General features: G+C 36.0%; 4 protein-coding genes and 1 long non-coding RNA gene across 5 annotated transcripts; 2 read left to right on the plus strand and 3 right to left on the minus strand.

Annotated features, from left to right (window-relative positions):
• Positions 1-13,821: 13,821 nt before the first annotated feature.
• On the minus strand, positions 13,822-76,571 carry LOC131848741 (serine/arginine repetitive matrix protein 1). Its single transcript, XM_059198677.1, has 8 exons — positions 76,173-76,571; positions 71,893-71,961; positions 69,034-70,730; positions 28,226-28,423; positions 23,798-23,921; positions 20,923-21,006; positions 20,339-20,477; positions 13,822-14,238 (listed from the first exon to the last, which is right to left on the minus strand). Exons 2-7 carry the CDS (start codon positions 71,930-71,932, stop codon positions 20,347-20,349), a joined length of 2,274 nt encoding a protein of 757 aa, XP_059054660.1. The 5' UTR covers positions 71,933-71,961; positions 76,173-76,571; the 3' UTR covers positions 13,822-14,238; positions 20,339-20,346.
• LOC131848757 (uncharacterized protein K02A2.6-like) lies at positions 14,884-18,975 on the minus strand. Its single transcript, XM_059198690.1, has one exon. The coding sequence runs from the start codon at positions 18,973-18,975 to the stop codon at positions 14,884-14,886; it is 4,092 nt and encodes a 1,363-aa protein (XP_059054673.1).
• A 37,911-nt stretch (positions 76,572-114,482) lies between the features above and the next one.
• On the plus strand, positions 114,483-115,058 carry LOC131848758 (uncharacterized). The gene has a single exon (XM_059198691.1). The coding sequence runs from the start codon at positions 114,483-114,485 to the stop codon at positions 115,056-115,058; it is 576 nt and encodes a 191-aa protein (XP_059054674.1).
• Positions 115,059-115,317: 259 nt separating this feature from the next.
• On the minus strand, positions 115,318-117,157 carry LOC131848753 (uncharacterized). Its single transcript, XR_009357772.1, has 2 exons — positions 116,630-117,157; positions 115,318-116,177 (listed from the first exon to the last, which is right to left on the minus strand). It is a non-coding gene; the product is annotated as an uncharacterized LOC131848753 (long non-coding RNA).
• A 242-nt stretch (positions 117,158-117,399) lies between these two features.
• Positions 117,400-120,531, plus strand: LOC131848759 (uncharacterized). Its single transcript, XM_059198692.1, has 2 exons — positions 117,400-117,850; positions 119,924-120,531. The coding sequence occupies exons 1-2, from the start codon at positions 117,400-117,402 to the stop codon at positions 120,529-120,531; spliced, it is 1,059 nt and encodes a 352-aa protein (XP_059054675.1).
• Positions 120,532-144,179: the final 23,648 nt, after the last annotated feature.

The following is a 144,179-nucleotide window of genomic DNA, read 5'->3' on the forward strand; positions in this document are numbered from 1 at the left end:
ACGTGGTGGAGTAACTTGAAAAAGTCATGCTATAAAGTTCAAACTTGTGGCTGCGTGATGGGCCGAGTCAATGAATTTCCTCTAATATGGTTAAGTGCAATGATGGCTGGCTCATTAGTCATACTCGTGGATGGGTCTGCTTATGGGGACTGGTCTGTCGGCTACGAACACTGATTAGACTATTTGCTTTAGCAGTAGCATATGCTCGTGGTCACTCTATTATCTCAATTTGAATTTAACAATAAATCTATATCATTGTAAACATGTCAACTCAGCTCGAAAGTACACGGAATTGACGGTAGATTTTGTTGGACATAAAACTCCTTTGTTATATTGACATATATTATTTGTATATAAAAAGAGAAAACATATTAATAAAAAAAGGACGACTGCGAATAAAATGGTGTTTCCTTATTTGCCCTCTGCATATTAATTCGACCTGCTCCGTGCCAGGATCGACCTCGTCCTTGTCCATATCTTTGTATGTCTTGTTTATTATACTGTTCTTGTTGATTTTTCTTACATTGAAATGACTTATGACCTCTTTTTCCACATGTATAGCAGCAGAAGATTTGTTCTGAAAGTATATCTGTCTGTTCTTTAGTTTCGTACTTAATTTCTGCATCTAGTAATCTTGCTTTGACGAAATCTATGTTTATTTTATTTTCTAATGACATTGTTTCTATTGAAGTCATAATTCGAAGGCATAGCGGATAATAGGTAGCATATCTTATCTTCTTCTTGTAAAGTACTGCCTATTCCGTTTAGTTCTGTTATTAATCTATCGAATGTCATGAAGAAATCTTGCAATTTTGTATCTGATGTACATTTTAATGTGATAAGTTTTCTTTTTAAATGTAATTTATTAAAAATACTTTTCCTTTCAAATTGTCTCTCCAAAGCGGTAATCAATTCTAATGCGGTACTACAGTTTCTTATAATTTCTAAATATTTATCGGATATACACTGCACGATTAAAAATTTGGCTGTAATGTTACTGTTTTTAAAATATTTGTCATTCTCACCATAATAATTTTTGTCAACTGTATGAATGACTTCTTTTTCTTCTAAAAGCATCGTTAGTCTGAATTTGCAATCGACGAATGAATTGCCCTCCCGCAGGATCGGCAACAATTTTTCCATTTTTATTTCAATTTAGTTATTTTATTATATTTACTTTTATTTCACTTTTTTTCATCATAATTCGTGGGCTGCGCAGTGGAAGCGTGCTATGGGAGTGTATGGTGAAGTATATTGTAGTACAATACCTTTTTGCCGACAGTAGTTTTTGAATCGAGATGATGTAAATTCTCCACCATTATCTAGTCTTAATTTCTTCGTTTTAAAACCTAATTGTGTCTTTACATATTTAATATATTGTATTAAATTTTCTTCCGCTTCATTCTTTTGTTTTAATAACTTTAATGTAACAAAATGAGAATAGTCATCAACAATTACCTGAAAATATTTTTCTCCATTAATATTTGCTGGTCCAATATGTCCACAAACATCGGAATGAATCAAATCACCAATTCCTTTTGAATAACTTTTTGTTTCATGAAATACTCTTCTGGTACTCTTACCTTCAGTACAGCTGTCACATACTTTATTGGATAACGGGAGCCCTAAAATTCTTGAACCTTTTCTATTCAAATGACCTAATCGCCTATGCCATAATGAGGCAATCTTGTCATCTCTTTCACTCAACATACATTTATTTACACATATATAAAAATTTATTATATATAAACGTGACTTTAATTGACCTGTAATTACCTTTTCTCCGTTATATATTGATACAAAATCTTCATGAAATTTTATTTCAAATTTCTTAGATAAAAGCTGTCTAACTGACAATAAATTATATGACAAATTCTCTACCTACTATTAAACATTGAATAGTAATATTTTCATTTTGACAACTGACATTTATTTTACCTTTTTCTTTACTTGTTAAATATTGGCCATTTGCAACATAAATCTTTATTTCTACAATTTCCCTAATATCGTACATGAAACCTTTATAAGAAGATTTTATCACATGTTCAGTCGCTTCTGAATATATAATAAATTATATTGTATTATTGTTATTAACATACCTATCGTAAGAGTCTGTAATGGACCTACATGAATAAAGATATTTTTGATTTTGATTTTGGATACAAATTGAATAGTCAGCTGAAAAAGTATATTTAATGTAATAAAAGCATTTTCAAAATTAAAATATAATAATTTGTTATGACACCTTACACAGCGAAATGTAGTCCTGAGCTAAGCAAAGGTTGTGTTATGGATACTACACAACTGATATAAACAAATATATTATATGTTTCTTGTAAATACATACATAATATACATCTAAAACAGAACGATACAAACAATCATGCACATCAAACAAATGTTTGTACCATGGGACGAAATGTAGCCGCGACCATTGGAAGTAAATTGGTGGGTTAAACCGCTAGACCTCCAAAGCCGTTAAAAAGGATTAATAATTTTTACTGCTACGTTGATTAGTTTCATCATTATATATTTATCTTTGTAGTATTTATTATTTGGTTCAGTATATATTTATGTTGTTTTTTTATTAAATTTATTATTATTATTGTATATATATACATAGGTATATATTAATATATTGTATCTTTATTTATAATAAATTATTATTTGCATTAATTTCATCCACTCAACACTTCCTATGACACGCTTAATAAATAATGGGTTGACTAGAAGAGATCTCTTTTAGACATAAGTCCTCCTTTGTTAACTTTACTTCTAATTAATATATCTAAAAAATGTATTTAAGTGCAATAAATAATATTTAAACAATTTTCGTTTATAAGAAAAAGTCGTTTTAATGAAATCGCACCTTACAGATTTTTTGTGATTTTGCGCATGTCTCAAAAATGACCTACTTTTTGGGCGCAGGCGTACTCCATACTATAGAGCATGAATAAATCTATGTATTTAGCTATAACATTATGGTTACATAATGTTTCCGTAATATTACTACAGAGTAGAGGTCAATTAGGGCAACATTAAATTACATATTTTAGCATCAGCTTTATTGTGGATCTTGAAAAAAAAAATTTGTGTATTAACACGAGTTAATACAACCATAAAATTATAAATGAATTATAATTCAATGAAAAAAATAATAGTTATACATCTTCGTATCTTTATGATGCATATGCACGCATGAAGTTTATAGCATATGTTATTGTAATGTATAAGATATATAATAATAATAATAATAATATTCTTCACCCAGCACAACCTCTCCCACATTTGGCTAAGGCCCGTGTAGGTGAGTATTACCTTCTTTTAAATCTATAAAAGAAGAGAAAAAACAGGAAAAAAAGAATAATAATAATAATCTTTATTTGTCTCAAATAATAAACTAATACAATTGCTGCTTATAATAAAATTTAAAAGTAATAAACGAGATGAAACGGTCAATAACTCAGAGAGGGCAGTGACTCCATCCTCTCTGCTATTCCGTTACAGCCTTTATTAGTAAATTAATACAATAAAGATCGATATTATAAGATATTACCGTAGTTTCATTAAAATCCGTTCAGTAGTTTTTGCGTGAAAGAGTAACTAATATCCATCCATCTATACACACAAACTTTCGTGTTTATAAAATAGTAACATGTTAATATAATAATAATATGTAATATTATGTTATCTGTGATAATAATAATCTCAGGACAATCCACACAGCGCCATCTAGACCCAAGTTAAGCTAGCTAAAACTTGTGTTATGGGTACTAGACAACTGATACGAAAACATAGATATATTTTTTTTATAAATACATACATATTATACATAGAAAACACCCAGACCGACACAAACAATCATACTCATGAATACAAATGTTTGTGCCGTGCGAGGAATCGAACCCGCGACCATCGGACGTAAAGCGGTGTGCTAAACCACTAGACCACCGAGGTCGTCCGATGTTGTTGATGTTTCTTTATGTGACTGAATTAACTGAAAAGGAATTTGGCGCGTAGACTACATCCGTAATTAGCATAGATAATTTTGTCTTATTTTAAGTAGGTAACGAGTACCTAGTGGATATCTATATACATCTTTATAAACATAGAATTGTAAACAAGTTAATAACTATGTGCCAATAGTCGCTTATTCAAATAAAATTCAAATTCAAAATATCTTTATTCATGTAGGTCTATTACAGACTCTTATGATATGACAAATCTACCGTCAGTACCGTCGGAATGATTTCGTGATGAGAAGAACTGACAAGAAACTCAGCTCGTATTGTTTTCAAATAAATGTTGTAATTCATTTTTAAATTCAAATTTGTATTATTGTATTATTAGTATTGTACTATTGCAAAAAACAAAATTTGGGAGAATAGAGTGACCAGCAGCATATGCTATTGCAAAAATAAAAAATCGAATCATTGTTCCAATCAAAAAAATTTTTTCATTACAATTACCTTACATCTACCCAAAAAATATTCCAAATATTCAATTAAAGTAAACGCAAATAATTTAATAGGAGAACTAAACAAACCAATGTGCACAGATTTACAATAAACTCCCCAAAGACATTAAAGAATCGCAATCAATAACTACATTTAAAAAACTATTGAAGCACTATATAATAAACCACTATTAGTAATCTCAAAAAATATGTCGCTACAGATATATATAGTGTTTTTATTATAATTTATTTATTTTTATTTGTAAATATCATAAATAATTAAAGCTAATATGCCACATCTAGAGTAACCAATAAATGTTATCATTTATGCGGGTAGTTACTGCGTAGACTTTGTTACTGCACCGTCCGCATTATATATGTACACCTTCTTTTGTAACTAATGTTTAATTTTGTATAAGTTTATGCTTTTAGTTCTCATGTTAAGTGAATTATTTGTAATTCTTAATGAGAATAAATATCTAAAACCTAAAAAACCTATCAATTAAAGTAAAAGGAGCAGAACATACCAACTGTGTTAACAATTAATATAAACACTAGTACTTACCTATATGGCAGAAAGTTGAGTAACCCAATGTGAGGGTCCTGATAACATATAGATACTAAAATTTTGTGCAGGGGCGTAGCTACCGTTTTTTTTATAGGAATGATAATGGAATGGTGCATTCTCCTGCGATAATATGCTGGTAGGGTACCAGTGGAGGATGAGTATGAGGTCAGGTCAGTTAGCCCATTGTGACAAATTCACCAGGAACTTAACCTGATGGTTTCCAGGGGCAAATACGTGGAGGTCAACTTGACATTGCTAGTAAACTGTCGTGTGGTGGGAGGGAAAGGGAATTGTTAGTAATGTGGAGTAATGATCACATTGCTAGCAATGTACCATGTCAGGACCTCCACGCGTTTCCCCTGGAAACCATCGTGATACACTCCCGGTGAATTTGTCACGTTGGGCTAACTGATCTGAGTTCATGTTCATCCTATCATCCTGCACTGGTGCCCCGCCAGCGTAAACCGTTAGCGCAGGCGGGTGCACCATTCCATTATCAACATTTAAAAAAAAAACTGTGGTGTGGTGGGGGGAACGGGTTGTTAGTAATATGGACTGTTGGCCCCATTGCTAGCAATGTACCATGTCAGGTTAACCTCCACGCGGTTCTCCCTGGAAACCATCATGATAAATTCTTGGTGAATATGTCACGATGGGCTAACTGACCTGACCTCGTGCTCATCTTATCATCCTCCACTGGTGCCCCGCCAGTGTAACCCGTTAGCGCAGGCGGGTGGTTTGGTTAGGTTAGGTTAGGTGTAAAATGAAACGCTTCGTTTGGTACAATTCAATATATTTTATTGCCACTGCAGCATCAGTACATCTAGTTTAGATAATGCTTAAATAATAGTGCGCAGCGCAATGACTAAGTAGCGCGAGGACCGCGCGCCGCCACAGATCTCCCACCCGATCTTTAATCGTACACATTACATAAAAGAGATATTTCAGATTCAAACGACTTGTATCCAGAGCCGTAAAACGTAAAAGAAGCGTGATACTTGCCAAATGCTTGAAAAATGGCCGAAACATCCGGAATTCATATCTCGTTTATTTAATGTATACATTTTAAATTTAGAACCGTATCAATTATTAATTCCCAAGCATTGTATACATCAGTACATTTATATATATAAAAATTATTAAATAAATTCATTATTGAGCAATATTTATTCTCAGTACTGAGCAGGACGCTCCCTGGCAACGCGGCCTCGTCACATAGTATAAAATTATAACAATCATTAATTATAATTATGTCAAATCAGTTACTAATTATTAATAAACTAATATAAATGTCAAAATATGCATAAGTACAATATAACTAGGCATTGGCAAGTGTTGGCCGGGCGGCCGTCGCCGCGCGCTCACACATGTATAACACAGACTGTTGCAGTACAGTACTATATATTTATATCACAATTACTTGTCCTATACATTGCCTACACTGTGGCATTTACTTCAGAAAACCCATAATATACCCCGAATATCAAAATTCTTAGATCTATAGGTACAAGTCTTGAAAAAAAAAATACTAGATACATGACTTGAAACTATATATAATTGGTTTTGCTAAGTAACGTATATTACATACAAAAACTACTGCGGAGTCTAAATATATATAACATAAAGGTGACTGACATAGTGATCTATCAACGCACAGCCCAAACCACTGGACGGATCGGGCTGAAATTTGGCATGCAGGTAGATGTTATGACGTAGGCATCCGCTAAGAAAGGATTTTGATCAATTCTACCCCCAAGGGATAAAATATGGAATGAAAGTTTGTATGAAACTTCGTCAATTTTAAACCGATCGGGCTGAGACTTTGCATGCATAAAGCTACTATGACGTAGGCATCCCCAAAGAAAGGATTCTGATAAATTCCACCCCTAAGGGGATAAACTAACGCGAGCGAAGCCGCGGGCAAAAGCTAGTTTACAATATATTCTTACTCTACATTTCAATTGCTCTTTTCCTTAAATTATTTGACTTATAAATGCGCAATTTTGTTAAAATGTTTGTTTATGATTTAGCTGCTGAATTGTTCTGTTTTCTATAAGGTATTTAATGAAAATGACAAAACAATTAAATAGTCATAATGAATTTGTAGTAACACATTAATTTAATTTAATATTTTAATCTGTATTTTTGTAATAGTTATAATAAATTTGTAGTCTCCCTAATTGAAATTTAAAATTGATCAGAGGTTTGTGTAAACATGCACAAGTTTATGAAAAAATAATAAGATTAATAATAATCTCAGTTTCTTGACATTTTTCTCAGTTCGAAAGCACTCTGAACTGACGGTAGATTTGACTGAAAATAATAAGAGCTGAGTTTCTTGTTAGTTCTCAGCTCCGACTGACATTAGATTTGACTCTGTGATAGACCTACATGAATATATTTTGATTAAACTTTAATCTGAATAAGAAAGCACCTACATTTCTGCTTATACATGTTTGGGCGTGCGGCGTTACATACAAACAATATATAATATGACACTCTTACAGCGTGCCTGAACGAATCAGCTCCGTAACTACTTACATCTAATCTAATCTAATCTAACTTAAGTCTAACCAATAAATGCTAACGAGTGTCGCAGTCTGCCGACTCTCGTCAAGCTTTGGGTCTTTTTATAAAAGAAACCAGCGTGAGCCGAGCTGGCGGTCCGACAGTTCCCGCACCGCTGTCCGGTTAGTTATTGTCTACAATTTATCAAACGAACCGAGAATTCTACTTCTCACAGAAAATAAACTGTATTTTTGTAAAGTAAGTATTATAGAAATATTAATGAATTGGAAATTTATAATAACTAAAGAAAAGATATCACGAACACGCACAGCATCAGTTAGTCTCAAACTAGGCATCATTACACGATTTTTGTAAGTACATCTATACATATAAATAAAATTAAAGTGTCTGTTTGTAATATTGGAATAACCGTTTTTTACTACATGCATATGAATATAAAAACGGTACATACACAAAAATAACATTTTCTTTACAATTTTTGTCTGTCTGTCTGTTTGTTCCGGCTAATCTTTGAAATGGCTGAACCGATTTTGATGTGACTTTTTTTGGCAGGTAGCAGATGTAATAAGGAGTAACTTAGAAGTCGCGGGAACAGCTAGTAGTACATATATATACTATACATAGAAACACTTGGACAAAAACAATGACTTGCATTTAAAATATAAATGTTTTTGTTGTGGGATCCGGTATATGCTGGTGGTCACGCTATTCTTCCTAAATGAATCATGTGAAGATAATGTTATTATCTGAGTGCTGAGTTTCTTGACAGTTCTTAGAGCAAACTCTGAACTGACGGTAGATTTGACATAAGAATCTGATTAGACCTACATAGATAAAGACATTTTGAATTTGAATTATTAAGTAGTATATAAGGTATTGTCAGTTCTTAGAGCAAACTCTGACCTGACGGTAGATTTGACATAAAAATCAATCAGATTTTTATGTGAAATCTACACATACAGACCTACATGGTTAAAGACATTTTGAATTTGAATTATTATATAAGCTATTGCCATGGGATCTTTCATGGTTTCCTAGAGATATATAAAAGGTTTCAATTTCCTTAACCTAGCCTAGACTGCCATATTGTTAATTCTTGGTTATTGAATCATATTGGACAAACTAACCTCACCTGATAGTTGTAAAGGCAGAGGAAGGCCGAAAAAGAGATTGATGGACTGTGTGAAAGATGATATGGTAAGAAAAGAGAGCAAAGAACGAGATGACTGCGAACAGAGTAAGATATCTTGATTCGATTAGTCTTTGTTTTGTGGTATTGTTTTTAAATTTGTTTTTTAATCATTGAGTATTTGTTTCATGTATTAGTAACTTAAATCTATTTATTGAGCGTTGGGTTAGTATAAAACTATACTTGTGAACACATTTTGTTTAGACTATAACTTTTTAATCATATATTCAAAAGAGCAACACACAAGTTTCTTGCTCATTCTTCTTGTGATGAATCTGCATTCCGAATAAAAAATATGACTATTCAAAAGTGCTTGTATTGAGTTTATTTGAATAAATATTATTTCTATTTCTAGTTAACTACAATGGTGACAAACGAGTATACGGCCCACCTGATGGTAAATGATTACCGTATCATACGACGCCTAAAACGCCTGAAACACCAGTGCTGTCGCGCTTTGTCGACCCTTAAGAATCCTTAATATACCCTTTAAAAACTTTATTCTGTAGTTTCTAGAGCAGAGGCTCCCAAACTTTTCTGTGTCGTAGGTCCCATGCCATATTTTTCCATTTTGGGTAGACCTGGGAAGTCTACCTAAAACTGGTATTAATTTTTTGTAAATTTCTAACTGTAGTAAAGTTTAGTGACAACAAGATGACCGCTCGTAGACCTTGCAGATTATCATAGACCCCTGGGGGACGATATAGATCATTTTGGGAATCACTGCTCTAGAGGAAACCAGAATTCTGGACGCATAAGTATAACTGACCGGACTGTAGGGCTGGGCTCGGACTGGGCTCAGTACTGTACATTGCAACCGGATGAAGGCACACGTTGTACAAACAACCATATAAATACTAATACACTGTTATTGAACGATATACCAAGCTAAAATACTGTGATTGTAACCTACCCGTACCCAGAGGGTGGAGAGATCCACCCCTCAAAATTATATGCTTTACAATTAACAAAAAAATAGATGCATAGAGCATTTATATCAGTTGTGTAGTACCCAAATTTGGGACTAGATGGCGCTGTGATTTAAGAATTTGAATTTATTTGAAATAATTGAAATTTTATTTATTTTAATAAAAAAAACTTTCTATAATAAATTGCTAACTGTTATTTTGGTTTCCACTTTGTATATAAAAGTGTATTAGTTTTATGAGTTGTGGACCTAGTTATTCAGCTTGGTATACCTTTCACAAGTACCTCAGAATAAACCCTAAAATGTCTGCCAAGCGAGCATTATGGCAGTACTGTTGACTGCAGCAGCATACAGGCTAAAACCGCGACTCTTGTCGCCCCACCACTGCCGTCATATACTGCAAATTGCTAAGCTATATTATATAAAATTGTCAGTATTTATCATAGTTAAGATTACAGCAGGACCTTTTAAAACGACCAATGATAACCGCATTATAATAATGATTTTATATTATACATCTATACATATAATAAAATTGGAATGTCTGTTTGAAATATTGAAATAACAGTTTTTTACTACATGCATATGAATATAAATACGGTATATACACCAAAATTACATTTTTTACAATTTTTGTCTATCTGCTGTTTGTTTGCTAATCACTGAAATGGCTGGACCCACTTTTTACTGTAGTAAAAAACAGTTATGTCAATATTACAAACAGACACTCCAATTTTATTTATATGTATAGACTAGCTGTAAACTACGATTTCGTCAACGTAAAAATTTCCCTTTTTTTTTTATTAGATTATGTAATATTTGTAAAATAAAAGAAAACTAAATTCCTCCTTTTTTCGGTCCAACCATCTCGGAGATTAGCAAGAACAAACAGAGAGATAGACGTACATTTTTTTTAATTATACAACTTAATAGGTGTGTCTTTAGTGAAAAAGGTTTAATTTTGAAATTAAAAGACACACTTCAATTTTATTTGTTTCTATAGATAGAGAGGAAATAAAAATATTTTAATATGTAATAATAATCAATTATAATGGGAATTTTGTTGGCAGGTAGCTGATATAATAAGGAGTAACTTAGGCTACCTTTATTTAAGAAAAATAAAGTTAAATTCCACGCGAACGACGTGTGTACAGCTAGTATGGAATAAAAACTTACAAATTAATTTCATTATTTAGTTCTAAATGATAGCACTGGTCCACCTACTGTATTCTTAACTTGTCTTAACTCATATACATATCGGAATGAGTAGAGTATATACAGCTAGTCACATTAATGACAGATTATAAATGTCAGTTACATGTGACATTGGGGCCGTTCAAGTATTACGTGAGCAGATTTATTACAATTATTTACCCCCCATCCCCCTCGTCAGCAAAAGTAGGCAAAGCGCTTACCCCCTCCCCCTATTCTTACGTAAACATTTTTCAATTAATATATTGTTTTTTAGCAGTCAATGTGAGGGTTGTCATTCGTGTAAAAAAGTAAATAATTACCAATGACGTAAGCATCTAGACTCCCCTACCCCTAATTCATCTATACATATAAATAAAATTGCAGTGTCTGTTTGTAATATAGAAATAACCAATTTTTACTACATGCATATTTACATTTTTAACAATTTTTGTCTGTCTGTCTGTCTGTTTGTCCTGGCTAATCTCTGATATCAAAAAAGTCACGTCAAAATCGGTCCAGCCGATTTTGACGTGACTTTTTCTGGCAGGTAGCTGATGTAATAAGTTGTAACTTAAGCTACTTTTATTTTAGAATACTTATTTTATTTCAGAAAAATAAATTCCACGCGGAATATATAGATAGTCTAAAATAAACCAAGTGAACCCCCCGCCCCTCTATAGTGCTAACGTAACACTTGAACGGCCCCATTGGTCCGGCTCGGACGTGAAAACGTTCCGTCATATAAAATCGTTAAGAATATAATCGCAAATCTTAACTCGCTATATATTTGCTAGTCAGTCGAGTTCGTCAGTCAGTCCAGGGTGTATTTAACACTTAACTACTCGCTTATTACTTTTGACCCTGTATCTTTTATTGTTCAGCAGTTGGTAATTACCGGCGGAGCACATTACTCACTAAACGATTACTTGAATGACGAGCGTGCATGGCAATAGTTGTTCATGCACGGGATTTTCATTTAATGTTAGACATAGACACCTATACAAATGTACATTGTAAATAAACTGGCTTTAAAAAAAAGTAATTCAATTGAGTTTCTTGTCAGTTCTTCTCAATTGGATCTATATACTGAACTGGACGGTAGGGAAAAAAATATAATATAAAAAAAATTACGTTATATTAATATAAGAATTGATGGAAAATTTTGTTGTGGAATGTATCAATGAATTGATCCAATATTGACTGCCTACCAGTAGAGCAGCGTACTTACATATTATACATAGAAGATACCCAGACATACAAACAGTCATACTCATGAATACACATATTTGCACAGTGTGAGGAATCGAACCCGCGACCATATAAAGTAAAATGATACTAATCTCCTAAACCATCGAGACCGTTATATAATAGATATATAATAATAATATTTCAGGACAATTCACACAGCGCCATCTAGTCCCAAGCTAAGCTTATGTTATGAGTATTAGACAACTGATATAACATATTATACATAGAAAACACCCAGACCGATACAAACAATCATACTCATGAATACAAATGTTAGTACTGTGCGAGGAATCGAACCCACGACCATCGGATAGTAAAGCGGTGTGCTAAACCACTACACCACCGAGGCTGTCAAGAGAGGATATATAGCTAATAGAGTATATTTTCTAATTTGGAATGTAATTTTAATTTAAAGATCTAATACAATTAGAATCTGCTACCTTAGCCCATTCCTTCCCACTGTACTATTTTTAGGACACTACATTTAATTTCTTTTTCAACACACTATGTATTTATACAAAAGCTACTAATGAAATGTGTATTTTAAAATAATTTTTCTTTTTAACATATTTACGTCATTTTTGAAAGAAAGAAAATTGTTTGTTAAAAATGATTGTTTACCTACATTTGGCAAATAAAGTATTATTATTATTGTTTATTTGGTACACTGAAAATAATTTTTAAATTTTAATTTACATTTTAATGGTTTATATTAATTTTACAGTAATAGGTCTCCGCTCAGCATATATCGTGACGGGGGCCACGACGCTGTTTTTTTGCGGATTTTTAATTAACACATTAAAAAAAAAATATTTTATGTATTAAGTAAGTAATCCTATAACATCGATGCTTGGGAAGTAATGGGTTAATATTGAGAAGCGAGCACTTAAGCGTCAAATATATTGGTTATCACGTCCCCGACCGGTCCACCGTCGTACGGACGGACCGTCACTTGAGCATTGATTCATATAAGGACTTAACATGTCTAAATATATGTATACATGGCAGTGAGTCGGACGTCAGTCCGCTCTGGAAACGTTAATTTCTATGTTCATGTCTATATCGTACACAAGCGTCCGGCGTCCGGTGTCCGGGGCGTCCGGCACGCTTGGCAAGTACCTACGGTTCAGTCTAATGATAATTGTTAATAAGAATTTACGGTTAAGGGCGTCCATTATAAAAATAATCATATATAAAAGTTTTTTTTGTGGAAAACTAGTAGATATATATAAGAATGTATAATTAGAAAATGCCACCTGATTAAAAATCTTATAGGCAATCCATAAGTTTCCCACAAAGAAAAATATTAAACCTACTTTGTCAATTTGTTCTTGAAACATCCAATTAGTTTGTACCTTCAAAATATTAAATATATAACAATGTTAATGTATCTTCAACGTAATTACTTTGTAATTAGAGTACATATTAAGTAATCATAAAATATAAAATTTAAAGTTAAGAGACATCTAAATATACATAACTCAAAGGTGACTGACTGACATAATGATCTATTAAACACAGCCCAAACCACTGGACGGATCGGGCCGAAATTTGGCATGCAGGTAGATGTTATGACGTACGCATCCGCCAAGAAAGGATTTTGATTAATTCTACCCCCAAAGGGATAAAATAGGGGATGAAAGTTTATATGAAACTTTGTCAATTTTAAACCGATCAGGCTGAGACATAAAGCTACTATGACATACGCATCCCCTAAGAAAGGATTTTGATAAATTCCACCCCTATGGGGATAAATTAACGCGAGCGACGCCCCGTCTAAAGCTTATTTCATTATAATTTTAAATGGAAAATGGTATCTTTTCATAATTGAGTTGATTACTTAATATGTACCGAATACGTTTGTATAATGTATAGAAAAAAGTAGTTTAAAGAGACATTTCACTATGATTTTAAATGGAAAATAGCTTCTTTTCAAAATTGTCAACTAGTACATACTATACCAGTCAGATGCAATGAACGCCCTGAATGTTAAATTATCAAAAATACATGTTATGTCAATCATTTGTAATACGGTGTGTTGGTTTGGTTGCACGATGACGCTCGATGACACTCGATGACACTCTGGTGCGGGACGCGAGCGTCCTTATAGTGATAGACAGACAGACCTGTAATATAGATACGTTAATTTTAAATAGATAGACAGAATATGTATATATGTGTATAATAAAATTGATGAAAGCAATTTTTTCAAGGCATTCTCTTAAATATGAGTATTAATTTGTTGATGTGGATGGGAGTAATGATGATGTTGTCGATGATTATGATGATTGTGTCGATGATGATCTCGATGTCGTCGATAATGATGTTATCAATGATGATGATATCATCGACGCTTTAACTATCATCAACATTATCAAATTTAAATTAAAAAATCATTTATTCATGTAGTACATTTTAGCGGCTTAGGAACGTCAAATTTTTTATACTATAGTGTTTTCCCTATCATCATCATTATTAATATTATCATGATCATTGACATCATTAACACAATCATTGCCGGCGTTATAATTTAAAACATCATCAACATCGGCATCATACACTCACTCACGTCGGTCATGGCAAAATCAAATTGATCCAAGATACAGTTGGGTACCTTACTATAAAATACGTGTATTTACATAAGTTAATTTATTAGAATAGAAAATTATGGACATATGTCAAATAGAAATATTTCATATTATAAATATTCGAACTAGCGACTGGTGGCCAGTATATGACAGTCCTCCGCCGCTATTCTGCAGTATTCTATTCTATTTCTGGATTCCTGGGGCCGGTAGTAGCTGCTCCACGTGCCTGCGCCACACAGCTCCCTGGTCGGTCTGTACTTCGTAGTGCAATCGTCCCAGTCTATTCAATATGTTGCCAAATTCCCATTTTGGCCCGCGTACAGAGTAGTTTCTAGCTTGGACCCGGTCACCTTTTGTATATATTTGTTTAACAGGTGGTCTGTTATTCGATTCAGCTACTGCTAGTGCTGGTGTGGTGCGGAACATAACATGGAGCTTGGTTCTGACGTCTCGATTGAACAGAAGCTGATATGGTGTCCGACCGTTCGAGGTTGGTGTACGTCTGAGTCGTGTCTTAATGATCAGAAGTTTATCGTTAAGGTCACCCCTCTCCCCCTCCATTGCGCGTAGCGCCCTTTTTATTGTTTGTATATAGCGCTCTGCTTGGCCGTTAGTCGCTGGATGGTAGGGAGCTGATTTCGAGTGTTTTATACCACAGTTCGAAAGGTAATATTCAAATTCTTGAGATATAAATTGTCGTCCATTATCTGATGCTAATGTATGTGGTATTCCATATGTAGTGAACAGTTCTTTCAGTTTAGCAATACACCACGAACTTGTAGTAATTTTAGTAGGGTAGATTTCAACCCACTTTGTGAAGGCATCTACGACAACTAAAAGTTGGTAACCATGTACAGGTCCGGCAAAGTCGATATGCAGTCGTTGCCAGGGTTCTGTAGGTTGTTCCCAATGGTGTAGCGGTGCTTTCGGTGGTTCATTCTGTTGTAATCGACATGCTCTGCAAGATTTTACCTTGTTTTCAATATCTGTGTCTATATTTTTCCAATATATGTAACTGCGTGCTAATAATTTCATTTTAAGAATACCAACATGTCCTGCGTGTAGTTCGTCGAGAACACGGCTACGTAGACTGTGCGGTATTACGACTCGGGTTCCTTTCAAAATGCAATTATCTTGAAGTGTAAGTTCGTTATCGTTATAGCCGTGTTGGCGTACTGAGTGACCTGTTTTTAGTGCTTCCAACAATATTTTAAGTTCCTCATCTGTCTTTGTTTCTTTAGCTATAAGTTCTGGTCGGACATCAAGCGTATTGATTTGTTGTTGTTGGAATGTGTAGTGTTGATCTTTAGAATTTTCTTTTACATATTCCACTGGAAATCTTGATAAATAATCAGCATTTGAATGTTTTGATGCCGGTCTGTATTCTACATCATAATCAAATCCTGATAGAAAATGTGCGTAATGGAACAGTCTCATTGTGCTTAAGGCTGGTAGTGTTTGGTGTGGGTGAAAGATTGAGGTAAGAGGCTTGTGGTCGGTTATCAGTGTGAATTTCCGACCGTAGCAGTAGTGAAAAAATTTCTTTATGCCCCAGAAGATGGCTGTAGCTTCTTTATCGATTTGACTATATTTCTTTTCGCTGGTTGAAAGTGATCTAGAAGCAAATGCGATAGGCCTTTCAGATCCATCCTTTAGTTTATGAGATAGAACAACGCCTAATCCTGTTGGAGATGCGTCAGTGGCTATTATCAATGGCTTTTTGGGATCGAAATGAATGAGAACTCTTTCACTCAATATCTCCTGTTTAATTTTATTAAAGCTTGTTTCACATTTTGAGGACCATTGAAATTCTTTTTTTTCTTTCTTTAGTAATTCATTTAGAGGATTTGTTATTGAGGCCAAGTTTGGTATAAATTTGTTATAATAATTTGCCATACCTAGAAAGGTTCTTAATTCATTTACATTTTTCGGTCTCTCTGTTTTCATAATCGCTTTCACTTTGTCTTTATTTTTATGTAGTCCATCTTCATCTATTATATGTCCTAGGTAATTAATACTTCGCTTAAAAAAGTTACATTTTTCTCTGTTGACGCGCAGGTTACTCTCTTTGAGTTTCTGAAGAACTTGTTTCAGACGTGATAGGAGTTGATCTTCTGAGGTTCCTTGAATAATAATGTCATCAAAGAAGCATTTGACTCCATCTAGTCCCTGAAGTAATTGATCCATAAATTTTTGCCATAGGCTAGGTGCTACCTTAACACCGAACATCAATCGATTCACTTTATAAGTGCCTTTGTGTGTACTTAACGTTTGTAAAAGTGCGCTTTCGTCATCCATTTCTAAATTTAGATAGGCTTGTTTGATATCTAAGGTGCAGAAATATTTCCCTCCATTCATTTCTATGAATATGTCTTCTATTATGGGGATTGGGTATTGTTCATCCTTGATACATTTGTTAAGGGTTACCTTGTAGTCTGCGCACAAACGGATAGTGCCGTTAGGTTTTACGATTGGTACGATTGGAGTACCCCATTCCGCATGGTCCACTTTAGTAATGATTCCTTCTGAACATAGTCGCTCTATCTCTTCATCAACTTTTTCCTTTAAAGCATACGGTATACGACGAGGTTTAATAAATATAGGTTGTATGTTTTCCTTGAGGTTCAAATGAGCTTGGTAATTTGGTATTTTTCCTAAGTCGGTTCTAAATACAGTGTTCGTATATTCTTCTAATAATTGATCAAGATTCGTAGATGGTTCTGAATTTCGTATTATATTGATATCTGATAATTTTATTGTAAGTTCTTTCATCCAGCTTCTCCCAAAAATTGCGTCAACATCTTGGTTGATTATATATAGTTTTCCATTAAAGGTCTGATCTTTGTATGTATATTTGACGTAGGTGACTCCTGAGGGTTTAATAATTTCTCCAGTGTATGTTCTTAATTTCATATCAGTTTTGAATATTCGGTTTCCGATATTCAATTTCTTGTATTGTTTCAGGGATATTGATGACAATGTTGCTCCAGTGTCAAACTCCATACTGATTGGTCTGTTCTCAATTTTTATTTGGATCATGTATTTTTCTGATATTTCACTTTTCATGAGATTGATGTCTCCCATGTTTTCATCACTCGTATTACTTGTAGTGTCATCTAATTTATTCATATTTGTATTTCTTTGTAAGCAAACACGCGCTAAATGACCTGTTTTATTGCACTTCATGCAAACGGATTTTAAGGCACCACATTCTTTAGACTGGTGGTCATTTTTTCCACATCGGTAGCATTTTCCTTTCAATTCTTTTATTGTTATTGGTAGTCTTCGATTTTGTATTTGAGATGGTGGTGTATTAGGGAAATTGTTTTTATTTGTTATATTTGTAATTCTATTGAGGCTGTCAGAATATCGGTGTGCGTCTGTAGACATTCGTATGTTTTCCGATTTTCCCATTTCCATGGATGTAGCCATTTGTACCAATCTTGTAAAAGGTGGTGTTTCTCGCTCTTGTAGTATTCTTATTCTTATATCACTGTCCTTCAATCCTCGGATAAATTGTAATGATATGAAGCTTTCTAAAGTTGGTTTATGGCAGCTTTGACATTTAAATTCACAGTTATTGGACAATTTCTTTAATTCGGAGGCGTACATTGCTACTGTTTCATCCTGTTTTTGTACCCGGGTAATAAATTTATGTTGTAATGCCCATACACTCGGTTTTGGATCTATGTGGTCATCTAGTATACGAGTAAGTTCTATAAAGTTCATGTTAATCGGATCTTCAGGCGAGCATAGGTCGTGTAACTTTTCGTGAAGTTCAGGAGATAAGGCAGATAGTAATATATATACTTTCATTTTAGGGTCTTCTATGTTGTTTAATAAAAAATATACTGTTAATCTTTTCGTAAAATTTTTAAAAGTTTCTTTTTCTTGAAATGGTTGGAAATTCATTTTGGGATTTCTGTCTAGACGTGAATTGGTGCTCGAAGGTGATGGGGATAGCTGTGGTGCTGCGGTGGGTACGTGATTTCTGTTTTGTAGTATCAAAAGTTTGGTCTTTAAAAATGTACATTTCTCTTCAAAGTCGTATCTGTTCTCTATTTCTTCATTAAGTTGTTCTTCTGGTGATTCTGTTTCGATATCATGTTGAATTTCTTGTAGTTTTCGTAATGTTTCTTGAAGCGATTGAAGTCTTGACTGAATTTCTTCTTGAGGGATTGTTTCGTTAGTGGTTATATAATTTTCTAATTTTGTAAGTAAACCCCGTAGCGAGGCTCGTGTTTTCTTCAATTTTTTTATATCGATAGTTGACATCGTCGCCAATTTATAAAATACGTGTATTTACATAAGTTAATTTATTAGAATAGAAAATTATGGACATATGTCAAATAGAAATATTTCATATTATAAATATTCGAACTAGCGACTGGTGGCCAGTATATGACACTTACCAAGGCGTATCTGGGCTAAAAGTGACTGAAATGAAAATCTGTGGCCTATGCTCATAATGAATCATAAAGCGACTTGATGTTAATGAACCTTAATTAATTAAGTAATGTGTTACTTTTTAATCATGATTGAAATAGATTAAATTATTGAATCGATTAAAAAAGTAACTGATTGCTGCAAACAGTGACACAAATGACGGTTCCCACACACCATGATCCAGTCTTGTATGGATCAAATTGCTGGCCCGTAAAGACAACGTAAAGACGACTGCATGCGAGTGAAATGCGAATGTTGAGATGAATGTGTGGTGTGAGAAGAATGTATAAGATAAAGAATGAATATGTACATCAGAGGAAGTATGAAAGTGGCGCCGGTGACGGAGAGATTTCAAGTGATTGTTTATCATGGTATTATAGTGGTTTGTATGAGATGAAGTGAAACCACTAATTTAGTCGTATTCGTATTTTATTCGGAGTAATTTACAACTTATGTGCGTAAAATTATGTCATTAGTATACTATACAAACAGGTGATTCCATTCATTGAGTGAGAAGGCAATACGAGTGCGCTCCTGCTCGCACCGAGTTTATAAGTATAAGCAAGGCGATCGCGTCCTCCGATCGATCCCCCGTCCAATTCAAATAGGGATTGATATTACGACAGCATGAGCCGAGGTTCGAACCCTTAGTGATGCCCTCAGACTAAAGTCGTATCCGTCAGGCGGGAGTTGGCCTTCAGCCGCTCCATAAGTCCTTCCTTGGTTTGGAGTGCCATCTGCACTCGCCCCCTAACGTCCGGCGAAGCTGTAAAGGCCAGCTGCGGCCAACAGCATTAGAGTAGCCCGAAAAATAAAAATTGTGCCGGCAGTTGGCGCGTAGCTGTTTTACACGAATGATGTGTGCTGCTACAGTATGGACATCTAATGCGTAGGAATGAAGATAATATTTCAAGGAAGGTGTTATATTTGAATTTGGATGGTATAAGTGTAGAGGAAGGCCGAAAAAGAGATGGATGGACTGTGTGAAAGATGATATGGTGAGAAAGGGAGTAAATAGCGCGATGACTGCGAACAGGGATGAATGGAAGAGAAAAACATATTACGACGACCACAAATAAATGGGATAAGGAAGAAGCAGGTGATGATGATAAAAATATTGCGTAAAAAATGAGCCACTTTTCGAAACTACATTAGAGCAGGAGAGTTATAGAGACGGTGCGTAGTGGTGTACCTGCGGCACTAGAACAGAAGATCAGTGGCGGCGGCGCGAGCATCGCTCCATGAACGTGCGGCGTCTGCACCGCAGGGCCGCGCGTCTCCCGTGTCTGTCTCTGAAGCCGCAGCCTCTGCAGCGCCGTTACTCTGCACGTCTGTACAGTCACGTTACACTAAATTCACTTACATCCGACTTTGTTTAGGCTGTATATAATAATTCTGTTGCTATTTGATTATAAAAGAAGAAAAATGTTATTTTTATTCTCGAATATAATTAAATTATTAATTTTTCGAAAATTTCTACAATGGTTTTAACATTATTATATTGTAAGCCTATCCAAAGTCAGGGTGAGAGTGGGTGGTCCCTCGCAAACTTGTTTTTTTTATAATAATAGACTTTATGTACTAAAAATGAATTGCGCCGTCTGAAAAATACTAGATTATCCAACCGAGACACACTACAGTCACAGTCCGTACACTTATTAACTGTATAAACTTACTTTCGTTTAATCATATTCATCTGTAGCACCGATATGGCTACCGTGAGTGCTGTGTGTTGTTAAGACCTATTTAATTATTTTAATTAAAATATATACTAACCGTTAACTAGACGCCGCGTGACTCCCAGTTGGAAGGCATCCGCCAGTGTCTTGCTGGGCGTGTACCGCGCCAGTGATGACGATGCTGAGGACATGGGTGAGCGGTATAGAACACTATTCTAGCAATCTCTACTACTATTGAGTAATATACTTCAAATGTGAATACAGTATTGTAATAGCTATAACATATAACCAAGTATGAATAAATGGATGAATAAGGGATGGTGCATTTGCTAGAGCTAACGGTATACGCTGGCGCCAGTGGAGGATGATAGGATGGGCGTGGAGTCAGGTCAGTTAGATGGAATTGATTACCACTACTGGTGGTCAACATTTAAAGGGTACAAGATTAAGCATTGAGCTGAAGAAAAGAAGGTTATAGAATCTACTAGCAGACCCGGCCACACGCTGCTGGTAAGGTTCTTGAATAAAATAATATTGCGATTATAAATTGAGATGTAAGCTATACTATCTTTCAAGTTGGATCAAATTGCACACAATGTGCAAATCACATTTGCAATCGGTTCAGTAGTTTAGGAGTCCGTCGCGGACAAGCAACGTGACACGTAATTTTTATATATAAAGATTATCTATGGTATTTAAAAAGCTATACATATTACATAGTTACATCTCTTATTTGTACACAACAGCTATGAAACACTGCTTAATACGAATGTTTTTAATACAATAAAATTTAATTAAAGTGTTGTATTATTTAGTCGAATTAGGTATCATTTTGCGGAAGTCCATTTCTCTACTTATTGGACGGGTTTGGAGTGCCATCTGCCCTCGCCCCATAACGTCCGGTGAAGCTGTAAAGGCCAGCTACGGCTAACAGCATTAGAGTAGTCCGAAAAAAAAAATGTATATTATTTTGTTTAATTCCGCTACAATTAGCATATGTGAGACCACAATTCGGTGTGGAAACTTGACTATCGTTACGACCTTCTCTAGTGGCGATAAAATTATTACCATTATTGAGTCTACACCCATATCGCTATGGGTGCCCATAACATGTCCCATACCAGCAATTTTTTACCTCGCAACTTATCTATAACTTTTTTTTTTTTATAACACAGTGGACAAACGGGCATGCGGCTCACCTGATGGTAAGTGATTACCGCCGCCCATGAGCACCCACATCACCAGGCGCAATGTATGTGCGTTGCCTGACTTTTAGGAATGAATGAGCTCTTTTCTTGTAGGTTTCAATATCGTTTCGTTCGGAAATACCATTGCTGGAAGGTGATTCCGCAATGTGGTTGTGCGAGGCAAAATTTTCTAGAAAATCGCACTGTGGAGGACCGCCATTCATCCAGATGATCAGGATGGTATTTCAGTTTCTGGCGGGTGGTACGGTGGTGAAACTCAGCAGCTGGTATTAATCCGAACAATTCCTCAGAACACTCCCCGTGATATATGCGGTAGATATATGCGATAACTGGGGCAACTCGATTAAATATCAGGATATCATTCAACAGCACAGCAATGAATCTTAACAACGACGTATCTATTTAGCAGACTTATTGGGGATATTAGCGATAGATGGAGTGTGGGAAAAACAGATGAGGAATGGTGGTCTTAAACGAAGGTCTCGTCGGGCACGGGGCTCCGTGGGGGCGGGGGAGCCAGCCGCAGCACCCCTCGGTCGCGCCGCCCCCCGCAGTACACTTGCAACATGCGCATGATTATTCAACCTCGCATCATTTTTAAACTTTTTTAACCACCATCAATCATAAATGGGCTCTGGAACGCTACCACCATGCATCCAAATATACCATGGTTTGGATATTTGGGTGCATGGCGTTCGAGAGCCTATTTCTAATATAGTATAGTATGCTTATGTCAATTATTACTTGAGTATATTTTTTAATTTAAAAAAAAAAAAATTGTATCTATTATATATATATAAATATATTATATATATATAAACAATATCGCTTGCCGTGGCAACCAGTAATTAAGTCAACACTATATACCTGAACTCTGCAAGTTATAATAATTGTAACCTCATGGTGTATGTCTTGTTGGTCGCTCAAATAAATAAATAAATAAATATTATTATAAACTACTAGCTTTTGCCCGCGGCTTCGCTCGCGTTATTTTACCCCTTAGGAGTAGAACTTATCAAAATCCTTTCTTAGGGAATGCCTACGTCATAGTAGCTTTATGCATGCAAAGTCTCAGCCCGATCGGTTTAAAATTGACAAAGTTTCATACAAATTTTCATCCGGTATTTTATCCCCTTGGGGGTAGAATTAATCAAAATCCTTTCTTAGCGGGTGCCTACGTCATAACATCTACCTGCATGTCAAATTTCAGCCCGATCCGTCCAGTGGTTTGGGCTGTGCGTTGATAAATCACTATGTCAGTCACCTTTGAGTTATATATATTTAGATTTGCTAACCCGTCAAACATTGTTCTGCCATAAAAATATATAAGAATCAGTAGTAGACCTACATGAATGAAAATATTTAGATTTGATTTGATTAGAAGAGAAGATAATACGTCATACTCGTGAACGAGTGCTGCTTGTAGGGACTGGTCTGCTCTTATCACTACGACTGATTTAATATTATTGTTTATTTATATTTGACCCAAAAAATTAGTGCTGGTTGGTAGTTTGTATTCACACGTTTCGACTTGTAAATGTAAACTAACAAGGATTATTTAAAAGAGCAACACACAAGTTTCTTGCTCGTTCTTATTGTGATGAGACAGCTTTCCGAACGAGTGGTAGATAAAAAACAAATTGTTATGACTATTCAAAAGTGCTTAAATTAAGTTTATTTGAATAAATGATTTTCTATTCTATTCTAAAAAGATATTTTGAATTTGAATACATATAATTAGGGGGTGGGTATATATATACATACCGATGTGAGTGTTGGCAGCGAGTCTAGCGGTCGGGTGCTCTTCAGGCGGCGAGTCCTCGCACAGAGAAGTCTCCGACGGGTACTCGAACGTGCGCGTCAGCGAGTCGTCAAACTGCAGTTTCAGCTGCGAACCCATCAAGGTGTCTCGTAGTAGTCACAAATAAACATATAGACATAGACAATGTAATGCATCCTTAATGTATATAATACTAGCTGTCCCGGCAAACGTTGTTTTGCCTTAAAAAAAAAAATAGGGTTGGACTACCCCTAACATTTAGGGGGATGAAAAATAGATGTAGAACGAAAACTGTGACACGAGAATTTCTTATATATAAAATTCTCGTGTCACAGTTTTCGTTCCCATACTCCTCCGAAACGGCTTGACCGATTCTCATGAAATTTTGTAAGCGTATTGAGTAGGTCTGAGAATCGGCCAACATCTATTTTTCATCCCCCTGGATATTATAAATGTGAAAGTAAGGATGTTTGTTACGCTTTCACGCAAAAACTACTGAACCGATCATCATGAAATTTTGTACACATATTTTTGGAGGTATTAAAATGAACATAGAATACTTTTTATTTAAAAAACACTTTTTTTTTTTATAAAATATAAATAATAAAATAACAACATTATGCTACTTTAGCGCCATCTATCCCTTAGTAATGAAGTTATATATTATGATATTATATATAGATGAGAGACGACTGTATACAACTGAAATGCGAATGTTGAGATGGATGTGTGGTGTGACAAGGATAGACAAGAATAGAATAGAATAGAATAGAATAGAATAGAATAGAATAGAATAGAAAATCATTTATTCAAATAAACTTACATTGAAGCACTTTTGAATAGTCATAACATTTTTTTTTTAATCTACCGCTCATTCGGAATGCTGTCTCATCACAAGAAGAACAAGCAAGAAAAACCCGCTACGCTTTCATATTTCTAAAATAATTGAATCAAGAAAGCAATGAGATAAACAAATTATAACGTTGTAAGATAAAGAATGAATACATCAGAGGAAGTATGAAAGTGGCACCGATGTCGGAGAGGTTAAAGAGTAATCGTCTATCGTGGTATGGGCATGTAATGCGTAGAAATGAAGATCATATCTAGGGTTCATGATTTCTCGAGCTTTTCAATTTCTCGGGTCTCGAGAATTCTCGAGGTTAATTTCTCGGGTCTTCTCGGGTTGTCGAGAAATTTACATTTACGTACGTTTGGTTTATTTTTTGTTCCAATAATGTCAAAAAACTCAGCGGTTTCATTTGAGACGAAAACCACTGCATTTTTTGTTAAATATTAAATATAAAATTTAACTATAAAATTAATTATAAATTTCTTATTGAGTAGGTATATTTAAAAACATTATACATATTATGAATGAGCAAATTTTTTTTAAAATACTGAAATATATTAATTTCCTACATATGAAATTAGCGTTTTGTCGTACTGGCCACATTGATCTTAAATATCTCCTCTTTGGTATATCTCCTATTGTTTTTCGAAAACCGGAATAAATATGCTTGGTTTTTTCTTTGGGTCACTCAGCTTACAAAATGGAAAACTTAAAATATCGCGTCATTTACAAGTACGAGTACGAGTTCCGCCATGGCACTAGTGCTGCAGAAACGGCTCGAAGGATTAATGATGTGTATGGTGGTGGTGTCGCAAAAGAAAACAAAATGCATTTTTGGTTCCAACGTTTTCGTTCTGGAAATTTCGACCTGCAAAACAATCCCCGTGGGCGGCTGGAGTCCAAGGTTGGTAATGAAGAATTGAAGGCTATTGTGATAGCAGATCCATCGCAAACCACGTCCGAGTTAGTTGCAGGTTGCAGTGTTAGTGACAAAACTGTATTAATCCACTTGTAGCAAACTGGGAGGGTGAAAAAGCTTAAAAGGTGGGTCCCTCATGAATTGAGTCGACAATTCGCGTTTCGATCGACAAACGCGTGTAGACTGCTGCGTTACATTAGTCAACCGGCATAATAATAAAGGGATTTTAAATCGAATCATTACCTGTGATGATGTGGATCTTGTATGATAATTGGAAACGCTCATCGCAATGGCTGAACCCTGGCAAACCAACCAAATCCTGCCCCAACCGAAAATTGACCCAAAAAAAGTTACTTGCGAGCGTTTAGTGGACTAGTTCCGGTGTTGTTCACTTCAGCTTTCTTAAATCTGGCCAGATGATTACGGCAGATGTGTGTTGTCAGCAATTGAGAAACCATAATGGAAAAGCTAGCTACTAAACAACCGAGGCTGGTCAATCGCCGTAGGCTACTGCTGCTTCAGGACAACGCTAGACCACACACTGCACAACTGACATTTACCAAATTAGAAGAGATCAATTGTAATGTCTAAGACTTTACAATTGCTCCCTGGACCTTGCTCCAACAGATTACCATTTTTTTTCGAAATTTGGATAACTGATTAGGAAAAAATTCAAATCCGATGGGGCAGTCCAAAGTACAAAGATTTTATTGATATGTCCAAATGTTCCCGTTCAAATGTTTTTTTCAGTAAAGGGATCAATGAAGTACCTATGAGATGGCAAAAGTGCATAAATAGCAAATACATAGTTTGATTAAATAAACATGTTATATTTTGAAAAAAAAATACTTCAGGTTACTCCCTTACAAAACACCACTTTCATATGTCAGGACCTAATATTATTCAGACTTATATTTATAATGATAGCACCATTTTTGGCTGGTTATTTAGAAAAAATCTACCTAAAACTTGTAAACAAAAATAGTTTCTGTAAAACAAAAAAAAAATACATGAAAGAAAACCTTAATATCTTGAATTATTGCGCCGCCACGCAATACAACAAACGGCAAATTAATTTCTATATATGTACTTGATTTCTCGAGTTCTCGACTTTTCTCGAGCTTGATTTCCCGGGAACAAAACCCAACGATTTCCCGGGAATTCTCGACCCGAGAATTCCCGGGAATGAACCCTAATCATATCCTAAGGAATGTGTTACATATGAATGTGGATGGTTATTTTTTATTTTTTTATTTATTAATATAACTTCAATGCACACAATACTAAGGTAAAAGTACATATGGCGGACTTAACGCCTTAAGGCATTTTCTACCAGTCAACCATAGGCTGTGCAGAGAAAAACTGGTTATAAGGGTAGAGGAAGACCGAAAAAGAGATGGATGGACTGTGTGAAAGATGATATGGTGAGAAAGGGAGTAAATAACGAGATGACTGCGAACAGAGATGAATGGAAGAGAAAACCATATTACGACGACCACAAACAAATGGGATAAGGAAGAAGTAGATGATGATTCATTTCTACATATTGTAATGATCTCCGATACTTACTTAATGGATACAATGAGAGTGAAGCCGCGGGTAAAATCTAGTATATTATAAATTACAAAAATTTGCCATCTATTCCCAAGCTAAGCTGAGCTGACGTTATGGGTACTAGACAACTGATACAAATACATACATACATTATTATAATTGCATACATAGTACATAGAAACCACCCAGACCGATACATACAATCATAATCATGAAAATAAATGTATGTGCCGAATTGAACCCGCGACCATCGGAAGTAAAGCGATGCGCTTAACCACTGGACCACCGAGGTCGTAATATATACATAAACAAGGCATAACAACATAAATATTTTGTTCGTTTATCAGTTAAAGTATTTGACAGTACATAAAAGTTAACGATGTTATGATACAATTAATTTATTAATTAAATATCACTTCAGTGTACTGAGGTCAAGTGATAAAGTGGCGATTGTTAATGAGTGTTTAGTTACGACTAGCTGTTCCCGCGACATCGTCCGCGTGGAATTTAACTTTATTTTTCTAAAATAAAAATAGCCTATACTCTTATTACATCAGCTACCTGAGAAAAAAAGTCCCGTCAAAATCCGTCCAGCCATTTCAGAGATTAGCCGGAACAGACAGACAGACAAATATTGCAAAAAAAAATGTTATTTTGGTGTATGTACTGTAATTATATTCATATGCGTGTAGTAAAAAACGATTATTTCAATATTACAAACAGACACTCCAATTTTATTTATATGTAATATATGTAAAATATAACGCGCTCACGGTTTACGCTGGCAGGGCACCAGTGGAGGATGACAAGATGAGCATGAGGTCAGGTCAGTTAGCCGATCGTGACAAATTCACCAAGAATTCATCACGATGGTCTCCAGGGGGAACCACGTGGAGGTCGACCTAACATGGTACATTATTAGCAATGGGAGTTACTAGATCCCATTGCTAACAATCCCCTTCCCCCCCACTCAGCTCGTATTCTTCGACCGATGATCTGGTCGAGATCGCTGGAAGACATTGAATGCGAGCTGCGCAGGACCGATCATTGTGGAGATCTTAGGTGGAGGCCTTTGTTCAGCAGTATTACCTTAGAGATGCGGTCCCTGTTGGGCTTGTTGGGCATGGAGGAGCGTCCGTTGATGATGACGTTGTCGTTCACGAACCGCACCCCGCACGGGGACGGCGGCCCCCCCATCTCCTCCTCTCCATCCCCGTCCTCTTCAGGGTCGGAGTCGGCGCGGGCCAGCGCCGCCGGGTCCAGCACCACCACGCCTGGCTCACCCGCCTGCAATTACAATCGAAAACAATGTTAAACAAATCGAATAGTAAAAATTATATGTCACGTTGTTTGTCCGCGATGGACTCCTAACTGAACCGATTGCAAATTTGATTTGCACATTGTGTGCAATTTGATCCAACTTGAAAGATAGGATAGCTTACATCTCAATTTATAGTCGCAGTATTATTTTATTCATAAACCTTAGACACAGCAACGTGTCTATCTCTATTTGCTAATATAATAATAATAATAATAATCTCAGGACAATTCACACAGAGCCATCTAGACCCAAGTTAAGCTAGCTAAAGCTTGTGTTATGGGTACTAGATAGCTATATACATATACATAGATTTTTTTTTGTAAATACATACATATTACAGTAAGTTAGTGTATAGTAAGTAAGTGTAAGTAATTCAATTGAGTTTCTTGCCAGTTCTTCTCAATTGGATCTATATACCGAACTGGACGGTAGGAAAAAAATATAATGTAAAAACTTGACGTTCAAGCGGCTAAAATGTCCTACATGAATAAATGATTTTTGAATTTGAATATATATAGAAAACACCCAGACCGATTCAAAAAATCATAATCATGAATACAAATATTTGTGCCGTACGAGGAATCGAACCCGCGACAATCGGTTGTAAAGCGGTGTGCTAGACCGCTAGACCACCGAGGTCGTAATATGTATGTCTGTTTCGTCTGCGTCCAATTTAACTTTATATTTCTAAAACAAATGTAGCCAAGTTACTCCATATTACATCCAAAAAAGTCCCGTCAAAATCGGTACAGCCATTTCAGAGATTAGCCGGAACAAACAGACAGACAGATAGACAAAAATTGTAAAACATGTTATTTTGATTTAATTATTGGCACTTCTTCTCAACTGAAATGGCTAGCCGTACTGTACGGTAGGGATAAATGGCAAAAAGAGCTGATAATGTCCCTAGTCCTAATTCCAACAGTGTCCTGAAGGGACACTGGAAACACTGGGTGGGACAGGTAATACACTAAGGTTTATAGTTTTTTCAATTAGAACCTGTTCCTGAGATTAGCGCGTTCAAACAAACAAACTCTTTAGCTTTATAATATTATTGTAGATATTTAACTTGTATGCACGATAGTAAATCGAAGATGGTCAGTTTCTTTACAAATTAATGTCAACTTAGAAAGTTTAAAAGAAATTACACCTGTCCGACTCGATATACAGGTATGATACCGTGTAGTCGCTTGTCTTGCCTTAGTTATCCCCAAGGTCTAGATTAGGAAGAATTATATCCTAACTAATACTATATATGCTAAAGTCAGTTTGTTACGCTTTCACACTTCAACGGGTAACCTGATCATCATGAAATTTTATTTATATATAGCATAGCATAGCATTTGGGATAGAGACATGGATTTTTTTTAAACGTAAAGGAAAAACATATAGGTATATGTTATTTTTTATTTTATATATTAATAACTAGATGAATACCCGGCTTCGCTCGGGTGAAATGTGGGTAGATATTTCTGTAGTCATCGGTTCTCATGGAATATTAAAAGTAAGCAAGACATAGATTTCTGAAGTTTCGTTCATTATGTTTAATAAATATAGTAAATAAACAGTGCAAAAGTTTTTATTTTTTTGTAAAACTTTAAATTGGGCTAAAAAGGACTTGTCCAGAGCTGTAAAACAAATTAATTAAAAAAAAATTGCCAAATTTGTCTCGCAATCGGCCAATTGCAGGTTTAAAGAAAAAACACATACTCCTTTATCATAAAAAAGTGTCAAAAACAATATTTTCGCGAAGCGTGAAGAAAATGCTAGTGAAATGAAAAGATGGCGACTGCGGTTTGTTTGTCAGTGTCATTAGAATTTAACGAAATACTCCATAATCCGAATGTTGTCGACTCGAAATCAATATTTTTTTATTTATTTTTCTAGCAATGTATCATGTCAGGTCATACTCCAAGTGAATCATTAGTCCATACATATACCCAATAGGATCATCAGTCCACATTACTTACAATTCTGAGCTGGCGAGAAAAGGTGGTTCACGTGGAACACGGTGGTTGCAGTTCCGCTTTCCAATAGCCTTCTCACAATTTCGTACCTGGATTCGCCAGAGATCCACCGAGATACTATACCAAAGATGGAATCTAACCACTGATTGCAAACAATCAAAAGTGGCAACACCAAAAACAAACCATCGACTAACAAACTCCTAGTGAATCTAGATAGGTATAACCTTAAAATAATGATAGGGACAATAACGGGCCATTGTCCCTTAAACAAACACCTGTACACAATAGATGCTACGGACAGTCCCCTTTGTTGGGGCTGCTTTGAAGCCGAAGAAACGGCGGCTCACGTAATCCTGGAGTGCTTGCAATGACCACACAACGAACACAAATCCTCGGAACGGTGAGGTCGCTCCGTGAAGCCTGTGAAGACACCAGGATTCTTCTGCGTTTCTGGGAGGAGCTTGGCTAGCTACGTTAGTAGCCTGGCTCTACACGCACAACGGCCCGAATGAGAGGCGAATTGCGGAGACTGGAGTCCAATTTACATTTACATTCTCCCTAGGGTACCCGCTTACTGTCCTGGTCAGTTCTAACAGTCGTATCGTCGTCCAACATACCCCCAGCATCGTATACCGCTAGAGTATGCATTTGCATCATTCCATATGCTTTAAGAGCATCAATTAAAATAATTAGAATAGCTGTAATCCAGTTTACGTGCTGTTAAAGTATAAAACATGCACGTAATCGTTGCTTTGTACGATTGAGTGTCATTTCTGATTAGTTTGCGCTATGAAAACAATTAGCAGTCAGCAGTGAGTTTGGCATGCGATTGAAATCACGTCAAATCGCACGTACACGAGTATTTTACGGTTTCTGTTCAATCTTTAAATATATAATAATAATAATAACTCAAAGGTGACTGACATAGTGATCTATCAACGCACAGCCCAAACCACTGGACGGATCGGGCTGAAATTTGGCATGCAGGCAGATGTTATGACGTAGGCATCCGCTAAGAAAGGATTTTGATTAATTTTACCCCCAAGGGGATAAAATGGGGGATGAAAGTTTGTATGAAACTTTGTCAATTTTAAACCGATCAGGCTGAGACTTTGCATGCATAAAGCTACTATGACGTAGACATCCTTTAAGAAATGATTTTGATACATTCCACCCCTAAGGGATAAATTAACGCGAGCGAAGCCACGGGCAAAAGTTAGTTTTATTATAATCTTTCTATTTAAAGTTTTTGTAGATAAAACTTACAATTCACAGTGGGATTCTCCAAGGAGGTACCTAATAGCGTACTAGTGGTAATATGTTCACATTATTAAGAATTCCTTTTCCCCAAGTCAATATTAGTCACAAATTATCAGATTATTGCGGTATTTCATCATTATACAGTCAATGTCGCTGCCTATCCGTCCCTATGTATGCCTTAATCTTTAAAACTACACAACGGATTTTGAAGCGTTTTTTTTAAATAGATAGAGTAATTCAAGAGGAAGGTTTATATATATAATACATGTACACCCGGGCGAAGCCAGGACGAGTAGGTAGTAGTTAATAAATCGAGACAGCCATAAGAAAATGGGGATTTTAGCATGGCTTTTAACATTATTGAATTTGATACATACACTTCATCCTACTGGCAATATGAGCTCAGACATAATTCCAGCAAAGAATATGACAGGAACATCAATAAAAAAAATCGGGACAATTGACGTCCCGTCAGACCATTCGTCGGGACACGACATCTGGCATCGCGAATAAATCCGGAAGGTCGGCAACCCTAGGTGATACATGCGTCGGGCACGTGGCGTGTTTGCAAACTGCTCGAGCACTTGTAGGTATATATGCTCGATAAGAAAGGACGATCGTTATTTTCTCAATATTCTCAAGTAAAAAAAGTTGTTTAGTACGTTACAGCGGAATTAAGTAACTTTTTCAAATATGGAACTTGATGAATCCATATTGACATGAGAATAATTTAAATATCTTTATTTAAATTATTCTCATAACAATATGGGTATTCCAAATTTAAATTCAGCGTTGTAGCTTTAGCTGCAGCAATATGCTGTTATATTGGTTTCTAATAATGTTATTATATTGGTATCGCTGTGTGTATACATGTACTTGTATTGTAAACATCAGGGATGTTATGGATATGAAATTTCGGATACGGATAAGTTTCGGATATAGGAACGATTATTATACTGGATACGGATATGAAATTATTTCGGATTATCCGTTAGTTTCGGATAATTTCGGTTACGGATATTAATTTTTTAATCAATTTCAAAAATAAAATACAAATAGCTAATACAATGATTACATAATGTGTCTCGATTAGGCTCGGGTCCTATCCGATATTATACGACACTTTTATTTCGGATTCGGTTACGGATATTTTTTCAAATCGGATATCCGATAGTTTCGGTTACGGTTATGGAGCTCCGTAACATCACTAGTATATATGCATACCCGCTGCCAATCGAATTTAATCTACGCTGTTGTAAAGTATTTAATATGCAAAATATCTTTGATCAAATATTTTGGGTTCCAGGCAACGAACGTGAGGATATTCTATTGAATTTCGATTTCAGATAACAATAAACACGTAAATCGTTTCACAATTTTAAAAGGAAGTAGTGACAAATCAACATTATCTTACAGATAAAAAAATTCTTCATACCCATACGAAACCAATAATATGATTCACGTGTAATAATTACATGATTCACAAATACATAATGTTCAATAAACATTTTAAATTAGCGATTTTATATCTATATATTATTTGAACAAATATTAGATTTGGAATTAAAAAAAACAGTCCTTTATTTAGTATAGATTTCCGATATGAAGCGAAATAAAAATAATCTATATTCAAAACAAGCACTTTTAAAGTCACATTTTTTTTTATTCTACATCTCGCAACTCATCTTACGAAGAACGATCAAGAAAGAAGAAGAATTTAAGTATTTGTGTGAATACAAATTGCCAAATAGCATCCTGGTTGAACAGTTTTATAAAACTGATAGATATCCAGGTAAATAAAACTATAATAAATCAATAAGAGATCTATAGAAATAAGAAGAGATGTCGTTTCTCTTTTTATTTCTATAGATCTCTTATTGATTTCTTATAGTATCCACCGTTAAGATTAATAACCTGATTACAAAAAACTTCACTCCACAATATTTCATTACTGCCATACCTGTTGTAGGGACTGGTCTGTCTGTCGGTGAATTCACTGTGACCAACTTCAGAAATAGTGTAGGTTCTATTTAATAGTGTCCTATTAATTTTAGAACCAGACCATCGCTTGAGTCAGCTAGAGAGAATGTGATCCATTCATATTGAAGCCTGAGATAGTCAGAGGTACCCCTAAATAGACTTAATTTTCAAATCATTGACCATGAGTTCTTATGTAATTTAATATTAAAATTACTATGCCAGAGCATCACTTGAATCAGCTAGAGAGAATATGATCCATTCATTTTTGGAGCCTGAGATAGTCAGAGGTACCCCTAAATAGACTTAATTTTTCAAATCATTGACCATGAGTTCTTATGTAATTTAATGTTAAAATTACTATGCCAGAGCATCACTTGAATCAGCTAGAGAGAATATGATCCATTCATTTTTGGAGCCTGAGATAGTCAGAGGTACCCCTAAATAGACTTAATTTTTCAAATCATTGACCATGAGTTCTTATGTAATTTAATGTTAAAATTACTATGCCAGAGCATCACTTGAATCAGCTAGAGAGAATGTGATCCATTCATATTGAAGCCTGAGATAGTCAGAGGAACCCCTAAATAGACTTAATTTTTCAAATCATTGACCATGAGTTCTTATGTAATTTAATGTTAAAATTACTATGCCAGAGCATCACTTGAATCAGCTAGAGAGAATATGATCCATTCATTTTTGGAGCCTGAGATAGTCAGAGGTACCCCTAAATAGACTTAATTTATCAAATCATTGACCATGAGTTTTTATGTAATTTTTACTGTACTTTAATATTAAAATTACTATGCCAGAGCATCACTTGAGTCAGCTAGAGAGAATGTGATCCATTCATTTTTGGAGCCTGAAATAGTCAGAGGTACCCCTAAATAGACTTAATTTTTCAAATCATTAATCATGAGTTCTTATGTAATTTAATATTAAAATTACTATGCCAGAGCATCACTTGAATCAGCTAGAGAGAATATGATCCATTCATTTTTGGAGCCTGAGATAGTCAGAGGTACCCCTAAATAGACTTAATTTTTCAAATCATTGACCATGAGTTCTTATGTAATTTAATATTAAAATTACTATGCCAGAGCATCACTTGAATCAGCTAGAGAGAATATGATCCATTCATTTTTGGAGCCTGAGATAGACAGAGGTACCCCTAAATAGACTTAATTTTTCAAATCATTGACCATGAGTTCTTATGTAATTTAATATTAAAATTATTATGCCACAGCATCACTTGAGTCAGCTAGAGAGAAAATCTATTAATTTTTAAGCTTGAGATAGTCAGGAGAACTTTTCATTACTTATTTTGTCAATCATTGACCACTGGTCTCGATTGCGACTCGATGCTCCAATTTTTTATAAATCTTCGTCATTTATGTATATTGTATCTAATTTAAATATTTAAATTTAGTTTGACATTACGTTAATTAAGTGAAAATATGCAAGTGTCACGTATAACATAATATTATATTGAGAGTGTTGCTTGGTGTCGAGTTAGCTTAGTGTCATGACCGTGGAAATAGAAATAATCTTTATTCAAATAAACTTAATATAAGCACTTTTGAATAGTCATATTTTTTTATTCTACCACTCATTCGGAACGCAGACTCATCACGAGAATGAGCAAGAAACTTGTGTGTTGCTGTTTTAAATAAATGTTGTTTTAAGTAGATTTACATTAACAAGGATTAGGTATGCGACAATCAACATAGAAACCGCTACGCTAAGTTAGGAAAAAACTAAATTACTTTCCGAACAACCTAATAAGAATATACAAGTACAGAAAACAGTAACAGTACTTCTAAACCGCTATACAGCCGAGGTTGCCAGTGAGTCAATTAAGAAAAGCTAATTACCTACAGGCCTGACCGAGAATCGACACCCGGATCTTATTAACTCGCAGCAAAATGGCTACTGCGTCGCGGAGGTCGGTAAAATGATATTATAATTGTGTACGATGACCTACATATCACTTTTACCGGACGCGCCTGACAGTGTTTAGATTCGTCAGCTAAACACCAGCCTATAGTAACAAATTTATAGTATACTAGTTGCACCCGCGACTTCGCGTGGAATTTAACGTTATTATTCTAAAATAAAAGTAGCCTAAGTTACTCCTTATTACATCACCTACCTGCCAATAAAAGTCCCGGCAAAATCGATCCAGCCAATTCAGAGATTAGCCGGAACAAAGAGACAGACAAAAATGGTAAAAAATGTTATTTTGGTGTATGTATTTATATTCATATACATGTAGTAAACAACTGTTATTTCAATATTACAAACAGACACCATTTTTATTTATATACATGTATAGATTATACTAATCTTTGAAACGGCTGGACCAATTTTGATAGGACATTTTACTCACAGCTAGCTAATGTTATGAGGAGTAACTTAGCAAATAATTACTACCTCCAATTTTTTTTTATTTCAGTCTATTTGTTGTTCCTAATCACTGAAACGGCTGGACCAATTTTGATATCACATTTACTCACAGCTAACTAATGTTATGAGGAGACAGGCTATTTTTATTTTAGAATTTTTATTTATGTTAATAAATAGAAAGATAAATTCCACGCGTAAAGTAAGTCGTAGGCGCGGATAATTGCTAGTTTTATTTAAGAGAAATCCCTACAAATATCTAACTGAAGTATACACACAGTTGGTGTTAAAACATGGTGGCATCCCGAAATGTCGCTAATATTGCTTGATAATGAAAGTAAAACAGCACTCTACTTCTGTGTCCAGTCGATTAGCAGGCCGGCCAGGGTTGCCAGCTCGATGGACACTATAATAATAATCTCAGGACAATTCACACAGCGCCATCTAGACCCAAGTTAAGCTAGTAAAACTTGTATTATAGGTACTAGATATCTGATACAAGTACATAGATATATTTTTCGTAAATACATACATATTATACATAGAAAACAACCAGACCGATACAAACAATCATACTCATGAATACAAATATTTGTGTCATGCGAGGAATTGAACGCGTGACCATCGGAAATAAAGCGGTGTGTTTTTTTTATGGATGATAATGGAACGATGCACCCGCTGAGGTGCATCATTCATCACCACCCGAATGATGAGAACGGTGCTCTTGCCTGCGCTAACGGTTTACGCTGGCGGGGCACCAGTGGAGGATGATAAGATGAACATGAAGTCAGATCAGTTAGCCCAACGTGACAAATTCACCGGAAATGTATCACGATGGTTTCCAGGAGGAACCGCATCAATGGAATCTTTAGTCCACAATCCTCTTTCCCCCCTTCCTGGACATTTACCCATCTATAGAATAGATAAAGCATTTATTCAAGTAAACCTACATTGAGGATGACGCAGCTGCAGTCGAGTCACAACGCGAGTTTTGAGGCGTTTGTGGTCCGGGTCCGAGCAACATGCTGTCCACCTTTATGAAGGAGGACTACTGGCAGAAGGGTGTGGTGTATCGGCGCTACTGTGCTGTGCAGATTGCCGTCATCAGTGCCGTGACCACAAAGACAAGTTACGCTGGTGCCCCGCCAGCGTAAACCGTTAGCGCAGGCGAGTACAACGATACGAGCTGAGTTTCTTGTCAATACTTCTCATCTCGAAATCATTCCGAACTGACGGTAGATTTCACATATCATAAGAGTCTGTAATAGACCTACATGAATAAAGATATTTTGAATATGGGTACGATTGTTTGTATTGATCTGTGCGAGTACAACAGAATAGAATAGAATAGAATAGAAAATCATTTATTCAAATAAACTTACATTGAAGCACTTTTGAATAGTCATTACATTTTTTTTAATCTACCGCTCGTTCGGAAAGCTGTCTCATCACAAGAAGAACGAGCAAGAAACTTGCGTGTTGCTCTTTTAAATAATTTTATTATTACTTTACATTTTTAAGTTTAAGTGTGTGAATACAAACCACCAATTAAATACTCAAAAAGAAAAAATATTGAATACATAACCAACTGGTTAAACAATTAATAAGAGGAAATCAGTCATAGTGATTAGAGCAGACCACTCCCTACAAGCAGCACTCGTTCACGAGTATGACGGATGAGCCAGCCATCACTGCGCTCGACCATATTTTAGGGAGCCCAATGACCCGGCCCACCACGCCGCCACAAGTCTGGACATTTTAGTGAGCATGACTACTCAAAACACTAGACAACATTCCATTATCATCCTTTTAAAAAAAATATGTCCAGGAAACGATATAATTGCGTGTGGCAGCCCTACCGGCGGCGGTGCGCGGGCGCATCTCAATCGGCCGCGTTGCATAACAAAATTAAGAGTGTTAAGAGGCCGCCCCACTTGCTCGGCCGCACTCTACCAACGAGCGCCGGCTGCATACCGCGCCACTGTACTTTCTATTGAAGTTACATATTTAACATTCAGTGGTAGTTCCATAAATTCGATACCCAGTCCGTACAAATCTTAATTTCGGATCGACACCCAAAATTAACATATCTATACATATAAATAAAATTGGAGTGTCTGTTTGTAATATCTGTTGTAATGCATATGATAAATACGGTACATACACCAAAATAATTTTCCTGAGATTATTATTATTAGTATTTATTTGAAAAGAATACGAGCTGGCTTTCTTGTCAGTTCTTCTCATCTCGAAATCATTCCGAACTGACGGTAGATTTGACATATCATAAGAGTCTGTAATAGACTTACATGAATAAAGATATTTTGAATATGGGTATGATTGTTTGTATTGATCTGGGTGTTACTATGTATATAATGTGCGTATCTAAAAATATATCAGTTGTCTAGTACCCATAACACAAGCTCTACTTAGCTTAGCTAGGGACTAGATGGCGTTGTGTGGTTATGATTATAATATAATATGTACATAATAGCTTCAGATGATGATTCTCTAATTTAATTGAATAGATTGATTGAGTATTTAATTGAATTAGTTCTAATTGGAAGTTTGTATTCACACACTTAAACTTAAAAATGTAAAGTAACAATAAAATTATTTAAAAGAACAACACGCAAGTTTCTTGCTCGTTCTTCTTGTGATGAGACAGCTTTTCGAATGAGTGGTAGATTAAAAAAAAAGTGTTGACTTTTCAAAAGTGCTTCATTTATTCATTTCATTTCATTCATAATTTAAGAGCTACGCTCTTGTCGGTGGAGCTCTTGCCACTTTCCGCGATCTTCCATCATGCTCTTTAATTCTTGATACGACACGACTCCCATTTTGTCCTAAGTTTGTTTGATGTAGCTATTCCTTGGTCTTCCCCTCCCCCACTTTCCTTCTATTTTCCCCTCAATAATAATTAAAGTAAAGTGCTTCAATGTAAGTTTATTTGAATAAATGATTTTCTATTCTCCATATTCATCCAGCGCAATCCATCGGGCAACTTTGCGTGTCTGGACACTCTACAGTCTACACCGTCGCCCCCGGTCACCCCACCGATCGATCCCCCCATCCAATTCAAAGGGGATCGATACTACGACGGCCTGGGCCGAGGTTTTTTTCTAATGGATGATAATGGAATTGTGTACCCGTCTGCGCTAACGGTTTACGCTTGCGGGGCACCAGTGGAGGATAAGATGAGGTCAGGTCAGACCATTGTGGTGAATTCACCATGAATTTATTACGATGGTTTCCAGATGGAACCACGTGGAGGTCAATCTGTCATTGTACATTGCTAGCAATGGGGTTATTAGTCCACATTACTGACAGTACCTTTCTCCCTCTGAGCCGAGGTTCGAGCCTTAGCGGTGTCCTCAGACTAAAATCATATCCGTCAGGCGGGAGTTCTTCAGCCGCTCCTAATGTCCTTCCGCGGGTTTGTAGTGTCATATACACTAGCATTTATTCTGTGAAGTTGTTAAGACAGTCTGAGCCGAGGCTTCTAGGCTCTAGCGGTGTCCTCAGACAAATCGTATCCGTCAGGCGGGAGTTCTTCAGCCGCTCCTAATGTCCTTCCGCGGGTTTGTAGTGCCATCTGCACTCGCCGTTATTCGGTGAAGCTGTTAAGACAGCCTGAGCCGAGGTTCTAGGCCCTAGCGGTGTCCTCAGACAAAAATTGTATCCGTAAGCAGTTGGCCTTTAGTCGTCCCACATATACTTCCTTGGTTTGGAGTGCCATCTGCACTCGCCCCCTATTGTCCAGTGAAGCTGTAAAGGCTAGCTGCGGCTAACAGCATTAGTTCTTCGAATGCTGTATAAGTCCTTCTGCGGGTTTGTAGTACCATCTGCACTCGCTCTTATTCAGTGAAGCTGTTCAGACAGCCTGAGCAGAGGATCTCGGCTCTAGCGGCGTCAGACTAAAGTAGTCAGTTGGCCTTTAGCCGCTCCATAAGTCCTTCCTTGGTTTGGAGTGCCATCTGCACTCGCCCCCTATCGTCCGGTGAAGCTGTAAAGGCCAGCTGCGGCCGACAGCATTGGGTTAGTTCGAAAATTGCTCCATTTCCGCAGTCGGTATAATTAAGAGCTGCGTGTGTACCGTTACATATTCGCATGTTTGGTAATGAGTCACATTATAATCACACCTGAATGTAGAACTATTCTGGGAATATCATTTACGAATTCGTAAGCGGAATCGTAGCTTTTCCAATATCATATGCTGGTGGTCACTCTATTCTCCCAAGTTTGAATTTAAAAATGAATCTGTATTATTGTAAACATGTATAATATTAATTTGAAAATAATATGAGCTGAGTTTCTTGTCAGTTCTTCTCATCTCGCCTATCGCAATACAACCCTAAATTTTCACCCTTCTATCACCAACCCCTAAAAAACAACGCTTGCCGGGACAGCTAGTATGAGTATAATAGTGTCTATCATCTTCTATAAATATATATATATGTATTTACAAAAGTATTGTATTAAAGCTCTGCCTAGTTTGGGCTCCCTCTAATATGGTTGAGTGCAATGATGGCTGATTCATCCATCATACTCGTGAACGGGTGTTGCTTGTAGGGACTGGTCTGTTCAGGTTGCGAACTCTGATTAGATTAGATTTTTTTTATATAGCATATGCTGGTGGTTACTCTATTCTCCCAAATTTGAATTTGAATGAAATTGTATTATTGTAAATATGTACAACATTTAAAAAAAAATACGAGGTGAGTTTCTTGTCAGTTCTCATCTCGAAATCATTCCGAACTGACGGTAGATTTGACATATCATAAGTCTGTAATAGACCTACATGAATAAAGATATTTTGAATTTGAATTTTTGAATTTTTTTTTGAAAATTTGAATCCGTCGTGAAATTCTACATTGGTGTTCTGTAAAACTCGATAGCGACTACAGCGCCACACGTTAGAGATCGGTATAGAGGTATTGTAGGAACTTTATAAAGTGAATCATGGAGTTTGTGGCTCGAGTTCCCACCAACATGCTGCCCACCTTCATGAAGGAGGACTACTGGCCGAAAGGTGTGGTGTATCGGCGCTACCGTGGCAGATTGCCGTCGTCAGTGCCGTGACCACACAGACAATTTATACATTTATTTATTTTATAATAATTATATCATTCATATGTATGTTAGTCTGTAAGATATCTATACATATAAATAAAATTGGAGTGTCTGTTTGTAATATTGAAATAACCGTTTTTTACTACTTGCATACGAATATAAATACGGTATATACACCAAAATAACTTTACAAGTTTTCTATCTGTCTGTCTGTTTGTTCCGGTTAATCACTGAAATGGCTGGACCGATTTTGACGGGACTTTTCTTGATAGGTAGCTGATGTAATAAGGAGTAACTTAAGCTACTTAATAATAATAATAATAGATTATACATTTATGTAGCAAAAAAAAAAAACAACATTAACATACATACATTAAATTAATTTTGCAGTATGTATACATGAATGAACACATACACACCGCCACTCCTATGCAGTGTACTTCTATTTTAGAAAAATAAAGTTAAAATCCACGCGCACGAAATCGCGAAGTATCTAAGAAATCTATAGTATATAAGTATATAATATATATAGTATATAAGAAATCGCCAGTAAATAAATAAAAATAAGTACCATGAGTGAAGTGATGAGTGAGTTTATAAAACAGTTAAAGAATACTAATACAGATACCGTAACGCTGCCCGCACTCACACGTCTTCTCAACGTCACTCAAATTGATCTATTTTCGTATGCACACTCGTGTGTCTATTTGTTTATATAAATTACTAGCTGTACTCGCGACTTCGTTTGCGTGGAAATTAGCTTAGTATTTCTAAAATAACAGTAGCCTAAGTTACTCCTTATTACTTCAGCTACCTGCCAATAAAAGTCCCGTCAAAATCGGTCCAGACATTTCAGAGATTAGCCGGAACAGGTAGACAGACAAAAATTGTAAAAAATATTACTTTGGTGTATATACCGTATTTACATTCATATGCGTGTAGTAAAAAAAAATATTTCAATATTACAAACAGACACTACAATTTTATTTATATGTATAGATATCTTACAGACTAAATAAAATATAAATAATAAATATCAGCTTGATCCGTCCAGTGGTTTGGGCTGTGTGTTGATAGATCACTATGCCAGTCAGTCACCTTTGAGTTATATATATAGACTAGCCGTAATTGTAGCGGTTTACAATAACATGTATTTGTATTGTTTATTCATAATTCAGTTTTCCTTGTAATATTATTGAGCAGTAGTTTTTTTAGAATAATGATGAATAAATCATTTTAATTTTTCAGTCACATTACTCTTGGTGGTCAAGTGGTTTAGTACACCGCTATATTTGTATATATAAATATATGAACTATGTATATATATGTGGCGAGTAAAGAAAGAAAGAAAGAAAAACATTTATTGACAACCATTATTGATATGAACATTTCTTGGCAGTTCTCAACGAATCTGTCATATCATTGACCATTCAAAGAAATTTGTGTCAACAACAGATCATTTCAATTATTAATATATCATTGATTCGTGTATTCCTTTGACTCTTTTGTATCTTGTTCCATATGCACACATTTGACATTGGTACATTTAACATATATATATGTATGCACACATACACACATACATATATACATACACATGCATACGTAGAACAATTACAAAAAAAAAAAAGAGTACGGCACGGCACAAATATTTGTATTTATGAGTATGATTGTTTGTATCGGTCTGGGTGTTTCCTATGTATAATATGTATGTATTTACTAAAAATATATCAGTTTATCTATTTTATCTAGTACCCATAACACAAGCTTAATTTGGGTCGAGATGGCGCCTTGAGAATTGCCCAAAAAACAAGAACCGACTTTAGCCGCCAAGCAGTTTGATGTCCTCGGTTTGAGGTTTGAGAGACGACAATGAAATTACAGGGTAAGATGGCATGATACCCTAGTCTTCCGCAAAGGTTACGCAAATGGGACCTCGATGTCCCATTCATTTCATTCATAATTTAAGAGCTACGCTCTTGTCGGTGAGGCTCCTGTCGATGTCCCATCAAAATAAAAATCAAATCAAATTTATTTGCACTAAACATAGGTTTACATTGGTTGTTATTGTAATATAACGTCCCATAATGGGTTTTGCCTCATTAGGCATGCAAAATATATAAATATTAAATATTATTTAATTATTAAATCAATTGTCATCAGAGAATTATAAATATATATTATTATTACATTATTATTCATTTAAAGACTCGTTTACGGAGTAAAAACATTTGTCGAGTAACCAATTATTTAATTTATATGTCAATCGTCCTCGTAGAAGTGTCTTTATATCATCTGGTATTTTATTATAAATGTTTATCGTCATATGGGCCGGGTCATTGGGCTCCCTAAAATATGGTCGAGCGCAGTGATGGCTGGCTCATCCGTCATACTCGTGAACGAGTGCTGCTTGTAGGGACTGGTCTGCTCTTATCACTAGACTGATTTAATCTTATTGTGTTTTTATATTTGAGCCTAAATAAATTAGTGCTGGTTGGTAGTTTGTATTCACACGTTTCGACTTGTAAAATGTGAACTTACAAGGATTGTTTAAAAGAGCAACACACAAGTTTCTTGCTTATTCTTCTTGTGATGAGACAGCTTTCCGAATAAGCGGTAGATTTAAAAAAATGTTGACTATTCAAAAGTACTTAAATTAAGTTTATTTGAATAAATGATTTTCTATTCTATTCTATTCTATGGAAGACATTATTTTTGACCATACTTAATTTCGTTCCATGTATGTACAGCTTCGTTCCTACTCTAGATCTTTGACTTCTTTGGCTCATTTCTTTATTTTTAGGAAATATATCTGGATTTTGAATTACAAATAACACTATTTGTTTAATGTACATTCAAGTTAAGGTTTATTTATCTATGTTTTTTAAATAGTGGTTTGCACGAGTCCCTATAGTGGAGTCCGCACATAGCCCTAATGCATTTTTCTGAATTTTAAAGTATACATTCTATCTAAATATATATAACTCAAAGGTGACTGACTGACGTAGTGATCTATCAACGCACAGCCCAAACCACTGGACGGATCGAGCTGAAATTTGGCATGCAGGTAGATATTATGACGTAGGCATCACCTAAGAAAGGATTTTGGTAAATTCCACCCCTTAGGGGATAAATTAACGCGAGTGAAGCCGCGGGCAAAAGCTAGTTGACACATAAAATGGAAACGTTTTTAATGAATCTCATTGCACTTTAAATTCAATACAAATAATTACATATTTAATACGATACTTTGGAATAATAAAACTTTATTCTACCCCCACATTTGGAATGTAGAGGGACGAGTGTTCCTTATCAACAAAAGTTGAATAAGAAATAGAAATAATCTTTATTCAAATAAACTCATTACAAGCACTTTTTAATAGGCATATTTTGATTCTACCACTCATTCGGAATGCAGATTCATCACAAGAAGAATGAGCATGAAACTTGTGTGTTGCTCTTTTTAATAGATGTTTTTTTATGGTTAGGTAAAGATTATGGAGTGTAGGCCGCGTATGACGGAGTGTCTGTGTGTAATGTTGAAATAATCGTTTTTTAATACACGCACTTTAATATAAATACTGTACATACACCGAAATAACATTTTTTACAATTTCTGTCTATCTGTTTGTTCCTGCTAATCTCTAAAATGGCTGGACGGATTTTGACGGGACTTTTATAGGCAGGTAGCTTATGTAATAAGGAGTAACTTAGACTACAATTATTTTAGAAAAATAAAGTATAATTCCTTAATAGAATAGCCATATTTTGATTCTACCACTCATTCGGAAGCGTGGGAAGGCCTCCAGCAAGGTGGACCGACGATCTGGTCAAGATCGCTGGAAGGCATTGGATGCGAGCAGCGCAGGACCGATCGTCGTGGAGATCTTTGGGGGAGGCCTATGTCCAGCAGTGGACGTCTTCCGGGCTGCGATGATGATGATGATGACTCATTCGGAATGCAGATTCATCACAAGAAGTTACTATAGCTTTAAGTATTCAAGATTTTGTGTACATACAAAATTCAATACAAATCAAATAGCATGTACAATAGTAAGTTAACCTCATTTCTTAAGTGAGGTCACAGGTACCACAGTTTGTCATGGTTTCATCATGAGCCGCTCTCGTGGCGGCTCATCGGAGCATACCCTCATAATTTGCTTGCGGTTTTGAATAATACAACTGAATGTTTATTGTTATCTACAAAACTGTCATTTAAGATTGCTTTGCTTGCTGTTTTGGTTCGGATCGTGATATATGGCAGTTTTTTTTTCAGACTACTCTAATGCTTGGCCGCAGCTGGTCTTTACAGCTTCACCGGACGATAGGGAGCGAGTGCAGATGGCACTCTAAACCAAAGGACATATGGAGCGGCTGAAGGCCAACTCCCTGACGGATACGAATTTTGTCTGAGGGCACCACTAGGGGTTCGAACCTCGGCTCAGGCCGTCGTAACATCGATCCCCGTTGAATTGGACGGGGGATCGGAGGGCCGACCGGGGGCGCATAGCAATGTACCATGTCAGGTTGACCTCCACGCGGTTCCCCCTGGAAACCATCGCGATAAATTCTTGGTGAATTTGTCACGATGGCTAACTGACCTGACCTCATGCTCATCTTATCATCCTCCACTGGTGCCCTGCCAGCGTAAACCGTTAGCGCAGGCGAGAGCACCATTCCATTATCATCGAAAAAAATATATATCTTGAGGAGATAAAATACATGGTTTTTAGCTCCACCAGCTCCTAAGATTGTAAAAAAAAATTATCCTGAGGAGATAAAAACCATGTAAGCTCCACCACCAGCTATTAAGAATATCATACAATTCTTGTTCCTCACGGGTCTAGGTAGCGAACTTTGAACAAGGGCGAGCACAATAGATCTATACAGATCTTCTCATCTCACATGACAATATTTCTTCTATTTGATTATTTAATTGAATTAGTGTTAGGTGGTTTGTATTCACACACTTAAACTTAAATTGTAAAGTAGGAATAAAATTATTTAAAAGAGCAACACACAAGTTTCTTGCTCGTTCTTGTGATGTGAGACACACACTTGTTGTGTGAGACAGCTTTCCGAATGAGCGGTAGATTAAAAAAATGTGATGACTATTCAAAAGTGCTTCAATGTAAGTTTATTTGAATAAGTGATTTTGTATTCTATTCATCTTAAAAACATTCCGAACTGACCGTAGATTTGACATATCATAAGAGTCTGTAATAGACCTACGTGAATAAAGTTATTTTGAACGTTAGGTGTTGCATGTCTGTGATGACTAAATGCGAGAGACAATTTGAAAGTCAACCTACGCCATTGTACCACATTCAAGGTAACCTATAAATAAATATTATTATTATAAGTTTGTCTGTCACTTTAATTACATTAAATAAGATAATATGTCAAACGCTGTTCTAGACTTTGATAAATCCTGGGCGAAGATTTGAGGTATGTTTTATAGATTTAAAAAGATTTTGATTAAACAAAAATGCAATTAATAAATAAATAACCCTGAACAATTAACACAGCGCCGTCTAGTGCCAGGGTAAACAGAGCCTGTGTTATGGGTACTAGACAACTGATACAAATACTTACCTAGATATATTTTTTTAGTAAATACATACATAATAGAATAGAATAGAAAATCATTTATTCAAATAAACTTAATTTAAGCACTTTTGAATAGTTATAACAATTTGTTTTTTATCTACCACTAATATACATAGAATACACCCAATACAAAAAATCATACTCATGAATACAAGTGTTTGCTCCGTGCGAGGAATCAAACCGGTGACCTACAGAAGTAAAGCGGTGTGTTAAACCGCTGGACCACCGAGGTAGATAATATTTCGATAATCTGTGTTAATTTAAATCTGTTCTTTATTTAAACTTTTTCTTTATTATGTTTTACTGACATGGCACCTCACATATTTATAGGCTGCCAGTAACAATAGTTTAGTTTCTATATAGAGCTGAGCCCGTGGTTTCACCTGCTTTAAAGTTCAATACAAGATATAGCCTATGTGTTATTCTGATGCATAAGCTATATTACTGTAAAGTTTCACCAAATTCCCTTGAGTAGTTTTTGCGTGAAAGAGTAACAAACATCCATACTCACAGACTTTCGCGTTTATAATTTTACCAGCTCCCCATCTCTTCGCAGGTGTACATGTATTATATCTATAAACATTCCTTGAATCACTCTATCTATTACAAAAAACCGCTTTAAAATCCGTTGCGTAGTTTTAAAGATTTAGGCATACATAGGGACAGACAGCGACAGCGACTTTGTTTTGTACTATGTAATGATAATGATGTTGATTAAGTTAGTACAACGTCTTGAAAACAATATGTTTAAAAGCGTGATGCATTGCGGTTTTTAGTTCGTCTGTCCTTACATAGTCTGTTGTGGTCGAGTGTACGATTACTGTTCTTGATATGGAGCACGTTTGTTCACAACGGCCAACTTGAGGATAAATTAAAATAACCTATTTTTTTTTTTATTGGGTTGTTTGGGCTATTGTCAGATGTGTAGCACCTGTAGCACTGCGACCTACATAGATCTATTGTGCTCTAATAACCTATACTTAGCTGACGTTACTACAAACACCGATAGGAAGCCGTTTCGAAGTACCATATAGTCCTAAAAATACCGTTACGTGATCTGCAGAATTGCAGATTTACAATAAAAATAACCCTGGACAATTCACACAGCGCCATCTAGTCCCAAATTCAAAATATCTTTATTCATGTAGGTCTGTTACAGACTTATGATATGTCAAATCTACCGTCAGTTCGGAATGATTTCGATATGAGAAGAACTGACAAGAAACTCAGCTCGTATTTTTTTTTTTCAATGTTGTACATATTTACAATAATACAATTTCATTCAAATTCAAATTTGGGAGAATAGAGTGACCACCAGCATATGCTATATAAAAAAAAATCTAATCTAATCAGTGTTCGCAACCTGAACAGACCAGTCCCTACAAGCAGCACCTGTTCACGAGTATGACGGATGAGCCAGCCATCATTGCACTCAACCATATTAGAGAGAGCCCAAACTAGGCAGAGCTTGAATACAATACTTTAGTAAATACATATATATATATATATAGATGATAGACAAATAGACACTATTATGCTCATAATAGCTGTCCCGGCAAGCGTTGTTTTGCCATATAAATTAATAACGCTAAAAAAATAGGGGTTGGTGATAGAAGGGTGAAAATTTAGGGTTGTATGTATTTTTCAATCCTAAATAATAATAAAATGAAAATAAAATATTATGTCGAAAAAATAAATATATATATTTAGGGGGGGGATATCCCTTATTACTTAGGGGTAGGAAAAATAGACAGTAGCCGATTCTCAGACCTACTGAATATGCATATAAAATTTCAAAAAAATCGATCAAGCCGTTTGGGAGGAGTATGGTAATTAGTTACCATACTCCTCATTGCGACACGAGAATCTAAATATATATAACTCAAAGGTGACTGACATAGTGATCTATCAACGCACAGCCCAAACCACTAGACGGATGTGGCTGAAATTTCGTACGCTGAAAGTCGTGCTGGTGTTCGGTGGTCCAGATCCGAGAGGCAACAATTCGCGGACGCGGGTCATCTCTGTGTAGGTCAGGTAGGGAAGAAATGGGGTCGTACTGGTGCTGGGTGGTCCAGATGCGACAGGCAGCTGTGCGCGAGCACGGGTACTCTTTGTGTAAGTCAGGTAGGGGAGGAATAGGGTCGTACTGGTGCTCGGTGGTCCAGATGCGACTGGCAGCTGTGCGAGAGCACGGGTACTCTTTGTGTAAGCCAGGTAGGGCAAGAATAGGGTCGTACTGGTGCTCGGTGGTCCAGATGCGACAGGCAGCTGTGCGCGAGCACGGGTACTCTTTGCGTAAGTCAGGTAAGGGAGGAATAGGGTCGTACTGGTGCTCGGTGGTCCAGATGCGAGAAGCTGCAGTGCGCGGGCTCTGGTCCTCTCTTAGGTAGGTAGGGGAGTAATGGGGTCGTGATTTACGCTGGTCCAGATGCAACAGGCAGCTGTGCGTGGGCGCGAATCCTCTCTGTGTAAGCCAGGTAGGGTAAGAATGGGGTCATACTGGTGCCCGGTGGTCCAGATGTAACAGAGGCAGTAGTGTTCGCGGGTACTCTCTTTGTACACCAGGTAGGGGAGTAATGGGGTCGTGATTTACACTGGTCCAGATGCGAGAGGCTGCAGTGCGCAGGCGCGGTCGCTCCGCTGACACGCACGCAATCAGAGCGTAACGTATGATTTCCGCTGTCGCGTCTGCCACCGTCACCTACCTTACGCACTCATCTAACGCGATTTTTTTATTTGTACAGTTTAGATAATAGATAAGATAGATAACAATTTGTATCTTAATTTTCGAATTCAAAATATCTTTATTCATGTAGGTCTATTACAGACTCCTATGATATGTCAAATCTACCGTCAGTTCGGAATGATTTCGAGATGAGAAGAACTGATAAATGTTGTACATATCACTCCAAACCAAAGGACTTCTTTGGTTTGGAGAGTACCATCTGCACTCGCTGCTATCGTCTGTTGAAGCTGTAAAAGCCAGCTGCGGCCAACAGCACTTTGTATTCCGAAAAAGAACTGTGATTAGACGGCGCTGTGACTTGTCCAGATTTACTTATTTACACGGAACAAATTATGCAAATAGTTGGATCAATGATCCACCCAAACGTGAAAGAGAAATCAATTGTTAAAATAAACTAAATGAATAGAAAGCAGAGTTAATTGCGATTACGACGTGTCTATATTTGAACTGTAAATAACATTTTTTGTACAACTAGCTTTTCCCGCGATTTCGTCCGGAATTTAACTTTATTTTTCTAAAATAAAAGTAGCCTAAGTTACTCCTTATTACATAAGCTTCCTGCCAAAAGAAGTCCCGTCAAAATCGGTCCAGACAATTCAGAGATTAGCCGTAACAAACAGATGGACAGACAGACAGACAAAAATTGTAAAAAATGTAATTTTGGTGTATGTACCGTATTTATAGATTGCGAACACTGATTAGATTTTTTTATTTTTTTTATATAGCATATGCTGGTGGTCACTCTATTCTCCCAAATTTGAATTTAAATGAAATAGTATTATTGTAAATATGTACAACATTAAAAAAAATACGAGCTGAGTTTCTTCTCATCTCGAAATCATTCCGAAATGACGGTAGATTTGACATATCATAAGAGTCTGTAATAGACCTACATGAATAAAGATATTTTGAATTTGAATTTGAATATATTCATATACGTGAAGTAAAAAACGGTTATTTCAATATTACAAACAGACACTGTAATTTTATTTATATGTATAGATGTATAGACTAGTTGTGCACGAAATTTCGTCCGCTATTTAGGCTATTCTAAAGCAAACAAACAAAAAAATTTCATCTTTCTAGCGTCTCAACGTAAGGGTAAAGTTTTTACAAACTCTATATTTAATCAATAGACTAAAAATAAGTTTTTATCTTCTAACTTTAAACATGCAACAACATACAACCTTTTATCTCGCCTGTCAACCCATTTTTCAAAATCTAATTCAAAAATCATGTATTCCTGTAGCACATTTTAGCCGCTTATGAACGTCAAATTTTTTAAATAAATATGTTTCTCTCTCATTAAAAAGCCTATGTTCTTTCTCAGAGTCTAGATTATCTGTATAGCAAATTTAATTAAAATCGATTCAGTAGTTTTCGTGTGACAGACAGACAGACAGACTTTCGTATTTATAATATTAGTCAGTTAGAAATCGACGCCGAACGCGTTGAAAGTGACAATGAAATGTTATGAATCGAACATGAGTGATAGTTTTGATGGGTCAACGATAACAATCGTGTACACTGTACGGCGTCACGTTGTGTCACAGTTTGTCACGTTTTGTCACGGTGTGTCACAGTATGTCACGGTGTGTCACAGTATGTCACATACACGACACTACATAGTGAGTCGTGATAGTATGCAGTGAAACTCACGTTATACGGATATCGAACGTTAAACGATTACATTTTACGATAACAATACAGTATATCGATATTATACTTATTCGACGGCCTCTGTGGTCTAGCGGTTTAGCACACCGCCTCGCTTCCGATGGTCGCGGGTTCATAATTAAATAAAAAAATTTTTTTTAGAATATAAGTCTTATTTTTTTTTAAATTGTGCATAAAAAATACTTTAAATCATTTAAAAAAACATTACACACAATACCATGTTTTGACACACACGCATACTCTTTTGTTTATGGTTAAAATTATATTTGTTATCGCAGGTTCAAAAAACAAAGGTATTTTTTTACTATGCCCGAATTTCAACAACTGGCCGAACACTGGTTAATATAAACATAGAAGACTAAACTGTTCAATTATTTGATAATAAATATTATTTTTACATAATACGCATTTCTTTAAATATCTTATTTACACACACATTAATACAAAATCAAGATATCATGCCGCAAAACTGTTCAGCAGTTTGTCTGCTGCAGAAAAACACCTTAACACTAATTTATAATGTACAGAAACACATTTGATATTTCGTATTTCACTATGAACGTAATATCTCACAAAAGTTACAATTATTAAAAAAACAAACACAACAGTAAACAAAACAAAAAGGTAACTACGGGCGGCCTTGTCGCTAAAAAACTGTCTCTCCAGGCAGCCTTAGAATGCAGAGTTTAATATAATATATAATGCGTAATATATATAAAATCCCACAGAAAATGAAGTTACATTTACAATTGTATATAAAAAGAGAAAAAAAAACACAATAATAAACAAAACAAAGAGGCCCAACGGGCGGCCTTATCGCTAAAAAACTATCTCTCCAGGCAGCCTAAGAATGCAGAGTTTAATATACAATATATAACACGTAACATATAATAAAAGTTACCTTTTTACGTTTCTTCCTTATGTGAAATTTAAGTATGCTAAATCTCATTCTTCTCCGTATTGCTTAAATAGCTGCAGAATATTATTCTTGACGTTTACAATGTTATTCTCCACGTGTACAATGTTATTCTCCACGTGTACAATGTTATTCTTCACGTGTACACTGTTATTCTCCACGTGTACGATGTTATTCTCCACGTGTACAATGTTATTCTTCAAGTAAATGTATATATTTAGTGTATAAATTAACTATTAGATGACCCGTTTGATATGTGATGTAAGTTTGGATTACATATTCGTTGGTAGAACACATTGTTGATAACGTAGCTATCGGCTATCGAGTTATCATTTAAGTAATATACTGGGGCGAGTCCTTAAACCCTTTTATAGATAATATTAAGATTAGATTCAATTTGCAGAAATATATTTATATTAATTCATTAATTTTTAACAATAATTTTATATTGTCTAATCTATAGATAATAAAATTGGAGTGTCTGTTTGTAGTATTGAAATAACCGTTTTTTACTACATGCATATGAATATACATAAATACGGTACATGCACCAAAGTAACATTTTTTACAATTTTTTCTGTCTGTCTGTTTGTTCCGGCAAATCTCTGAAATGGCTAGACCGATTTTGACGGGACTTATATTGGCAGGTAGCTGATGTAATAAAGAGTAACTTAGACTACTTTTATTTCAGAAAATTTCTCTAATTAACTTGTTAAATTCCATCTAGACGAAGTCACACCTAGTCTACAATAAATCAGAAAATATATATAAAAAAATAAAAAATCCCACTACATAATTTTGTTTTTTATTTGTCCCGGGTAAAAGACTAAATTCCTGTATTTTTCTGCCTATTTAAGTATTCGCCCCTTATAGGCTGAAAAAAAAGTGGCAACTCTAATCTATAAGGAGAGGGGATTGTTATAAGTGTGGACTCTTGACCCCATTGCTAGCAATGTACCATGTCAGGCTGACCTCCACGCGATTTCCCCTGGAAACCATCTTGATAAATTCCTTGTTAATTTACCACGATGGGCTAGCTAACCTGACCTCATGCTCATCTTATCATCCACCACTAGTGCCCCGCCATCGTAAACCGTTAGCGCAGGCGGGTGCATCACTCCATTATCATTTATAAGAAAAAAAGAACTCTAATCTATATACCTAACTGGACGGTAGGGAAAGATTTGACGTTCATAAGCGGCTAAAATGTCCTACATGAATATATATATTTTTTAATTTATTTATAAGTATTACATATATACAACTAGGTTTTGCCCGCGGCTTCGCTCGCGTTAATTTATCCTCTTAAGGATGGAATTCATTAAAATTCTTTCTCAGGGGATGCTTATGTCATAGATGCTTTATGCATGCAAAATCTCAGCCCGATCGGTTTGAAATTGACAAAGTTTCATACAAACTTTCATCCCCTATTTTATCCCCTTGGGGGTAAAATTAATCAAAATCCTTTCTTAGCGGATGCCTACATCGTAACATCTACCTGTATGCCAAATTTCAGCCCGATCCGTCCAGTGGTTTGGGCTGTGCGCTGATCACTATGTCAGTCACCTTTGAGTTATATATATTTAGATTTATTTTTACAATGATCTCCAAACTGCTTTGCAGTTTGTTTGCGAATATGGAAATGATTTTTGAATTTAATTGGGCGCAGTGTGATCCACATTCCCAGCAGCCCGGTTCCCACAGTGTACGCCTACAAACTGGTTCCAGCGCGGGATGCCAGTAAATAAAACAAACATGCCTCTGTCTGGCTGATCTGTGATTCGCCGATAGCCGACTTGCTCTGTAAACCTGAATTCAATTACCACCTATCTCTAGGGTTGCCATCCAAACAACCTGGGATAAGAAGCCTATAATTATTATTTCTTAATCTATACATCTATACATATTAATAAAATTGGAGTGTCTGTTTTTGTAATATTGAAATAACCGTTTTTTTAATGCATATGAATATAAATACGGTACATACACCAAAATAACATTTTTTATAATTTTTCTCAGTCTGTCTGTTTGTTCCAGCTAATCTCTGAAATGGCTCGACCGATTTTGACGAGACTTTTTTTGGCAGGTAGCTGATGTAATAAAGAGTAAATTAGGCTACTTTTATTTTAGAAAAATAAAGTTTAATTCCACGCGGACGAAGTCACGGATACAGCTGGTTGTAAAATAAGATAAAAGTATATAAATAAAGTTAATATATATTTTAGCATCACGCCCCACTGGCCATACTGGGCACGTGGCCAGGGCCCCGCGATGTATTGGGGCCCCCTAGTCTAGTCTAGTCCCTACTCCATTATCAAACGATAACCGATAACTCTACTATTACTAGAAAATCAGTCTTAACATATGCTTACCGACTATGGTCAATTTGTTCGATTTTGTTAATTTTTTTTATAAATATCTAACATCTTGAACCCCTCTTTACATAACATCTTTTTAAAGTTATTTTTGCTTGGTTTCCTTTGAAGGTCATCCCCATATATGTCTCTATTTGTTATCTGATTGGACAGAGATTAAGTGCGTAGCGGTTTTTATGTCCCACTATTATTTGAAAAAAATACGAGCTGAGTTTCTTGTCAGTTCTTCTCATCTCGATATCACTCCGAACTGACGGTAGATTTGACATATCATAAGACCTACATGAATAAAGATATTCAGAATTGGAATTTGAATTTGTTGATTGTCGCATGCCTAATCCTTGTTGTTAATTAAATATAAACAAATCAATATTTATTTAAAAGAGCAACACACAAGTTTCTGGCTCATTCTTTTTGTGATGAGTGTGCATTCCGAATGAGCGGTAGAAAAAAAAACTTGACTATTCAAAAGTGCTTATATTAAGTTTATTTGAATAAAGATTATTTCTATTTCGAAAGAGTCATATTCAAAACTGACTTTGTTCATTCATTCAACAAAATAGTATATTACTACTAGGGGCCCTATTATCCTATTGTCCCAGGGCCTGTAGGTGGAAGACGGCCTTGGGTCCCATCACTATCTTCCACAGGGGCCCGTAAAAAATATTGTAACTTGGACTACAAATGAATCTCCCACTGGAAGTCTTGGAACAAAACCGAGTTTTGGGAACCCTGTGTGTAGGTTGACAAAGCTGTTTGGTGAGTAATGACCAGTGTGGACATCAACCTTAAATGAAAACGAGTTATAAATAGAATTGTTAAGAAATAGCCATCGATATAACCTGAATATGTAAACTAGCTGTGCCCACGACTTCGTCCGCGTGAAATAGTGACCTTGGCCAAAAATATTTCATAAAAAGCTAAAGTAAACAGTTTCATGGTCTGCTCTAATCACTATGACTTATTTCCTCTTATTAATTGTTTAACCAGTAGTTGTATTGAAGTTTTTTCTACTTTATTATTTAATTGAATTAGTGCTAATCGGTAGTTTCTATTCACACACTTAAACTTAAATTGTAAGTAAGAATAAATTATTTAAAAGAGCAACACCCGAGTTTCATGCTTGTTCTTCTTGTGATGAGACAGCTTTCAGAATGAGCGGTAGATAAAAAAAAATGTGATGACTATTCAAAAGTGCTTCAATGTAAGTTTATTTGAATAAATGATTTTCTAATCAATTCTATTCTATTCATCGGTCTAGCTACAAAAGTGACGAATGTTCATACATACAACAATTCATCCCTTATTTTATTTAACGTTAGACATAGATAACAAATAGTGACCTTGGCCAAAAAATATTTCATAGTCTAACCCAAAACAGCTAATGAAAAAAGTTTCATCGTTCTAGCTACAAAAATGACGAATTTTCATAAATTTTTTCATCCCTTATTTTATTTAATGTTATACATAGGCACCTACATAAGTAAACATTCTAAACAAGCTGGCTTTTAAAATAATATTTAGTTGAGTTTCTTGCTAGTTTTTCTCAATTGAATCTGAACTGGACGGTAATAAAAAAAAACAAAAAAATCTTGACGTTCATAAGCGGCTAAAATGTCCTACATTAATTTTATATTTTGATTTGATTTCATAGAAGACTCAGTGGACAAAGTTATATATCTAAATCTAAACAGTTTTAATTAATTTACATCTAAATATATATAACTCAAAGGTGACTGACTGACATAGTGATCTAGCACAGCCCAAACCACTGGACGGATCGGGCTGAAATTTGGCATGCAGGTAGATGTTATGACGTAAGCATCCATTAAGAAAGGATTTTGATGAATTCTACCCCCAAAGGGATAAAATAGGGGATGAAAGTTTGTATGAAACTTTGTCAATTTTAAACCGATCGGGCTGAGACTTTGCATGCAAAGCTACTATAACGTAGGCATCTCCTAAGAAAGGATTTTGATAAGTTCCACCCCAAAGGGGATAAATTAACGCGAGCGAAGCCGTGTGCAAAAACAGTTATTTATATATTTACAAACTAATTACTCGGAATGTACTATATCTTTATCACGATTGATAAATATGTACTACAATGGATTGAAGTATTTTAAAAGCGATATAGTTTTTACGCCTTTGTAAAAATATATAATTTTTTAATGTAAGTGGTTCAGATAACGCGGGCAGTCTGATCATTCCACATGAGCTGCTCCTCATTAATCCACTGGAGCCTTGTACATCCTGATTTGTTCACGTTATCTCAGCATTCTCAGTATTTTTTTTTATATTTACTAGCTGTCCGCGATTTGGTCCGTGTGGAATTTAACTTTATTTTTCTAAATAAAAAGTAGTCTAAGTTACTCCTTATTACATCAGCTACCTGCTAATAAAAGTCCCGTCAAAATCGGTCCAGCCATTTCAGAGATTAGCCGGAACAAACAGACAGATATAAATAGTAAAAAACGTTATTTTGGTGTATGTACCGTATTTATATTCATATGCATGTAGTAAAAAACGGTTATTTCAATATTACAAACAGACACTCGTACAGGAAACGATGTTAGGCATCAAATCCGAGCATAGGAAGCCGCGTCTTATTACATCACATATATTATTCTGTATTTGTTCGACTTAAACACATACGTAATAACATACTTACCAAAATTAAACATTATCATTACATAATCGTACATTCGTAGCAGTAACGCATATATACGTTGTATAATTTAGTAAATAAAAATGTCTTGAACAGTTTCCACTTATGCCGCTAGATGGCGTTACTATGGAATATAAAACGCGCTATTAAGATTTTTTTCTGATTTTATAATAGTCAAACGGAATGTTTGTATCTGTGACTCCTACGATCGATCTCCGGTCCAATTCAAACGGGGATTGATGTTACGACGGCCTGAGCCGAGGTTCGAACCCCTAGTGGTGCCCTCAGACTAAAGTCGTATCCGTCAGGCGGGAGTTGGCCTTCAGCCGCTCTATAAGTCCATCCGCGGGTTTGGAGTGCCATCTGCACTCGGCCCCTAACGTCCGTTGAAGCTGTAAAGGCTGCTGCAGCTGCGGCCAACAGCATTAGAGTAGTCCGAAAAAAAATGTATCTGGGACCCCTCCCCCGTCCAATTCAAATGGGCATCGATGTTACGACGGCCTGAGCAGAGGATCGAACCTCTCGTGGTGCCCTCAGACTAAAGTCGTATCCGTCAGGCAGGAGTTGGCCTTCAGCCGCTCCATAAGTCCTTCCTTGGTTTGGAGTGCCACCTGCACTCGCCCACTAACGTTAGTTGAAGCTGTAAAGGCCAGCTGCGGCCAACAGCATTAGAGTAGTCCGAAAAAAAAATATCTGTGATTCGATTTCATCAATAAAGAATATATCAACCATCTGTACCTATATTGTTTTCATTAATTGAACCGATATTTAGTATACTTTGATTCATTGTGAACACGTAGTTGTTCATACACACTGTTAAGTACACATTCAAAATAATAATAATCTTTATTAACTACCCACAAAGATTTATAATATAACTCGCTGTACTCGCGACTTCCTCCACATGGAATGTAACTTTATTTTTCTAAAAAAAAAGTAGCCTAAGTTACTTAGTGAGGTCAAGTGATAAAGTGGCGATTGTTAATGAGTGTTTAGTTACGACTAGCTGTTCGTCTTCTTGTAACTTCGTCCGTGTGGAATTTAACTTTATTTTTCTAAAATAGTAGTAGTAATAAATATTTAAAAAAAAGTTAATTGGAGAATTTTTCTAAAATAAAAATAGCCTATGTTACACCTTATTACATCAGCTACTGCCTATAAAAGTCCCATCAAAATCGGTCCCGCCATTTCAGAGATTAACCGAAAAAAAAAACAGACAAAAATTGTAAAAAATGTTATTTTGGTGTATGTACCGTATTTATATTCATATACATGCATATGAATATAAATACGGTACATACACCAAAATAACATTTTTTACAATTTTTGTCTGTTTTTTTTTTCGGTTAATCTCTGAAATGGTAAAAAACGGTTATTTGAATATTACAAACAGACACTCCAATTTTATTTATATGTATAGATGTATAGTAGCGGCAGTGTTTGAAATATCTTACTTTCTATACATGGATTTCTGGTATCAATATAATGGCAACATTTTATCATTTTATAGCTAATAAAATAACAAATTCAGCATAATGTGTTTATTAAAATGCACATTTCAATAAACATCAGTCTGGCCTTGATCTTATGTATTTTTTTTATTATATTTTTTTTATAACGATTGGAATGAACGAAATTATTATTATTATTATGTTCAATTTCCCGATGTATAAAATAATCTTATATATAAAATTCTCGTGTCACAGTTTTCGTTCCCATACTCCTCCGAAACGGCTTGACCGATTCTTATGAAATTTTGTGAGCGTATTGAGTAGGTCTGAGAATCGGCCAACGTCTATTTTTCATCCCCCTAAATGTTAGGGGTAGTCCACCACTAAATATTTTTTTTTCATTTTAATGCAAAACAACGTTAGCCGGGACAGCTAGTAAGTATACAATGAGATCATCTAGAAAATCGTACGAATTTGTCGTGAATGAACCATGACAGTTCTCCGTCGGACTTCGTGGGGAGTGACCTACACTAATAATAATAATAATAATAAGGACAGGACCGTTCTTGCGAATAAACCTGATATCGTGGTGATGGATCGGGCACTTTCGAGGGTGTTTTTGGTGGTCATCACTATACCGCATGACGAGAACCTCGTGAAAGCCGAAACTGAGAAAAAGAGTAAGTATCTCGACCTGGCTCACGAGGTGACCGAAATGTGGGGGGTGATGTCCACCGAAATCATTCCAATCGTTATGTCGGTGAACGGTCTTATCCCAACCAGTCTGGAACAACATCTCAGACGGTTGGGATTCCGGGGCGGCTCACTCCCGGGAAAGATGCAGAAAGCGGTGCTGTTAGATTCTGCCCGCATTGTACGCCGGTTTCTCTCCCTGGGGCCCTGAACCCCGGCCGACTGTGCTTCTGCCGGGGGTATGTTGCCATCTCCTCTCCTTAAGAGGGGAGATGAGAATTTTTCGAAAAAAATAATAATAATAAAGACATTTATTCAGCATTACAGTATTCTTAGATGCTATTTATCTTATATACTATACAACTTAAAAGCTAAAAGCTAAAACTAGTAACGCTGAATGTGACTCCCACTCAGCATTTATACTGCAGTATATATATACCACAGCGCTGATTTTCACCACACACGAGAGAGCGTACGTAAATATTAATAAAGAAAATAAAACGTTAAAATTAAGACCATTTCATAAATAGGTATGAAAATGTTAGTATACATTTGATATGGTCATTTCCTTGTCGATAACCATCGACTCATAGACAGAGAACGTGAGTTCCAATCCGACCAACAAACTTCGTATTAATTTACATTTGTAGCTGTGGAATGAGTAGTCATGCTCACTAAAATGTCCAGACATGTGGCGGCGTGGTGGGCCGGGTCATTGGGCTCACTAAAATATGGTCGAGCGCAGTGATGGCTGGCTCATCCGTCATACTCGTGAACGAGTGCTGCTTGTAGGGACTGGTCTGCTCTTATCACTACGACTGATTTAATCTTATTGCATATTTATATTAGTGCTGGTTGGTAGTTTATATTCACACGTTTCGACTTATAAATGTAAAATTACAAGGATTATTTAAAAGAGCAACACACAAGTTTCTTGCACGTTCTTCTTGCGATGAGACAGCTTTCCGAATTAGTGGTAGATAAAAAACAAATTGTTATGACTATTCAAAAGTGCTTAAATTAAGTTTGTTTGAATAAACGCATTTCTATTCTATTCTATTTCTTACTCTTGGGTGAGGGAAATACCGGCTATATAGCTTCATTTTTTTAATACAAAATGAATTCAAATATATTCAGAGCGAAATTGATCTTGTCAAGTGTTGCGTGCACCGTCAATAATTCAATTACCTACACTTAATAAGCGTGCATGGCAATAGTTGTTCATGCACGGGATTTCATTTAAGGTTACACATAGACACCTATATAAATAAACAATTGAAACAGGCTGAGTTTTTTTTTAAATCCACTCTTATTGAATTGTTTACTTATATACGACAACCTCGGTGGTGTAGCGGTCTAGCGCAGCGCTTTACGTCCTATGGTCGTGGGATCGATGCTCGCACGGCACAAACATTTGTATTCATGAGTATGATTGTTTGTATCGGTCTGGGTGTTTTCTATGTATAATATGTATTTATTTAAAAAAATCTATGTATTTGTGTCAGTAATCTAGTACCCATAATACAAGCTTTAGCTAGCTTAACTTGGGTTTAGATGGCGCTGTGTGATTTGGCCTGAGATTATTATTATTATTATATACAGTTGAGTGTGTGAATAAAGTTTCCATTGAGTTATAGACTCTGATGGAAACTAGCGTCAGTGGACTAGTGGTTTAGCACGTAGCTTTACTTATAATGGTCTCGGGTTCGATTCCTCGCACGGTACAAACATTTGTATTCAAGAGTATGATTGTTTTTATTGGTCTGGGTGTTTTTGAATATATCTTTACAAAAAAACTACATTTAGCTTGACGTTAGGGGGAGAAGCATTACAAAAACTTGACGTTAATAATCGGCAAAATGAAATAATCTTTATTCAAATAAACTTAATATAAGCACTTTTGAATAGTCACATTTTTTTTATTCTATCGCTCATTCAGGAACGCAGACTTATCACAAGAAGAACAAGCAAGAAACTTGTGTTGCTCTTTTAAATAAATATTGATTTAATTATATTTACATTAACAAGGATTAGGCATGCGACAATCAACATAGAAACCGCTACGCACATAATCTCTGTTCAATCAGATAACATTGTCAGCGCTATGAATTTTAAGTTAGATATTTTCTACGAAAACATTATTATCATTTATAAATTCACTTTTTTACAAAGAAAATATTTTATAACACATTTAAATCTTTTTCTGGCAAATTGAGTAATGTCTACATACAGATATTTGTTTCAACTCTACTACCACACCTAGGTTTACCCTACCCTCAGGGTATACATTCGTGGAATGCAACTGTATTCAGTTATAGAGATTTGGTTGAAATTCGAAAGTGCTAGAAGCAATGATTAATCAGACAATACCATTGCTATCAAGTCATCAAATGTCCGCCGCTGAGGAATGCGCTTGCGCAACAACTCATTCGGATATTAATGACTTCTGCCCTGTAGTTTCACCCACATGTGTATTTTAATTGGTTATAAATATATTGATAGATTTTTAATGTAGGTCGTATTAAAATTTGAAGTTTTTCCACTACGGTCTGGCGTCAAAGATTTTGTTGTTCAGCTGTAGCCCAGAGCCCTGATTAAAAAGGGCCCCAGTCCCTACTGAAAACAATAGACAATATCTATATTTATAAATAGAATTTGAATGTCTGTTTGTAATATTGAAATAACTGTTTTTTACTACATGCATATGAATATAAATATGGCACATACACCAAAATAACATTTTTCATATTTTTCGTCTGTCTGTCTGTCTGTTTGTTTCGGTTAATCTCTGAAATGACCGAACTGCTTTTGACGGGACTTTTATTGGCAAGTAGCTGATGTAATAAGGAGTAACTTAGGCTACTTTTATTTTAGAAAAATAAAGTTAAAATCCACGCGGACGAATACAGCTAGTTATTTATAATTTTTGACTGTCTGTCTGTTTGTTCTGGCTAATCTATAAAATAGCTGGACCGGTATTGACGGGACTTTTTTTCGCAGGTAGCTCATGTAATAAGGAGTAACTTAGGCTACGTATATTTTAGAGAAATAAAGTTAAAATTCCACGCGGACGATGTCGCGGGTACAACTAACAATAATATATTATTATTAGGCCGTTGATATGCAAATCATCCGGAAAGATGTGGAGTACGTCGACACGGAGCCCGGCAGTGGCCCGCTCTCACAACAGCGTGTGGGAACACATTTTTTTGGCAACGTCTATTGTTGACGGGGTGTGACTCGCGACACACGCGTGTTCCTCTAATGAGTAGAAAGCGTCTATAATCAACGTAATCGTTAATTACCGGCACATTTCCGCGTTATCAGCGGACAAGTCGAGACTTTATTTACAATTTGCTGTACCTGCGACTTCGTGCGCGTGGAATTTAGCTTTATTTTTCTGAAATAAAAGTAGCCTAAGTTACTCCTTATTACATTTGCGACCTGCTAATGAAAGTCCCGTCAAAATCGGTGCGGCCATTTCAGAGATTTGCCGAAACAAACAGACAGACAGGCAAAAATTATAAATAACTAGCTGTATTCGTCCGCGTGGATTTTAACTTTATTTTTCTAATATAATCTACTTTTTCTAAAATAAAAGTAGCGAACTCCTTATTACATGAGCTACCTGCCAATAAAAGTCCCGTCAAAAGCAGTTCGGTCATTTCAGAGATTAGCCGAAACAAACAGACAGACGAAAAATTTGAAAAATGTTATTTTGGTGTATGTGCCATATTTATATTCATACCTGCTAATGAAAGTCCCGTCAAAATCGGTCCGGCCATTTCAGAGATTTGCCGAAACAAACAGACAGACAGACAAAAATTGTAAACAAATGCTATTTTGGTGTATGTATTTAGATTCATACGCATGTAGTAAAAAACGTTTATTTCAATATTACAAACAGACACTCCAATTTCATTTATATGTATAGATGATGCTCATAAAGACTTCCAAAGTATGTTGTAAGTGTTTAGTGTTAAATAAATTAAATTATCGTCAATTTTATCTAATCGGATATAGATAATTATAATAAAAAAACGTGTCGTTTCGCTTCATAATCTTTAACGATAAACATTTCTATGTAATGAGTAGTAGAAGTTGCTTTACTGACTTGTCCTCCTCAATTTCGTATGAATAACACTGTTAACGTGTAACTGACAAATGAACATTTCATGAGGGTGTATCCCATAACCAAAATATCTTCGACTTTAGAATCAAAATAAAAGTTTCGTAGTAGTATTCGTAGATACCATGGAAGTGCATCATCTATATCCAACAACAATAAAAGACTTAATCGTTATCCTGTACCTAGGGTCAAAAGTAAATTTGCACATCAACAATACCAGTATCTTGCGCCAAAACTATACAATGTGTTTAGTCAGGTTATAAACCCAAAAATTATGACTCGATTTCATTCATTCATTCATAATTTAAGAGCTACGCTCTTGTCGGTGGAGCTCTTGCCACTTTCCGCGATCTTCCATCATGCTCTTTAATTCTTGATACGACACGACTCCCATTTTGTCCTCAATTTGACTCGATATCAAATTAAAAATAAAATTAAACAATGGTTAAATCAGCTACAATACGATGATACGGAAAATTTATTAAATGTACAGTAATATTCTTTGTTAACATCACAAAGATTAATTTGCAGATATATATATATATTTTTTTTACTTACACGCATCAAATGCGTACATGCACGCTCACCTACATATCCATCATACATACATATAAATACACTTACATCATACTTGTACATAAGACACACACAATATAGTGCAAAATGTTATGTTTATTTCAGCATCTTTGTTTTTCTTATAATTTAGATTTTTAAATATGTATCTATTGATAAAATATTGTTTATATATATCATGTTATAATAATTTTCATCCTTCTATAATTAAAGTACATGTATTGGGAAGGAACTGGCTTCTGTCATACGGCTAATGCTAGTTCAGAAGCCAGGACTACACATAAATACTGAAAGGATTGATATTGTCTGGAATGTGTACCTATTGTATAAATAATATTGTAACGATCCTTCTGAATTTAATAAAGATTATTATTATTATCATTCTTTTTTTTTTCTCAGCTTTTGCTGGTTTTCTCCACACTTACGGGACGAAACCAAGTAAGTGCAATATTATTATTATTACATATATATATATATATTTATTATATATATATATATATATATATATATATATATATATATTTATTATATATATTTATTATATATATTACCCCCGTAAAAAGGGAGATCGCTTTTTACGGGGGTAATATATTCAAACACGCGGGCCTTAGCCAAGCATGGATGAGTTATGTGATGAAGATAGAAATTTTCTGACTATTCGGCATGTGTTTAGTTTATTATTATTATTATTGTTATTCTTTATTTTTTCTCAGCTTTTATTATTATTATTATTATTATTATTAGCACCTTTTGCGTCAGAGCCCCTCGTGGTCAGCAACATGCGTTCCTAAGTTCGTTTGCGAGGTACTCCACGTGCATCGTGTGATAACTCGCTCGTTTCGGTTGAATTATTCGTCATGCCGCTGTGGGTGCGCCGGCGCACCGCTGCTACCTACCAACGCGCACGAACTTGCCCGCCAGAACGAGCTCTTGACCTTTTAGTAACTGCATCGCCTGTTTGGCGATAGCGTTGGTAAATATTTATACGTCAGTGGTAGCCAGCTAGCATACGACTCGTCTGATGGTAAAGGTTAGCCTAAATAGACGCCTGAAACACGTAGGGAGTCAGGTGCGCGTTGCTTAAGAAAACTAAACATACTCTAGGGATAAACTTCGTTCGTCAAAAACGTTCCAGTTAGAGATCCTTAATATATACTTCTAGATATAATCTAGTTAAACGTTACAAATACTACAACCATTACATAAAATAAAACAAAGTCGCTGTTCTCTAAGTATGCTTAAATCTTTAAAACTACGCAACGAATTTTGATGCGGTTTTTTTAATAGATACAGTGATTCAAGAGGAAGATTTATATATATAATACATGTACAACCGTGTGAAGCCGAGGCGAGTAGGTAGTTTACAATAAAATACTAAAGAGACAATCTCTCTGATGATATTAGACATTTCAAATTGGCTTTAAAAAATATTTATTATAGTATACATAGTTTAACATATAATTTAATTATGTATGTAATCTTTCAATAATATATGTTGTTGTTGTTAAATGTGAAAATGTAATTTTAGAAGAATGTGAAATATGTTATTCTATGACCTTTGTTACCTGTACTTAACAGGTAAAAAAGATGAATTTGAAAAAAAAAATTATAGTCCATTTTGTAAAAAGTGGTTTGAGTGGAAACCTCCGTCTCAAATACATGTTCAGGAGCTTGCTATGCCATGTTCCTGTTACATTTCAATTCAAAGGAATAACGATGTGTGACAAATACGACGAGTGTCAGAACATTAAGCTTCACCTAGAGTTTATTAATATTTAATTTTACAATTACAATGTTCTCCTGATGATATACTGAATAGATCGACACAAATTCTAAGAGTGGATTCTGTTGCTTTGTTATTTGTTTTATTCGTAGCCAATTATCGTGATTTAAATTTGCTGTACACTTGAACATTTATGACTTTCTAATGGAAGTCTTTCTCTATATGACTTCATCTGTATGATCATGTTTGACGATTACAAAAGCAACCCAAAAGGTTTCAAATTCAAATTCAAAATATCTTTATTCATGTAGGTCTATTACAGACTTATGATATGTCAAAACTACCGTCAGTTCGGAATGATTTCGAGATGGGAAGAACTGACAAGAAACTCAGCTCGTATTCTTTTCAAATGTTGTACATTTCCTCATCCAAAACTATAAGTACGTATTAAGTTTCATGTGGATTGTTTAAGCCTTGTTCAGGCTTTACAAACAAACTCACTTCCGCATTTATATTAGTGTTTTAAGTGGGTTGACGTGCTTGTAAGGCGACAGATGGTACACGACAGGTGGCAAACGATGCCTCAATAATCCTGGCCCCCACATGTTGTAGGTTAGTGTGTTGACCGGTTGTGACGTACATTGTAACATTGGGGGCACGTTACGTTGTAGATGTGGAGCGCCGCGAGTGGGTCATCAGCATTCATCGCAGGGCACTTTCGACTCGATACGCCGAAATCGAGAGTGGTATTCGATTCCGGACATCGTTGCTCGGATCGCGTCGGTTTCACCCGCGCCAGGTCCACAGCGTCACCACAATGTGTCTTCACTTTCACCGTTTGTAGAAAATTAAGTATTTGCATAGATTATAGATTACGCAATTGATGGTTATTCGAATATTTGGATTATCTGTTTGGGATGGCAGTGGAAAGTGGGAGCGGAGAGCGGAATGATCCGTGTAATGGCTGCACTCGAGCGTACAATATCGTCTCTGAGGTATTACCGAGAATTAATGCGGTCAAATGTGAAATTATTTATTCCGAGATAGATTTGGTATAAAGTCTTCTGCGATGGTACATAGTTTTACCATCTACATATTTATATATGTAATCCATAAACTTATATATTTTATATCGGTATATTAGTATTTTTATATATTTGCATCTGTATATATATGTACTATTTTTCTGTATCTATTTGTTATAATTTTTGTTTTTCTTTTTTTCTTTCAATTAATTATTAAAGTGCACCGCCTTATTATCTCTGATCAACGCGACTGTTGACTGGTAGAGAATGCCATAAGGCATTAAGTCCGCCATGTATACATTTTTGTGTGCAAAAGAATAAATAAATAAATAAATAAATAAATATTTTTTGCGCTAATAAATCACAATAGGAAACAAATATACCCCCAAACATAATGCAATATCTTTTAATTATTCTATATATATTTATATTTGTGTATCCTAGATCTTATTTAATATATTTTTTTTTGTGTTTAAATTATATGTATCTGTATGTAGTAAAAAACCCGCATCATAGTTTTTTTTTTTATGAGTAATGGGGGCTGCCTGAAAACCTGCGCTGTATAGGTGCACCTCACTAAGGTTGTGCGTATATCAGCAACAGCTGAGGCAGCTCCTATTGCCAACTTCCATGTTATTATTTATTTCTTGTTTTGTGTCTTATTGTAAATTGTATTATTTGTGTTATGTTGGCAATAAATCAATATCTATCTATCTTCTTCTTCTATATATATAAAAATGAATCGCTGTTCGTTAGTCTCGCTAAAACTCGACAACGGCTGAACCGATTTGGCTAATTTTACTCTTGAAATATTCATGGAAGTCCAATGAAGGTTTAAACGGTGATAAAACATGAAGAAATTGCATGTAAAATAGTAAAAACAACCATTATATTTTCCGATACAAACTGCAGATACCTGTCAAACAGGGTGCGTTTAGAAATTTATTGCGTAGCTAAACTTCAAAAACTCTTTTGACATATTTAATTTTGAAGCGAAATGGAGTTCGCGGGGTGAGCTAGTAAACAAATAAATATTACGGATAAAAAAACAAATTGCCGAAAACTGGCTATGTGATTACTTTATATACAGTCGAAGTGGGATCCCTTCCCGAGGTATACAAGCGAAATCTCTAGAATCTTCTGAAAGATTTTGGCCTGTTTAGAACTGTAGTGGGTTATATACTAGGGCGTGTATCTAAAGCTGCACTAGCAGGCTCCTACTAGTAGGCTACGCACCAGATTTGAGCTGAGCAGTGAGAGAAACCGTGAAGGCGAATGATGACGTACATCGACAAAGGGCGCCCTTAAACCTACACCCGGGTTCACAAGGTCTGGGAACTCCTCAGATAAGATAAGATAAGATAAGATAAACATTTATTGTCTATAACTGTGTTACATCATATATGGAAACGACCAGTTTATCCATTTCGGACGTACAATATGAAATTAAAATATACAATTACATCAAATAACCAAACTACAAAAACAAAAAAAAAAAAAAAAAAAAAAAAAAAAGATTCAGAGATTCCCTCTTTGCTATACGATGGATCTGGTACTGGCACGGTGAATCCATGATGCTAAGAAGTTCGCTTCTCTCTTCGTAAGTTGTTTCGGTTTGAAGGTTAAGATACAGCAGTGTAATATTACAGTATGGAGTCATGATATACCATAGTTTTGTCGTGATGAGTTTAAATATATTGACTTTGTCTGAGTTATTATGATTGATCGGGATAACTGTTTACATTCTTCATTGCAAATGCTATTTTTAAGACAAATTTGATTAAGTTTGGATAAATCGTCAAGTAGATAAACCAAACAAGTTCACTTTCGTGTTTATATTAGTTGGATAAGAGTATAAAATAGAACGAGATCCAAATTGTTGTTAAAACAATTGTGAATTAACTGTAAAATTGCACGTTACGGTGTCATGTCGGCAAGAGCAGTACGCGCCTGCATACGACGGAGTACGATAACACCCGTACGAGAGCTTATCAGGACGTTTCCGCATGATTTTCATTGTAATTTGCCTCTATGTACACTATAATTTAACTATATTTTTCGTTACATTAAAAAATATATTTGGTTTTAGAATTACTTGCCTGTTTTTCTTATTAAAACATATTGACGGAAAAAGAAATTAAAATAAATGTAATTATGTGTCCTCTCTGGGCCGACATATGTTTTAATTTTTTATTATCACTAGATATACCTACTTAAGAGATGTTGAACAATTTTCCCTTTTGGGACAGTTAGAGATCGCACACACAACTATATCTTCAAGTTTAAATGTCATAAGAAAAAACTCACCTTTATCCTGTTCTTCTTGCTGGTGCGGTGTATGAGGCCGTCGTTCTCGATGTAGTCGGGCACCTCCTTGCGGTTGGAGAAGTTGAACACGATGGAGGTCGCGGCCGGGGGCGGGGCCCGCGCCCGCCGCGCCCCCACCGGACTGCCGCCGCCACCCTCGCCGGACACGCGCGCCCACGGGACGGCACTCTTCGTCTCACTATTCACCTTCTTCTCCTTCAGTTCCACACTAGCAATCTTATCGGGCGTGCCGTTCCACGCGCGCTCTATCCCGGCACCTCCGAGTCGTGTTTCGATTTTCGACTTGTAAACGTCCGTGTGGCCGTTCGTTATGGGCTTGTTGTCTATTTCGATCACTATCGGTCTGGTTTCGGTGGGCTCCGGAGTCGCTTCCCGGGTTGAAGGCGGCCGCGGCGACTCTACGCGGCTAGAGTCGGTGGACGTCGGCGTCGGAGTCGGATGCCGCTCTTCTGGCAACGAGCGGACGATAGGCTCGACGACGGCCGACGGCGGAGGTTCGCGTCGCTCGGGGCGCGCGGTCAGCGCAGGCTCGTTGTCCACGGGCGGAGGAGTCGCCAATCGCGGAGTCACTTCTGCTACCTTCTCATCTACGTCGGCGACCAGCGGCGGCGGAGTGGGCGTGGACGTGGGGCGAGTGAGCGTCGGCGCGGGCATCGGGCGGATCACCCCCACGCGCCTCGCGCGTCCTATGAGCACCGGGTTGGCCGCCGCCAACGGCGGTAGATGCGATCCTCTGGGTGGCACCTCGAAGCAGAATCGCATCGAGGACCCCGCACGAGCGATGCCCTCGAGGGCGGCGCGGGACACGGGCTTCGCCTCCGCTGACACTACCGCACATTCCGTTTCGTCTATAGCGGACACATCCGCGATGGCCGGACTCGGCGACCGACAATCCGCACTCGGGTCTCGCGGCTCGGGAGTCGAAGTGCGCGGGGCGGATTCGAGTCCGCGCAGCACGGCCGACACCCTAGCGGCGGGGGCCGTTCTTCGCGTGGGAGCGCTCTCGAATTTTCTGAGCGTCGAGCGAACTACGTCGGGTGGCGGTCTTTCTGTTTCCCGAAGCAGCGGCGTCGGGCGCCGCGGTGGTCGCGCCGAGCGGACGATCGGAGGCCGAGGGGACAGCGGCGGCGGCGCCACGCCCGGCGACGACACCGGCGGAGACGCGAGCGGTGGGGGCGTCGGCGGCGGAGCTACGGGAATCACTGTGAGCGGCGGTGGAGAAGGCGACGGCGGATGCAGTTCTTCCCTGGCGTCGAGTCGGCTCAGGGCATCGACAGAGCGAGCGCGTTTAACGAAATCGCGGCGGGTGGTGGGTCCGAGCACCGCCGGCGGCGCGGCCACGGAGGCAGGTCGTGGAGGTCTCGGTCCGGGCGGGCGCGGCGCGGGGGGCGGGCGCTCGTCGAGCAGGTGCTCTAGCGAGGTGGCGCGGCGCAGCACCGAGGGCCTGCGGCGCGGGGCGTCCCGCAGCGCGAGGCTGAGGTAGCGCGACTTGAGCCGCTTGACGATGCCGGGCCCGTAGCGCAGCTCCTCGTCCTCGTCGGCGAGGTCAGCGGCGAGGTCGGCGCGGGCGGCGGGCGGCGGGTGCGCGGGCGCGGTGAAGGTGGTGGGCCGCGAGCGTGCCGCGCGCCTCTGCAGCAGCTCGCGTTTCCATTGCGGCAACGAACCGTTTGACATGCCTGCATCAGAAATGCAGTTCCGTCAAGTGTCTGCTACTCTATTGGGACTTCCTATTACGAACTGAAAGAATTGGAGTATTCTGTGGGTATATGGAGGAACATCATACTGAAATCTCACAACCTTTCAGAAGTAGCTATAGCTTTCTTACATCATTATTATCATTACATAGTATAAAACAAAGTTGCTGTCGTTGTCTGTCCGTCCCTACATATGCTTAAATCTTTAAAACTACGCAACGGATTTTGAAGCGCTTTTTTAGAGATAACCTTCAAGAGGAAGGTTTATATATATAATACATGTACACCCGTGCGAAGCCGGGGCGAGTAGCTAGTATTAGATATATAACTTATAATTAAGGTATTCATTCCCAAATTGTTATCTCTAAAATGGCTTGACCGATTTTGACGGTACTCACAGTTAGCTATAAGATTAAGTTTTGTTGTTAACCTGTTAACAGAGGAATTCATTTTTTAATTACGCATCATATAACGGGCACTGTCTCTCACTAGGACGTGTCTGTACGTCACCACAATATAATTTAATATATATATATTTGATATGAAATATCCCACCCACTCCAGGTTCATGGCGCAGCTGAAATTTAAAAAATGTAGGTATACATTTGTCCTACACGTACAAAAGTTTGACGTTTGATGTATTTATACTTCTCTCTCGGTTAAAATAATCAATAAGGATGCTGATAGATTTCAGTATGAATTCATCATGGCAATAAAAAAATATATGAACTACATAAACTTAATTGGTTCTGATATCAATGGTCAGAATATTTCTCCCTGTATTATAAAGTACACATTACCTACAGTATATGTATGTCAAAAGTCAATAGATACATGTATTATATTGTATATTCTATGTATAATATGTATGTATTTACAAAAAAAATATCTATGTATATGTATTAGTTATCTGGTACCCATAACTCAAGCTTTAGCTAGCTTAACTCGGGTCTAGATGGCGCTGTTTTAACTGTTCTGAGATTATTATTATTATTTACCACTTGAATATTTCCAACTCGAGTTGGCAGAATTCAACTCGAGTTAACTCGAATTCACCGCAACTCGAGTTAGTAACTAGAGTTAAATACCATTTTTGTCTGTCTGTCTGTATTAAATTATTATTATTATTATACATTCAACTCACCAAAGTCCTGTGAGGACTCGAGGATGGTTTCCACCATCATCTTGAGTGGCGCCCCCCAATGTAAAGCAACTGATATGAAAAGCAAAAAAAAATTGTCAAGCATTTGTAATAAAAAAAATTGCTTAAAAAGCATAAATATAAACAAGCCTTCTCTTCTGGTAATATAACATTGGTAACATTAAACCTTTGTGGTCTAACAGTTTAGCGTACTGCTTTACTTCTCAAGGGCAGGGTTCAATTCCTCGCATGGGAAAACGTGTGTACATATTTATGAGTATCATTTTTGGTATCAGTCTGGGTTTTTCTATATACTAGTTGTACCGTGGCTTCACTTGCGTTAAATATATTATTCGCGCCTATGTGTTATTTTGATGTATAAGCTATATTACAGTAAAATTTCATTAAAACCCATTCAGTAGTTTTTGCGTGAAAGAGTAACAAACATCCATCCATACTTTAAAACTTTCGCGTTTCTACTTAATATTAGTACCATACGTAGTATAAAACAAAGTCGCTGTCGCTGTCTGTCCCTATGTATGCCTAAATCTTTAAAACTACGCAACGGATTTTGAAGCTTTTTTTTAATAGATAGAGAGATTCAAGAGAAAGATTTATATATAATACATGTACACCCGTGCGAAGCCGGGGCGAGTAACTAGTTTACTATAAAAACAATCTATGTATTTATGTCAGTTGTAGAGTAGCCATAAGAAAAGATCTGCTTAGCTTGGGACTACGTGAATTTCCCTGAGATGGTAATATTATTATATCTACAAATTAGTATCCAGTATTGTAAGGTAAGGAAATGAAATGAGGTCACAATCAATCCAGAATTTGAGGCCTTATACCTGAACCTCTACAAGCCTAAAACAAATAAAAAAAAAATTTTGACGGTTTCATTATGGGACACAGTTACCTAGATACATCAATATAATAATTGTATTTAATAATGTCTAGTAAGACAAATTCAATATTGTGTACTAAGCACTGCTGTATCTAAACTGTGTCACCACACCATACATTTTCCTATTGCCATCTATACGTATAAATAAAATTGGAGTGTCTGTTTGTAACATTGAAATAGCCGTTTTTTACTACATCCATATTAATATAAATACGGTACACACACCAAAATAACATTTTTTACAATTTTTGTCTAGCTGTCTGTCGGTCTGTTCCGGCTAATCTCTGAAATGGCTGGACCGATTTTGACGGAAATTTTTGGCAGGTAGCTGATGTAATAAGGAGTAACTTAGGCTACTTTTATTTTAGAAAAATAAAGTTAAATTCCACGCTGACGTAGTCGCGGGAATAGCTAGTTTAGTATATAAGATCAATATTTTTATGTACATATTGTCAGTTTATTATCATCTGTATATATACATCGTCTCAACCAACAACATTACATTATTAACCAGCAACAGAGAGTATTGTGTATTTAATTAATAGGGAAATATATGCATATCTATCAGGATACTATCAAATTCAAATTCAAATTAAAAAATCATATATTCATGTAGGACATTTTAGCCGCTTATGAATGTCAAATTATTTACATTATAGTTTTAATTTTTTCCCTACTTTCCAGTTCAATATATAGATCCAATTGAGAAGAACGGGAAAAAAATCAATTAAATTACTTTTTTTTTTAAAGTCAGTTTATTTACAATGTATATTTGTATAGGTGTCTATGTCTAACGTTAAATGAAAATCCCGTGCATGAACAACTATTGCCATGCACGCTCGTCATTCGGGTAAGTATCTATATCCGTAGTATTTACAAATATGTAAAATTTCTATTTACAACAATATTCTGCTTATGTTTATGCAAAGCATTCCACATTTTTTTCAAGGATGATAATGGAATGGTGCTCCTGCCTGTGCTAACGGTTTACGCTGACAGACACCAGTGGAGGATGATAAGATGAACATGAGGTCAGGTCAGTTAGCCCATCGTAACAAATTCACCAGGAATTTATCACGATGGTTTCCAGGGGGAACCGCGTGGAGGTCGACCTGACTATGGACTAACAATTCGTTAGTAATGGGAACTAGTTTTTTTTTTTAATTTACTTTAATATTATCATATTTATTTAATTTCCACTTTTGTACAACTCCAGCCGAGATGTTACAATTTGCCTAACAGTGGCACCGAGGCAGACCTTATCCGTCGGGCCCAGAACCACCGCTGGCCGGCCGGGTGAGTTGACAACGTGCAGTGTCACCTATCTTTATTAGGAGCCAGTTACATTTACCATTATGCATACAATTATATAAATCTTACACTACTAAACTAAAAAAAATGGGAACTAGTAACTCCAACTGCTAGCAATGTACCATGTTAGGTCAACCTCCACGCAGTTCCCCCAGGAAACCATCGTGATAAATTCTTGGTGAATTTGTCACGATGGGCTAACTGACCTGACCTCATGCTCATCTTATCATCCTCCACTAATGCCCTGCCAGCGTAAACCGCTAGCGCTGGCGGGATCACGTTTTCAATATCATCCACAAAAAAAAATCGCCTTTCCTCCAGCATTCCACATTAACATTATCATAATAGGTATATAGTTCAAAGAGTTTGTGTAAACAATTATTTTAAGCAATTATATAAATAATACTTGTGGGACTGGTCTGTTCAGGTTATGAACACTGATTAGACTATTTGCTTTTGCAATAGCATATGCTGGTGGTCACTCTATTCTCACAAATTTGAATTTAAATGAATCTGTATTATTGTAAACATGTACAACATTTATTTGAAAAGAATATGAGCTGAGTTTCTTGTCAGTTCTCATCACAAAATCATTCCGAACTGACAGTAGATTTGACATATCATAAGAGTGTAATAGACCTACATGAATAAAGATATTTTGAATTTGAATTGAATAAACTAAAGACTACAGTACTTTTCATGAAATAATATCTGTTTATGGCAGATGGAGAGATATCACAAGGCAGTGAATTACAGTGGGGTGGGACAACAGGATACCCCAACCAGAGTGTATTTAGACTGCTGCATAACATAATTGCAATTGTTATTCTACTATAATCTATACATATAAATAAAATTGGACTGTCATAAAAAATGGTTACTTCAATATTACACTCACAACAGACACTCTAATTTTATTTATATCTATATATAGTTTTATTCCCTTGTTTGTTTCTTATTAGATAGATATAGATATCTGGGGATCATATTATAATCAATATTAAATACTTATAGAATATAAATAACCTTTATTCAAATAAACTTAATGTAACTTTTGAATTGTAATATATTTTTTATTACTCTACTCATTAGGAAAGCAGACTCTTAACAAGAAGGATGAGCTAGAAACTTGTGTGTTGCATGTTTAAATAAATGTTTGATTTATTGTAAATAGTAACAACAATATGTTGTAAAAGAAACTAGAAGTAATGTCTCATTTGGGATAGGTTTACTGTTGGAATAATTTATTATGGATAATATGTATGTAAGTATTTAAAAAAAAAATCTATGTATATAATATATATATATATAACAGTTATCTAGTGCCCATAACACAAGCTTTAGCTAGCTTAACTTGGGTCTAGATGGCGCTGTGTGAATTGTCCTGAGATTATTATTATTATTTCTTTTTATAAAAGAAACTGGAAGAATCTCTCATTAGGGATAGGTTTACTATTATACAAATTTTAAGATTGTGGTAACCTATCTCATTAAGTTTTATTACTGTACAACAAAGTATTACAAACAAACAAACAGAGTAGTTATAGCAGTCTTATTAGTGCATGTATTTTAATTATTCATCTGAATATTGAATGTTTTAGTGGACTCATATTTTAACAGACATATTTACTTAAAACTAAACTTTTATTTTATAGACATAACCCCAACATCCTTCTTGCGAGATGTTTATCAACAGTCAATAAATATTTTAGTCAATTATCCATATAAGATAGCATTATAAATAGATGTAATTATGCATGCAATAATTAGGATAATAAATAGCAGAGATATCATTAAGATACGAGACAATTTATAGATTATAATTGTATAGAGCGATGGGAAATGCGGGCCGAGCGTCGATGACCCCGCGTCAAGTGGCCATACACGACTTCTAACTGTAATCACTGCATCGTTACCCCGTAAACAAAGAAATCATGCCGGCTAATTACACAGATAGTTACAGTGCACGCGGAATTTATAGGTGAACTTTGTGACAGGGCACAGACGGTATCTGCCATCTCTCCCCGGCGTTTCATGTGTGCTCAGCGAATGAATGCGTACCCACCTCTTTAAAAATCCATCTATGTTTCTTCTAGCTACGCCCAAGTCGCGCACTATGATAACTCACCACACTACGTTTTGCACTTTGAACAGAATTAATAAACTATCACTCGTTGGCGTAAATTTGTCACTTTTTCAAGATCAACCTGGATCATTCAATACCAGCGGTTTATCTTGCATCGATTGCAAATAAATAACTCGCGTCGTTGTCACAAAGATAATCTATCAATCACTGTAATAATAATTAGGGACACGATTTCAGAAATGAGATTATGTTAAATCGTTGATGTACAGAAAAATAAACACAACAAAACAGTACACACTACGATAAGACACGAAAGTAGAAATTAAAGTGACAGTCTGTGACAAAGCAAACAGACGACAGACGAAGCGAACAAAATGACAGAACTCAATTGAGTCAAGTTAACAACTGATTGAACGACTGACAAATTTGAAAGAAAGAATGAAACGAACGAACGAAAGATTTGACAGCAACTAGTGTTGCCAACATTAACAACAAAATCCCACAAGGGAAAACTGTTAAAAAAAAATCATGTAACGTTTTTCCACTATTTGATTATTTATATAATAAAAAAAGGAAATTCTTACATAATTGTTTTATAACTAATTTAAAGTAATACCACAATATTGAAATATCTTTTTTAAATTATTTGGACATTGAATTTCAGTTCTTAATTATATGTTTTGCTGTGGTACTTACTGTGTTTCGTTAACAATTTCCTAATAATTTCTTCCTAAAAGTTGTTATTTAATTTAAATAAAGTTTGATTAAATTTGAACAAATATTTTTTTAGTATTATAAAATATGTATATATGTTACATAGGGAAGAATAATAATTTTAGAAAAGCTAAGGTAAGGGATGGTACACAAAAGTTTGGAAACACTGATCTATAAGATGCCTTCAGTAATTTGATTAACGAATTACTAGTGGTGAAAAAAATATCTTCACATATTTCTAAAAATAATCTTCCATATATATAGTATATAACTGTGTTTATTATAATAATTTATTTAGTTGAGATAATATATTTACGTTTTGTATAAAGTGTATTTGTGATTAACATTTTTTGATGTTACATCTCGTGATTCGTTTGATATAGTAGTACTTAACTAACAAGTTACAGTTAATATAAGAATTATGATATTTATAAACACTTGATTAATTGCTATGGAGAGCTTCTAACCAGTGTTTTTTTAATTTAACCAAATGTTTTTTAGGAATAAAACGTGTATCTACTAATTTGTAAGAATTTTCTTTTAAAGAAACACTTTATCTCTGCATTATTTCGGGAGGGACCTGTTAGTTGGCTACACTAGAGTATTAAAAGATTGGAGAACGAATGAATGGAATGCTTTTTTGAACGAATGAACTAACAAAAGAGTAATGAATGATTAAAGATTACATTAATTTAAATAATGCAGAATATATTATATTAATTTTAACTTTAGTAAAAAAAACACATCAATATAAATTAACTGGAATGATCTTTTGGAATCATGTGTTAAGTACATTATAACAATGTTTTATCTATAAAAAATACTTGTCAGTTATCTTTTTTTTTTCTTCTTGGATTTGGCTGTCAGTTCTTGCTACCATATCAGATCTAGTTTATACAAAGAAGGACAGATGGCGCTATTACTATTATAATGAAAAATTGTAGTTATCGAAAATGTTTTTTTCTTCTTCTGTCCTATTACAATGTGTCTAATTTAAATTAAATTTAGGATTTGCAAAATATAGATATTTTAAGATAAGTTAAAAGTAAAAACTAGGTATTAGTCATCTCTGACTTAGTTTTCCGACTTTTATGATTGTGTTTTATTTGTTAAACTTGACTAACCCGCGAGTACTTCCTGTGGTATTCGGAATTTTAATTTTTTTTTGTAAATCGATTGGTTTAAAATAAAAATAAAATTTTGAGTGAACCGTTAAGTTTAAGTTAAGTCGTTTCTGAGTTCAGCCAGCACTTTTTTAACGTATTTTTTTAATACTTAATACATGGATTTATTGCTTATAACTTTAAAATAACTATTTACTATATTGTTATTTCATTTGTGTTATGAATAGTCTCCAAACTAGGTCAGACCTGTACCTTGGGGGTTGGGAGCAATACACAGTTGACTATTTGTATTCAACCTTCTTGTACAATTGTCCTTCATACCGAGTACTTTATTAAATCTAGTACATAAACAATACAAAACAAATGTAAAAGAATATTAGTGAGACGGCACGGCGGCGCGGTGGCGCCGGAGCTTTGGTATGACCTTTGTTTTAGACAGGAAAATGGAAAATCTAGAGCTCGCTAAATAAAAAGATCTCCATTTTCAGATTTTTCCATTACGACTAGAACAAAGTGGATAGCTATTTTCTAGGCTTTAATTTTTATTTCATTATGGTGTGTGGCAGTATAATTAAAACATTTGACTAGGTACAATTATGAAAGGATAAAACACTACATTATCTTCCCTCTTTTACGTTTTAAATAAACGTAGATAATTATGATAAGAACAATCTACCGTTTCCCTTATTTCCTTGAAAGGACGTTCAAGGTAGTATAGGGTTGCTAACACCAATTTAAAAAAACTAGACTAAACTTTTTTTTAGAGGATGATAATGGGATGGTGCACTCGCCTGCGCTAACGGTTTACTCTGGTGGGGCACCAGTGAAGGATGATAAGATGAATATGAGGTCAGGTCAGTTAGCCCATCGTGACAAATTCACCAGAAATTTATCCAGGGGGATATCCATATAATATTTCCAGGGGGAACCGCGTGGAGGTCGACCTAACATGGTACATTGCTAGTAATGTGGACTCATGTCCGCATTTCTAGCAATGTACCATGTTAGGTCGACCACAATCCCCTTCCCCCCTAGGATTTGAAGTTGGAAATCCAGGACAATTTAGTTTAAAACCAGGACTCAGTAATATACTTGTTATAATTATATTATTATATAATGTCAATAGGATAAATTAATAAAATTTAGGTAATGGTAATATTGAGTCTTTAATACTTAAAAGAATAAAAAAAAAAACTACAATTCGAACAGGATTTGTAAAAATGGCGCGCGAATTTTGACAATATAATTATCAGGGCGCTTAAAAACTATCCAGGATACCCCAGGACGGTACAAAAACTAGGACATGTCCTGGGAACTGTGTTGGCAACTCTAGGGTACCCTAGTTCTAATTAAATAGGTAAATCACAATAATATTTGCCACAATGGCGTCTGAGCCTCGCTCTGCCTTCACTTGATTGTGACGTTTGTAGTAGTTAGTCCCTTTGAGACGGCGTCTTTTCAATTCAGTTTAGCTCACAAAAGCGTTTTAATGAATCTAATCTTGATGCTATGCAGCCGAGGAAGAGAACCAAGGTCCATACCAAGAATTGGTAATTTAATAATATAAAACGGTAACACTTAACTCAATAATAATTTAATTTGTATTTGTAGAATGTAATTGTTTGGCTGAAAGGAGATTTCCAGGGCCGTAAAATACTTTATAAAAAAAAAAAATTTAGTATGGTGTTTAATACATTTATAGTTTTCTAAATGATTCCTAAAAATATTATTCATATGGTTCATTTCCTTTATTGTAATTTTTTATGTATGTCAGTTCTGTGACCTGTGAGTTTGTCTGCGTCCGGATTATTATTATATACTATCTGCACCCGCGTGGAATTTAACTTTATTTTTCTAAAATAAAAGTAGCCTAAGTTACTTATTATTACATAAGCTATCTGCTAAAAAAAGTCCCGTCAAAATCGGTCCAGCCATTTCAGAGATTAGGCGGAACAGACAGACAGAGAGACAAAAATTTTAAAAAATGTGGTGTATATACCGTATTTATATTCATATGCATGTAGTAAAAACGGTTATTTCAAACATTATAAAAAGACACTCCAATTTTATTTATATGTATAGATGTATAGATAAAAGATGGCCTCTTTACAGCTTCACCAGCACTCTTCAAAACTTACGGTAGGGCTATTGTTATCATTTAGTATTGTTGACTGTTATCTCCATTGCTGGTCTTGTACCATGATGTTGTTGCGTTGTTGACCTCCAAATAGTTCCGCTCGGAAACTATCTATCTATCATGATAAATTTCTAGTAAATTTGTCACAATGGGCTAGCTGACCTGACCTCATGTTCATCTTATTATCCCTTACTGGCGCCCCGCCAGCGTAAACCGTTAGCGCAGATAGGTGCACCATTCCTATATCATTGCAGTATTTGCGGCGTCTCTTACTCTGGTTTACAACTAACAATCTTATGTTAAACGCTAAAAAACAAAATGTGTTAACTTTTCTCTGTCTAAAAGTTTTAATACTAATTGCAAGATAAAATTAAATGACGAATCTCTCGAATTTATAGAATCTACTGTCTTTCTAGGAATCACATTAGATAATAAAACACAATGGGGTGCACAATAATGGGGTAATGACCACCCCTGAGCTGAAAAAAAGTAGTTTTTATTTTTGGGTGCTTTCAACACTAGAGCTGTGACAAATCTCACAACTCATAATTGACATCTAACATTGTGTTCAATAATTATAAATCGTTTCCATTGTCCGTTATAAACATTTCATTTGACGACCTCGATGGTCTAGCGGTTTAGCATACCGCTTTACGACCGATGGTCGCGGGTTCGATTCCTCGCACGGCACAAACATTTATATTCATGAGTATGACTGTTTGTCTCGGTCTGGGTGTTTTCTATGTATAATATGTATGTATTTACAAAAAAAATCTATGTATATGTATCAGTTATCTAGTACCCATAACACATGCTTTCGCTAACTTCTAGATGGCGCTGTGTGAATTGTCCTGAGATTATTATTATTATTATTATAAAACATTTCGTTCAGTAATTATAAATCGTTAACTACCCACAAAGAGTATTCTGTTTTACGCATCACAGTAAAGTTTGGAAATAAAGTATTTTTGGATACATTATTTGTATTTAAAAGTATAATTACTATACGTTATTATAAAGTATGGTTGGAAACCCTACCTACAAACAGACGGAGAGATATTTTACATTTATAATATTAGTACGGCGAGCGTTAGCAATAATCCAGATATTGGCCACATTCATTCATTTGGGTCTTTCGGGGCGTAATAATAAAATTCGAATGGAATCCGTGTTTTGCAAGCTCGGGGGCGCGGGCTCCGTAGCCGGGGCGTGTAATCAGCGATTTTACTGTGAACATTTAGAATTCGTACTTTCTTGTTCTGACTGGTGGCTCCGCGCCGCTCCGACGACACCAGGCGTTGCTCTGTTTCTTTGTTATGTCAGATTGGACTTATTTGTTCCTCGATGTATAAGCTACGTTAAGATATTCTGTAAGTAATAATGTAATTAGTACACTATCTTATCTAAATATATATAACTCAAAGACTGACTGACATAGCGATCTATTAACGCACAGCCCAAACCACTGGACGGATCGGGCTGAAATTTGGCATGCAGGTAGATGTTATGACGTAGGTATCTGCTAAGAAAGGATTTTGATTAATTCTATCCTCAAAGGTATAAAATAGGGGATAAAAGTTTGTATGAAAATTTGACAATTTTAAACCGATTAGGCTGAGACTTTGTATGCATAAAGCTACTATGACGTAGGCATCCTCTAAGAAAGGATTTTGATAAATTCCACCCCTAAGGGGATATAATAGGGGATGAAAGTTTGAAAAATCTTAAATTTTCAACTGATTGAACTGAAATTAAAGATTGGTGCTACTATGATGAATACGTTTGCATAAATAGGATTTTGATAAATTCAACCTCCATGGGGATAAAATATGGGATAATGCAGGATGTAAATGTAATAGTTTGAACCTATCAGTACCTAATGGAACGAATAAATTAAGACGAACAAAATAATTTTTAGTTCTTTAGGCTACTTTTATTTTATAAAAATAAACTTAAATTCCACGCGGACGAGTTCGCGGGAACAGCTAGTATATATATGTAAGTAGTATTAATATCCGTTTAATATTATCAAAAAAAATATATGAATAGGTTTCAGAAAGTCATTTAAAAATATGAATTTCATACGCGTCCCCGGGGAGGCTGGGGGCGCCCGGGCGGTTTGATTTTATGTCGGTCAGTGTTACACACTCTCGTAATGTACCTACGCTTTGTTTCAACCAAATCCCTTACGCAGCAAAAGGGCATCCCCAAGGAAAGGATTGTAAAAATGTTCCGGCCCCGAACTATGAAAGGTCCAACCGAAGTTTTGTTACAGATGCTCTTAAAAGCATACCTCATTTATTTATTTACATAATATATATTGTTTGAGACGCATTCAGTAGCGACTGGTCGGTATATTTCAAGTTGATATCTCATTTCGTATTGGTTTTTTCGTATTATGATCTCAGAGCAACGTAAAAGTCTAGAAGGAACACTATATTTGTAAAGTAAAAATTAAAATAACCACGCGTATCCTATAATTATAGAATATTGTATTTAGAACCTTGAAAATATAAAAAGCATAATCACAATCGAGACAAATAAATATATTCCTTAGAAAACATATATCATACACAGATAGAGCCACGTTATTAACAAGATATTGAATTTTGACAACTTCAAAATCATTACATATTATAAAATAAAGTCGCTGTAGCATATATAGGGACGGACAGACCTATCTGTCCGTCCCTATGTATGCTTAAGTCTTTAAAACTACGCAACGGATTTTGTAGCGGTTTTTTAAAATAGATAGAGTGATTCAAGAGGAAGGTTTATGTGTGTAATACATGTACACCCGTGCGATGCCGGGGCGAGTAACTAGTTATTATATAAAATAAACGTAAATAAAACAATGCATATCTAACTTTACATGAACATACATACACATACATCCCGAAACTAACAATTGTCTTTTCAGTAATAATCTATACATATAAATAAAATTGGAACGTCTGTATGTAATATTGATATAACCGTTCTACTACATACATATAAATATAAATACGGTACATACACAAAAATATTTTTTTTACAATTTATATCTGTCTGTTTGTGCCGACTCATCTCTGAAATGGCTGGACCGATTTTGACGGGACCTTTATTGGCCGGTAGCTGATGTAATAAGGAGTAAGTTAGCCTACTTTTATTTTAGAAAAATAAAGTTACATCTAGTAGTAATACATGTACACCATTGCAAAGCTGGGGTGAATAGGTAGTAAATAATAAAACGTTAAAATCTGACGCCGAATGAAATCTTTGAAATTAATTGAAACTAGTAATATTATTTATCAATTCATTATATTTCAAAATAGTATAATGTTATTAGTTTACATAAGTAAACGTTAATTAAGTTCTTAATAATAAAATTGATCATATATTTCTTTGGATATCTCATTCAGGTTATCACGTTTATCGTATTTAGAAATATATATATATATATATATATATATATATATATTTTGCGGTGTCTAAGTAACAACCTTTTTTTCGCTTCATCATTACATAGTATAAACAAAGTCGCTGTCGCTGTCTGTCCGTCCCTATGTAAGCTTAAATCTTTAAAACTACGCAACGGATTTTGAAGCGGTTTTTTTTAATAGATAGAGTAATTCTAGAGGAAGGTTTATATGTATAATATATGTACACCCATGGAAAGCTACGTTAAAATCTGACCCTGAAAGAAATCTTTGAAAGTAATTGAAACTACTAATATTATTAATTATATTTCAAAACAGTATAATGTTACCAGTCTACATAAGTATTAAGTACTTAATAACGAAATGATCATATATTTCTTTGGACATCTCATTCAGATTATCTCAAAGTTTACAAATATGCAATATAATGATAACCTAATTAATTATATATTATGCGGTCTCTCAGTAACTGTATTTTCTTTACTTTATATTACTACTAGCTACCCACCCCGGCTTCGCACGGGTGTACATGTATTATACATATAAACCTCCCTCTTGAATCACTCTATCTAATAAAAAAACCGCATCAAAAATCGTTGCGTAGTTTTAAAGATTTAAGCATACATAGAGAACAGCGACTTTGTTTTATACTATGTAATGATTGTAGTATTTGTAACGTTTAACTAGATTATATCTTGAAGCATATATTAAGGGTCGCGTTTTTGATGAACGAAGTTTGTCCCTAGAAGGGTATGTCTAGTTTTCTTAAGCAACGCGCACCTGACTCCCTACGTGTTTCAGGCGTCTATTTAGGTTAACCTTTACCGCTTCAAAATCCGTCGTGTAGTTTTAAAGATTTAAGCATATATAGGGACAGACAGCGACAGCGAATTTGTTTTATACTATGTAATGAAGAAAAACATATCTACATAAAAATGTCTTCACTCATAACCCATACGTTCAAAATTTACTATATGCTTTGTAGTGTCCTGTCTGGATATTTCTGTTGCTCTGCGATCACGATGTAAGTCATATTCGAAGGTAATAAGAATGTATATTTTTCCTTATTTACAGAGAGCGACATCAAACGAGAATCAAACGTCGTGTATTCAAATAAATGATTTTATTACTCATGATTGCGTTGGGTAGCGTGCAATCGTTATATCCAGCAACTATCTTTTGCCCGCGGCTTCTCTCGCTTTAATTTATCCCCTTAGGGATGGAATTTATCAAAATTCTTTCTTAGGGGATGCCTACGTCATATTAGCTTTATGCATGCAAAGTCTCAGCCCGATCGGTTTAAAATTGACAAAGTTTCATACAAACTTTCATCCCCTATTTCATCCCTTTGGGGGTAGAATTAATCAAAATCCTTTCTTAGCGGATGCCTACGTCATAACATCTACCCGCATGCCAAATTTCAGCCCGATCCGTCCAGTGGTTTGGGCTGTGCGTTGATAGATCACTACGTCAGTCACCTTTGAATTATATATATAGATATATCTCCCTTTGATGGGGTAATACACTTATCATTGCGGGTGAAAATTACCAAACAATGACAGTATAAATGATGAATGATAATGATGGAGATTTCTAAGCTGAAGACAAAAATAGGCGGACTATTCTACAAGTGTTTAGTATTACATCTTTTTGGAAAAATATGAAAGTAAGTGGGTGAAAAGTATAGTAAGTGAAAAATAGTAAGTTGTCCCTATGTATGCTTAAATATCTAAAACTACGCAACGGATTTTGAAGCGGTTTTCTTTGATAGATAGAGTGATTCAAGAGGAAGGTTTATATATATAATACATGTACACCCGTGCGAAGCCGGGGCGAGTAGCTAGTTACATAGTATAAAACAAAGTCGCCGTCTCTGTCTGTCCCTATCTATGCTTAAATCCTTAAAACTACCCAACGGATTTTGAAGCGGTATTTTTTACTAGGTAGAGTGATTCAAGAGGAAGGTTTATATATATAATACATGTACACCCGTGCGAAGCCGGGATCAGTAGCTAGTGATATTATAAAGCTGAAGAGTTTGTTTATTGTTTGAACGCGCTAATCTCTGGAACTACTGGTTCGAATTGAAAAAAATATTTTGTGTTGGATAGTCCATTTGTCGAGGAAGGCTTTGAGCTATACAACATTACGCTAGAAGCGAAGCATCAGTGAGAAATGTTGCAAAAGATTATTCATACTTGAGGGCTTCCAAAGATAATCGCGATAGTGTTTATGATAACCACGCGAACGAAGTCGTGGGCACAGCTAGTGTAAAATATCTGTCAACTGCCAATTCTCGAGATAAATCTCCGTGAAGGGTCGGACAGGGAGCTCATCTGAGTATGTTAATGCGACGTGACGTGCCAAATTGTTACATTTTTCTTCTGCAAAATAACAAGGGACGCAACTGACCGAAGCAGGGCGCGCATAGATGGCGCTGTGCGGTGCGTGCATCCTACGATCATTCCACGACCCTACGACCCTTCAGGACCCTTGGGATCCATTTATTTAGTTACAACGTGTGTTTAGATTGAATAAACAAACACATAATTATTAAAGCCCACTGAATAATTACTGCCAAGTGTTATTGTATAAGGGTTTACATAATTCTAAGCAGAGATCGGATTTTAGTTATATAAATTGTTTCTCTATTCTACATATTCTAGATTCTTTGGATATTTTTACCCTCTATTCTGATATTTTGTTATATATTCTCTATTCTAATATTAATTAAGTTTTTATCTACACTAGATTTTGCCCGCGGCTTCGCTCGCGTTATTTTATCCCCTTAGGGGTGGAATTTATCAAAATCCTTTCTTAGAGGATGCTTACGTCATAGTAACTTTATGCATGCAAAGTCTCAGCCCGATCGGTTCAAAATTGACAAGATTTCATACAAATTTTCACACCCTATTTTATCCCCTTTGGGGTAGAATTTATAAAAATCCTTTCTTAGCGGATGCCTACGTCATAACATCTACCTGCATGCCAAATTTCAGCCCGATCTGTCCAGTAGTTTGGGCTGTGCGTTGATAGATCACTATGTCAGTCACCTTTGAGTTATATATATTTAGATGTAAATTAATTAAAACTGTTATCGTTGTTTTGGGAAGGAACTGACTCCTGATATACAGCTCACACTAGTTTGGGAGTCAGGACTGCATCAAACTGTACTCTAATGAAGGTTTAAATCTTATATATAAAATTCGTGTCACAGTTTTCGTTCCCATACTCCTCCGAAACGGCTTGACCGATTCTCATGAAATTTTGTGAGCGTATTGAGTAGGTCTGAGAATCGGCCAACATCTATTTTTCATACCCCCCTAGTGATAAGGGATATCCATAATCCCCTAAATATATTTTTTTTATTTTTTCTACATAATATTTTATATTCATTTCATTATTATTTAGGATTGAAAAATACACACTATCCTAAATATTCATCCTTCTAGCATCAACCCCTATTTTTTAATAGCGATTTTAATTTATATAGCAAAACAAAGTTTACCGGGACAGCTAATTTTTTATATTTACATCATCAAAATATTTTTTTTAATCTACCGCTCATTCGGAAAGCTGTCTCATCACAAGAAGAACGAGCAAGAAACTTACCTGTTACTCTTTTAAATAATTTAGTTGTAACTTTACATTTTGAAGTTGTAATGTGTGAATACTAACTACTAGAACTAATTCATTATAGTCAAAATATTATATACACGATCAACTGGTTGGGTAACTAAATAAAAGTAAGTCGTAGTGATTAGAACTTAATATACCTAGAATTTTATATTTAGAAAGATTTTGCTGTTGACACATTGTGAGTATTTTACCAATTATACATTTATATATATTTTGCTTTTAAAATTCACTATATTCATTTAGACTGCGGATTATACCCTTACAGTTAGGGGCGGATAGTGAATTTGTGGGGCCTTGGGCTAAATCTACTTAGGGGCCTACTAATTATATTACTAAACTAAACAATACTAATAATAATTATATTACTAAACAAATACAATTTTCACTAATATTTCAGTATTGATTTGAGGTTGTTATCATTTTTTTCCGCATATTCGTCCGGTTATGTTACGATTAAAATGATTATGCGTTCCATAAGTCCTTCAGCGGCTTTAAAGTGCCATTTCTACTCGCCCCCTATAGTTTGGTGAAGCTTTCAAGGCTAGCTGCGCCCAAAAACATTAGAATTGTTCGAAAAATTAAAAAAAATGGTTAATTCCAGGTAACTCGAGTCAACTCGGTAACTCGAGTTACCTGAATTTCAACTCGAGTTAATTCGAGTCATGTTTATTACGAGTTAGCACATCTCTAGGGCTGCCGTTTCATATTACAATTTACTTATAATTTAACTCATTGTTTATTTATATAAGAGTTATCTGAGCGTCTGAATAGGCGTTGTACTGCCCAAACGAGATTACTATTATTAAAAGATTACTATGTTATGACAAAGTTGAATTCTTAAGATGAATTATGAGATTTGGGTTTAGTATTTTAAGCCGAGGAATGAGGCCGCGTAGGAATCTGTGGGTGGGACTATTTGCAGTTATACACAATTATCTAGGCTGCCGTGTAATATGGATTAGATAGATAGATAAATTCTTTATTCACAATTACAGACACATAACATACATGAGATACAGAAAAAAACACGAATTAATAAAAGAAATGTAGGTGACTTTATGTGCCGCAAAAGTGAAAAGGTAGCCAACTCAGCATAATGCTACAGATAACTCTGCAGCGCTGATATTCTGTTGGCTATTTACTTATACTATACTTATTACTAAAAAAAATACATAAATATTAAACTTCGAGCTCTTTATCAAAATAATAGAGACGTTAATGGATTCTCTGTAATAATAATATCACAGGACAATTCATACAGCGCCATCTAGTCCCAAGTTAAGTAGAGCTTGTGTAGGTACTAGACAACTAATATAAATAGACTTCTTTAATTGTAAATACATATATAATAGACACAGAAAACAACCAGGCCGATATAAACAATCACACTCATGAGTACAGATATTTATACCCGAGGAATCGAATGCGCGATCAAAGGAAGTAAGGTAGTGTGCTAAACCGTTAGACCACCGAGCGATTTGGTGGCACGGCGGCCGGAAGGGCCCCCGGTCCCCCCACTAGTGTAGCAGCCGGGTCCACTCCGGTCTCCTCCTCCGGCACGACTATTACACCAGGGATTATGCGCAGGCGGTGGCTCAGCCTCCCAGGGCGGAGATTACGTAATCCCTGGGTTCGGGAACCCAACAACCTGCGGGCGGCCAGCGGTTAGCCGTTTCACCGGGTCTCCCTGAACGCCGCGCCACCACGTCGCGCCTAAGCAATCCCGCGGCACTGTTGGACACAAAGGTCCTCCAATACCAGCACAACCAATCCCCATGGGGCTCTGGTCACTTTACTCACCACAGGAACAACAGCACTGTGGTAGTGCAAGTACAGCACTGTTTGGCTGACTATTATGCTTGGTGGAGGTACTACGCCAGTTCGGGCCGCCCCAAGTCAAGCAAAATGTATCAAAATACATCTTGCTATGACCTTCGTTCATGTTCCTCTCACACTTTAATTTAAAGCCTTGGTTACATTTGTAAAATAACAAATATATAAATGAATATGTATTCCAAATATAAAAAAAGTAATTTTCGGTATACTAACATAGCCTAAGTTGTTATTAACAAATTGGATCTCTGTTATCTGCATAAATAAAATTATTATTATTTTTATTAAATAAATATAACACACACATGTTATGTGTGCTATGTGTTATGTGTATATGTATGTATTACTCATTTTACAGTAGCTAGTTGGTACCTTTTAAGCGGCAGAGTCGTGGTAGCACGGAGAGACCGTGTTTATAGCGCATCAATCCGTTTTATCGTCGCGCCAGTTAATCAAGCAGGCACGTAATATTCATTACTTAGTTGCGACGTGCTTCCTTCAACGACCAATTCATTATGTTACCTAATAGTACAACAGAATTACTGTATATTTGCAGAGTCGGCCGCCATCTCCCGGGTTGTATTACGGAAAATGTGAGCTATTAAATCGAGACAGTAAAAATAGAGTTACATATATAAACCGAGGTGGACTAAAAGTTATGCTTTTTTCGGACTACTCTTGTAGCGCGGTGGTTATCCTCATTATCATGTTGTGGTGAGGTGGCGCTACATAATATATTATATGTAGGTAGTGAGTATACCGGTAAAATGATTGCACTATTTATTAGACATTATAAAGTTTATTGGTAGTGTGCTATATGGTTGTATTGTATTGTAGGTTAGACTCCATTTTCCGCAATTGGCCTCTCATTCAGGCCGTTGTGCGTGTAGTGCCAGGATACTAACGTAGCCAGCCAAGCTCCTCCCAGAAGCGCAGAAGTCTCCTGGTGTCTTCGCAGGCTTCACGGAGCGACCTCACCGTTCCGAGGATTTGATTGCGTTGTGTGGTCACTGCTACGCACTCCAGGATTACGTGAGCGGCCGTTTCCTCGGCTACAAAGCAGCCCCGGCACAGGGGACTGTCTGTAGCACCGATTGTGTACAGATGTTTGTTTAAGGGACAGTGGCCCGTCATTGTCCCTATCATTATTTTTATGTTGTGCCTGTCCAGATTTAGTGCTATATGGTTTATTAGTAACGCGTACAGTCGACGCGGAGTCGGGACGTAGACTGATTTTACACTTAACTTAAATCTATGTTAGTGGAGACGTAAACTAATGGAAGGGTCTCAAGTCTCGACAGAAATATTACAAGTCACACTCTAATACTGGTCGAGCACAGAGCGACTGAAAGCTACTCCTGGCTGACAGACCCAGACTTCAGTCTGAGGATAGGAGAAATGTTGATCTTCGTTTGAAATTCAAACGAAGATTGAAGTTACGACAGCCTGAGCTCAAGTTCGAAACCCTTTGAATTGTACATAAAATCAATTGGAGGGATACCTTTATGTATATTTTTTCGGACTACTCTAATGCTGTTGGCCGCAGCTGGCCTTTACAGCTTCACCGGACGATAGAGGGCGAGTGCAGATGGTAGTCCAAACCAAGGAAGGACTTATGGAGCGGCTGAAGGCCAACTCCCGCCTGACGGATACGACTTTAGTCTGATGGCACGGGGTTCGAACCTCAGCTCAGGCCGTCGTAATTTCGATCCCCGTTTGAATTGGACGGGGGATCGATCGGAGGGATGTAAAAGTTGTCTGAGTACCTCAATTTCAGCCGATAATCAGCTTCATAAAATGTTTCGGTCGAAGGGTGATAAGGTAGTGAAATTACAGGATTAGAGGCGTGACATCTTCCGGAGTGCGAACTCATTAGTGGTATCACGGTAATCACATGATAACGTGATGGCCGTAATGCTGTTCATGTATGTATTTAGGAGGAATTATCATTTTAGGTACCCGTCAGCTCGTTTGACATTGGAGTTACATAAAAAAAATTGGGTTTTCATCTATATTTAGGAAAGTGTTTGTCCTAATAGTAAAGACATAGTTATTGAGTTATTGATAATTTATAAATCTTAAACTTGTCTTTGGAAAATAAAATCTTTGAAATAATTAATAACATTTCAACTTTAAGCTGCAAGTAGCCAAAATTATCTAAATATATATAACTCAAAGGTGACTGACTGACATAGTGATCTATCAACGCACAGCCCAAACCGCTGGACGGATCGGGCTGAAATTTGGCATACAGGTAGATGTTATGACGTAAACATACGCTAAGAAAGGATTTTGATTAATTCTACCCCCAAGGGGATAAATAGGGGATGAAAGTTTGTATGAAACTTTGTTAATTTTAAACCGATCGGGCTGAGATTTTGCATGCATAAAGCTACTATGACGTAGGCATCCATATAGAAAGGATTTTGATAAATTGCACCCCAAATTAACGCAAGCCAAGCCGCGTACAAAAGCTAGTATATCTATATATATACTGTAAATTAATTATAATAAGACTTGTCATAAGTCTGTAATGGACCTACATTAATAAATATATTATGATTTTTTTTTGTAAGCTTGTATTGGTATTTTAGACTAGATATTAAGAAATATTTTAGAAAAGTCTGAAAAAGAAATGCTTAACTCTGCTACATTCTATTCCGTCACAACAGACTTGACATTATCCAATTAAAATTCTAGTAATAACTGTAGGAGTAACAACATCTCAGCAAACTTTTCAAACGAAGCAGGAATCACAGTCACAGACTACCTACTGCAATGTTTAGAAATGCAGATTAATTTAAAAATAACTTTTACTTTGTACAACAACAGCCTCGACGGCCTCGGTGGTCTAGCGGTTTAGCACACTGCCTAACTTCCAATTGTCGCGTGTTCGATTCCTCGCACGGTACAAGCATTTGTATTCATCAGTGTGATTGTTTGTATCGGTTTGGGTGTATTCTATAAAAATAGTAAATAAAAGTAGCCTAAGGTACTCCTTATTAAATCAGCTACCTGCCAATAAAAGTCCCGAAAGAGATTACCCGAAACAGAGAGACGGACAGACAGACAGACAAAAGTTGTAAAAAATGTTATTTTGATGTATGTACCGTATTTATATTCGTTTATTTCAAATAGGGTAGCGAGAGGCATTCGAGACGACATGGGGAATGCAACAATTGTCATATAATAGTAGTAATAATAATCTCAGGACAATTCACACAGCGCCATCTAGACCCAAGTTAAGCTAGCTAAAGCTTGTGTTATAGGTACTAGATAACTGTTACAAAAACATAGATAATTTTTTTTCGTAAATACATACATATTATAATATGTATGTATTTACGAAAAAAAATTATCGGTTTGTATCGGTCTGGGTGTTTTCTATGTATACATAGAAAACACCCAGACCGATACAAACAATCAGACTCATTAATACAAATGTTTGTGCCGTGCGAGGAATCGAACCGCGACCATCGGACGTAAAGCAGTGTGCTAGACCGCTAGACCACCGAGGTCGTCCAGGTGGCGCTGTGTGATTTTACCAGAGCTATTTATTTGCATTTTTTTTTAATAATACCACAGATAACATAATATTGATTCGTACTAAACAGAGCTTAGGTTATAGGGGTATGTTTTTACAGGTTATAGGGGTAGGGGTGCATTTTCTACCGCATATATCACGGGGAGTGTTCTGAGGAATTGTTCGGATTAATACCAGCTTCTGAGTTTCACCACCGTACCACCCGGCAGAAACTGAAATACCATCCTGATCATCTGGATGAATGGCGGTCTTCCACAGTGCGGTTTTCTAGAAACTTTTTGCCACGTACAACCACATTGTGGAATCACCTTCCAGCAATGGTATTTCCGAACCGATACGATATTGAAACCTTCAAGAAAAGAGCTTATTCCTTTTTAAAAGGCCGACAACGTACTTGCAATTCCCCTGGTGTTGCGGGTGCTCATGGGCGGCGGTAATCACTTACCATCAGGTGAGCCGCATGCTCGTTTGTCCCCTGTGTTATAAAAAAAAAAAGGGATTTCACGCAGGTGAAATCGCAGGTACAGCTAGTATAGCAAATAACTGTCACATATTAAACTAGTGCGATACCAATCCCACACGGATTGTTCCGTTTACTGTCCGCATATTTAATATCGGTGTAATAGATCGCTGGACCACCGAGATCGGCATATTTGCTGTTATAAATAAATATAAACATATCTTTTGCAAAAGAGCAACACACAAGTTTCTTGCTTGTTCTTCTTGTGATGAGACAGCATTCCGAATGAGCGGTAGATTAAAAAAAAAATGTTATGACTATTCAAAAGTGCTTCAATGTAAGTTTATTTGAATAAATGATTTTCTATTCTATTCTATTCTTTTGCAGTCTGTTACGCAAGCCTAGCATTTGCACTGTCCCCAACAAACAGTGCACGCGGCACCAAAAGCTTGATCAGCAATGAGCATCACGCCATGTACGTCATGCCTATAGTTACATTTTTATAGAATTATATAAATCAATCATATTCTGTTCTAACATCGAACTATAAGCATTGTTTTTTTTTTTTGTGTACTACAATCTGTCACAACTGAACATTAAGTAGTATCTCGTCGTGACAGGCTCGGTATGTACACATCCTATCCTACTTTACTTTATATATGCACTGTTTATTTGACAAAGTCCTGAGGCATTTTGCGTTTTAGTCTGCGCCTAGATTGGCTCACTTTCATCAGTGTCTTTGCCAGGCGTTTGGGATGATTTGTCATTCTTTCATCGTATGATTTGGTTTGTTTTAAAATCTCTTGTTTGACAGTGTCTATCTCCAGATCATGATGCAGATGTTCATTTGTGACATACCAAGGTGCATTGGTTACCATCCTTTATATTAATAAATTTAAGTTAAGAAATGTTTGGATTTCTATCATGTATCAGAGCACTATGTGGAGCGCATATAAGGGACAGCTGCGTACCACTATTTAAAAAACTTAATATTCTCCCTCTTCCTTGTCTGTAAATATATGAAATGTGCATGTTCGTTGACAAATACCCACATATATTTAAGAGAAACTGTGACATTCCAGAAAGTAGAAGTAGACATAAATACAAGCTATATGTCCCTAAACAAAGATTGGCACTTTTTTCAAATAACGTATATTGTATGGCCATAAAAATTTTTAATCATCTTCCAGACAATTATAGAAATTTGAATAATAAACAATTTAAAAGTAAATTATTTAAAGAATTATTAAATAAATGTTATTATTCCACAAATGATTATTTAAATGATAATAATGGATTGTATTAATAGTTTTAAATAAAATAATTTCATAATAATGTATTGTAATAATAATTTTAAATATAAAAATGTGATAATAATGTAAATGTAATAAATATTATTGTAAGATTTTACACGCCGGAAACGGCAGGGCATGTTTGGAACTATTATAATCTTAAGACCATTATGTACACATGTTCCAGTAAATAAATTGAATTGAATTGAATTGAATTGAATTGAATTGAATTGAATTCTTTTACAACTTCCGGCTGTAGAATTCATAATTAGTCTACAACCACCAATGTTTCACCAACATAGTTTTAATGGGTTCAGTGTAATTATGAACTTCTCAATTTCTATGTTTATTTGCAAACAAGCCATTTCAGTCCTAATAAATAGTATTGGGACGAAACTGGCTTGTAGCTGTCGAAAATTATCTATACATATAAATAAAATTGGAGTGTCTGTTTGTAATATTGAAATAACCGTTTTTTACTACATGCATATGAACATAAATATGGTACATACACTTAAATAACATTTACTATAATTTTTCTCTGTCTGTCTGTTTGTTCCGGATAAACTGTGAAATGGCTGGACCGATTTTGATGGGACTTTTATTGGTAGGTAGCTGCTGTAATAAGGAGTAACTTAGGCTACTTTTATTTTAGAAAATTCTCTAATTCACTATTAGTTAAATTCCACGCGGCCGAGGTCGCGGGTACAGCGAGTTGGACATTTTTTTTGTATATGATAATGAAATGGTGCACCCGCCTGCCCTAACGGTTTACGCTGGCGGGGCACCAGTGGAAGATGATAAGATGAGAATGAGGTCAGGTCAGTTAGCCCATCGTGACAAATTCATCTGGAATTTATCACGATGGTTTCCAGGGGGAACCGCGTGGAGGTCAACCTGATATGGTACATTGCTAGCGACTTGGATATATAATGATAAATATCAACTAAGTGTAATGCAGACAAATTCGCGGGTATAGCTTGTATACTGACTAGGCCCGGTTAGGGTGGTGAAATGATATCACGTTGTGGACTGTATGATTATGTATTTTAGAATATATATTACAAGTATTAAGAGAAGTGCGTGCGGTACCCAATGCACGGAATGGCCGAGTGAGGTGTCGCGACAGATCGGGCTCGCTGCCGGCTCGGATGCCCCGCAGCGCCCGCAGACCCCGCATCCGTCCACTGTCGTCGCTTGCGCGCCAACATATACTATATTTTAACGTTCAATAAGGGGCAGCCAGTTATTATTACCATATCGTTATGAATAAACCTAGTTTGTTAATGGAATACCTCGGTGGTCTAGCGGTCTAGCACACCGCTTTACGACCGATGGTCGCGGGTTCGATTCCTCGCACGGCACAAACGTTTGTATTCATGAATATGATTGTTTGTATCGGTCTGGGTGTTTTCTATGTATAATATGTATGTATTTAAAAAAAAATCTATGTATATGTATCAGTTATCTAGTACCCATAACACAAGCTTCAGCTAGCTTAACTTGGGTCTAGATGGCGCTGTGTAAATTGTCCTGAGATTATTATTATTATTATTTTTTTCCAAAAATTCTCATCTCCCCTCTTAAGGAGAGGAGGTGGCAACTTACCCCCGACAGAAGCACAGTCGGCCGGGGTTTATGGCCCCAGGGAGAGAAACCGGCGTACAATGCGGGCAGTTATTATTATTATTATTATTAACAGTGTAAAACAAGGGTCTTCAACCCGCGGCCCGCGTGCTGCTTGTATGCGGGCCGCAGGAGACACATCTGCGGCCCGCACTCTCAATAACAACAACAATTAAATAATAAAAAGTACCTTTAATGTATAATAAAAAAAATCCTTATCATATTCAAAAGTGCTTAAATTAAGTTTATTTGAATAAATGATTTTCTATTCTATTCTATTCTATTCTTATAAAATAGTATGCACTATGCAGAAAAATTTGATTTGTTAAACGTTGAAGACCGCTGATGTAGAATATTTATAAACATAACCCTACCACTTTTCACCCTAAGTGACAGGTCGTGATTGCTTGTCAAGACACCTAGGGGTAGGTAGGGGTTGTCCTTAGCGGGTGGCGGGGGTGGGGGTGAGGGGGCTATCATATTGAGTCAATCAAGTGCTTGATAAGTCAATTATCAGTTATTGTTTTCCGATATTTAAAGCTTTTAGGCGTAAGGATATAAATTCACTTTGTGATAAACATGTTTACATAATTTCTCCATTTCCTTGTTATTTTATAAACAACTAGCTGTATCCGCGACTTCGTCCGCGTGGAATTTAACTTTATTTTTCTGAAATAAAAGTAGCCAAGTTACTCCTTATTACAACAGCTACCTGCCAATAAAAGTCCCGTCAATATCGGTCCAGCCATTTCAGAGATTAGCCGGAACAAACAGACCGACAGACAGATAAAAATTGTAAAAAATGTTATTTTGGTGTATGTACCGTATATATGTTCATATGGATGTAGTAAAAAACGGTTATTTCAATATTACAAACAGACACTCCAATTTTATTTATATGTATAGATAATATTATTCGTTTTAAAAACTTTTTTATTTATCGACGACCTCGGTGGTCTAGCGGTCTAGCACACCGCTTTACGTCCGATGGTCGCGGGTTCGATTCCACGCACGTCACACACATTTGTATTCATGAGTATGATTGTTTGTATCGGTCTGGGTGTATTCTACCTATAATATGTATGTATTTATGAAAAAAAAAATCGATGTATTTGTATCAGTTGTCTAGTTCCCATAACACAAGCTTTAGTTAGCTTAACTTGGGTCTAGATGGCGCTGTGTGAATTGTCTTGAGATTATTATTATTATTTACCAGTTGAATACTTCCAACTCGAGTTGGCAGAATTCAACTCGAGTTAACTCGAATTCACCGCAACTCGAGTTGACTCGTCTCTATGCTTTATTCGTCTCATGAATCCAATTATCCTCGGTATATTAGGATGACAAGTTTTTAACCATTACCTATACAATTTTCTATCGTACAAACAAACTACCATCTAGCGCTGATAAGTCTGAAAACTATGAATTTTAAATTACACATCATAGTATATAATAAAGCTGTCGCTAAGTGTCTGTTTGTAATATTGAAATAACCGTTTTTTACTACATGCGTATGAATATAAATACCATTTTTGTCTGTCTGTTTGTTCCGGCTAATCTCTGAAATGGCTCGATTTTGGCGGATTGGTTTTTAGCAGGTAGCTGATGTAATAAGAAATAACTTAGGGTACTTTTACGGACGGAACGGACGAAGTCAGTCAGCGGGTACAGCTAGTATTTTTTTTTTATAACACAGGGGACAAACGAGCATGCGGCTCACCTGATGGTAAGTGATTACCGCCGCCCATGAGCACCCGCAACACCAGGGGAATTGCAAGTACGTTGTCGACCTTTTAAAAAGGACTAAGCTCTTTTCTTGAAGGTTTCAATATCGTATCGGTTCGGAAATACCATTGCTGGAAGGTGATTCCACAATGTGGTTGTGCGAGGCAAAAAATTTCTAGAAAACCGCACTGTGGAAGACCGCCATTCATCCAGATGATCAGGATGGTATTTCAGTTTCTGGCGGGTGGTACGGTGGTGAAACTCAGCAGCTGGTATTAATCCGAACAATTCCTCAGAACACTCCCCGTGATATATGCGGTAGAAAATGCACAGAGATGCAATATCTCGCCGCAAAGCCAATGGGTCGAGTCTGTCACATAGACGTTGATTACCAATGATTCTGGCTGCTCGGTTCTGAATTTAAATATAACTTAAAAAACTACTAATCAAATGTTATTGTAATATATATTTAATGAAGAGTTGAATCGTAGGGTTCTTGATATCCATACAAATATGATTGAGGTCGGATTTTTCGTCGTCTAATCCCTATTTTTGCGCTTAGAAACTTTGTGGCGAATTTACTATTATCGCGCGGCAACACCGTTGCCTACCCAAAATGTCCTCACTGCAATGAAGATGAAGATTTGAATCATATTATATTCAAATGTAGAAAATACGGACTAGACAAATTATTACTCATTCACGAGATTCAAGAGCATAGTAATGAAATACCGAAGTTTCTAGAAGAGATCTTATCAAGGCCTGCACTATTCAAGATTTAATATAAATTTATTTCCAACACTGTGAAGAAATTGTATAGAATAGAATAGAATAGAATATATCTTTATTGCTAACTGTGTGGGTACATTTTTTTTGTGGGTGGTATAACAATATATATAGTTATGTATCAACAGTTTCACCCTATCGGGTATGCAACAATTTACAACATATTTGATTTTAGATTATAGAATAAATTACATTAATTAATTATGTCATGGTATTATTATAAGTATATTGTCAATAATATCCACGAACTATATATTATTACATGCTTTAAAATTACGTTATTGTACTCAAATATTCATTTATGTCATAAAATACATTCGTCCACTTAGACATTTTATGTCCAACGGAAGATGATTATATACTTTAACACCCATTACCATTGCAATTTTTCGATAAATATAATTATAAATTACCGGTAAAAATAAGTCATGTTTCTGACGCAAGTTATTTCGCATATCCGATTTACTGGTGAAATATGTCATATTATTTTTAACAAATACACACAGTTCCATAATATAAATATTAGTGAGAGTGAAATATTTTCCAGTTTTAAATATGTGTCTTAATCTTTTTTTTAAGTTTTTGTATTTTATGTTGGGCTAAAAAGAACTTGTATCCAGAGCCGTAAAATATTAAATAAAAAAAAAAAGCCACGACAGAGCAATAAAATAACAGGCGTATCATTCGAGACCGAGTCGCCTTCTTGTACATATACTAATTGTAAATACTTCTATATGTAATAAATATGTAAATAGTCACGACTGGTTTCACCTCTTTCTTTCCTGCTGCTGCTACAGAGAACATTACAAACACAAATAACAGCGGCCCCACATAGCTGCTAAAACTATAATTCAACAATATTTGACATTTAAAATTATTTTTTCCTATAAAATTAACTCTTAAATCCTATATTTAACAAGAAAGAGTCTTCATAACCCTCAAGAAACTCCAGATGTCAATCTAGACACACGGTATTACAATGTATTTATTCTAACTCTGTTTTATTCTGAAACTAAATCGTTCATGATCTTGTTAAACACGAGAACTAACAATAATCCCTAAGTTTTGGAAAATTAAAAGACGTATCCGATTATTTACGTCGAAATATCGCTATAAATTATTTACTAAGCGGATTATGTTCAATTAACATTAAAAGTCTCTTAATAATGACTTATAGGGTACAAAATAATATGGTTTAACCCCTATTGTAGAGTTGCCAACCGTCCTGTTTTCCCAGGACACGTCCTAGTTTTTAAAGTGTCCTGGGAAGTCCTGAATAGCTATTCGTCAGTGTCCTGGGTTTTTAAAACATGCGCGCCTCTTAATTACTGTATTTTAACAGTATATTTTTATCAAATACTTGTTATTAAAAACCTGATTATATTAATTACTTGAATTTTACTACATATTAATAAACGGCGTTGTGTGAATTGAAAATATATATATATATATATATAAAAGGTACATTATTCACCCTCGAGAACATAGCTGAAAATCAGTGTTTTGCTCCTTGAGTGATTCTCCACACTGAGCTATGTACCAATTTTGTATTGCTGTAGCACACACATGCAGGTTTACCCTTATTGAATTGTTATATTGTAGGTACTTGTCATTTGATGTTATAATTAAGCCTATATGTGTGTAATAAAAACTATTATCTATCTATCTATTATCTAATTGTCCAGGGTCATTATTATTTTTTTTTATATTTATTTATTTATTTACATCGTACTAAGTGAACTTTACAGTATCCCAATATGCCCACTTAGGAAGATAATATACAAATACACACAATTATAAACACTAATTACACAAGAAAACAAAAGAGAAAAAAAAACCTAATCTCCATTTAACATACTACCTAAATAATCTACTGCCATCCTACGAAACTCCAGCAAATTACAAGTAAATATGTCTAGATCTGGAAAGCGACTAACTACACCGTTGAGTAGACTCAATGCCAGAGAAATAGGAGCCTGTTTGGCCAGCTCTGTTCTTCTCCATGGAACATCAAACAAGTTTCGTCTTCTTGCTTGTACGTAATTATTGGGCGCTCTTATGGACATTGATGTTAATACGGCTTGGTTACAATTTTTACCTCTCATGACTTTGACTACATATTCCATTAATGCAATCTTCCGTCTTACTTCGAGTGTGTCATATCCCACCACCCCAACAAAAACATAGTAGGATATATATTAGGGTATGTGACTCTATAACCGTACTGCCTTTGATATATATATCGTATAAACTTTTTTTGGAGTTTCTCCACCATGAGTATATATTTTGACTCATGTGGGTTCCAGATAATTGCGTTACTTTCTAATTTACTGCGTACGAAAACTATAGTATTTGTTCAAAATCTACCCTATACCATCGTAAGCACAGATTATTATATTAGAGTCCGTTAGTTTTTGTTCCCGCGTCTTTCCTTCCCCTCCCTTAACTAGTAACAAACGGACTGTACAGCGGCTTTGACGCGCGCGCGCATTGTGTTGTGAATTAAAATAAATTAGAACTGTGAAACCTACCACTGGAAAGCTAGCGAAGATACCTTCGAGACCCTGAAGCCCAAGAAATCCGCAGAACCATAAAGGTAAATGACTGACGTTTCCCTAACATTTTGGTAGCAGAGTAGTTTCCCAAACAGTATTTTAATACTAAGTATGTTGTCTAACTGGTGTGCCTGTCGCAATACATATCCAAGGGTCCTGAACGCCTGAGTGCATAGTGCAGTAACATGACTTATATTATATATCTCCCTTTGATGAGGTAATACACTTATCATTGCGGGTAAAACTCACCAAACAATGACAGTATAAATGTTAAATGATGAGGATGAAGAATTTTTAAGCGGAAGACAAAAATTTGCGGACTATTCTACAAGTGTTTAGTATTACAGCTTTTTGGAGAAGGATGAAAGTAAGTGGGTGAAGTTGTAATACCTTGAGGCTAGTGTAGGGATGCTGGGATGACACCTATGGACGAGATAATAATTGGGAGAGTTTTCACTGTTTCTACCTGCCGTTGTATTTTTAGTTCTATTGCCAGATCAGTATATTTAGAATTTTTTTCTGTATGTGTTCGTAAAAGATTATGTGTGTTTGGTATTGCAATATCTATAATATAAACTATTTTATTTTTCTTATCATGTAGTGTTATATCTGGTCTGTTGTGATGTACAGTTTTGTCTGTTATTATAGTCCTGTCTCAATACAACCTGTACCCGGGAGAGTCGAGTACTATCTGCAGGGTGAATTTATAGTAGACTATTTTTCCGTAATTAATTGATATTGAGTGACTAAGTATTGATGTACTATTGCAGCAACCTGGTCGTGTCTGTGTTTATAATCAGATTGTGTTATTGATTTACATTTATATTTTCTTATTTTTACTTTTTTCTTTTTCTTCCTTTACAAATTTAAAAGAAGGTAATACTCACCTACACGGGCCTCAGCCAAGTGTGGGAGAGGTTGTGCTGTCTGATGATATTGTTAAGGAGGTCAAGAATTTTCGGGTTATGCGACAGGTAATTAATATTGTGGCTTTTTGTAGGAGACATCTTTAGGAAGGGTGAATATTGAATGTTTGGAGACTATTTTCAAGTGTTTGGGTACAATACCCGTAGTAGAAAGTACAATAGGTACAGTATGTACAGTTTCAGCTCGCCATTGTGTTCTTACCTCTATTGCAAGATCCTGATATTTTGAAAGTTTATCTGAAATTGTAGTTTGTATGCTGTGTGTATTAGGTACAGCTATATCTATAAGATATAGTGTGTTAGACTTTTATTATTATTAATATATACATATATATTATAGATATAGCTTTACCTATTAATGTTAGTAATATTATATATTATAGCTTATTAACATAGTTTATATATTGTTTACTAATGATATGCGAAATAAATGAGTAATAAAATTTTTAACAGAAGCAACTTAACCTGATTTTCTTATAATCTATTAAGATGCAATATCACGGGGTGTATATTGGTGAGGGTGTGCGAGGGGGAGGGGGTTGTAATGAATTATTCATGAAAAATACCGGCGCGGGGTGTGATCAACTCCCAGGTGGCGACACATTATATGGGACCTGTCAAATGTTGCCATTATTAGCTTCTGGCGACCCCGCAGTTTATATACGAAAATCCTGCCTCATGATGGATTGCGAACGTTCAGATTTTCCTCACCCTTGCGCCGTCTTTTGATGAAATTAATTTGCAGTGTTTATATTTACCGAAATGGATTTTACTGGATTGCTACTCTGTATCTCTCTGCTTCTCTTGTGTAACATTACAGTTATTATGCGTAATATCCGCGACGTTACATCTATGTCGCATAATAGGTATTATTTGAGGTCAACAATATATATTATTACACTAGTTGCATACTAAACTTCGTCCGCGTGTAATTTAAGTTTATTTTTCTAAAATAAAAGTAGCCTAAATTACTCCTTATTGCGTCAGCTACCTGCCAAAAAAAGTCCCGTCAAAATCGGTCCAGTAACTTCAGAGATTAGCCGAAATAAACAGACAGACAGACAGACTTTTTGTCTGTCTGTTTGTTGTAAAAAATGTTATTTTGGTGAATGTAGCGTATTTATATTCATATGCATGTAGTAAAAAACGGTTATTTCAATATTATAATATATTGATACAACTGTTCAGATTTCTAAATACTAACTTTTAGATATAGTATAACTGAATTGAACGGCAAGACAGTGCATAAATACGATTTACTCTACATAGTATAAAACTAAGTCGCTGTCGCCGTCTGTCCCTATGTATGCTTAAATCTTTAAAATTACGCAACGGATTTTGAAGCGGTTTTTTTTAATAGATAGAGTGATTCAAGAGGAAGGTTTACATGTACACCCAAGTGAAGCCGGGGCGAGTAGCTAGTATAAATATAGAATTTTAATATAGCATTATTTGTATTTGTGTCTGTACGTATATATAGTAATAGTAATCTCAGGACAATTCACACAGCGCCATCTAATTCCAAGTTAAATAATTATTGTGTTATAAGTACTAGATAGTTGCTAGAAATACGTAAATACATATATATAATGTAGAAATCACCTAGACCAATACAAACAATCGTACTCATGAATACTAATGTTTGAATCGTGCTAGGAATCAAACCCACGACCATCGATGGTAAATTTATTGATATCGCGGATGCATCTACTTCGGGACTCTAGACAAAACGGTCATTCCAGTCTAGATTTAAATTTGTGTTACCGTCAACGGCAACCAGCGTACCCCGCTAAAGCAGATTTCAGCGACTACAACGCCATCTGGTTTGAGTGAGATAAACACCACAATATATTTTTAATTAATTAATATTATTTACTCTTATAAACTGTAAAGTAAATATATAAGTAGTAAAGATTAAATCTAATTATAATTATGACATAAAATATATGTTCTAGAAGTTTGATATAATCATGTTTATTATTGAGTACAGGATATAAGTTCTGATTTGACCATAACAGTCTCACCTACCTAGTGACTTTAAAAAGAACCACCATATTGTGTGGTTGTATGGTATTTCCGAACCGATACGATATTGAAACCTTCAAGAAAAGAGCTTATTCCTTTTTAAAAGGCCGACAACGTACTTGCAATTCCCCTGGTGTTGCGGGTGCTCATGGGCGGCGGTAATTACTTACCATCAGGTGAGCCGCATGCTCGTTTGTCCCCTGTCGAGAAAATCAGTCGAGATTCCTAATTAGAATCAAATAAATAAATAAGTTAATTGAACTTTATTTGTCTTTTAAAAACCAATAACCTACCGTCAGAACGTAATTTGCTAGTAAATAATAAACAATGGAATCTCTTCGTTATTTTTCCATCTTTTTTTCACTTCTTACATTGTTCATTGTTCGAATTTCTTTTATTTTACTTTTGTATACATACCTTTTGTCACAACTAGGCAGTTCATAGCACTCGACATCAATGTTACCAGTTTGCTGTTTTCCAGCTAGTCTGGCCCTTTTTTTCGTCTTAAATATTGACTTAGCTAGGAGTGTATATGATTGATCGATGTGAGGTTTATTCACTGCAAAGTTCTTGAAAATGTTACTACTTACAGAGATATCAAGTGTATTATAACCATTCGACATCAATGTTACCAGTTTACTGCTTTCCTACTAGTCTGGCCCCTTTTTTCGTCTTAAATATTGACTTAGCTACGAGTGTAAATGATTGGTCGTTGTGAGGTTTACTCACTGCAAAGTTCTTGAAAATGTTACTACTTACAGAGATATCAAGTGTATTATAACCATTCTTTTTTTTTTATTATTAAGTATTTTACGGCCTTGGAAATTTCCTTTCAGCCAAACAATTACATTCTACAAATATAAATCAACTATTAATTACATCTATAGCGTTCTTATAGTATTGTGTATAAATTCGTATAAAAATGGATAACTTTCTGTATTTTGTAGGATAGATGGCAAGAGGCGGGGTACTTCTTTTTTATTATATAAACTTATTAAGCCATCTATCAAAATAAATCTCTGCAAACCAAATGTTGGACATTCCATTATAATATGTTATAGATCCGCATTTTCTTTATAACCATTCGACATCAATGTTACCAGTTTACTGCATTCCGGCTAGTCTGGCTCTTTTTTTCGTCTTAAATATTGACGTAGCTAGGAGTGTAGATGATTGATCGTTGTGAGGTTTACTCACTGCAAAGTTCTTGAAAATGTTACTACTTACAGAGATATCAAGTGTACTATAACCACTCGACATCAATGTTACCAGTTTGGTGCTTTCCGGCTAGTCTAGCCCTTTTTTTCGTCTTAAATATTGACTTAGCTAGGAGTGTATATGATTGATCGATGTGAGGTTTACTCACTGCAAAGTTCTTGAAAATGTTACTGTAAGGACAGAGATGTGAAGTGTACTATAATAGTATGTATGTGGTGTGACATATTGTTCATTGAAAATTACTTGCCAGTGTACCTACTAGATGTGAAGTATAATATTTTATTATAATTGTACCTACTTCCTTTTATTCTTTATTTCATGTTATTATTTACTTAAATGCGCCGCCCACTGATCTCTGTTTGCCCTGTGGAGAGTGGGAGAAAATGCCTTATGGTGTTAAGTCAGCCATACGCACCTTTATTTTTTTGTATTTGTGCATGAAGTTTTTATATATAAATAAATAATATAATATTGTTGTAACTAACACTAGCGCCATTTGTGCGTCTAAACACCAACCTACTCTGTTTCGTCTCTCTTAGATATTCTGCTCTATGCCTATTTGCTTCCTGCGACACTGTATTATTTCCAATTAATAAAATATATTTGTAAATTGCTGTTTTCTATTATAAAAATACAATAAATATATTTAATAAAGTACATAATAACAAAACTGCTTAAAGTATTTATAGAATTTTGTGTTTTAATGAACCTAATTTAACGTTGAGTACATTATATTATAATTTTATAAAATGCGTCATAATTTTTATACTATTATATGTATACCTAAGCTACCCACTCCAGTTCGCACGGGTGTACATGTTTATATATATATAAACTTCCTCTTGAAACACTTTATTTAAAAAAAACCGCTTCAAAATCTGTTGCGTAGTTTTAAAGATTTAAGCATACATAGGCACGGATAAACAGCGACAGCGACTTTGTTTTATACTATATAGTATAAAAATTATGTATTGTATGTAATCAATTATCGATTTATTAATTTAGCCCATTTTTTAATTTTGTTAGCCCGAAAACTTGATAACTGGCAACACTGGTCTACTTTCGACTCGACACGGGTACTGTGACGTTACTTAAGAACCCGACTCGGGCATTTGTCTATAATTAAGCTTCATAATTTATTGCCAAGCGGAGAATTTATTCTGCGGGGAAATTTAGCGCCCCTAAACAAAAGTTACGAATTAATTTTAATGGTGGTATCCACGACACGCGCTGTTAAAGACATACTGTTTACAACGCTTAATTAAATATTTACTTAAGTTTATTTATTTGTTTCTAATAATTTTATAGTATAGGGGACAAACTAACTTACGGCTCATCTGATGGTAAGTGATTATCACCGCTCATGAGCAATTGCAACTCTAGGTGAACTGCAAGTGCATTACCGTCCTTTTAGGAAGGAATGAGTTTCTTCTTAAGGGTTTTAATATCGTATCCGTTTGGCAATACCATTGCTGGAAGGTGGTCAAATTTATTTTATAGTATAGGGGACAAATGAACTTACGGTTCATCTGAATTGCAAGTACATTCCTGGCCTTTTAAGAAAGAATAAGTTTTTTCTTAATGATTTTAATATAGTATCGGTTAGAAATTACCATAGCTCGAAAGTGATTTCATAATGTGGTTGCGCGTGGCAAAAAGTTTCTGGAAATACGAGTACGCATGATGGAGGATCGCCAAATCAATGAAAATATTTATTTATTTACGTCACACTAAGTGAGTTTTACAATTTCCCAATATGCCCACATAGGAAGATTGTATACATATACACATTTATAAAATACTACTTACTAATACATATACTAATTACACAAGAAAAAATAATAATAATAATCTTAATTTTCCATACTATATAAATAATCTACTGCCATCCTACGAAACTCCAGCAAATCACAAGTAAATATCTGAATATAGATCTGGAAAACGACTAACTACACCATTGAGTAAACTCAATGCTAGAGAAATAGGTGCCTGTTTTATAACATACTAGCTGTCCAGGCAAACGTTGTTTTGCCTTAAAATAAAAAAAAAAATTGGGGTGGACTACCCCTAACATTTAGGGGGATGAAAAATAGATGTTGGCCGATTCAGACCTACTCAATACGCCGACAAAATTTCATGAGAATCGGTCAAGCCGTTTCGGTGGAGTATGGGAACGAAAACTGTGACACGAGAATTTTATATATAAGATAAGTATCTATAATATATTCTTCTTAACATCTTATCATTGAATACGGTCAAAATTTTCAATCATAAATTATGAATGAAAGTTTAGTAAGGTATCTGCGCTGCTGAAACATGTCTAAATCCGTCCAAATACCAATTATTAAATTCCCTCTACAAATAGGCGATTGGATTGATTGGATATTTTTTGTCTTGAGCTAAAACTCATCGCTGAATATTCCTATCCTATACTCCTAGTATGTCAATCAATCGTATGCAAAAATCTATATTAAATTTTTTTTTTATACACAGATGACAAACGAGCATGCGGCACATCTGATGGTAAGTGACTACCGCCGCCCATGAGCCCACAACACCAGGGGAATTGCAAGTACGTTGTCGGCCTTTTAAAACGGAATAAGCTCTTTTCTTGAAGGTTTCAATATCGTATCGGTTCGGAAATACCATTGCTGGAAGGTGATTCCACAATGTGGTTGTACGTGGCAAAAAGTTTCTAGAAAACCGCACTGTGGAGGACCGCCATTCATCCAGATGATCAGGATGGTATTTTACTCTCTGGCGGGTGGTATATTTGTGGTCTGACACATGACAATTATAAAGGAATTAAACAAAATGATATAAATACACCAAGTAGTGAAATGGACTTCCAAAGAAACACTTAATTCGATTGAACATAAAGAAAGAGTGGTTCATATAGTCCATTACTTCATACACCCACCTCAGCCAATGTCCACGGATTCGACAAATGGCATAGGGCTTGGTGACATGCGACAAATGACGAAAGTTCCCAACGCGAGACCAGTTCGCTGTTGTTCTCCGGCGTTTAATGTTTCTATATTTATTGAATTCCGCTCCCGCTCTTAGTTCTCTACGTGCTTCTATTTGACAGCAATATATTTTGTCGTGTGAGTTGAATCCACGCTACGCAATGGATCAGGGTTGACTCTTAAAAAATTTTGTCACATGTGTACAAAAAATATTAGATTTCATCAGATTTTATTACTTATTCCTGATACTTTGGGTTCACAGTTACCTAACTCAATCGTAATCGTTGTCATATTCTAAAACCGAAAGCCTCACTGCATTCTTCTGAACAAACTAGAGGTTTTACTCCAAATTATGTGTCTAGTCCAATAACTCCACCACGAGCTCCAAACCTGCAAAATAATAAGAAAATTAGTAGTCCAGTTATACAAAATACACATAACAATTCGTCAACACAAGAAAATGTCACATACTCATCTATTGGTCGAAGAATCAGGAAACCTTGTAGATTCGATGATGAATAATTATTTTATTGATATGTAAAAAAAAACATCATTTTATAAATATGTAAAAACAACGACAAATTTTTCTGGCATGTCATGTACACAAAACATGAACATGTTTCTGCCATTTTAATATTGTAAATTGTCATCTGCAACAATACAAAATTTGGATGTGGTCAAACATTAACTCAATTTTTAAATAATAATATATCATCTGAGATAATATTGTGACGATATATTTTACCATCAATAGCATTATCTCCAATAGGGTTTTTAGAGGTTCGTAGATTTCTGTGGGTATAAATTATAAATACAAAATTATACACCAGAATGACTACAATAATAATAATCTCAGGACAATTCACACAGCGCCGTCTAGACCCAAGTTAAGCTAGATAAAGATTGTGTTATGGGTACTAGATAACTGATACAAATACATAGATTTTTTTTTGTAAATACATATATATTATACATAGAAAACACCCAGACCGACACGAACAATCATACTTATGAATACAATTGTTGAACTCGCGACCATCGGAAATAAGGCAGTATTAAACCAGTACACCACTGAGGTCGTACTGAAGATCAGAAATCTGAAACCATACGACGATTACTGTAGTACTGATGTGCATGGTCTTAGTACTACAGGATTCTCACAAACTTAAAATCAACTGAAAGCTGCAAATAACATTTCAAAACCTTAAAAATCCTTACTGTACCCTATATGTACATTTTGGAAACATGTAAATTTGTAAGAAAGTACCCAATTTTTTTCAAAACAACGAGTGAAATACCCCGCCGCACAGTGGGCCCAAATTGAAAATTGGTGGACATAGGCAACAAAGTTCCAATATCGATACGATTTTTTTTTTATATGACGTGTTATGACATTCCTGACAACTTTTACTCTTGTAAAATTTCTTCTAAAGTTGATAGTTTGTCTGAAAAAAAATAAATTGTTTTTTTTGTATGGAGCGAATCACGTTTTATTTTTTTTTCTTCAATTGTAGAAATATGTTGGGTGTATGGCGTTGGTATATAATAGTTAGGATCATGCTCTATCCACTAAAATATAAATCAACCGCGGCCACTTGCAGCCGCGCGAGTAATCGTTCGGTAAAAAAATAATATTTTGTATGAATTTTTTTGCCATTTAAAATAAATTCAAAGTATATTTTTTGTCTCATTTGGCTGTTTTAACCTTCTTTTTAGTTAAATATATAGTTTTAATAACACATAGGTACTTAAAACTAGTAATTCTGGTAGAGGTTTAGTTATTATAGGTTTAGTTATTATTCTCTGAGGGATAAAATCCGAAACGAAGTAATTCGCCAGAGAACTAAGGTCACCGACATATAAGTTGAAGTGGCAGTGAGCTGGTCATATTTGTCGCAGAACCGATGCTCGCTGGAGTAGGCGTGTTCTAGAGTGGAGACCGCGAATTGGCAAACGTAGTGTAGGACGCAGCTAACCCCGCAGCTAGGTGGAGTGACGACATACGTAGTGTTGCGGGTAGTAACTGGATGAGGAGGGCTGAAGATCGTGCCCAGTGGCGTGCCTTGGGAGAGGCTTATGTCCAGCAGTGGACTGCAGTAGGCTGATGATGATGATGATGATCCAATTAAAACAAATGTTGACAAATAAAGCAGTTGCCAATTACAAACTTGAAGAATACTTGCAAGATATTGATTAGTATGATATTTAAAACGTCCGCCTCTCGTCCACGTTGCAGTCCCTAAAAGGTGCATGTTATGTGTATGAATTATTTAATTGTATACCATAAGTGTGTAAAGCAATGCAAATGTCGTCTACACAAAGTTAGTGATTCATTTTATGGTAATTGCGTAAGATTCTATAATAAACTGCCAGAATCTACGCTAAATCTGACAGAGAGGCAATTCAAACTTTATATTAAACAAATGTTATGTAAAAAAGCCTATTATAGGATAGATGAATTTATAGATGATAGCAATATATAGCAAGTATAAGTTTATTTGCGGACAACGTTATAATTTATTTTTCATACTGCTTTCTTGATATATGATAGCGTAGCGGCTTTTGTATTGATTGCCGCATGCATCCTCATGTAAAGTGCGAATACTGTAACTACCATATAGTAATTTTTGTAGCTATGACGTGGTCGAGTGGAATGAGTAGTCATGCTCACTAAAATGTCCAGACATGTGGCGGCGTGGTGGGCCGGGTCATTGGGCTCCCTAAAATATGGTCGAGCGTAGTGATGGCTGGCTCATCCGTCATACTCGTGAACGAGTGCTGCTTGTAGGGACTGGTCTGCTCTTATCACTACGACTGATTTAATTATATTGTGTTTTTATAATTGAGCCTAAATAAATTAGTGCTGGTTGGTAGTTTGTATTCACACGTTTCGACTTGTAAAATGTGAACTTACAAGGATTGTTTAATAGAGCAACACACAAGTTTCTTGCTTATTCTTCTTGTGATGAGACAGCTTTCCGAAGAAGCGGTAGATTTAAAAAAAATGTTGACTATTCAAAAGTGCTTAAATTAAGTTTATTTCAATAAATGATTTTCTATTCTATTCTATTCTATTCTATTCTATTCTATTCTATTCTATTCTATTCTATTCTATTCTATTCTATTCTATTCTATTCTATTCTATTCTATTCTATTCTATTCTATTCTATTCAATATGAATAATAAATAAATAGATCTACCTGCAGTTAGCAACCCTGTAATAAACTCTCAGACTGGGACACGAGCAAAAGGAAGTCGGATTAACCGAGCGTCTTTCATAAATAAACGTTGCGACTTAAACGGCAAAATGTCGACAGAGTCGTAACGCACTAAAAACGTCGCGAAGCCGCGTCACGGGAATTTAATTTCGCATTCTGTATTAATTTGTCTGTGGAAAATATTTCTCTATTTGTTTTCCGGGTCTTTTTACAGTTGGGGCCCACGGGTTTTGATTTATACTGGTCGTTAGTACGCGGCGCTGACGGGCCGTGTACCCCGACGTGACGCCCCCCGAATCTGCGACTGATGATGCTGCAAGTCGAGCACTAGAGACCAACAGGGAGGCAATTTATCCACTCCATTTAATTGTTTTAGAGTACCGGTTAAGTTAATGTGAATATTAGTCTCAAATATCAGTCGGAATGAACAATCAAATGAAAAATATAAAGAATTGAATGGGTTTGGAGGGCGCATCGAACAGACAGACCAACATTTATAACACTGCCAGACAGAATTAATTAAAGAGAAAATACTATCATTACATATGTAGTATAAAACAAAGTCGCTGTCGCTGCTGTCCGTCCATATGTATGCTTAAATCTTTAAAACTACCCAACGGATTTTGACGCGGGTTTTTTTAATAGATAGAGTGATTCTAGAGGAAGGTTTATATGTATGATATATGTACACCCGTGCGAAGCCGGGGCGAGTAGTTACTTGTCCCGGCTTCGCATACGGCGATTGATTTTTGTTTATTACTAGTTAGTAATAAACAAAAATCAATCGCCGTATATAAGCGTATCACTTCAGAATGCTTGCACATATTTGCGTATCTTTTTCAGGACAGAACAATTGTCAAGAACAAGAATTATTTGAAAGAAAATTATTAAGATAAATACATTTGCAGTGCAAAAAGCCAAATACAATTCTCATTTTATTTTCAACTAGCTGTACACGGGACTTGTCCGCTTAGAATTTAACTTTATTTATCTAAAATAAAAGTAGTCTAAGTTACTCCTTATTACATCAGTTACCTGCCAAAAAAGATCCGTCTTTTTTTTTTGGCCTTAAGAAATCATAATCTAGACACGCGGTAGCGTGTCAAGCCGAGTTTCAAGTAAGAGAACTGGCGAGGAGCACCGTGTGTATATTTACACGAACCATTTGGAGCCAGTTTTGACCCCCTCATAACTCAAAAACTCTTTCACATAAACCTGTCAAATTTGTTCATATATTGAGACTTGCGAGATAAATATGTGTTCCAAATTTCATAAACATATCTGAAACGGTTATTTAGATATTAACGTCCAAATATCGTCACTTTTATCACTGATCAACTATAGATCAAAATTATAACCCACTTCCAGATGACCTAGGAAGTTCAAATATGGCATGCAGATAGGTAATTAGGTGAATATAAAGGAAAAAATCTGAAACTGGTAAACTGTAGCCTAAGGTCTAACTTGGCTAGTTTTCATATACGAAATATACTGTAGCCTTCGCAAGTTCTAAACATGTTACTTGTCGGTTCCTATTTTAATATTAGTAGTAACTAGCCATCGAAAGTAATAATTGGTATATGAGAACTAGCCAAGTTAGACCTTAGGCTACAGTATATTATCCTAAGTTATAAGAAGAAATGATATTTTATATTGTTATAAATACATTTCAGGACAGACCATTGAACTTGACACCCATTTAGATCTCACCTCTTTTGTCGTAGAAGTCAACAATCAAGGCATATATCATAATATTAAACTCGGCTATCATTTCATATTTATGTTTTTGATGGGATATACCCTTCTTGAAAAACCCCATGCTGTAGTCTCTCCAGGAAACCTCGGCAGGTAGTTTATTCTACAATCTAAGTACACGCGGAAAGAAGCTCCTTTGAAACCGCACTGTCCGAGACCACTTAGGTTTCAGGGTATAAGGATTTCCTTAGGTAAAAAAGAAACTGTAGTAATATTGAAAAACCTCATACTGTAATTTCTAGAGGAAACGTCGATAGGCAGTTTATTCTACTAAGTCTACGAGCTAGGAAACTCCTCTGAAACCGCACTGTCCGAGACCTGAGTCTGACCACTTAGGTTCCAGCATGTGAGAGTGAATTTCCAGTTAATGGCGAGCGGTGCGATGTTAAAAATAGGTGCAAAAATCATGAATCAAATGAAATCCTGCTAAATATATTCACCATTTTTATTATTATACCATTTTTATGAAAGTATCAAAATTATAACATATAGCCGTAATCGAGATAAAATTGCCGTCAATTTTTTCCCGCCATAAAACATTGAGAGTCGAGAAAGATTGATAAAAATATCACGAAAGCACCGACTTATTGAAAGAGCCATTAGTCATCTGAGAACTGGACGGTAGCATGGCGGCGCGGCGGCGCTCCGAATTGAACAAAACTGTTACCGGCATGGCCAGGCCACGAGTGGGAATTTACTGCCTTTGGAACTACCACGTGTTTTTTTTCATTTCATGGATATGCTGCACCCGCGACTTCGTCCGCGTGGAATTTAACTTTATTTTTCTAAAATGAAAGTAGCCTAAGTAACTCGTTATTACAGCAGCTATCAGTCAATAAAAGTCCTGTCAAAATCAATGGTTGGATTTCAGAGATTAGCCGGAACAAACAGACAGACAGACAAAAATTGTAATAAATGTTATTTTGTTACCGTATTTATATTCATATGCATGTTGTAAAAAACTGTTATTTCAATATTACAAACAGACACTCCAATTTTATTTATATGTATAGATGTATAGATAATGGAATGGTGCACCCTCAGGATGATAAGATGAGCATGAGATCAGGTCAGTTAGCCCATCGAGTCATCCCGTTATTTACTCCCTTTCTCACCATATCATCTGTTGAGGGTGTTCGTGTTTTAGTTCTTATTTAAGTACCTACATATTATTAATAAAGCAGTTGTTATCCAGATCTCGTAGTTTCTATATACAACATGGTGACAGCGGTTTAAAAAATCAATTAAACTAATAATATTACGAATTGACTGTTTAGTTTAGTAATATTTCAGTAGTTAAAAGTGCTATTGATAACTATATATTATGGAACACGCGCGACCACCGTCGGAACTACGTCTGGAGGGCAGCTCCGTCAGCCGGGCTGACGCGTGGAAGAAATGGAAAATACAATTTAATTTGTTTTTGAAAGCATCGGGGGTGCATAAAGAGGAGGAATGTGTGCAGGCGAGCCTATTAATAAATTTGGTTGGACCCGAAGGTTTCGATGTTTACGAAACTTTTACTTTTAAAAGCGAAAAAGAAAAAGACGACGTCGCCATTTTGCTGAAAAAATTTGATGAGTATTTTGGAGTGAAACAGAATATAACTTTGGCAAGGTATAATTTTTTTATGCGAAACCAAGAGATCGGCGAGTCGATAAATCAATATGTGACAGCATTGAAATTGTTGAGTAAAAATTGTGACTTCAAAATATTAGAAGAGGAGCTCATTCGCGATCGCATAGTTTGCGGCATAAAAAACACGACGGTACGTGATCGTCTATTGAGAACCGAGGACTTGACATTAGAGAGAACAATAAACATATGCCAAGTGGATGAAATATCGAATGACAGCAGTCGCCTGTTGGAGTCTCGCGGCGGCGCACAGTGGGAACTTTGACTCATTTTCATCTCATAAATCTATAACTTCTGTATTAATAAAGATATGTACATGATTTTTTTTCCTGATAATCTTAAATATATATACTTTTAAATAATGTATGCTTTGTGAGTAAAAAAATATTTCTAATTGTTATAAATAATGTAGGAATACAAGAAATATAGAATTTGTAGACTTACATTTATGTCCTAAGAAGTTTATACAGAAATAAGTAAAAGTATCTACGTAAAAAACAAAAATTCTTATAAAGATGGCTTACAAGTCACTCAAGAGCTCCTTTGCTTCATCAAAAAGTGCTAAATATTTTTAATTTGAAGGTTTTCTTAAACTTGTTATGTATGGGTCAGAGGTATATAAAAATGCGTGTAGAACATCTTTGTTAGAGGCTACCCTCGAACATTGTCTTGCATGATGAAGCTTGAACTGTTTATAGTCTTTGTTCCGTAACTCTTGAGCATCTTCTGAAACTTGCCCGAGAGGCAAGACAGAAAAGTGACGTGTCACACGTTCACATTTCATTTCATAACATAACAGTTTTATTAATTCCTCATATATACCAGTGATATTTAATGTACAATGATAATTTTGGAAAAATCTTCTGGCTGTATTGCCGTCATTAGTGTTGCTATCAAACAACTCCTCATATTTTTATACTGTGCCTTGTTCAGATCCAATTTTATGAACATGCTAAGAGCTTAATGTTTTGAATATGCTGCTATATGTGCCGGTTCATTAATAAGATTACTCATTAAGATTGCTCATTTCATTCTAGTTTTCTGCCGGCAATGCTCGTAAAATATCAACGATGAAACCCTTAAACCCTGTACATATTATGAGTTCAGTATGAAGTCCACAGGTATCAAGCAATCCCTTGTTTTTCCGTTTCTTTGTCCGAACTGTCTTCGTACGTTTTAGAAGGTCTTCCTCTTTTCTCTGTCGAAGTAGGAGGTGTAGGTTCGCATGTAGTTTTTTCTAGATTTACAGTGAAAATACCATCCTATCAATTGCTATTTTATTTAAAAACTGTTCTTTCTTTCGACCACATTTCGTATAGCGTTGACGAAACTGAGTTATGAAGGACTTCTAAATACTTGCGATAATTTTTGCTATATTGGCTATCTGAAGATTCGGTAAAATTATTTCGTATATAGTTTGAGATAGAATCAACATAATTTGTATAACTTTAAATCAATAAGAGACTTAAGTCGCCTCTGGTACACGAGAATTCACTCATTGGGGCGAGATGAGTAATTAACAATTGTTTAGTAATGACAAATGCTTATGAAGAACTGTAATATTTCATATGCAAATACATACACTATTTTATACTTGATAATGATCATATACGTGTGCAAAATTACTTGATAAAAAATATTTATCATTATGCGGTATAGAATAGGTCTGTATGGGAATGGGAACTATATACTGTGTGAAATAGTTGATAAAAGTAAGGCAATAGATAAAATATAAAGTAATAATTGAGCAAAAAGTATTTTTTTGAGTATTCAGACAGAGAATCTCAAATAAAGAAGAAAATCTTAATATACGTACTTAGAAAAAACAAATCTCACCATGATATTATACTCGATTTAAATATTTTACGCAGTGAAACTGCAAAAAAAAATGTTATGCCATCCAATTAAATTATATTTCCTAATAAATAAAACCAAATTTAGAACTTCGGCAAGCTTCGGCAACTGTCAAATCTCCAAGTGAAAGTCTGAGAAAAGAAAATAGTACATATAACGATATATGGATTTTTAGTTAAATAATATTCGACTAAACTAAATATATTTTTATATTATAGTAAAGTACACATTCCAAGGATTCTAAAATGGTATCACACTATATGACTTGATATTGTTTTGATACTATAAACTTATACTAAACAAATTTAAGTTACAAAATTATTTTTGTATTTTTTTCATTCCTTGACTTTAGAGGCTCTATTCTATGAAGTATGAATAGTCAGAGATTTGAATCATATTTATAATGATAGAGTAACTCTTTGGCTACAAGTTGAGGTATTATACATGCACATCCACGGAGTTTTAGAAAAAGTATTTATGAGATGGCTTTCTTAGGCGAGTTCCCACTGTGCGGCGGCTCCGGGACGTTGCAAGTGGACGCGTTACGGCAGCGCGGCGGCGGCGCGTGGCGAGCGCGCGGCCCGCGCGGCGGCGGGCGGCCCGGCGGCGGGCGCCGGCCGGCGCTGCCGGTGCGGCTGAGCTCTGGCAGCGCGCCGTGTCTTAGGTGCGGAGGGCGCTGTGCGGAACCGGGCTCGTGTCCCGCTACTACAGTTCAGTGTTATGTTTGTGAAAATTACGGTCATTTTGCTAGAATGTGCAAGTTAAAAAAAAGTGTTAAAAAAATGCACGAGATCGGTGTGGACGACGAGAAGTCTACGGACAGCGACTGTGAGCCATTTTTTGTTTCTTCTGTTTATAATATTAATGAAATTAACTCGTCTCACAACTGGTTTGAGATACTTCGAGGCGAGCATGGTTTTGAGAAGTTTAAATTGGATACGGGAGCAGATATAAATGTCTTATCCCTTAAGCGTTATCTGTCACTAGGTTATGATATAAACAGTATTTGTACGGATTCAAATATTATACTCCAAGCATATGGAGGTAATTCGATTCCTATAAGGGGAACTTCAATTTTACAGTGGTGGTATAAGAATGTTCTCTATGAATTAAAATTCGCTATCGCTGATATCGATTGTCAAAGTGTGCTAGGATATGAATCGTGTGAAACCTTGGGGTTGATAAAGAGGATTCACAGCGTTACAATGTCTAATAATGAGGATTTATTCACTGGTTTAGGTTGTTTACCAGGAGAGTACCACATTGTCGTGGACAAATCAGTGGCGCCAGTGGTTTGTTCTACTCGCAAGGTCCCATTAGGATTGCGCGATAAGTTAGAGGAAGAACTAAATAGGATGATACATTTGGGTGTTATCAGGAAGGTAACACAGCCTACACCATGGGTGAACTCTTTAGTTATAGTAGCTAAAAAAAATGGTCAATTGCGTATATGTCTGGATCCGAGACCACTTAATAAAGCTATACAACGTTCACATTTTCAGTTACCAACAATACATGAATTGGCTACTAAATTGCACGGAGCGAGGTATTTCTCGGTTTTAGATGCTAATTCTGGATTTTGGTCTATCAAACTAGATAGTGAAAGTGCCGATTTGTGTACGTTCAGTACGCCGTTCGGGCGATATCAGTATTTGAGATTACCGTTTGGGTTAAATTGTGCGCCAGAAATATTTCACGCGAAAATAAAACAATTACTTGAAGGCTTAGAGGGGATAGATTCATTTATTGACGATATAATTTGTTGGGGTAGAAATAAAGATGAACATGATAAACGATTAAAAGCGTTGTTTAGCAGGGCTCGCAAAATTAATTTAAAATTTAATAAAGAAAAATGTCGAATAGGCTTAAAAGAGGTAACTTATCTAGGTCATCTGTTTAATCAAGATGGAATGAAAACAGACCCAGAAAAAGTTAGAGCCATAATTAACATGCCTGAACCAACGGATAGAAAAAGCTTGGAACGATTTTTGGGGGCGGTGAACTATTTATCTAAATTTATACCTAATTATTCCGATCACGTTGTGCCATTGACTAGATTGTTGAGAAAAGACGTATTATGGACGTGGGAAATGAGTCATAAAAAAGTGTTTAGCAGGCTAAAACAATTGTTAAGTAACGCTCCCGTGTTAGCACTATACGACACTAACAGTACGGTAGTGATGTCTGTGGACGCGAGTAGCGTGGCCCTGGGCGCCGTTCTCATGCAGGGCGGCCGGCCGGTGGAGTACGCCTCGCGCACACTCACCGACACACAGGTTAGGTATGCACAAATTGAAAAGGAGTTACTGGCTATTGTTTTCGCATGTGAGAAATTTCACCAATATATTTATGGAAAACCACATATAGTCATTGAATCTGATCATAAACCTCTTGAGAGTATTTTCAAAAAGCCCCTGGATTCAATCCCAGCACGCTTGCAGCGTATGATGTTAAAATTACAGGGATATGATTTAATAGTTATCTATAAACCTGGAAAATATATGTATTTACCAGATACATTATCACGTGCGCCTCTTCCAGATTTGTATTCTGATAAAATTAGTGATTCAATATTATGTCAAGTTAAAATGATAATTAGTAATGTACCGATATCCCAAAATAAGTTTACTCTAATAAAACGCGAGACGAGTAAAGATAACATTTTAAAATTCTTAATTTCGTATATAAATCAAGGCTGGCCGGTTTATAAGGGTAATATAATAAATGAGTTGAAGTATTATTGGTCTATAAGAGACGAATTGTATTGCATAGATGGTGTTATATTTAAAAACAAACAAGTCTTAATTCCATGTTCGTTAAAAAATGAAATGTTAAAGCTTGTACACGAAGGACATTTGGGGATTGAGAGATGTAAAAGACGCGCACGTGAAGTACTATTTTGGCCAGGTATTACAAAAGATGTAGAAAGTTACGTTCGAAAATGTAAAGTTTGTCAGGAGAATTCAAACAAACCGTCGAAAGAACCATTGACTCCAATTACTGTTCCAAATTTGCCATGGAATAAAATCGGTACGGATATATTTGAGCACCGAAAAAAGTGTTATTTGGTCTTAGTGGATTATTTTTCAGGTTTCATAGAAGTTACACATTTAAAAGATTTGTCTTCGGTTTCAGTAATAGATTGCATGAAAGAAAATTTTGCTCGGTACGGCATTCCGGAAACGGTAATAAGTGACAATGGTCCACAGTTTTCGTGTCGTAACTTTAAACGATTTGCATCAGAATGGGGATTCAGTCATGTGACTTCATCACCTTATTACCCTCAGGCTAATGGCAAGAGCGAAAGAGCCGTACAAACTCTTAAAAAAATGTTAACAAAAACAATAGACAGTGATGGCGACTTTTATTTAAATTTATTGAGTTACAGAAATACTCCCCGCGATAATAATTTGAATTCTCCTGCTCAACTGTTAATGGGTCGACGATTAAATTGTCGATTACCGGTTCATCCTGATTTATTAAAAGTGAATAACGATGTGGACCATAAAATAATTGTAAATAAACAAAAGAAAACCAAGCTATATTATGATCAACGATGTAAACAACTGCCTGAATTGAATGTCGGCGATGACGTCATTATGATAGAAAACAACGATAGGATCCGAGGTACGGTTATAGCACGGGCTTGTACACCGCGGTCTTATATTATAAAAAATAAAAAAGGTATTTACCGCCGCAATCGCCGACACTTAATTCAAAGTATGCCCAATAATAAATATGAGGAAACTATAGGGGAGGAATGTCCGTATCTATCGGCTAATGATGATGATGGTGATGAATTATATGTACCCAATTGCAAAATTAGAGAGAGTGTTTACAAATCTTATTCACCGCCACGTACCCGCAGGCAGTTACCAAAATAATATTGCAGTTGTTAGTTTATTTTTATTTTATTTTTTGTATTTATCTAATGTTAACATAAATAGTATGTAGTAATTGATTGTTATATCTATACTTGGTAAATTGTCTACTAACTAAATGAATAGTAATTCATTTTATTATTAGTATTGTAATTCATAGTTTGTATTATATATTTTAGTAATAGTATATTTTGCTTTTAAAAGGGAAAGATGTTGAGGGTGTTCGTGTTTTAGTTCTTATTTAAGTACCTACATATTATTAATAAAGCAGTTGTTATCCAGATCTCGTAGTTTCTATACACAACAATCTTTCACACAGTCCATCCATCTCTTTTTCGGTCTTCCTCTACCCTTATAACCAGTTTTTCTCTGCACAGCCTGTGGTTGACTGGTAGAAAATGCCTTAAGGCGTTAAGGTGCATTGAAGTTATATAAATAAATAAAAAAATAAAAAATAACCATCCACATTCATATGTAACACCGTCCTTAGGATATGATCTTCATTCCTACGCATTACATGTCCATACCACGATAGACGATTACTCTTTAACCTCTCCGACATCGGTGCCACTCTCATACTTCCTCTGATGTATTCATTCTTTATCTTGTCTATCCTCGTCACACCACACATCCATCTCAACATTCGCATTTCAGTTGCACGCAGTCGTCTCTCATCCGTCGTCTTTATGGGCCAGCACTCTGATCCATACAAAACAGCAGGCCGGAAAAATCTGATGTGAGTAATTGGCTAAAATATCCTACATGAATAAACGCTTTTGAGTTAGAGGCGGGACGTTTACAGTGGGCCCACGCATCCAATTTGTTTGATAGAATCTATTTCCCAACAAATAGACGTATAATGTAGTGACGTTTACTAAAATTGAATAAATGCCGAAATTAGTTTCGAGCGGCGGCGGAGATTCTTCCTTTGTAGACTCCGGATTACGTCGTACTCTGCGTCACGTAGAACTGTGCCACAGACTATATGTTATGTAATAAACATGACAGTATACAGTTTTTTTCTTTTGTAACTCAGGGACAGACGAGCCGCGTGCTCACTTGATGTAAATGATCAACGCCGCCCATGAGCACCCGCAACACCAGGGGAATTGCAACTACGGTATCGGCCTTTTAAAAAGGAATAAGCTGTTTTCTTTAAGGTTTCAATATCGTATCGGTTCGGAAATACCATTGCTGGAAGGTGATTCCACAATGTGGTTGGGCGTGGCAAAATGTTTCTAGAAAACCGCACTGTGTAGGACCGCCATTTATAGAGATGATCAGGATGGTATTTTAGTTTCTGGCAGGTGGTATGGTGGCGAAACTCAGCAGCTGGTATTAATCCGAACAATTCCTCAGAACGCTGCACGTGATATACGCGGTAGAAAATGTACAGAGATGCAATATCTCGCCACAGAGCCTATGCAGGGATGCCTACGTCATAGTAGCTTTATGCATGCAAAGTCTCAGCCCGATCGGTTTAATATTGACAAAGTTTCATACAAACTTTCATCTCCTATTTTATCCTCTTAGGAGTAGAATTAATCAAAATCCTTTCTTAGCGGATACCTATGTACGTCATAATATCTACCTGCATGCCAAATTTCAGCCCGATCCGTCCAGTGGTTTGGGCTGTGCGTTGATAGAGCACTATGTCAGTCAGACACCTTTGAGTTATATATATTTATATAATGATATTGAAGAAAAGATATATTTTTTATTCATCATCATCATCATCATTTTTATTTTTTGTAGAAAGAAAATATGTTATATACATTAACAGAAAGGCTATTATATATGAAGTTGTTCAACTGCCCTTGTTTAAACTGTGGCTGGACGTATGACAGTAAGTCAATTACGAGCTCGTTTCAATTCGGGGATCAAAGACACGCAGATTACTAGTTTAAAATACTTTCCCTCTGCGGATAGTTGGCGAGTTTGTAACTAGCAATCTATTACATATATATATGATATTATTGTATAATAATTGTTAGCAAACATGATAGTTCTTAGAAATAATAATCTCAGGACAATTCACACAGCGCTATCTAGACCCAAATTTGATGGAGATATTCAGTGGTATATATTATAGAAATAGAAATAGAAATAATCTTTATTCAAATAAACTCATTACAAGCACTTTTGAATAGTCATATTTTGATTCTACCACTCATTCGGAATGCAGATTCATCACAAGAAGAATGAGCAAGAAACTTGTGTGTTGCTCTTTTTAATAGATGTTTTATTATATAAATAATTACAGTATAACAAGTAAGAGGCATGCGATAATCAACATAGAAATCGCTACGCACTCATTATTAGTGTAATCAGATAATATTGTCCGTGCTATGGATGTAAAGTTTTTATTATATTTACGGAAAAAAAAATATCTATATATTTGTATCAGTAATCTAGTACCCATAACACAAGCTTTATCTAGCTTAACTTGGGCCTAGATGGCGCTGTGAGAATTGTCCTGAGATTATTATTATCAGTTATCTAATACCCATAACACAATCTTTAGCTAGCTTTACTTGGGTCTAGATGGCGCTGTGTGAATTGTCCTGAGATTACTATTATTTATATGTTTCGCTTTCCCAGCCTTTTTGCTGGGTTTTACCCTTTGTGGCGTATATAATTTATTATTATTATTATATATATATATATATTTATTATATCTCCCTTTTTACGGGGGTAATATATTCAAACATGCGGGCCTTAGCCAAGCATGGATGAGTTATGTGATGAAGATAAAAATTTTCTGACTATTCGGCATGTGTTTAGTATGACGGCTTTTTGTAGTAGTTCTATTGTAGAGGAGGGGATATGCAACGTGTCTAGGTGTTTGTTCAGACTTTTTGGTATAATTCCTGTAGATTATTATTATTATTATTATTATTGTTATTCTTTATTTTTTCTCAGCTATTGCTGGTTTATTATTATTATTATTATTATTCTTTATTTTTTCTCAGCTATTGCTGGTTTTCTCCACACTTACGGACCGAAACCAAGTAAGTGCAGAGTGTGTGTATGTGATTGTGATTATTATTATTATTATTATTATTTAATTTTCATTCCAAAAATTCTCATCTCCCCTCTTAAGGAGAGGAGATGGCAACTCACCCCCGGCAGAAGCACAGTCGGCCGGGGTTCAGGGCCCCAGGGAGAGAAACCGGCGTACAATGCGGGCAGAATCTAACAGCACCAGCAATTATTATTATTATTATTATTATATACAGCAGCAAATATAATTTATTCTCGATCTGATTCAGTTGTACGTTACATATCAACTACTTAGTAATACGATTTTTGTTCTAAAATCAATGTGCCTAATAAAATTAAATTGGCTAAAGCTTGTGTTATGGGTACTAGATAACTGATATAATACATATAGACATTGTATTTTGTAAATACGTACATATTATACATAGAAAACACCTAAACTAATAGAAAAACATATGTTCATGAATATAAATGTTTGTGCCGTGCGAGGAATCGAACCCGCGATCATCGGAAGTAAAGCAGTGTGCTAAACCACTAGACCACCGAGACCGTCAAGTAAGAAAAAAAAAAAATATTTGTCAATAGGAAAACATTATCATACATTCATACATTTATATACTCCAAAATAAATCGGTCCAGCCATTTCAGAGATTAGCCGGAACAAACAGACAGACAGACAGACAAAAATTGTAAGAAATGTTATTTTGATGTATGTACCGTATTTATATTCATATGCATGTAGTAAAAAACGGTTATTTCAATATTACAACAGACACTCCAATTTTATTTATATGTATAGATAATATTATTCATTTTAAAACACGTATAACTGTGTAGTATGTATTAAACAGGAAAATTTAAATTTAGTTAATTCATGAATCAAGTTAAATTCAAATTCAAAATATCTTTATTCATGTAGGTCTATTACAGACTCTTATGATATGTCACTACCGGCAGTTCGGAATGATTTCGAGACGAGAAGAACTGACAAGAAACTCAGCTCGTAGTCTTTTCAAATAAATGTTGTACATGTTTACAATAATAGAGATTCATTTCAATTCAAATTTGAGTGGCCAATATATTATACGTACTTGTAGACACGGGCTACGATCTAATACGCTCGTGCTACGTACCGTAGCACATCGTAGCACTTCTCTACGCAACTTGCCAAAGACCAGGGATGTTAGGGAGCTCCGTAACCGTAACCGAAACTATCGGATATCCGATATAAAAAATATCCGTAACCGTAACCGAAACTATCGGATATCCGATATAAAAAATATCCGTAACCGTAACCGAATCTATCGGATATCCGATATAAAAAATATCCGTAACCGTAACCGAAACTATCGAATATCCGATATAAAAAATATCCGTAACCGTAACTGAAACTATCGGATATCCGATATAAAAAATATCCGTAACCGTAACCGAAACTATCGGATATCCGATATAAAAAATATCCGTAACCGTAACCGAATCTATCGGATATCCGATATAAAAAATATCCGTAACCGTAACCGAAACTATCGAATATCCGATATAAAAAATATCCGTAACCGTAACCGAAACTATCGGATATCCGATATAAAAAATATCCGTAACCGTAACCGAAACTATCGGATATCCGATATAAAAAATATCCGTAACCGTAACCGAAACTATCGGATATCCGATATAAAACAATTTCAGTAACCGTAACCGAAACTATCGGATATACGATATAAAAAATATCCGTAACCGTAACCGAAACTATCGGATATCCGATATAAAAAATATCCGTAACCGTAACCGAATCTATCGGATATCCGATATAAAAAATATCCGTAACCGTAACCGAAACTACCGAATATCCGATATAAAAAATATCCGTAACCGTAACTGAAACTATCGGATATCCGATATAAAAAATATCCGTAACCGTAACCGGAACCAACGGATATCCGATATAAAAAATATCCGTAACCGTAACCGAAACTATCGGATATCCGATATAAAACAATTTCAGTAACCGTAACCGAAACTATCGAATATCCGATATAAAAAATATCCGTAACCGTAACCGAATAAAAGTTTCGGATAATATCGGATAGTCCCAAACTAGATGGCGCTGTGTGAATTACCCTGAGATATTTTTAATTACAATCCTTACTTTCCTTATGCCTTACTAATATTATAAATGCGAAAGTAACTCTGTCTGTCTGTCTCGCTTTCATGCTAAAACTACTGAACTAATATAAATTAAATTTGGTACACAGGTTGTCTAGACCCTAAGAAAGGACATAGGCTACTTTTTAATGCGAAAAAAGGGTTGTAAAGGGTTGAAATTGGGGATGAAAAATTGTATGGAAGAATCGTCATTATTGAAGCTTGAAACTAATTTGTGAGGCTGCTAATTAAATATAAATGAATATGACAGTCAAAGTTTGTATAAAATTACCCTTAAGGGGGTAAAATAAAATAGGGGATGAAAGTTTTTATGTAAATTCGTCATTATTTAAGTTAGTACGATGAAACTTTTTTCATTGACTTTTTAAGTTAGTTTATTACCTTACTAATATTCTAACTGTGAAAGTAACTCTGTCTGTCTATCTGTCTCACTTATACGCCAAAACTATTTAACAGATTTAAGTGAAATTTGGTACAAAATTAGTCTAGATCCTGAAAAAGCACATAGGATAATTTTGAATGCGAAAAAAGGGTTGTAAGGAGGTTGAAATGATAGATGCAAGTTTGTATAAAGGCAATTATTGAAGTGTCGTACAAAGACAGCTATTGACGTGTCGTATAAAGACTTGTTTTTAGGTTTTTTTTTTTGTGTATTATAATGGAATGGTGCACCCTCCTGGGCACCAGTGGAGGATGATAAGATGAGCATGAGGTCAGGTCAGTTAGCCCATCGTGACAAATTCACCGAGAATTTATTACGATGGTTTCCAGGGGGAACCGCGTGGAGGTCGACCTAACATGGTACATTGCTAGCAATGGGAGTTACTAGTTCTCATTGCTAACAATCCCCTTTCCCACCCTGACGTGGGGGTTGAAAGAGTTATGAAAGATTGTATTGAAGTGTCGTCATTTTTGAAGCTAAAACGATGAAACTTTTTCATTGGCTTTTACTGGGTTAGGTCATTAAATATTTTTTTCATCATTTGGTCAAGGTCACGCGGACGAAGTCGCGGGTACAGCTAGGTATTTATAAAGTGGCCACAACGACGTCGGGCGCCATTCATAAATCTCTGAAATATCGACATAAGTGGCTGACAATAGCATTTTTATTACGGCGAGCCTTTTATAATGCTAAATTCTGATAAAAGGGAAACATTGAAATGGAGCCCATTCGTTCATTGGAACGAATCCTAAAACTCTCTGTAGTTGTGTAATCGAGCTTAAATTGAGTTTCAATTATATGGCGTTCAATTACGGTATATCTGACACAGGGGCGTAGCTACCGCCGTATCTGCCGTATCACTTATACGGGGCCCAGGGACACGGGGGGCCCGTGCACAACCAAATATTAACTTCCCAAACATTTTTTATTTCACAAATGACGAAAGTAAAAAAAAGCAATTTCCTTTTTTCCCGCATCAGCTATGAAAGATTTAATAAATCAGTTTCCCGAAAAGAAAGAAAGAAAGAAAAGAAAAAATATTTTATTCAGTGCTTTTCAACAATCTTGCATTATAAAAAACAAACAAACGAATAAAAAGAGATCGAATAAAATATATATATATATAAAAAAAGGGGGGAATAAATATAATAAATATTATAAATATAAATAAATATGATGAATAAATATTTCTTTTTATTTTATGCATTTTTTTTGTCTTTTGTGAGAAATCTTTACCCTTTGTAAGGGCCCCGAATAACCAAACGAGAAGCACTGAATCACTGGCAGAAAATGCCAGGATTGGTACATCCAAAAGTTAATATCGGGCTACTCGAACAAATACTCCAATAGACTACTGCTATTGAGTAAAAACAACATATGCATGATGACCAGGGCCCTCACAGGACGCTGCAAATTAAACAAGCACATGGCAAAATAAAGATCTGCAGATTCTGCTAAACTGAAGAGGAAACGCCACTTCACATCCTATGTGGTTGTAGCCCACTCATGCATAAACGAAATATCTCCTTTGGCAAGATCACACTCTTTTCCGAGGAGATAAAAACTAGGTATGTTATGGATATGAAATTTCGGATACGGATAGGTTTCGGATATAGGATTGATTATTTTACCGGATACGGATATGAAATTATTTCGGATTATCCGTTACTTTCGGATAATTTCGGTTACGGATATTAATTTTTTAAGGAATTTCAAAAGTAAACTATAAATCTAAATATATATAACTCAAAGGTGACTGCCGTAGTGATCTATCAACGCACAGCCCAAACCACTGGACGGATCGGGCTGAAATTTGGCATGCAGGTAGATGTTATGACGTAGGCATCCGCTAAGAAAGGATTTTAATTAATTCTACCCCCTAAGGCATAAAATAGGGGTTGAAAGTTTGTATGAAACTTTGTCAATTTTAAACGGTTGGATCGGGCTGAGACTTTGCATGCATAAAGCTACTAAGACGTAGGCATCCCCTAAGAAAGGATTTTGATAAATTCCACCCCTAAGTTAACGCGAGCGAAGCCGCGACCAAAAGCTAGTAGCTAATAAAATGTTTACATAACGTGTCTCAATTAGGTGTATCCGATATTATCCGAAACTTTTATTTCGGATTCAGTTACGGTTACGGATATTTTTTATATCGGATATCCGGTAGTTTCGGTTGCGGTTACGGAGATCCCTAACATCCCTGATAAAAACCATCGCTCCTAAGAATTTCCTTCAATTCTTGTCCCTGACGGGTCTAGGGCGCACTTTGAAAAGCCCAAATAACCAACTAAAATAAAATAAAAGGGCCCCCAAACAAATGTTTATACGGGGCCCCGCCATGGCACGCTACGCTTCTGATCTAACAACCCAGCGTGTTGTGTGCCGTATGATTGTGTACACAGACCGACACCGTGGCCCACTACCTATGTATATATATGCATTTAATTAGTTGAACTACTATTTACACTTTACACAACGTGTGCGGATGACGGATCGATTTGCGTAATTGGTGATATACAACTACAGTTATATTTTATGTATATATATTAGCTGCACCCGCGACTTCGTCCGCGTGGAATTAACTTTATTTTTCTAAAATTAAAGTAGTCAAAGTTACTCCTTATTACATCAGCTACCTGCCAATAAAAATCCCGTCAAAATCGGTTCAGCCCTTTCAGAGATTAGCCGGACCAAACAGGTATACAGACAGACAGACAAAAATTATAAAAAATATTATTTTGGTCTATGTACCGTATTTATATTCATATGCATGTAGTAAAAACGGTTATTTCAATATTACAAACAGACACTCCAATTTTATTTATATGTATAGATAAGTTATGTACTGATAATTACAAAACACGACTCAGTGTTTTGTGGTTTTTAGGTTCTTTTTAGTTGTCATGGGATTTTTCCCATGAGAACTATTTTTAGTTAACTAGTACTCTTGCAAGGAAAAAAAACCACTATGTAGTTTGTTGTACTTCTTTAGAAGAATACAAATATATGACGAACCGTAAAAAGAAGATTATATAAAATGAAATTTTATGTAGACCAAACCAATACGTGTATTAAACTCAGTTCAGTTTAACCTAGGTATCGCGTAATACAGTGAAAAGAAAATCTTTCCACTGTAAATCTTCTATTACCAATTGGTCGAAAAATTACGAAAAATCTATGTATCTATATATAACTCAAAGGTGACTGACATAGTGATCTATCAACGCACAGCCCAAACCACTGGACGGATCGGGCTGAAATTTGGCACGCAGGTAGATGTTATGACGTAGGCATCCACTAAGAAAGGATTTTGATTAATTCTACCCCCAAGGGGATAAAACAGGCGAGGACAGTTTGTATGAAAATTTGTCAACTTTAAACCGGTCGGGCTGAGACTTTGCACACATAAATCTACTATGACGTAGGCATCCCCTAAGAAAGGATTTTGATAAATTCCACCCCTAAGGAGATAAATTAACGCGAGCGCAGCCGCGGGCAATAGCTGGTAAATAATATAACAGTTAAATGTCTTGTTTGTTTGTGTATATACGTATTTTGATGTCGAGTGAGCGGTATATTTGCTACTGGTGTAATTGGGATACATTGTATTTCCTATTTGGTTAGCCTGAGTTTCTTTATATTACGCTTCCAACTTGAAATACATTTCTTTTACTTTGTTGTGAAATCATTTATATATTTATATTTGATTTGTTATATTTTGTGAGCTGTATTCCAAGAAAGGCTTTTAATACTTTTAGCTACTATTATGAAAGTATTTATACATATTTAACGTATATTTTCAAAGGATCTAATATTATATATATAAAATCTAAGGGAGGATATATATATAAGGATTAAATTAAATTAAATTATAACACTTTATTGCACCAACATATAAAGGACATGAACAATTTAAAAAACAAAAAAAAAAACTAAGTACAAAAGGCGGTCTTATCGCTAATGCAATCTCTTACAGGAATCTAATATACTATATGTTTTATACATCCTAATTGAAGTTCTATTCAACTAAATTAGGCCTCTGAACTGTACAGTAGGAATAAAATTACATATGCATAAGTGGCTATAAATGTTTTATACTACGAGAATTAATTATTTTGATTTTTGCGTTTATTTTGACGTTAATTTTAGTCCGTGTGGCATCTATTAAAGGTCTGCATTTCGCAACTTTTATAGCTGTATTTTTAATCTGCGTATCTGTCTTCCTATTAAGCATTTAATAAGTATGAGCAAGAAACTTACGTATGTTGTTGTAGATGTTGAAATAATATTGATAGTAATAATAATAATAATCTCAGGACAATTCACACAGCGCCATCTAGTCCCAAGTTAAGCTAGCAAAATCTTGTGTTATGGGTACTAGATAACTGATACAAATACATAGATATTACATAGAAAACACTCACACCGATACAAACCAATCATACTCATGAATACAAATGTTTGTGCGTGCGAGGAATCGAACCCGCGACTATCCGCTAGACTGCTACATTACCTATGTCGTTTAGATAGTGTATGATTTTAACTTGACATACATAAATATAATGGAATTCCTCGGATATCCTTCGCAGCGCGTCACTAACAACTGGAATCAATTGCCATCAATCAAAACAAAAGCTATCCCATCTGACCGGAGGGGCTGACATCTTCAGTCAAGAAATCCCAGTCATGCTTCAGATCATTACAGCCTGCTCGAGTTTCCCGCGCCCCCCTCGCCCCCAGCCGGCGGATGTGGGGCGGTTTCGTGAACAATTTATGACTACAATATTAATATGACACCGACCTTCCTGACACAGTTAGGCAAATAAATTAACTCGTAACGACTTATTACAAAACTAACACTTTGTAAACTTGTTTTTATTTAAGACAATAGTTCGTTAAAGAGACAATAGGTAGCTTTGTAGTCTCTTGTTTAAATTCTACTGACCTTAGAACTGGAAGGATTTGTAGAACATTAACCTCGTCAAAGTTTCTAGCAAATTCATATTCAAAATAACTTTATTCATATAGGTCTGTTAATACTCATAGTTAATGTGACCATTTATTCTTCGACTCAAAACGGGACACAATTAACAGACAGCCAATGAAAATAACTCTTTTTTATAATTATCTATTCAAAAAAAGTTATCAATTAAGAAATATATCCGATAGATATAATTAAACATTTTGTTTATTCATAGATAGTTTATATTTATCTGATAAAAATAAAATGTTTTGTTATCGGAGGAACAAATTTGACTTTTTAAGAAGTATTTAAGTAAGAATGACACTCTTTGCACATTTTTTTTATACTCACCTTAATTACCAACAACTAACAACCGGCTCGTCTACCCAAAATTTCGCACCGTTACCGAAAACGGGACAATTTTGCGTCCCAGAGTCCGTTTCGGGGACACCGGGACTCGTAATTATAAAAAGGGACTGTCCCGTTCATTACGGGACGTCTGGTCACATTACTCATAGTACTAACATCGCGCATACTGCTATGGTGCGCTCATCATTCCTACTGCGGCTGCGCGCCGCTATTTTTGAATCTGTGGCGCGTTGCATTTGCGCGCGAAACTATCTACAATTTAACTTCTTCTAGAAACATTCTTCAACTATTGTACTTCTAATCACTAATTTTTGTATACTGTTCTTCATTACTATATATAGCTGTAAATTATTATTATTAAAATAAAGTACTAATATACAACCAAAACTGGCATATAAATAAAGCCCCTAATCATATCGCTTACAAGGTCTATTACAGACTTTTATGACATGTCAAATCTACCGTCAGTTCGGAATGATTTCGAGATGAGAAGAACTGACAAGAAACTCAGCTCGTATTTTTTTTTAATGTTGTACATATTTACAATAATACAGATTCAGTTAAATTCAAATTTGGGAGAATAGAGTGACCACCAGCATATGCTATTGCAAAAAACAAAAAATCTAATTAGTGTTCGCAACCTGAACAGACCAGTCCCCACTAGCCGCATCCGTTCACGAGTATGATGGATGAGCCAGCCATCATTGCACTCAACCATATTAGAGGGAGCACATCGACCCGGCCCACCACGCCGCTACAAATTTGAACTTCTTCAGTGTTCTGTTTCAGGTTACTCCACTACGTCATTTATATTATTTACAGCATAAACTGTACCAATCACAGTTTTCACCCATTACAATATTTAAATTACAATATTTAAATTACAATATGTCATTACTAAATTTAGAATAAGTTTCTTTAGTGTTTATTACATTATCTATATCAATGGGAAACTTATATACCTCATAACAAAAGTTAAAATTGTAATTAAGTCCACGCATTGTAGTCATTCAAGTAGTCGTTTATTTTATAATATACTAGCTGCTCCAGCATACGTTGTTTTAACTTAAAATAAAAAAAAATTAGGGGTGGATTACCCCTAACATTTAGGGGGATGAAAAATAGATGTTGGTCGATTCTCAGACCTACTCAATACGCTCACAAAATTTCATGAGAATCGGTCAAGCCGTTCCGGAGGAGTATGGGAACGAAAACTGTGACACGAGAATTTTATATATAAGATAAGTTTTAGCGCAAAGTGTATTAGCGTACACGTCTGAACGTTCCAGAAACCGATTAGAAGATGTGGAAAAACGAGAAATAATCCGAACACTATATCTTCAAAATATCAACCTAGTTTCATTTATATTTCTATATCATCTTTATAGTAATCTTAAGATGTCATAGTGTTATCTATCGTGTGAAACACCATTAATTAAATAATTTAGTATCTATATAATTTGTAGCTAGTATGATCTATAACTTGTTATTGACGTTTATGATACGTGTTATGAAATAACTAACTTCTGAGAGGCTTCAACAATATTTGTCTTCTTTCCCTATGAAGAGGTCAAAGGGGGCGAAGATGTTACTACGCAATGTATGCTGGCGGGGATGGAGGTGTGGGGGCATCCAGATCGTCGCAGCGGCCGGTCGGCGATCACTCTTCAATGCCATCACGAGCGGCTTCAAGAACGCGCGTCGTCACTTTCTCTTATTCGATTAATTTATAAATTCGCAATACATTATATTTAAACATATGGTCCATTTTATTGAAGATCCCTTAGGGCCTTGACAATTATTTGTAGTTACAATATTAATTCTAATATGTATAATTTCATGTAGATTTTAATAAACTTAATTAGCATAATAAAATAAATTTAAATAGCCAAACAGAATAAGTTGTTAAATGACTCAGAGATTGTGACTATAATAAGACTCGTTTCTCCTCTGTTCGGGGCCCCCTCTGATCGATCCCCGTCCAATTCGAACGGGGACCGATGTTACGACGGCCTGAGCCGAGGTTCGAACCCCTAGCGGTGCCCTCAGACTAAAGTCGTATCCGTCAGGCGGGCCGACCTTCAGCCGCTCCATAAGTCCTTCTGTGGGTTTGGAGTGCCATCTGCACTCGCCGGTGAAGCTGTAAAGGCCAGCTGCGGCCAACAGCATTAGAGTAGTCCGAAAAAAAAACTGAATGTTAACGTTAGTTGATTCTGAAGTGTTAACGAAATAGTTAGTGTTCGGAAAAATAATAAATACTTGAAAACAACTGAAGTTTCATTTAATAAAAAAATCATTAACTCTAAACCAATTATAAATAGAAATTCAACATTAATAGTAGAAAATCTATTATAATACAAAGATTGTTCTAGCTACAAATAACAAATAATCGTATTTTCTTAATTGGTACATTAGTATGCAGACTGGATAAATTATATTCTGAAATCATATTGTAAAATCGGTAACTTTCGCAAGAGTTTATTATTAATATCGTAGTCAGTAGACAGTTACGTCGATCTATCTCGAGCCAACACTAATTTACTTATCATTAACAATTTGTATTATAAACTTGTTCGTAGCATTCATGAATAAATTTAAACAAACTAGAACCAACATTTATCAAAACGAAATAATATTTTGATAATAATTATATTAGATAGATAGATTGGTATCCAAGAGAACAAAAAAGAATAGAATAGAATAGAAAATCATTTATTCAAATAAACTTACATTGAAGCACTTTTGAATAGTCATAACATTTTTTTTAATCTACCGCTCATTCGGAAAGCTGTCTCATCACAAGAAGAACGAGCAAGAAATTTGCGTGTTGCTCTTTTAAATAATTTTATTCTTACTTTACATTTTTAAGTTTAAGTGTGTGAATACAAACTACCAATTAGCACTAATTCAATTAAATACTCAAATAGAAAAAATATTAAATATACAACCAACTGGTTAAACAATTAATAAGAGGATATCAGTCATAGTGATTAGAGCAGACCAGTCCTATAAGCAGCACCCGTTCACGAGTATGACGGATGAGTCAGCCATCATTGCGCTCGAAAAGAAAACGAGGGTGATAGAAAAAGAAGTGGGAGGTTGATATAAGGGCAGCTGGACCAGCGTGTATAAGGAAAGCGTTGGACATAGGAACATGGAGTCTTTTAGAGGAGGCCTATGTCTTAGGACAAGCTGATGATCATCAGCACAAAGGCTATAAATAAAATAAATATTAGAAATAAAGTGACTTATTGATTAATTTATAAATATTTTATGGCTATTATTGTATTTATTCAGTTACAAACATTGTACAATCGAACGAGATAACATTTGTTTGTTTTAGTTCCTAAGTGTGCCACTAGATGGCGTTGTTTAGTTTTATACATTTTTCTACATCTCGCTATTTAGATTTTTTTCTGAATACATATAGTCTTTTAATAATTATTAACCACACCCCCCTCCGATCGACCCTCCGTCCAATCCAAACGGGGATCGAAATTAAGACGGCCTGAGCCAAGGTTCAAACCTCTAGTGGTGCTCAAACTAAAGTCGTATTCGTCAGGCAGGAGCTGGCCTTCAGCCGCTCCATAAGTCCTTCCGCTGGTTTAGACTGCCATCTGCACTCGCCCCCTAACGTCCGGTGAACCTGTAAAGGCCAGCTGCGGCCAACAGCATTAGAGTACTACGAAATAAAAAAAAAATATCACAATATAGCAACCGCTGTGGAAAGGTTTCCGTAGTTTAATTTATTACATACATACATACAACTACCCTAATTAAACCCTTGGGGATCCGCGGATAAGATTATACATTGTGGTCCTTCCAGTAAGTTACTGCTCTATATTTACATACTCGTAACTTATAGTTAACGTGGAGTTGCTCCATCCAACCTCTTTTTTATAGTAGTTGGTAGTGGTGGTCCTCTCGCGTCCAGGAGCAGACGAGACTGAACTCCATCTTCAGTCTCGTCACAGGTCAAGTCACGGGCACAGCTAGTAGTTAATAATTATTTGGCAATTCTTTTGTGGACTCCCGCGATACAGGTTCGCCTAGTGCGGGGCCCAACGTATAATCAACTTTATAATATTTAAATCTTGAAAATGAATGAACTATTTTCGGATCAGCACTAATTTATAAAATAAATCAAGTTACGAGACAGTACAGACAGCAAATTAAATTTGTAAGATTCCTTCGTTCTGTTGTCCTACGCTTACACTAACCTCGGAAAATGTCTAAATTGTTAAAAACTTTCTTTTCGAGGTAGTTCCTTCTAATTTGATGAAACAACTAAACGAAGAAAGTAAACGAGGGGGGGGGGGGAGGGCATTGTTAGTAATGTGGATTGATAACCCCATTGCTAGCAATTTGACGACCTCGGTGGTCTAGCGGTCTAGCACACCGCTTTACGTCTGATAGTCGCGGGTGCGATTCCTCGCACGGCACAAACATTTGTATTCATGAGTATAATTGTTTGTATCGGTATGGGTATTTTCTACGTATAATATGTATGTATTTACGAAAAAAAAATTATCTATGTATTTGTATCAGTAATCTAGTACCCGTAACACAAGCTTTAGCTAGCTTAACTTGGGTCTAGATGGCGCTGTGTGAATTGTCCTGAGATTATTATTATTATATTATATTATTATTATAATGTACCATGTCAGGTCGACCTCCAAGCGGTTCCCCTGGAAACCATCGTGTTAAGTTCCTGGTGAATTTGTCACGATGGGCTAACTGGCCTGACCTCATGCTCATCTTATCATCCTCCACTGGTGTCCGCCAGCGTAAACCGTTAGCGCAGGCAGGTGCACCATTCCATTATCATCCATAAAAAATAAAATAGGTAAACGAGCATCAATGAAATCAGTTGAAACTTTAATATCGTCCTAATTAATATATATTTACTGAGCAAAGCCTATTACTCACTAAACGATTCCTTGAATGACGAGCGTGCATGGCAATAGTTGTTCATGCACGGGATTTTCATTTAATGTTAGACATAGACACCTATATATATATATTGTAAATTAACTGGCTTTTAAAAAAAAAGAGTTTCTTGGTAGTTCTTCTCAATTGGACCTATATACTGAACTGAATGGTAAGGAAACATTATAATATAAAAAATTTTAGGCGGTTAAAAAGTCCTACAGAAATAAATGATTTTTGAATTTGAATTTAATACTCAGATCATCATCATTGCCATAATTTTCCATCCCATTACTTGTGGTTGGCGCAGTATATCATCTTCTCCAACTGATCCCAATCCTATCCCTATCTCTGAAGTTCGACCCTAGCGGTGCCCTCAGACAAAAGTCGTATCCGTCCGGCGGGAGTTGTCCTTCAGCCGCTCCATAAGTCCTTCCTTGGTTTGGAGTGCCATCTGCACTCGCCGCCTATCGTTTGATGAAGCTGTAAAAGCCAGTTGCGGCGACATTGGAGTAGTCAGAAAAAAAGTTTTGTACACTATAGGACAACAAAACATGTACTTAGAAACTATATCGTAACTGAACCTATATCGTATCGTACTTACGTCCTTACTGGAGATAGGTAGCTACGTCACTGTTGTCCTATAAAAAAAAATGTGAGTACACTATTTTTTTATAGGACAACAAAACATGTACTTAGAAACTATATCGTATCGTACTTACTAGATGTAAGGGTTCGAGGGCCCCTAAGCTTGAGGGCCCCGGAGCACTGTCCCGCATAGCCCCTAGGTAGCTACGTCACTGATTGTTCTATAAAAAAAAATGTGTGTACACTATTATTTTTTATAGGACAACAAAACATGTACTTAGAAACTACATCGTATCGTATTTACTAGATGTAAGGGTTCCAGGGCCCTCTGAGCTTGAGGGCCCCGGAGCACTGTCCCGCATAGCTCCTAGGTAGCTACGTCACTGTAGTCCTATAAAAAAAAATGTGTGTACACTATTTTTTTTATAGGACAACAAAACATGTACTTAGAAACTATATGTGTAGGTAGCTACGTCACTGATTGTTCTATAAAAAAAAATGTGTGTACACTATTTTTTTTTATAGGACAACAAAACATGTACTTAGAAACTACATCGTATCGTACTTACTAGATGTAAGGGTTCGAGGGCCCTCTGAGCTTGAGGGCCCCGGGGCATTGTCACGCATAGGCCCTAGGTAGCTACGTCACTGATTGTCCTATAAAAAAAAATGTGTGTACACTATTTTTTTTATAGGACAACAAAACATGTACTTAGAAACTATATCGTATCGTACTTACTAGATGTAAGGGTTCGAGGGCCCCTAAGCTTTAGGGCCCCGGAGCACTGTCCCGCATAGCCCCTAGGTAGCTACGATACTGATTGTCCTATAAAAAAAACACACAGAACTGTTATTATATATAACATAACTATTCTCTGTTAACTTTATAATGCCTTTATACGTAGTGATGTAATTTTTTTAAGAATTAGTCTATTGTTATTAGTGAAAGCCTGTCAGTTATTATGACATATATATTGATTTTATTTAAGATGTACTTGAATAGCCTTGGTTTTCCTTTAATAAATAAATAAATAAACACAATTTTTTTTAAATAATAAAAAAAATAGTTTTGTGTGTACACAATTTTTTTTATAGGACAACAAAACATGTACTTTGAAACTATATCACAACTGTATCGAAGGATTATATTTTTAATCACGTTTCTCGTTTCAATATATCTGCAATTTGTTCAGCTGACGCGTTTAAATCACTTAATCACACGCGAGCGCAGTCACCGCCAGATTTAATTGGATCTCGTCGCCTTGCAGATCCCACGCTAAATGGTTCATCGGAATTATTCAGAATCTGCTCGATGGCGCGCCTAATTTGCCACAAATATTCCAAGTTACAATATCCTGTACTGTGTGATGGAAAGGATTATTTGTAATGAAGGATTGTGGTTCAATTATTTAATTACTTATTGAGTCAATAGAATCATCAGAATTAGCTTAATTGTTGTAATTTTGTTAGTTTTAGTATATTTACATATAGCTATATTTAACACGTAAGTATAAGTAGATATTGTAATTTGTTATACATCTTACATGTTTATATAATCTATACATATATACATATAAATAAAATTGAAGTGTCTGATTGTAATATTGAAATAACAGTTTTTTACTACATGCATATGAATACGGTAATTTTTATTGTTGTAATTTTGTCTTGTAAATGTGAACTTGCAAAGATTATTTAAAAGAGCAACACACAAGTTTCTTGCTCGTTCTTGTGATGAGGCATTGTTATGACTATTCAAAAGTGTGTAAATTATTTTCTATTTTATTCTATTCTATTCTTAACACTCCCCATGGCTATCTTCACAGTCATGTACATAGATTAACCAACGGCCCTGGGGCAAACAAAAAAATAGGGCCCCACTGCTGAGCTGTAGGTCCCTACATTAGTGTTATTAAAACGCACATATCGCTATCCGACAAATTGACAACACTGCCAACCCACAGAGAGAATTTAGGGGAATTCAGAAGGTATAACTTTCGAATTTCTCTCAACTGAGTTGCCATGATTAAAGTCAAGTACAACCTGTCATATTTATTTTGAAAATGGGAGAAATTTTGAAAAGATCAGTTCGATAGAGATTTTCTAGTAAGGGTTCGAGGGCCCCCTGAGCTTGAGGCACTGGGCACTGTCCCGCATAGCCCCTAGGTAGCTACGTCACTGATTGTTAATACACAGTTCATAAAGGTGGGTGGTGGTGGTATCAAAGCGCCAAGATTTTGCCACCGTCGCCGCTGAAAAACCAACTGCTCAGCGGAATGAGCCTAAAGTGACTCTGAAAATTACCCCTATGTGTACAAAGTCTGCTGACCGTGACGATGATGGTTTTGTCACGGTACAAAAGAAGAGGCGCACAAAGAGGGTCAATCGAAACCATTGTGGCACAGCACTGACAGGGCCCAACTTCTTGTTACGTGCCGCAGCACCGACCACGGCAATGTACCTATCCCGCCTACACTACGCTACCAAGGAACAGGACATTGTTGACTACATCCGGACTAAAAGCAACCTGACATTGAGGGTGACGCAGTTGGAATCGAGCCACAACGCGAGCTTCAAAGCGTTCGTGGCCCTGGTCCCCATCAACATGCTGCCCACCTTCATGAAGGAGGACTACTGGCCGAAGGGGGAGGTCTATCGGCGCTACCGTGGCAGATTGCCGTCGTCAGTGCCGTGACCATAGAGACAATTTTATTTTCATATTTTATTATTATTTCTTATGTATGTTAGTCTATAAGGTATTTATAATGTGGGCCATGTAGCCTCAATTAAATAAATAAATAAATAAATAAAAATAGGTAACAGCTGGAGGTCTACCACGAAATGAGAAAACTAAAGTTTCCTCCAAAAGTTCGCTCGTTCTCCGCTGAGAAGTTAATTTGATTTGTAGTAACTCGGGTTTCGATAACATTTTTCCCCAATTTCCGCAGTCAATGTTGCAGATCACCTCACTGCTTTACTTTTCAGTGGTCACAGGTTCATTTCTCATATGGTATGGCATTTACTCCCAGGTTATAATCAGGAAGCACTGTGGGGTGCGAGAACTGTGATAAATTTTAGTATATATATAAATAACTATAGAGAGATAAATATATTTCCATACTAACTGTTCTTGCGACTTCGTCCACGTGAAACTTTTTGTTTCTAAAATAAAAGTAGTCTAAGTTACTCCTTATTACATCAGCTACCTGCCAAAAAAGTCCCATCAAAATCGGTCCAACCCCTTCAGAGATTAGCCGGAACAAACTGACAGACAGACAAAAATTGTAAAAAATGTTATTTTGTTACCGTATTTATATTCATATGCATGTAGTAAAAAATGGTTATTTCAATATTACAAACAGACACTCCAATTTTATTTATATATATAGAGTATAGATAAAGCTTGAATGCTGCTTTATTACAGCAATTCAAGCGATAAAGACGTGAGCTACACGAACAACTAGTATAGAATAATATACCTACATTTACTAGCTGTCCCGGCAAACATTGTTTTGCCATATAAATTAATAACGCTAAAAAAAATAGGGGTTGATGATAGAAGAATGAAAATTTAGGATTGTATGTATTTTTGTATGTTGTATCATAAAAAAATAGGAACTAAAAATTTTGTCTAAAAAATAAAAAATAAATATTTAGGGGTGGATTACCCCTAACATTTAGGGGGATGAAAAATAGATGTTGGCCGATTCTCAGACCTACTCAATACGCTCACAAAATTTCATGAGAATCGGTCGAGCCGTTTCGGAGGAGTATGGGAACGAAAACTGTGACACGAGAATTTTATATATAAGATAAGTGCTGTTTTGATTACTTGTTAAGTGAGTAAATTCTCAAACTTGAATTTGCTTAACTAATGTAACCATACGTCAGTTTTGTTTCTAACACTCCCGATACCAGAAAACGAGTGTATTATCTCAGTATACTTAAAAATAATGAAACGCAAGTGTGGTGTTTATTTTTAATATCTCAGGACAACTCACACAGCGCCATCTAGTTCCAAGCTAAGCAGAGCTTGTGTTATGGGTACTAGACAACTGATATAAATACATGGATACATTTTTTTTTGTAAATACATACATATTATACATAGAAAACACCCAGTGCCATACAAACAATCATACTCATGAATACAAATGTTTGTAGCGTGCGAGGAATCGAACCCATGACCATCGGATAGTCAAGCGGTGTGCTAAACCACTAGACCAGGCTGTCAGAAAACATATATTAATAATACTTTACAACGGCCGGTGGTCTAGCGGCAGAGCTCAGCTTTACTTCTGATGGTCGCGGGTTCGATTCTTTGCACGGTTCATACATTTGTATTCATGAGTATGATTGTTTGTATCGGTTGGAGTGTATTCTATATATATTATGTTACATCATCATTACATAGTATAAAATAAAGTCGCTGTCGCTGTACTTATATACCTATATAGTAGGAAACAACATATCTATACATATAAATAAAATTGGAGTGTCTGTTTGTAATATGGAAATAACTGTTTTTTACTACATTCATATGAATATAAATACGGTACATACACCTAAATAACATTTTTTCCAATTTTTGTCTGCCTGTCTGTTCCGGCTAATCTCTGAAATGGCTGGACCGATTTTGATGGGACTTTTTTGGGCTCGTATGGCAGACATATAAGTCTGACATGGCTCATGTAGAACTTAGCGTCAGACACATATGAGTGGCATGGCGATTAACGTGTGAGATTAATGTTTTAGAAACAGCTTCATGTTGGTATAGAGGTAATAAGATTTTAATCTTTCTATTTGTCCTACACTAAGGACTTTTAAATTAAAGGTGATTATGGACTGTATAATAACTAATAGAATAGAAAATCATTTATTCAAATAAACTTACATTGTAGCACTTTTGAATAGTCATTACATTTTTTTAATCTACCGCTCGTTCGGAAAGCTGTCTCATCACAAGAAGAACGAGCAAGAAACTTGCGTGTTGTCCCCTTCTTAGTAAGGTGATAAAAAGTAGGTGATTACTCTAATAAGCTGCGACCGGTCTTACAATCCAGGCTGCAGCTGCGGACGAAAGTAGGCATTTATAAGACCTACATTCGTTCGCGGCTCACATATGCCGCCCCCGCATGGTACGCACTGTGCTCGGCCTCACAGCGGCGGAGACTGCAGGTCCAACAGAACGCCGCCCTCCGTCTGTGCACAAATGCCGGACGGTACGTCCGTAATGACGTGATCGCCCGCGACCTCAAGGTCCCATCGGTGGAGCAGTTCGTCGTCCGGTGACGCGCGCGATGTTCTCGCGCGCGGACAGCGGGCGCGAAGCGCACCTGCGCGACCTCGCCCCTCTCCACGCGCGCCCACCGGACGCCACTCGCGCGCTCCCGCGCGACCTACTCTCCACCGAGTGATCACGTCATTTACGTGACGTGGCGGCGTTAAGCCGGCTCGGCGAGCGAAAGAATGATTCCCGCCACACAACGCCCACAGGCGGCTGCTGAGCAGCCGCCCTCCGGCCGGCCGGCAGGTCGGCCGGTAAAAGCACGACGCTGGGGTGGTTCACCCCAGCAGAATGCCCGGGCAAGGAGCGCAAGCTCGGGGCCCGTACCCAGCGGTCCATTTAGGACCAGCGGACGACCCGGATGGATGGACTCTAATAAAAGCGTACGTAATGTCAACAAACTAGTTTTATCTAAGTGCCGTTTGACGAAAGTTAGTAATTCGTTTTATGGAAATTGCGTAAGGTCTTACAACAAACTCCCAGATTCTGTACTCAATTTGCCAGAAAAAAAATTCAAATGTTATAAAATATTTTCTTTCTATAAAGGCTTATTATAAAATTGAAGAATTTATAAATGTTAATAATGTTTTTGTAGAAAATATCTAACTTAAAATTCATAGCGCTGACAATGTTATCTGATTGAACAGAGATTATGTGCGTAGCGGTTTCCATATTGATTGTCGCATGCCTAATCCTTGTTGTTAATTAAATATAAGCAAATCAATATTTAAAGATTTATTTAAAAGAGCAACACACAAGTTTCTTTCTCATTCTTCTTGTAATGAGTCTGCGTTCCGAATGAGTGGTAGAATAAAAAACTTGACTATTCAAAAGTGCTTGTATTAAGTTTATTTGAATAAAGATTATTTCTATTTCTCTTTCGTAGTCTTCAACTTAGCAAGCCTCGTGACTCCATCGCTGCCAGGGTAGATTTTCATATCGCGTCCCAACGGCTAGAGTAGGGGTTGTCCCTTCTCCTTAATAAGTACCAGTGTACCCACAGCCAACTGTCCCGTAGAGGCAGTTCATTTGGTCTTTTGCTGTAGCAGACAAACATATTCCAAATGAAACCATTTCCAAAAATGCTGCTTGATTTGCTCGACCCTTTGGTAGCGTTCGAGCTGACTGATGCGGACATCAGTTACCTGTGGGTGAGGAACTGACATTAGTGGTCGTCCAATTAAAACATGTGAGGTAGTAAGGGCTGTAAGGTCTAGAGCTGTAAGGTCTCTAGCTGTAAGGTCTCTAGCCGTAAGGTCTCTAGCTGTAAGCTTTATCTACGTTGGTGTCCTGGTTTATATTAAATTAAAACTGGTCATATGATGGTCATACGAGTTTTCCGCGCCGTGTACAGAGTCACTTTAATTACCCTCCAAGTTTGTCGCCCGGCAGCGGTAATAGCAACTCTTATTAATAACCGTTTATGACTATTAATGTAATAAAAGAAATTATTAGACGTGTTATGACAATAAAACCCACTATAAAGAAGATAGCATGGCCCGGATCACGTGGGACGCGGCAATGGGCTGCGCAATTTTCTGGCAGCCTCGGTGGTGTAGTGGTTAAGCATATCGCTTTACGCCGATGGTCGCGGGTTCGATTCCTCGCACGGTACAAACGGTGTTTTCTTTGTACAATATGTATTTATTACCCATAACACATGCTCTGCTTAGCTTGGGACTTGATGGCGTTGTGTGAATTGTCCTGAGATATTATTATTATTATTAACTAGCTGTAACCGCGACTTCGTCCGCGTGGTATTTAATAAAAAGTTAATTAGTTTTGTTTTATTTTACTAAAATAAAAGATTTTTTCTAAAATAAAAGTAGCCAAAGATACTCCTTATTTCATCAGCAACCTGCTAATAAAAGCCCCGTCAAAATCGGACCAGCCATTTC

This window comes from Achroia grisella, unplaced genomic scaffold (genome assembly GCF_030625045.1).
Source record: "Achroia grisella isolate CSIRO2021 unplaced genomic scaffold, CSIRO_AGI_Agris_v1 utg5850, whole genome shotgun sequence".
NCBI lineage: Eukaryota > Metazoa > Arthropoda > Insecta > Lepidoptera > Pyralidae > Achroia > Achroia grisella.

Bases quoted from the DNA above. Each gene is read 5' to 3' on its own strand.
- LOC131848757 (XM_059198690.1), bottom strand. From the start codon at position 18,975: ATGTCAACTATCGATATAAAAAAATTGAAGAAAACACGAGCCTCGCTA.
- LOC131848741 (XM_059198677.1), bottom strand. From the start codon at position 71,932: ATGATGGTGGAAACCATCCTCGAGTCCTCACAGGACTTTG. The intron at 70,731-71,892 runs GTGAGTTGAATG...TTTCTGATGCAG, and splicing joins CGAGTCCTCACAGGACTTTG to GCATGTCAAACGGTTCGTTG. The intron at 23,922-28,225 runs GTAATACTGCTG...ATGGGTTCGCAG, and splicing joins ACAGGGACCGCATCTCTAAG to CTGAAACTGCAGTTTGACGA.
- LOC131848758 (XM_059198691.1), top strand. From the start codon at position 114,483: ATGGAACACGCGCGACCACCGTCGGAACTACGTCTGGAGGGCAGCTCC.
- LOC131848759 (XM_059198692.1), top strand. From the start codon at position 117,400: ATGTGCAAGTTAAAAAAAAGTGTTAAAAAAATGCACGAGATCGGTGTG. The intron at 117,851-119,923 runs CAATGTCTAATA...CTTCATCACCTT, and splicing joins AAAGAGGATTCACAGCGTTA to ATTACCCTCAGGCTAATGGC.